The 144,179-nt window shown below is 33.8% G+C and overlaps 2 protein-coding genes across 2 annotated transcripts; one reads left to right on the top strand and one right to left on the bottom strand.

The window, feature by feature from the left end:
• Positions 1-25,373: 25,373 nt before the first annotated feature.
• Positions 25,374-116,639, bottom strand: LOC149777147 (trafficking protein particle complex subunit 11-like). The gene is made up of 25 exons (XM_089941377.1): positions 116,526-116,639; positions 106,206-106,414; positions 103,184-103,353; positions 95,632-95,817; positions 92,508-92,607; positions 90,706-90,779; positions 84,850-84,946; positions 80,540-80,673; positions 77,990-78,131; positions 77,294-77,384; positions 76,799-76,878; positions 74,873-74,951; positions 73,897-73,951; positions 66,374-66,519; positions 65,517-65,578; positions 58,723-58,849; positions 56,588-56,660; positions 55,570-55,627; positions 49,226-49,384; positions 45,812-45,996; positions 40,663-40,788; positions 34,717-34,760; positions 33,801-33,892; positions 31,954-32,013; positions 25,374-25,523 (listed from the first exon to the last, which is right to left on the bottom strand). Exons 2-25 carry the CDS (start codon positions 106,407-106,409, stop codon positions 25,374-25,376), a joined length of 2,694 nt encoding a protein of 897 aa, XP_089797503.1. The 5' UTR covers positions 106,410-106,414; positions 116,526-116,639.
• A 164-nt stretch (positions 116,640-116,803) lies between these two features.
• LOC149777146 (RWD domain-containing protein 4-like) lies at positions 116,804-142,948 on the top strand. Its single transcript, XM_089941838.1, has 7 exons — positions 116,804-116,893; positions 122,188-122,265; positions 124,375-124,455; positions 127,933-128,042; positions 129,492-129,537; positions 129,908-130,018; positions 140,174-142,948. The coding sequence occupies exons 2-7, from the start codon at positions 122,242-122,244 to the stop codon at positions 140,366-140,368; spliced, it is 567 nt and encodes a 188-aa protein (XP_089797964.1). The 5' UTR covers positions 116,804-116,893; positions 122,188-122,241; the 3' UTR covers positions 140,369-142,948.
• The last annotated feature ends 1,231 nt before the right edge of the window (positions 142,949-144,179 follow it).

Here is a 144,179-nt window from a genome sequence, read left to right as displayed (position 1 = left end):
ATGAAATGAAATGATACTGTTAATACAAACAGTACATACATGAAATGAAATGATAATGTTAATACAAACAGTACATACCTGAAATGAAATGATACTGTTAATTCAAACAGTACATACATGAAATGAAATGATAATGTTAGTACAAACAGTACATACATGAAATGAAATGATACTGTTAATACAAACAGTACATACATGAAATGAAATGATACTGTTAATTCAAACAGTACATACATGAAATGAAATGATAATGTTAATACAAACAGTACATACATGAAATGAAATGATACTGTTAATACAAACAGTACATACATGAAATGAAATGATAATGTTAGTACAAACAGTACATACATGAAATGAAATGATACTGTTAATGCAAACAGTACATACATGAAATGAAATGATACTGTTAATACAAACAGTACATACATGAAATGAAATGATAATGTTAATACAAATAGTACATACATGAAATGAAATGATACTGTTAATTCAAACAGTACATACATGAAATGAAATGATAATGTTAGTACAAACAGTACATACATGAAATGAAATGATACTGTTAATACAAACAGTACATACATGAAATGAAATGATAATGTTAGTACAAACAGTACATACATGAAATGAAATGATACTGTTAATACAAACAGTACATACATGAAATGAAATGATACTGTTAATGCAAACAGTACATACATGAAATGAAATGATACTGTTAATGCAAACAGTACATACATGAAATGAAATGATAATGTTAGTACAAACAGTACATACATGAAATGAAATGATACTGTTAATACAAACAGTACATACATGAAATGAAATGATACTGTCAATACAAACAGTACATACATGAAATGAAATGATACTGTTAATTCAAACAGTACATACATGAAATGAAATGATAATGTTAGTACAAACAGTACATACATGAAATGAAATGATACTGTTAATGCAAACAGTACATACATGAAATGAAATGATACTGTTAATACAAACAGTACATACATGAAATCAAATCATACTGTTAATACAAACAGTACATACATGAAATGAAATGATAATGTTAGTACAAACAGTACATACATGAAATGAAATGATACTGTTAATGCAAACAGTACATACATGAAATGAAATGATGCTGTTAATACAAACAGTACATACATGAAATGAAATGATAATGTTAATACAAACAGTACATACATGAAATGAAATGATACTGTTAATGCAAACAGTACATACATGAAATGAAATGATAATGTTAGTACAAACAGTACATACATGAAATGAAATGATACTGTTAATGCAAACAGTACATACATGAAATGAAATGATACTGTTAATGCAAACAGTACATACATGAAATGAAATGATAATGTTAATTCACACAGTACATACATGAAATGAAATGATACTGTTAGTACAAACAGTACATACATGAAATGAAATGATACTGTTAATGCAAACAGTAATACATGAAATGAAATGATACTGTTAATACAAACAGTACATACATGAAATGAAATGATACTGTCAATACAAACAGTACATACATGAAATGAAATGATAATGTTAGTACAAACAGTACATACATGAAATGAAATGATACTGTTAATGCAAACAGTACATACATGAAATGAAATGATACTGTTAATACAAGCAGTACATACATGAAATGAAATGATAATGTTAATACAAACAGTACATACATGAAATGAAATGATACTGTTAATGCAAACAGTACATACATGAAATGAAATGATAATGTTAGTACAAACAGTACATACATGAAATGAAATGATACTGTTAATACAAACAGTACATACATGAAATGAAATGATACTGTTAATGAAAACAGTACATACATGAAATGAAATGATACTGTTAATGCAAACAGTACATACATGAAATGAAATGATAATGTTAGTACAAACAGTACATACATGAAATGAAATGATACTGTTAATACAAACAGTACATACATGAAATGAAATGATACTGTTAATACAAACAGTACATACATGAAATGAAATGATACTGTTAATACAAACAGTACATACATGAAATGAAATGATAATGTTAGTACAAACAGTACATACATGAAATGAAATGATACTGTTAATGCAAACAGTACATACATGAAATGAAATGATACTGTTAATACAAACAGTACATACATGAAATGAAATGATACTGTTAATACAAACAGTACATACATGAAATGAAATGATAATGTTAGTACAAACAGTACATACATGAAATGAAATGATACTGTTAATGCAAACAGTACATACATGAAATGAAATGATACTGTTAATACAAACAGTACATACATGAAATGAAATGATAATGTTAATACAAACAGTACATACATGAAATGAAATGATACTGTTAATTCAAACAGTACATACATGAAATGAAATGATAATCTTCGTACAAACAGTACATACATCAAATGAAATGATACTGTTAATGCAAACAGTACATACATGAAATGAAATGATACTGTTATTCCAAACAGTACATACATGAAATGAAATGATACTGTTAATTCAAACAGTACATACATGAAATGAAATGATAATGTTAGTACAAACAGTACATACATGAAATGAAATGATACTGTTAATACAAACAGTACATACATGAAATGAAATGATAATGTTAGTACAAACAGTACATACATGAAATGAAATGATACTGTTAATACAAACAGTACATACATGAAATGAAATGATACTGTTAATGCAAACAGTACATACATGAAATGAAATGATACTGTTAATACAAACAGGACATACATGAAATGAAATGATAATGTTAGTACAAACAGTACATACATGAAATAAAATGATACTGTTAATGCAAACAGTACATACATGAAATGAAATGATACTGTTAATACAAACAGTACATACATGAAATGAAATGATAATGTTAATACAAACAGTACATACATGAAATGAAATGATACTGTTAATGCAAACAGTACATACATGAAATGAAATGATAATGTTAGTACAAACAGTACATACATGAAATGAAATGATACTGTTAATGCAAACAGTACATACATGAAATGAAATGATACTGTTAATGCAAACAGTACATACATGAAATGAAATGATAATGTTAATTCACACAGTACATACATGAAATGAAATGATACTGTTAGTACAAACAGTACATACATGAAATGAAATGATACTGTTAATGCAAACAGTAATACATGAAATGAAATGATACTGTTAATACAAACAGTACATACATGAAATGAAATGATAATGTTAATACAAACAGTACATACATGAAATGAAATGATAATGTTAGTACAAACAGTACATACATCAAATGAAATGATACTGTTAATGCAAACAGTACATACATGAAATGAAATGATACTGTTAATACAAACAGTACATACATGAAATGAAATGATAATGTTAATACAAACAGTACATACATGAAATGAAATGATACTGTTAATGCAAACAGTACATACATGAAATGAAATGATAATGTTAGTACAAACCGTACATACATGAAATGAAATGATACTGTTAATACAAACAGTACATACATGAAATGAAATGATACTGTTAATACAAACAGTACATACATGAAATGAAATGATACTGTTAATGCAAACAGTACATACATGAAATGAAATGATAATGTTAGTACAAACAGTACATACATGAAATGAAATGATACTGTTAATACAAACAGTACATACATGAAATGAAATGATACTGTTAATACAAACAGTACATACATGAAATGAAATGATACTGTTAATACAAACAGTACATACATGAAATGAAATGATAATGTTAGTACAAACAGTACATACATGAAATGAAATGATACTGTTAATGCAAACAGTACATACATGAAATGAAATGATACTGTTAATACAAACAGTACATACATGAAATGAAATGATACTGTTAGTACAAACAGTACATACATGAAATGAAATGATACTGTTAATGCAAACAGTAATACATGAAATGAAATGATACTGTTAATACAAACAGTACATACATGAAATGAAATGATAATGTTAATGCAAACAGTACATACATGAAATGAAATGATAATGTTAGTACAAACAGTACATACATGAAATGAAATGATAATGTTAGTACAAACAGTACATACATGAAATGAATTGATAATGTTAATGCAAACAGTACATACATGAAATCAAATGATACTGTTAATGCAAACAGTACATACATGAAATGAAATGATACTGTTAATACAAACAGTACATACATGAAATGAAATGATAATGTTAGTACAAACAGTACATACATGAAATGAAATGATACTGTTAATGCAAACAGTACATACATGAAATGAAATGATAATGTTAATTCACACAGTACATACATGAAATGAAATGATACTGTTAGTACAAACAGTACATACATGAAATGAAATGATACTGTTAATGCAAACAGTAATACATGAAATGAAATGATACTGTTAATACAAACAGTACATACATGAAATGAAATGATACTGTTAATACAAACAGTACATACATGAAATGAAATGATAATGTTAGTACAAACAGTACATACATGAAATGAAATGATACTGTTAATGCAAACAGTACATACATGAAATGAAATGATACTGTTAATACAAACAGTACATACATGAAATGAAATGATAATGTTAATACAAACAGTACATACCTGAAATGAAATGATACTGTTAATTCAAACAGTACATACATGAAATGAAATGATAATGTTAGTACAAACAGTACATACATGAAATGAAATGATACTGTTAATACAAACAGTACATACATGAAATGAAATGATACTGTTAATTCAAACAGTACATACATGAAATGAAATGATAATGTTAATACAAACAGTACATACATGAAATGAAATGATACTGTTAATACAAACAGTACATACATGAAATGAAATGATAATGTTAGTACAAACAGTACATACATGAAATGAAATGATACTGTTAATGCAAACAGTACATACATGAAATGAAATGATACTGTTAATACAAACAGTACATACATGAAATGAAATGATAATGTTAATACAAACAGTACATACATGAAATGAAATGATACTGTTAATTCAAACAGTACATACATGAAATGTAATGATAATGTTAGTACAAACAGTACATACATGAAATGAAATGATACTGTTAATACAAACAGTACATACATGAAATGAAATGATAATGTTAGTACAAACAGTACATACATGAAATGAAATGATACTGTTAATACAAACAGTACATACATGAAATGAAATGATACTGTTAATGCAAACAGTACATACATGAAATGAAATGATACTGTTAATGCAAACAGTACATACATGAAATGAAATGATAATGTTAGTACAAACAGTACATACATGAAATGAAATGATACTGTTAATACAAACAGTACATACATGAAATGAAATGATACTGTCAATACAAACAGTACATACATGAAATGAAATGATACTGTTAATTCAAACAGTACATACATGAAATGAAATGATAATGTTAGTACAAACAGTACATACATGAAATGAAATGATACTGTTAATGCAAACAGTACATACATGAAATGAAATGATACTGTTAATACAAACAGTACATACATGAAATCAAATCATACTGTTAATACAAACAGTACATACATGAAATGAAATGATAATGTTAGTACAAACAGTACATACATGAAATGAAATGATACTGTTAATGCAAACAGTACATACATGAAATGAAATGATGCTGTTAATACAAACAGTACATACATGAAATGAAATGATAATGTTAATACAAACAGTACATACATGAAATGAAATGATACTGTTAATGCAAACAGTACATACATGAAATGAAATGATAATGTTAGTACAAACAGTACATACATGAAATGAAATGATACTGTTAATGCAAACAGTACATACATGAAATGAAATGATACTGTTAATGCAAACAGTACATACATGAAATGAAATGATAATGTTAATTCACACAGTACATACATGAAATGAAATGATACTGTTAGTACAAACAGTACATACATGAAATGAAATGATACTGTTAATGCAAACAGTAATACATGAAATGAAATGATACTGTTAATACAAACAGTACATACATGAAATGAAATGATACTGTCAATACAAACAGTACATACATGAAATGAAATGATAATGTTAGTACAAACAGTACATACATGAAATGAAATGATACTGTTAATGCAAACAGTACATACATGAAATGAAATGATACTGTTAATACAAGCAGTACATACATGAAATGAAATGATAATGTTAATACAAACAGTACATACATGAAATGAAATGATACTGTTAATGCAAACAGTACATACATGAAATGAAATGATAATGTTAGTACAAACAGTACATACATGAAATGAAATGATACTGTTAATACAAACAGTACATACATGAAATGAAATGATACTGTTAATGAAAACAGTACATACATGAAATGAAATGATACTGTTAATGCAAACAGTACATACATGAAATGAAATGATAATGTTAGTACAAACAGTACATACATGAAATGAAATGATACTGTTAATACAAACAGTACATACATGAAATGAAATGATACTGTTAATACAAACAGTACATACATGAAATGAAATGATACTGTTAATACAAACAGTACATACATGAAATGAAATGATAATGTTAGTACAAACAGTACATACATGAAATGAAATGATACTGTTAATGCAAACAGTACATACATGAAATGAAATGATACTGTTAATACAAACAGTACATACATGAAATGAAATGATACTGTTAATGCAAACAGTACATACATGAAATGAAATGATAATGTTAGTACAAACAGTACATACATGAAATGAAATGATACTGTTAATGCAAACAGTACATACATGAAATGAAATGATAATGTTAGTACAAACAGTACATACATGAAATGAAATAATACTGTTAATACAAACAGTACATACATGAAATGAAATGATACTGTTAATGCAAACAGTACATACTTGAAATGAAATGATAATGTTAGTACAAACAGTACATACATGAAATGAAATGATACTGTTAATGCAAACAGTACATACATGAAATGAAATGATACTGTTAATGCAAACAGTACATACATGAAATGAAATGATAATGTTAATGCAAACAGTACATACATGAAATGAAATGATAATGTTAGTACAAACAGTACATACATGAAATGAAATGATACTGTTAATACAAACAGTACATACATGAAATGAAATGATACTGTTAATGCAAACAGTACATACATGAAATGAAATGATAATGTTAGTACAAACAGTACATACATGAAATGAAATGATACTGTTAATACAAACAGTACATACATGAAATGAAATGATAATGTTAGCACAAACAGTACATACATGAAATGAAATGATACTGTTAGTACAAACAGTACATACATGAAATGAAATGATAATGTTAGTACAAACAGTACATACATGAAATGAAATGATACTGTTAATACAAACAGTACATACATGAAATGAAATGATACTGTTAATGCAAACAGTACATACATGAAATGAAATGATAATGTTAGTACAAACAGTACATACATGAAATGAAATGATACTGTTAATGCAAACAGTACATACATGAAATGAAATGATACTGTTAATGCAAACAGTGCATACATGAAATGAAATGATAATGTTAATGCAAACAGTACATACATGAAATGAAATGATAATGTTAGTACAAACAGTACATACATGAAATGAAATGATAATGTTAATACAAACAGTACATACATGAAATGAAATGATAATGTTAATACAAACAGTACATACATGAAATGAAATGATAATGTTAATGCAAACAGTACATACATGAAATGAAATGATAATGTTAATGCAAACAGTACATACATGAAATGAAATGATAATGTTAGTACAAACAGTACATACATAAATGAAATGATAATGTTAGTACAAACAGTACATACATGAAATGAAATGATAATGTTAATACAAACAGTACATACATGAAATGAAATGATACTGTTAATGCAAACAGTACATACATGAAATGAAATGATACTGTTAATACAAACAGTACATACATGAAATGAAATGATAATGTTAGTACAAACAGTACATACATGAAATGAAATGATACTGTTAATGCAAACAGTACATACATGAAATGAAATGATAATGTTAATTCACACAGTACATACATGAAATGAAATGATTCTGTTAGTACAAACAGTACATACATGAAATGAAATGATACTGTTAATGCAAACAGTAATACATGAAATGAAATGATACTGTTAATACAAACAGTACATACATGAAATGAAATGATACTGTTAATACAAACAGTACATACATGAAATGAAATGATAATGTTAGTACAAACAGTACATACATGAAATGAAATGATACTGTTAATGCAAACAGTACATACATGAAATGAAATGATACTGTTAATACAAACAGTACATACATGAAATGAAATGATAATGTTAATACAAACAGTACATACATGAAATGAAATGATACTGTTAATTCAAACAGTACATACATGAAATGAAATGATAATGTTAGTACAAACAGTACATACATGAAATGAAATGATACTGTTAATACAAACAGTACATACATGAAATGAAATGATAATGTTAATACAAACAGTACATACATGAAATGAAATGATACTGTTAATACAAACAGTACATACATGAAATGAAATGATAATGTTAGTACAAACAGTACATACATGAAATGAAATGATACTGTTAATGCAAACAGTACATACATGAAATGAAATGATACTGTTAATACAAACAGTACATACATGAAATGAAATGATAATGTTAATACAAACAGTACATACATGAAATGAAATGATACTGTTAATTCAAACAGTACATACATGAAATGAAATGATAATGTTAGTACAAACAGTACATACATGAAATGAAATGATACTGTTAATGCAAACAGTACATACATGAAATGAAATCATACTGTTAATGCAAACAGTACATACATGAAATGAAATGATACTGTTAATTCAAACAGTACATACATGAAATGAAATGATAATGTTAGTACAAACAGTACATACATGAAATGAAATGATACTGTTAATACAAACAGTACATACATGAAATGAAATGATAATGTTAGTACAAACAGTACATACATGAAATGAAATGATACTGTTAATACAAACAGTACATACATGAAATGAAATGATACTGTTAATGCAAACAGTACATACATGAAATGAAATGATACTGTTAATGCAAACAGTACATACATGAAATGAAATGATAATGTTAGTACAAACAGTACATACATGAAATGAAATGATACTGTTAATACAAACAGTACATACATGAAATGAAATGATACTGTTAATGCAAACAGTACATACATGAAATGAAATGATACTGTTAATTCAAACAGTACATACATGAAATGAAATGATAATGTTAGTACAAACAGTACATACATGAAATGAAATGATACTGTTAATGCAAACAGTACATACATGAAATGAAATGATACTGTTAATACAAACAGTACATACATGAAATGAAATGATACTGTTAATACAAACAGTACATACATGAAATGAAATGATAATGTTAGTACAAACAGTACATACATGAAATGAAATGATACTGTTAATGCAAACAGTATATACATGAAATGAAATGATACTGTTAATACAAACAGTACATACATGAAATGAAATGATAATGTTAATACAAACAGTACATACATGAAATGAAATGATACTGTTAATGCAAACAGTACATACATGAAATGAAATGATAATGTTAGTACAAACAGTACATACATGAAATGAAATGATACTGTTAATACAAACAGTACATACATGAAATGAAATGATACTGTTAATACAAACAGTACATACATGAAATGAAATGATACTGTTAATGCAAACAGTACATACATGAAATGAAATGATAATGTTAGTACAAACAGTACATACATGAAATGAAATGATACTGTTAATACAAACAGTACATACATGAAATGAAATGATAATGTTAGTACAAACAGTACATACATGAAATGAAATGATACTGTTAATGCAAACAGTACATACATGAAATGAAATGATACTGTTAATACAAACAGTACATACATGAAATGAAATGATACTGTTAATGCAAACAGTACATACATGAAATGAAATGATAATGTTAGTACAAACAGTACATACATGAAATGAAATGATACTGTCAATACAAACAGTACATACATGAAATGAAATGATAATGTTAGTACAAACAGTACATACATGAAATGAAATGATAATGTTAGTACAAACAGTACATACATGAAATGAAATGATACTGTTAGTACAAACAGTACATACATGAAATGAAATGATAATGTTAGTACAAACAGTACATACATGAAATGAAATGATACTGTTAATACAAACAGTACATACATGAAATGAAATGATACTGTTAATGCAAACAGTACATACATGAAATGAAATGATACTGTTAATACAAACTGTACATACATGAAATGAAATGATACTGTTAATACAAACAGTACATACATGAAATGAAATGATACTGTTAATACAAACAGTACATACATGAAATGAAATGATAATGTTAGTACAAACAGTACATACATGAAATGAAATGATACTGTTAATACAAACAGTACATACATGAAATGAAATGATACTGTTAATACAAACAGTACATACATGAAATGAAATGATACTGTTAATAAAAACAGTACATACATGAAATGAAATGATACTGTTAATTCACACAGTACATACATGAAATGAAATGATAATGTTAATACAAACAGTACATACATGAAATGAAATGATACTGTTAATGCAAACAGTACATACATGAAATGAAATGATAATGTTAGTAAAAACAGTACATACATGAAATGAAATGATACTGTTAATACAAACAGTACATACATGAAATGAAATGATAATGTTAGTACAAACAGTACATACATGAAATGAAATGATAATGTTAGTACAAACAGTACATACATGAAATGAAATGATACTGTTAATACAAACAGTACATACATGAAATGAAATGATACTGTTAATAAAAACAGTACATACATGAAATGAAATGATACTGTTAATTCACACAGTACATACATGAAATGAAATGATAATGTTAATACAAACAGTACATACATGAAATGAAATGATACTGTTAATGCAAACAGTACATACATGAAATGAAATGATAATGTTAGTACAAACAGTACATACATGAAATGAAATGATACTGTTAATACAAACAGTACATACATGAAATGAAATGATAATGTTAATTCACACAGTACATACATGAAATGAAATGATACTGTTAGTACAAACAGTACATACATGAAATGAAATGATACTGTTAATGCAAACAGTAATACATGAAATGAAATGATACTGTTAATACAAACAGTACATACATGAAATGAAATGATACTGTTAATACAAACAGTACATACATGAAATGAAATGATAATGTTAGTACAAACAGTACATACATGAAATGAAATGATACTGTTAATGCAAACAGTACATACATGAAATGAAATGATACTGTTAATACAAACAGTACATACATGAAATGAAATGATAATGTTAATACAAACAGTACATACCTGAAATGAAATGATACTGTTAATTCAAACAGTACATACATGAAATGAAATGATAATGTTAGTACAAACAGTACATACATGAAATGAAATGATACTGTTAATACAAACAGTACATACATGAAATGAAATGATACTGTTAATTCAAACAGTACATACATGAAATGAAATGATAATGTTAATACAAACAGTACATACATGAAATGAAATGATACTGTTAATACAAACAGTACATACATGAAATGAAATGATAATGTTAGTACAAACAGTACATACATGAAATGAAATGATACTGTTAATGCAAACAGTACATACATGAAATGAAATGATACTGTTAATACAAACAGTACATACATGAAATGAAATGATAATGTTAATACAAACAGTACATACATGAAATGAAATGATACTGTTAATTCAAACAGTACATACATGAAATGAAATGATAATGTTAGTACAAACAGTACATACATGAAATGAAATGATACTGTTAATACAAACAGTACATACATGAAATGAAATGATAATGTTAGTACAAACAGTACATACATGAAATGAAATGATACTGTTAATACAAACAGTACATACATGAAATGAAATGATACTGTTAATGCAAACAGTACATACATGAAATGAAATGATACTGTTAATGCAAACAGTACATACATGAAATGAAATGATAATGTTAGTACAAACAGTACATACATGAAATGAAATGATACTGTTAATACAAACAGTACATACATGAAATGAAATGATACTGTCAATACAAACAGTACATACATGAAATGAAATGATACTGTTAATTCAAACAGTACATACATGAAATGAAATGATAATGTTAGTACAAACAGTACATACATGAAATGAAATGATACTGTTAATGCAAACAGTACATACATGAAATGAAATGATACTGTTAATACAAACAGTACATACATGAAATCAAATCATACTGTTAATACAAACAGTACATACATGAAATGAAATGATAATGTTAGTACAAACAGTACATACATGAAATGAAATGATACTGTTAATGCAAACAGTACATACATGAAATGAAATGATGCTGTTAATACAAACAGTACATACATGAAATGAAATGATAATGTTAATACAAACAGTACATACATGAAATGAAATGATACTGTTAATGCAAACAGTACATACATGAAATGAAATGATAATGTTAGTACAAACAGTACATACATGAAATGAAATGATACTGTTAATGCAAACAGTACATACATGAAATGAAATGATACTGTTAATGCAAACAGTACATACATGAAATGAAATGATAATGTTAATTCACACAGTACATACATGAAATGAAATGATACTGTTAGTACAAACAGTACATACATGAAATGAAATGATACTGTTAATGCAAAAAGTAATACATGAAATGAAATGATACTGTTAATACAAACAGTACATACATGAAATGAAATGATACTGTCAATACAAACAGTACATACATGAAATGAAATGATAATGTTAGTACAAACAGTACATACATGAAATGAAATGATACTGTTAATGCAAACAGTACATACATGAAATGAAATGATACTGTTAATACAAGCAGTACATACATGAAATGAAATGATAATGTTAATACAAACAGTACATACATGAAATGAAATGATACTGTTAATGCAAACAGTACATACATGAAATGAAATGATAATGTTAGTACAAACAGTACATACATGAAATGAAATGATACTGTTAATACAAACAGTACATACATGAAATGAAATGATACTGTTAATGAAAACAGTACATACATGAAATGAAATGATACTGTTAATGCAAACAGTACATACATGAAATGAAATGATAATGTTAGTACAAACAGTACATACATGAAATGAAATGATACTGTTAATACAAACAGTACATACATGAAATGAAATGATACTGTTAATACAAACAGTACATACATGAAATGAAATGATACTGTTAATACAAACAGTACATACATGAAATGAAATGATAATGTTAGTACAAACAGTACATACATGAAATGAAATGATACTGTTAATGCAAACAGTACATACATGAAATGAAATGATACTGTTAATACAAACAGTACATACATGAAATGAAATGATACTGTTAATGCAAACAGTACATACATGAAATGAAATGATAATGTTAGTACAAACAGTACATACATGAAATGAAATGATACTGTTAATGCAAACAGTACATACATGAAATGAAATGATAATGTTAGTACAAACAGTACATACATGAAATGAAATAATACTGTTAATACAAACAGTACATACATGAAATGAAATGATACTGTTAATGCAAACAGTACATACTTGAAATGAAATGATAATGTTAGTACAAACAGTACATACATGAAATGAAATGATACTGTTAATGCAAACAGTACATACATGAAATGAAATGATACTGTTAATGCAAACAGTACATACATGAAATGAAATGATAATGTTAATGCAAACAGTACATACATGAAATGAAATGATAATGTTAGTACAAACAGTACATACATGAAATGAAATGATACTGTTAATACAAACAGTACATACATGAAATGAAATGATACTGTTAATGCAAACAGTACATACATGAAATGAAATGATAATGTTAGTACAAACAGTACATACATGAAATGAAATGATACTGTTAATACAAACAGTACATACATGAAATGAAATGATAATGTTAGCACAAACAGTACATACATGAAATGAAATGATACTGTTAGTACAAACAGTACATACATGAAATGAAATGATAATGTTAGTACAAACAGTACATACATGAAATGAAATGATACTGTTAATACAAACAGTACATACATGAAATGAAATGATACTGTTAATGCAAACAGTACATACATGAAATGAAATGATAATGTTAGTACAAACAGTACATACATGAAATGAAATGATACTGTTAATGCAAACAGTACATACATGAAATGAAATGATACTGTTAATGCAAACAGTGCATACATGAAATGAAATGATAATGTTAATGCAAACAGTACATACATGAAATGAAATGATAATGTTAGTACAAACAGTACATACATGAAATGAAATGATAATGTTAATACAAACAGTACATACATGAAATGAAATGATAATGTTAATACAAACAGTACATACATGAAATGAAATGATAATGTTAATGCAAACAGTACATACATGAAATGAAATGATAATGTTAATGCAAACAGTACATACATGAAATGAAATGATAATGTTAGTACAAACAGTACATACATAAATGAAATGATAATGTTAGTACAAACAGTACATACATGAAATGAAATGATAATGTTAATACAAACAGTACATACATGAAATGAAATGATACTGTTAATGCAAACAGTACATACATGAAATGAAATGATACTGTTAATACAAACAGTACATACATGAAATGAAATGATAATGTTAGTACAAACAGTACATACATGAAATGAAATGATACTGTTAATGCAAACAGTACATACATGAAATGAAATGATAATGTTAATTCACACAGTACATACATGAAATGAAATGATTCTGTTAGTACAAACAGTACATACATGAAATGAAATGATACTGTTAATGCAAACAGTAATACATGAAATGAAATGATACTGTTAATACAAACAGTACATACATGAAATGAAATGATACTGTTAATACAAACAGTACATACATGAAATGAAATGATAATGTTAGTACAAACAGTACATACATGAAATGAAATGATACTGTTAATGCAAACAGTACATACATGAAATGAAATGATACTGTTAATACAAACAGTACATACATGAAATGAAATGATAATGTTAATACAAACAGTACATACATGAAATGAAATGATACTGTTAATTCAAACAGTACATACATGAAATGAAATGATAATGTTAGTACAAACAGTACATACATGAAATGAAATGATACTGTTAATACAAACAGTACATACATGAAATGAAATGATAATGTTAATACAAACAGTACATACATGAAATGAAATGATACTGTTAATACAAACAGTACATACATGAAATGAAATGATAATGTTAGTACAAACAGTACATACATGAAATGAAATGATACTGTTAATGCAAACAGTACATACATGAAATGAAATGATACTGTTAATACAAACAGTACATACATGAAATGAAATGATAATGTTAATACAAACAGTACATACATGAAATGAAATGATACTGTTAATTCAAACAGTACATACATGAAATGAAATGATAATGTTAGTACAAACAGTACATACATGAAATGAAATGATACTGTTAATGCAAACAGTACATACATGAAATGAAATCATACTGTTAATGCAAACAGTACATACATGAAATGAAATGATACTGTTAATTCAAACAGTACATACATGAAATGAAATGATAATGTTAGTACAAACAGTACATACATGAAATGAAATGATACTGTTAATACAAACAGTACATACATGAAATGAAATGATAATGTTAGTACAAACAGTACATACATGAAATGAAATGATACTGTTAATACAAACAGTACATACATGAAATGAAATGATACTGTTAATGCAAACAGTACATACATGAAATGAAATGATACTGTTAATGCAAACAGTACATACATGAAATGAAATGATAATGTTAGTACAAACAGTACATACATGAAATGAAATGATACTGTTAATACAAACAGTACATACATGAAATGAAATGATACTGTTAATGCAAACAGTACATACATGAAATGAAATGATACTGTTAATTCAAACAGTACATACATGAAATGAAATGATAATGTTAGTACAAACAGTACATACATGAAATGAAATGATACTGTTAATGCAAACAGTACATACATGAAATGAAATGATACTGTTAATACAAACAGTACATACATGAAATGAAATGATACTGTTAATACAAACAGTACATACATGAAATGAAATGATAATGTTAGTACAAACAGTACATACATGAAATGAAATGATACTGTTAATGCAAACAGTATATACATGAAATGAAATGATACTGTTAATACAAACAGTACATACATGAAATGAAATGATAATGTTAATACAAACAGTACATACATGAAATGAAATGATACTGTTAATGCAAACAGTACATACATGAAATGAAATGATAATGTTAGTACAAACAGTACATACATGAAATGAAATGATACTGTTAATACAAACAGTACATACATGAAATGAAATGATACTGTTAATACAAACAGTACATACATGAAATGAAATGATACTGTTAATGCAAACAGTACATACATGAAATGAAATGATAATGTTAGTACAAACAGTACATACATGAAATGAAATGATACTGTTAATACAAACAGTACATACATGAAATGAAATGATAATGTTAGTACAAACAGTACATACATGAAATGAAATGATACTGTTAATGCAAACAGTACATACATGAAATGAAATGATACTGTTAATACAAACAGTACATACATGAAATGAAATGATACTGTTAATGCAAACAGTACATACATGAAATGAAATGATAATGTTAGTACAAACAGTACATACATGAAATGAAATGATACTGTCAATACAAACAGTACATACATGAAATGAAATGATAATGTTAGTACAAACAGTACATACATGAAATGAAATGATAATGTTAGTACAAACAGTACATACATGAAATGAAATGATACTGTTAGTACAAACAGTACATACATGAAATGAAATGATAATGTTAGTACAAACAGTACATACATGAAATGAAATGATACTGTTAATACAAACAGTACATACATGAAATGAAATGATACTGTTAATGCAAACAGTACATACATGAAATGAAATGATACTGTTAATACAAACTGTACATACATGAAATGAAATGATACTGTTAATACAAACAGTACATACATGAAATGAAATGATACTGTTAATACAAACAGTACATACATGAAATGAAATGATAATGTTAGTACAAACAGTACATACATGAAATGAAATGATACTGTTAATACAAACAGTACATACATGAAATGAAATGATACTGTTAATACAAACAGTACATACATGAAATGAAATGATACTGTTAATAAAAACAGTACATACATGAAATGAAATGATACTGTTAATTCACACAGTACATACATGAAATGAAATGATAATGTTAATACAAACAGTACATACATGAAATGAAATGATACTGTTAATGCAAACAGTACATACATGAAATGAAATGATAATGTTAGTAAAAACAGTACATACATGAAATGAAATGATACTGTTAATACAAACAGTACATACATGAAATGAAATGATAATGTTAGTACAAACAGTACATACATGAAATGAAATGATAATGTTAGTACAAACAGTACATACATGAAATGAAATGATACTGTTAATACAAACAGTACATACATGAAATGAAATGATACTGTTAATAAAAACAGTACATACATGAAATGAAATGATACTGTTAATTCACACAGTACATACATGAAATGAAATGATAATGTTAATACAAACAGTACATACATGAAATGAAATGATACTGTTAATGCAAACAGTACATACATGAAATGAAATGATAATGTTAGTACAAACAGTACATACATGAAATGAAATGATACTGTTAATACAAACAGTACATACATGAAATGAAATGATACTGTTAATACAAACAGTACATACATGAAATGAAATGATAATGTTAGTACAAACAGTACATACATGAAATGAAATGATACTGTTAATGCAAACAGTACATACATGAAATGAAATGATACTGTTAATACAAACAGTACATACATGAAATGAAATGATAATGTTAATACAAACAGTACATACATGAAATGAAATGATACTGTTAATTCAAACAGTACATACATGAAATGAAATGATAATGTTAGTACAAACAGTACATACATGAAATGAAATGATACTGTTAATACAAACAGTACATACATGAAATGAAATGATACTGTTAATTCAAACAGTACATACATGAAATGAAATGATAATGTTAATACAAACAGTACATACATGAAATGAAATGATACTGTTAATACAAACAGTACATACATGAAATGAAATGATAATGTTAGTACAAACAGTACATACATGAAATGAAATGATACTGTTAATGCAAACAGTACATACATGAAATGAAATGATACTGTTAATACAAACAGTACATACATGAAATGAAATGATAATGTTAATACAAACAGTACATACATGAAATGAAATGATACTGTTAATTCAAACAGTACATACATGAAATGAAATGATAATGTTAGTACAAACAGTACATACATGAAATGAAATGATACTGTTAATGCAAACAGTACATACATGAAATGAAATGATACTGTTAATGCAAACAGTACATACATGAAATGAAATGATACTGTTAATTCAAACAGTACATACATCAAATGAAATGATAATGTTAGTACAAACAGTACATACATGAAATGAAATGATACTGTTAATACAAACAGTACATACATGAAATGAAATGATAATGTTAGTACAAACAGTACATACATGAAATGAAATGATACTGTTAATACAAACAGTACATACATGAAATGAAATGATACTGTTAATGCAAACAGTACATACATGAAATGAAATGATACTGTTAATGCAAACAGTACATACATGAAATGAAATGATAATGTTAGTACAAACAGTACATACATGAAATGAAATGATACTGTTAATGCAAACAGTACATACATGAAATGAAATGATACTGTTAATGCAAACAGTACATACATGAAATGAAATGATAATGTTAATTCACACAGTACATACATGAAATGAAATGATACTGTTAGTACAAACAGTACATACATGAAATGAAATGATACTGTTAATGCAAACAGTAATACATGAAATGAAATGATACTGTTAATACAAACAGTACATACATGAAATGAAATGATACTGTTAATACAAACAGTACATACATGAAATGAAATGATAATGTTAGTACAAACAGTACATACATGAAATGAAATGATACTGTTAATGCAAACAGTACATACATGAAATGAAATGATACTGTTAATACAAGCAGTACATACATGAAATGAAATGATAATGTTAATACAAACAGTACATACATGAAATGAAATGATACTGTTAATGCAAACAGTACATACATGAAATGAAATGATAATGTTAGTACAAACAGTACATACATGAAATGAAATGATACTGTTAATACAAACAGTACATACATGAAATGAAATGATACTGTTAATACAAACAGTACATACATGAAATGAAATGATACTGTTAATGCAAACAGTACATACATGAAATGAAATGATAATGTTAGTACAAACAGTACATACATGAAATGAAATGATACTGTTAATACAAACAGTACATACATGAAATGAAATGATACTGTTAATACAAACAGTACATACATGAAATGAAATGATACTGTTAATACAAACAGTACATACATGAAATGAAATGATAATGTTAGTACAAACAGTACATACATGAAATGAAATGATACTGTTAATGCAAACAGTACATACATGAAATGAAATCATACTGTTAATACAAAAAGTACATACATGAAATGAAATGATACTGTTAATGCAAACAGTACATACATGAAATGAAATGATAATGTTAGTACAAACAGTACATACATGAAATGAAATGATACTGTTAATGCAAACAGTACATACATGAAATGAAATGATAATGTTAGTACAAACAGTACATACATGAAATGAAATGATACTGTTAATACAAACAGTACATACATGAAATGAAATGATACTGTTAATGCAAACAGTACATACATGAAATGAAATGATAATGTTAGTACAAAAAGTACATACATGAAATGAAATGATACTGTTAATGCAAACAGTACATACATGAAATGAAATGATACTGTTAATGCAAACAGTACATACATGAAATGAAATGATAATGTTAATGCAAACAGTACATACATGAAATGAAATGATAATGTTAGTACAAACAGTACATACATGAAATGAAATGATACTGTTAATACAAACAGTACATACATGAAATGAAATGATACTGTTAATGCAAACAGTACATACATGAAATGAAATGATAATGTTAGTACAAACAGTACATACATGAAATGAAATGATACTGTTAATACAAACAGTACATACATGAAATGAAATGATAATGTTAGCACAAACAGTACATACATGAAATGAAATGATACTGTTAGTACAAACAGTACATACATGAAATGAAATGATAATGTTAGTACAAACAGTACATACATGAAATGAAATGATACTGTTAATACAAACAGTACATACATGAAATGAAATGATACTGTTAATGCAAACAGTACATACATGAAATGAAATGATAATGTTAGTACAAACAGTACATACATGAAATGAAATGATACTGTTAATGCAAACAGTACATACATGAAATGAAATGATAATGTTAATGCAAACAGTACATACATGAAATGAAATGATAATGTTAGTACAAACAGTACATACATGAAATGAAATGATAATGTTAATACAAACAGTACATACATGAAATGAAATGATAATGTTAATACAAACAGTACATACATGAAATGAAATGATAATGTTAATGCAAACAGTACATACATGAAATGAAATGATAATGTTAATGCAAACAGTACATACATGAAATGAAATGATAATGTTAGTACAAACAGTACATACATGAAATGAAATGATAATGTTAGTACAAACAGTACATACATGAAATGAAATGATAATGTTAATAGAAACAGTACATACATGAAATGAAATGATACTGTTAATGCAAACAGTACATACATGAAATGAAATGATACTGTTAATACAAACAGTACATACATGAAATGAAATGATAATGTTAGTACAAACAGTGCATACATGAAATGAAATGATACTGTTAATGCAAACAGTACATACATGAAATGAAATGATAATGTTAATTCACACAGTACATACATGAAATGAAATGATACTGTTAGTACAAACAGTACATACATGAAATGAAATGATACTGTTAATGCAAACAGTAATACATGAAATGAAATGATACTGTTAATACAAACAGTACATACATGAAATGAAATGATACTGTTAATACAAACAGTACATACATGAAATGAAATGATAATGTTAGTACAAACAGTACATACATGAAATGAAATGATACTGTTAATGCAAACAGTACATACATGAAATGAAATGATACTGTTAATACAAACAGTACATACATGAAATGAAATGATAATGTTAATACAAACAGTACATACATGAAATGAAATGATACTGTTAATTCAAACAGTACATACATGAAATGAAATGATAATGTTAGTACAAACAGTACATACATGAAATGAAATGATACTGTTAATACAAACAGTACATACATGAAATGAAATGATACTGTTAATTCAAACAGTACATACATGAAATGAAATGATAATGTTAATACAAACAGTACATACATGAAATGAAATGATACTGTTAATACAAACAGTACATACATGAAATGAAATGATAATGTTAGTACAAACAGTACATACATGAAATGAAATGATACTGTTAATGCAAACAGTACATACATGAAATGAAATGATACTGTTAATACAAACAGTACATACATGAAATGAAATGATAATGTTAATACAAACAGTACATACATGAAATGAAATGATACTGTTAATTCAAACAGTACATACATGAAATGAAATGATAATGTTAGTACAAACAGTACATACATGAAATGAAATGATACTGTTAATGCAAACAGTACATACATGAAATGAAATGATACTGTTAATGCAAACAGTACATACATGAAATGAAATGATACTGTTAATTCAAACAGTACATACATGAAATGAAATGATAATGTTAGTACAAACAGTACATACATGAAATGAAATGATACTGTTAATACAAACAGTACATACATGAAATGAAATGATAATGTTAGTACAAACGGTACATACATGAAATGAAATGATACTGTTAATACAAACAGTACATACATGAAATGAAATGATACTGTTAATGCAAACAGTACATACATGAAATGAAATGATACTGTTAATGCAAACAGTACATACATGAAATGAAATGATAATGTTAGTACAAACAGTACATACATGAAATGAAATGATACTGTTAATACAAACAGTACATACATGAAATGAAATGATACTGTTAATGCAAACAGTACATACATGAAATGAAATGATACTGTTAATTCAAACAGTACATACATGAAATGAAATGATAATGTTAGTACAAACAGTACATACATGAAATGAAATGATACTGTTAATGCAAACAGTACATACATGAAATGAAATGATAATGTTAGTACAAACAGTACATACATGAAATGAAATGATACTGTTAATGCAAACAGTACATACATGAAATGAAATGATACTGTTAATACAAACAGTACATACATGAAATGAAATGATACTGTTAATACAAACAGTACATACATGAAATGAAATGATAATGTTAGTACAAACAGTACATACATGAAATGAAATGATACTGTTAATGCAAACAGTACATACATGAAATGAAATGATACTGTTAATACAAACAGTACATACATGAAATGAAATGATAATGTTAATACAAACAGTACATACATGAAATGAAATGATACTGTTAATGCAAACAGTACATACATGAAATGAAATGATAATGTTAGTACAAACAGTACATACATGAAATGAAATGATACTGTTAATGCAAACAGTACATACATGAAATGAAATGATACTGTTAATGCAAACAGTACATACATGAAATGAAATGATAATGTTAATTCACACAGTACATACATGAAATGAAATGATACTGTTAGTACAAACAGTACATACATGAAATGAAATGATACTGTTAATGCAAACAGTAATACATGAAATGAAATGATACTGTTAATACAAACAGTACATACATGAAATGAAATGATAATGTTAATACAAACAGTACATACATGAAATGAAATGATACTGTTAATGCAAACAGTACATAGATGAAATGAAATGATAATGTTAGTACAAACAGTACATAGATGAAATGAAATGATACTGTTAATACAAACAGTATATACATGAAATGAAATGATACTGTTAATACAAACAGTACATACATGAAATGAAATGATACTGTTAATACAAACAGTACATACATGAAATGAAATGATACTGTTAATAAAAACAGTACATACATGAAATGAAATGATAATGTTAATACAAACAGTACATACATGAAATGAAATGATACTGTTAATGCAAACAGTACATACATGAAATGAAATGATAATGTTAGTACAAACAGTACATACATGAAATGAAATGATACTGTTAATACAAACAGTACATACATGAAATGAAATGATAATGTTAGTACAAACAGTACATACATGAAATGAAATGATAATGTTAGTACAAACAGTACATACATGAAATGAAATGATACTGTTAATACAAACAGTACATACATGAAATGAAATGATACTGTTAATAAAAACAGTACATACATGAAATGAAATGATACTGTTAATTCACACAGTACATACATGAAATGAAATGATAATGTTAATACAAACAGTACATACATGAAATGAAATGATACTGTTAATGCAAACAGTACATACATGAAATGAAATGATAATGTTAGTACAAACAGTACATACATGAAATGAAATGATACTGTTAGTACAAACAGTACATACATGAAATGAAATGATACTGTTAATACAAACAGTACATACATGAAATGAAATGATAATGTTAGTACAAACAGTACATACATGAAATGAAATGATACTGTTAATACAAACAGTACATACATGAAATGAAATGATACTGTTAATACAAACAGTACATACATGAAATGAAATGATACTGTTAATAAAAACAGTACATACATGAAATGAAATGATAATGTTAGTACAAACAGTACATACATGAAATGAAATGATACTGTTAGTACAAACAGTACATACATGAAATGAAATGATACTGTTAATACAAACAGTACATACATGAAATGAAATGATACTGGTAATGCAAACAGTACATACATGAAATGAAATGATACTGTTAATACAAACAGTACATACATGAAATGAAATGATACTGTTAATGCAAACAGTACATACATGAAATGAAATGATAATGTTAATACAAACAGTACATACATGAAATGAAATGATACTGTTAATACAAACAGTACATACATGAAATGAAATGATAATGTTAGTACAAACAGTACATACATGAAATGAAATGATACTGTTAATACAAACAGTACATACATGAAATGAAATGATACTGTTAATGCAAACAGTACATACATGAAATGAAATGATACTGTTAATACAAACAGTACATACATGAAATGAAATGATACTGTTAATAAAAACAGTACATACATGAAATGAAATGATAATGTTAGTACAAACAATACATACATGAAATGAAATGATACTGTTAATACAAACAGTACATACATGAAATGAAATGATACTGTTAATGCAAACAGTACATACATCAATGAACATACGCGTGGAAAATGAAATCCATGTATTATCTGCTTCCACCCAAACTTACTTTCATGGACATAATCTTGACTGTGACTTCAAATGGTTCCACACAGTTCGACATAAACATCTCTTTCTTCTGACACATACATGGAATAACCTGATTCTTTTTCCTCACTTCCACCATGTAGTTTATCTAAAGGAACAAGAAAAAGCATTAAACTGTATTTATTCTGTAAGTATGGAACTTACTTTCTATGTAACCCCAAATTATCCTTATACTAGAAGATAAACATTACTAAATACAGTGTTTTCTGCTTAACTATGAGTTCTATTCAATTCTGATTAAATTTTTAAAAACTGTGTGAATTTAGAATATGTGAAATAAATCAAAGCTTGATGGAAGATATAGATTTTATCAATATCATAATGGTTTTATGACTAAGAATCTAACTGCCTAAGGAACAGTGCATTAAAACAACTATTTCTGACTGAATTAATCTCTGTATGTGAATGATGGGATGATGTCATCTTTCACTGTGAATGACTGAGTAATGTCATGTTTCACTGTAATGATGGGATGATGTCATGTTCGATTGTGATCATTTTTCATTGTGGTGATGGGATGTCACGTGTTTCATTGTGATGATTGAGTGATGTCATGTTTCATTGTGAATGATGGGATGATGTCATGCTTCATTGTGATGATGGGATGATGTTAAGTTTCAAAGTGAATGGTGGGATCATGTCATGCTTCACTGTAATTGTGGAAAAATGTCATGTTTCACTGTGATGATGGGATGATGTCATGTTTCCTTTTGAATGATGGAATGATGTCATGTTTCATTGTGAATGATGGGATGATGACATATTTCATTGTGAATGATGGGATGATGTCATGTTTCACTGTGAGTGATAAGATGATGGAATGATATCACATTCATTATGATAATTATATGATATCATGTTTCACTGCAATGATGGGATGATGTCATGTTTCCTTTTGAATGATGGGATGATGTCATGTTTCATTGTGAATGATGGGATGATGTCATGTTTCATTGTGAATGATGGGATGATGTCATGTTTGACTGTGAGTGATAAGATGATGGAATGATATCACATTCATTACGATAATTATATGATATCATGTTTCACTGTGATGATAGGATGATGTCATGTTCCATTGTGAATGATGGGATGATGTCATGTTTCACTGCGAATGATGGGATGATGTCATGTTTCCTGTGATGATGGGATGATGTCATGTTTCCTGTGATGATGGGATGATGTCATGTTTCCTGTGATGATAGGATGATGTCATGTTTCCTGTGATGATGGGATGATGTCATGTTTCCTGTGATGATAGGATGATGTCATGTTTCCTGTGATGATGGGATGATGTCATGTTTGACTGAGAGTGATAAGATGATGGAATGATATCACATTCATTATGATAATTATTTGCTATCATGTTTCACTGTAATGATGGGATGATGTCATGTTTCCTGTGATGATAGGATGATGTCATGTTTCCTGTGATGATGGGATGATGTTTCGTATCACATAAACATGGACAAATTCAACAAATAATACAACCTCTGCATTGGAATCCGTTTAACAAAGTAATCTTTACTGATATACCAGTGCACATAATTTTGGTTTGAAAACTTGCAGAAAATATGTCGAGATAAATTATCAGACAGCAATAAATGTTCTTCTTGTTTCACTTCTACACAGTTTAACCAAAGCACCTTATACTGGTAGCAGTGATCAATCAGGCATTTCACCAGACTATCATATGGCCATAATCTCATGAAGCCAAGTAAAAATATGGTTGAATGAGACGTTAATATCAAGTGGACACTATGACTCAGAAACACAAGCAAATTATGAATTTATTGATTAAGGCATTTAAATTTGGGCATACATTAATGCAATCCTCCTTCACATGGACATAATTAGTCATCATCAAGCTGTTGAGAAGACAAAAAAAACCCCAAAGAACACAAGAAAATAAAACAGATTCAACCAAGATCAGTTTACCAATATTTACTGCTGAAAGGTTTTTCTTAAATTAAAAGGAAAAACAATTTGCTCTATGGAAATAATTTTGGCTAACTTCATCTTATTGAATTCATTCAAAATAAGAAATGACTGAATGAAACAGAAAATTTCAGCCAGCAAACAAATTACAAAAACTGTTAAGTTCCCTAAATCTTTTATGAAGGCATGATTATCAGCTATACCATGTGATGTCAAATGAAGAACACCATTATTAATTCCCATACCCCCTCCGATACATTCATGTTCAAAAGATTTCTTATAAATCTTGAAAAGAAAAAAAGAGTAAGATAGAACTTTCTTGATACAACATTATATACCAGTAACCTATATCCTGTTTAAATAGTAAAGTCATGGTTTGCATAGCTTTACGCCTAATTTCCATGGAAAACTATTACCACTGAGCAGTTCATACTGTTATGAGAAGCAATTACATGGTAAAGGCATTCAGAAGTAAAATAAAGATACCTTTCCTAAGGTTTCCCTAACTAACAGTAGCTATTGTTATTTTGCCTTGCTAGTCTGTTTAATGAAAAGTGCATTAGGCTAATTTGCATAGGTAAAGCACATGAAATGGAACAACCCAATTTGTTGTAAGTAAATCAGAGATGCATATGGAAGAAACAAAAGTTATTACACTTCATTTCCTTGAATGAAAATGCTGAAGCCATTACACTTTGCTGATTTGAATAAGAATGTTAAAGCTATCTTTATTAAAGCTTTTTGGCTAGTTTGTGATCAGCAGCAATATTTCTTTGAAGTTGGATTTTACTCCATACATAAAATGCAAAACATGATTATTTTGGTAGCTGGAAAGGTAAAGTTAGGAACAGTGTGTAAACCTGATTCATTTTTGAAAGCAAAATAAATGCAGCTGTAATTCTGGGTAAGATGTATAACCTGCAAAGCTTACAAAGACTAGAAAAACTGAATTTCAGAACTAACTGATGCCTGAATCTGACTTTGTGAAGTACAGCAGCATGGAGTTGCATTTTCTACTTTGCACATACTGCAAACAACATACTGATATTAGTCATTCTGGAGTATACAACAGCTGTTGCCATAGTAACAACACCCTACATTGGGATAATTGATGTGTTCAATCTCAAAAGTAACTAATATTTCAGCTGTTACTGACAGATCAAGTCACAAATGCGGAAGTGTTTATTTCTACTAAACAATAGCAACCAGTCTCTAATGAATGCCAAATAAAACATTAATGTCACTTGCATAACCTTCAAACATTCAATGGACTACTGAGAGCAGCAAAATCTGCATCTACAAGTTATAAGGATTTTAAAGACAGTAATTTTGTATTTTAGTATGACTGTGATTTTGTTAGTGTGTGTACATGTGTGTGCATGTCTGTGTGTTGTGATTATACATGCAAATACTCCAATCTACCATCTACTTTTTGTTTGAAAGTGTAATAAATGCTTCAAGGAAAATATATTTTATTTTCTTGTATTCAATTTTAATTTCCAGTCATTTGTTATAAGCTTATAACAGCATATAACTCATTCTAAACTGTACAACCAGGGCTCCAGAGTAAAAATTGTCTGGACTAATCAAAATGTTACAACATACTCATCCCTGGGCTCAGTACATGCATCTTCACATCTTGAAATCAAATCTGAATGCATTTTTGACTCTTACCAACTACTTAAGTTCAACATTGCTTGACATCTGGCATGACTCATCTGCCTACCTGTTGCCAGTCTTGAACATGTTGCAAAGAAAACTACATTTTTGTTTTTTACCTTAGGTATCTGATGGAAGCTTGATACTACAATGAGTAAACATTATGAAAATATTGTGCTGTAGTTTTACACTTAGCCCTTGATGTCTTAATGGTGTTTGCAATTACACTGACAAGTAAACAAAGTCTGACCTGATGAAAAATCATATAATTTAGACAATCTGTCTCTCTTAACTTCTCCCATATTTAACTCACAAAGACATGTGATAGCTCACTAAAAGGAAAGGTATGACACATAGAATACTGAAGGTTTCAATATACATGTGAATAGCACTAAGAAATGCAGGGCTATATGTGCAACTGCAATTTTCTTGGGTTATAAACCTTGAGTCTTAATATATGTTTATCTAATGTGCCACATATAAAAATGTAACATTTTCATGACTTTGACCAATTTTAGTATCAAGCATATGTCAAGTACCTGTGGTTCACCAGAAAAAGCATAATCAGTTTAGAGAAGTATGGTGAGTTGAGTATAATGAAGATAGGGACGAGTAACTCTTTTGCAACTCAATCATCTCATGGACGAATGTTTGGGAATTTTTTTCATGAGCACTGACATTACTTATTTAGGTGCTACACACCGACTCGCCAAGGGACCACAAAACAAACATTTGGAATCTCAATGACTCCCCTTATGAGCACCAAAAAAAATGTTTGGAGTCTCAAAACTTCCCGTGGGACAAAAAATAAATGTTTTGAGCCTCAAAAACTTCTTGGAAACCACAAATGTTTTGAGTCTCAAAAACTTCCCAACACTGTCTGAAAGGTTGGCAGATATGTGAATAATGTGGGTGATACAAAATACCAAAAACCAACTGGCACAGAAATACTGATAACTTAAAATATTAGTTTATTCCAATGTCATGTTTTGACTAAACCCACCATCTCTACTCATGTACAGGTCAGACCCAACTGATAACAATATAGACCCTAATTTCCTCACGATAATGTGCTGACAGATCAGGGGTTATGTTGTCTGAGCCACTGGTTGGTAAGGTTGCAATGTTTATGGGTGCAAATAACTTAGCTGAGTTTACTGTCTGTAACTGTTTACAAAATCAGTAACTGTGTAAATAAATTATGCATGTGGCATTCAAGAACTACCCATTCCAATTAACAGATTTATAATTTACCCATATAATCTTACATCACTGATCTGGCATTTGTTCTACTTGTGATTCTCTTTTGCACACCCATCCTGGAACTACTTTTACAACTTGAAAGAGTCAATAACAGTCCACTAATAAAATATTGGGAATGATTTATTGCTATATATTTTAAATTATTAAAACAATGTAACATTTTTCATTTTAAGAAATGCAGTCATACTGTGTGAAAATGGCTGCATTTGCCACTGGGGATAATGGGAGAATAGAGTAAAGTAGCGAAGAACAGTTTATGGGCTTTTCACAATATCTTCTGCCAAGAACGTAAGAGTTAGATGGGGTAGACAACAATATGAAAGTTTAAAAAATCCAGACAAAGTAAGAAAGACTCAGGAAGTCATGTCAATATTCAAGGCATTGTTAGAAATGACACCAAGTTCAGAGAAACTTTACCCCATGTTTAACTCCCAAGAGACAGTTCACAATGTATATCATCTAAAATAACCAAAAATTTGGCCAAAATCCATTTCAGCTTTAGAGTTTCAAAAATGTAGTTGGCAAAATTATATTTTTTTAAGAAGCAAGTTTATGTGGAGGGACTTTCAATTTGTCTATAACACTGAGGAATTGAATTTGTATAGTAAACCTAGGGATACAACTGACAAACATTTGCAACATAAAGGTAGATGTATCGCACAAAGCAGCAGCTGTTTTGATTGTGACACAAATTTAAAAGAATTATATCTTGTTACAATGTTGCTTAGACTTTTTCATCACCGAGACATCTTTGTATTGTTTAGAATTTTCTAGTTAAAATATATGCAAATAAATTTTAAAAATCTAGTTTGCATGTTAGAAACTGACCAAATCTTCAATTTCTTAAACTGATATGCTTAAATTATTACTTTAAGTTCACTTAATCAATAACTGCTTGTATTAAGTGAAAACATACAAATAAAAAATTTCAAAGTACTGTAAACTCATGAGCTATCTGTACAAAACTAAATGTATTTAATTACTGCTTGTGAAATTTGATTGGAAGTATAGTGTCTATTCAGTAAGCAGAGTGTAAGAAAAAAGATCATTTATGTGTCCAAAACCCGGGTTCCATTTTAAGAATTCCACTTGCCTGTGACTGTGGTTTAAATCCATTCCTATGTCCCATACCTTTTTTTAAAGGAAGATTCTGAAGGTGGTTTGCCTAAATTGTCAGCTATACTCGTGAAGGACATGTCTTGAAACCTGAATCTCATTACATTATGTGGAAAAAGATGTAGAGTAAATGAAAGAACTACAACCTGCATGCACACTGTCATCAGTTTATATATCAATAACTGCCAATGTAAGCCTACAATGCAAATCGTTTCAATTAAACTGCATTGTTTAGGTTAAAGTTTACGATGTATACATTTACAAAGTTGGTAAACATTGCAACTTGACCGATTAGTCCTAACAAATAGCACAAATCCAGCTGTGTGTGAGTACATACAGTTATATGCAGAGCTGGTACAACGTCAATTACCTGGGCATGTACAATAAAAACACATGTACTTTCAATGTTTCTTTCAAAAACAATAAATGAAGTGAAATAGTGAGAGAGACAGAGAGCAATGTAAATCTATTAAAGGATGGTGTGCAATATAACATAATGAAAAATAATAACATTTTACAAAGTCATTACAAGGTATACTTACAGATATGAAAATGGTTCTGTTTCCAGTTTGCAGACATTTAATGAATAATGTTTTGGAACTCTGGAAAAGCAAACGTTTCAGTTAGAATATATGTCAGAACCACCTCAGAACTAAAAGTGAAGGATGAGAGGCACAAATTTCCATTGATTTTTGGATTACACTGCATACAAAAAACAGTTGGTAACCTCAGTTAAAATTTGATGGATAATGTGTGCATTTTATTTGTGCCTCCAAAAACCACTGTCCAAGTTTATTTCTGGAATTTCCCTTTAATCAGATCATTTTATGCCTTCCCTTAATAACACAGTCATCACAATGGCAATGCACTTTGCAAAACCACACTGCAGACATCATGGCGATGTGACTGGAAAATTGTAAATGTTACATTAAAAATCCAAATCACAAATACACACACTTTGTAAAATCTTATGAAATTTATGTACATTTATTCTTCAAGAAAAGGGTAACAACAAAATATAAAATAAATTACCAAGCAAGTACATACACTAGGTAAATTAATTTTGTAACCAAAATTGACTTTCTTGATTCATTAAGAAAAACCTGACAAAAAGCATAATTAGACTTTGCTCTGAAACCAGGAATGTGTTTATGGAACACACTGCCCCACTAAAGTGCTTGAAAAACTTACATAAAAGGAAAGCTTGGCACAACAGATGGATGGATGGATGGATGGACAAGGTAATACCACATTCTCGGTGGAGCATAACAACTTTAACATGATTGTATCCATCTATTCAACTCCTGGAATCAGTATACTCATAGCCATCATTCACTGAACAAGATGTTCCAGCATTTTGATGAAATCTTCAAAATCTTGATATCATGTGTGCCAACTTTGTAACAAAATAGGATGTTTTCTACATGCAACGAGTTAAACTAATAGAACCTCCATGAAATGTTACTTTTTGGCAATTGTTATAAGAATAAATAAATTCATCTTTAATTTCTGGTGGACCCAGCGGGGATAGGGGTCTTTTGAAAAACATCATTTTCTAATTCGAGATAAAGACTTTTAAAGGGAACAATAATGAAAGGTGATAATTTAAGTAAAATGAACCAGGCCATTTTTAAATTAAACCCTTGAAGAAAAAATATGGATTAGATATTGCAAAGCATTGGATATAAGTAAGTTACTTTTAACATTTAAATTAAATTCTGTAAGTTAGATTTTCTATTAATTTTGTTACTTTTAAATTCAAATTAAATATTTTAAGTTAAACTTTCCATTATGTATGTTACTTTTAAGTTTAAGTTAAATTTTTAAGTTAGATTTTCTATTATGTATGTTTAAGTTTTCTATTATACCCACAGCATGACTCTAATCCATGAAAACCAGTATAACTCCATGTGCCACTTACTGTAGTCTTGGTTTTACTTATAATTAACATTTACAATATTTTGAAAAATCTGTAATATTTTGAAAAATCTTTCATTTATCGGTGATAGCAGTGTTTACAAAAACACAAGCTCATAACACTCTTTATGTGCATTTACGAGCTCAAAATATTTTGAAAATCTTTCATTTATCGGTGATAGCAGTGTTTAAAAAAACACAAGCTCATAACATTCTTTATGTACATTTATAAGCTCAAAAGATAATAAACTGAAAGTCTTCACTTATTTTGACTTCCAATTCTTTCAATTATTATTTCATATTCTTGTGAAACAAAAGAGAGAGAAAGTGATTGCAATCAAAAAGGATATCATGCTCTGAAGTAACATATGAACTGAAAGTATAATTTAGTAGAAGTTCCTTGTGAGAAAATATTATTATGACTGAATCGATTTGCTCTTCTTTTTAAAATATAAACCAATTATAGTGTTACCTTTTTTCCAGGTGCAAGCTCATCCAATGAAACTTTGGATATGTTGGATACAATGTGTCCACCAAATATAGCTTTATCTAGGCAAAGATGAGCTGTAAAACAATAAATATTTAGATCACTGTTTTGATTTACCTATATGGTAAAAATTTGTTTTATTTTCTGTCTTTAATTTCTGACTTTTAGAACGTATTTATAAAGTTCAGTGACTGCACACAATCCACAGAGTCGAATGGTATGCACAAGTGAAAGGGATAAGATACAACTATAACTCTACAGACCTACACACCAGCCACCTACAGGTGGGGAAAAGGGAGACAACCAAGAAAATAGTGATTGCCAGGCCTAATTTTCTGTGAAAGTTGATGCCTATAAGATTCATAGACACTACAAGAAACTCTACAGATTTACACTTTGTAATCAAGACTGAAAAAAGCAGCAAACAAAATTATTCCACGAACTGGTCATGTAACAGATCATTTGCTAATCAACAGTGGGGATGCAAAGTTTTTACAATTTCTTACAAGAAACAAGAGAGACTTCTCTTTCTGAATAATAAAGGGACAAAGCAATACATTTGCTCTTTGACTGAGCAATTTTAAGGTCACATTCTTTTTAAGCCTATATACTTATTATCCCAACTGATACAGGGATGTCTTCTACCCACAAGAATCATATGAAAGAACCATACTTCTCTGCAAGTAGTTGTTTTACACCACTCATGAAAATGAATCCATAAATTCTCTCAGTTTTGGCATAAGGTCATAATTCAACATCTCTAAAACTTGAGCACAAATAAAATTAGAGTGAGAGTAAGAGTCAGACAGAATGAGACTCAAAGTGTGAGTGTCAAACAGAGGGAGTGCATGTAAAGGTAATATATGTAACACAAAAATTGACTGAAACATAGAGTTCATACTTGTCTGATCTTCTGCCTCTGATTCTGAAGTCTCTATGCTCAATCTGAAAAGAAAAAAGTCAATGAATTGATTAAAGCCTTCGAAAGATGTTAATGCTTATACTTTGTTGATATACATTTAACAATCATCTTAAGTTGAGCGAACTTTTTCCCAGCTATTTAGGAGAAAACAGTATAGTATATAGTATACATGTATAGAGTTTAAAGGCACATCAGCACTCTACTGGTTACTCAAGGCCAGGCAACAGACAGACAGACAAATGAACAGATGGGCAAACATATTAAGGGTATACAATATCAAAACACTTTTTTACAAGTAAGACAAAACCATTATGTATAATGAGGTCAAGAAAACCAAAGGTAAAAAAACTCCTATTAAAAAATTTCTATACAGTAAAACATGTCATGAGCGACCTCTGCTATGAGCGACCACCTGTCATTTCCGACCACAATCGTAATGCACGGATCGATTTTACTATATAAACGCTCTGTTATGAATGACCACCAGCTGAACGCGACCAGCGACCGCGATTTCTTGGCAAAATATGCATTTTGACACTGCTATGAACGACCGTCTCGCCAAAAAAAAACAACAGATTGACACCACTGACCTTAACTTAATCCTTTGTAAACACTAGAGCTCAGGATAAATGTAGTATGCAAACAAAGTGCACATTAAATAACACTATAGTTGAACAACCATATATCGAGATAAACACCTCTAACCATCATTTAATCCTTTGTAACAAAGACTGCACACATGGTAAAGATTGCTCTAATAAAGTATTTAAAAAGAATGTGTCTTTCTACAGTATCAGTTTTGTGAAATTTACAACTCCAGCGTATGGTGTCATTTGTAAACTGCAGTAAACCAGACTAAAGTACATGTCACTAACCACCATTGTAGTGCCAAAGTCATGTGAATAGCCAGTAAGAGTAACATCAAAGAGAGTAATGATGGATATACGCAGTCAATTTAGAGGTTTGTATTTTTCTTTATCTTTATGAAAACTCACAAAACGCTGGTAGTCCTTATGTTCCAGTGAGAAATTTTTTGAAAGGGCTTCAGTGTAGGTTTGAGTACATCGTTTGTCTTTCCAGTTAATCCATAAGTCCTGGAGGGTGAAAGAGCTCATTGTCTTTAATACTAGTAAGTGAGAATCATTTCTGGATTTTTTTTAAATTATTTTTTATTTCTTTTGTTAGTGTTTCACCAAGCCACTATCTGTTTACCTGGGTGCAGATGGTCGCAACCTTTGTTTATCGAGCTATAACGCTCTTGATTTAAACTTTGTCTCAGAATAAATGTATTGTTTCTTGATGAGTTAATTATTTCTTTTGGTTTCATTCATTGGTACATAATATATATTTATTCCACATTTCCCCAAAACCTGATAAAAACCGATAGTCTTTATAACGTCAACACTGATAACAATGGCAGAACCTCTGCTGAAAAAAAGAAAAATTTTAACACTGGATGAAAGGATTAATGTCATTGAAAGAAATGAAAAAGGGGAGACTGCTCGCAAAATAGCAGTCAGCTTAAGCGTCGGTAAAACGCAAGTTCAAAATGTAATCAAAGACAAGGAGTCCATTAGAAACAAATGGCAGAAAGGTGCACAAGCACAGAGGAAATATGCCACGGCACGACGGACAGCTTATGGAGATCTGAACGAGCGAGTATGGGAGTGGTTTTGTGTTGCGAGGAGTAAAAACATACCAGTAAGTGGAAAAGTGATTCAGGAAAAGGCAATAATTGAGATACATGTTCAGACCAAACAGCCGAGTAAAACATGTCAACAAAGAAGTATAATGGATTTCTTAAAAAACAAGTGAATAAGTGTATAGAATAAGATATATACATCATATCTAACTGTTCATTTTTTGTACATATTAATGTGATGTTGAAATATAAATTTTATTCTCGTTGTTTGATAGATGTATATCTTTATTATATAAAGATTATTTGTGAGGAATGCATGCAATATTTAACAACATTTATGAATAAAGGACATGATACATGTACAGTGAGTATGGGTATTATTTATTTTTCAACAATGTTAACTATTGACCCTGAAAACCAGTCCATTTTCACACACCTCTTATGACAGACCACCTGTCTTGAGAGACCGCTTTTGGTTGGCAGAAGGGGCGGTCTCTCATAACAGGTTTTACTGTAGCAACTGACTTGAAATATCAAATTTCAAAGCTATGTTGATCACAAAAAATTCTAAATATGCAGGACGTTGTATTCATGGGCAGATATAAAACTGGTTACTGCTTCTTTTGTTAACCTCCCTATCAAAATCATAATACAACAAAGACTGGGCGTGAATTCCTAGTTACAGAACATTATTATCACATTATTGCTGTTTGATTTAGGTCAGTATACCCTTTCATTATCATTCTATATGTAACATGTATAATAACACTGTATGATGTCACAAATACCATCACAAGATTATTTAGTGTAAATATGTAACAACCAAGGCATCCCTATTTCAAACTCAATCAAATGCAATTTATGAATTTTTTTTACAAAATATGAATTAAATGACAAGGAATGCAAAAGATAGAAATTATTCCAATTTTTGGAAATAAATTTCACTTGATCACCTTGTGTATCAGACGACATAATTTGTATGATGTCTTATAGCTGAACACCAGAAACTTATGATGCTTGTTTGTGAGGGCTCTCACGTGAGAGTGATACTCGTGTGAGAGTGCTACTCATGTGAGAATGCTACTCATGTGAGAGTGCTACTCATGTGAGATTGCTACTCATGTGAGAGTGCTACTCATGTGAGAATGCTACTCATGTGAGTGTGCTACTCATGTGAGTGTGATACACAGCACAAGTTAAAACAGAAACAAAGCACCCCTGGGTATTGGTGCCAATACCTATTTAGGGGTCATGCTACCTGGCGAAGTGGGCGACTAAGTCACCTAAAGAATGTAAACTTTGCCTTCTTCTTTTAGGAAAGCAAAAAACAACTTTGCCCCGTGATTTTTTAGGTACATTGAGTGACCAACTTTCTGAAATGCTCTCTCACCTTAGCCAGGTATGTTATGTTATAGCTCAAGGTTAAATGTATACTTCAAGCCATCAAGCTAGTGTTTATATCAATTGCACTGACAAACTCTTGCCCCATTCACAGACATGTGTTTTGATTGCTGATTGATGATTAACCCTTTCCCTAGTAAGTTAGCAACTATCACTGCATGATTAAGCAAGTTATCATTTGATGATAAAAACATACAAACTTGTGTTTCAAAACTTATAAAATAGTATGTAAAAGCAATTTGTATTTTAAAAAAAGAATCAGTAAAATTAGCATTTAACTGCTATGTGCACATTATTTTCTTGATAAAATCTGTTTGGAACTGTAAGTGAACCTGTCATGGGGAAATAATGGTGGACATTGCTGCGTCAGGGAAGTACAACATCATTAGACTGTCTATTTTTGTTGTTGTTGTTCTTTCTGTTACAGGGTTTAATGACATTTTTCTGCACAGGATAGGCTATACATGGTGGAGGAAGAACCCAGGAAAACCCCAGAAAGAACCACCAACCCACGAGAAGCTGCTGGCAAGCTTTCTCACATACCCACATTGGCCAAATCCAAGACTCAAACCCACACAGACAGAGATGAGATGGCAGTGATCCATAACGGTGAGCACTTTAGACCACTCAGCCAATTGGGACCCTGTCTAATTTTGTAAACCATTGGGCAAATATATTCTGAAAAATATTAAATTCTTAGAAAGCAGAGTCTAAATATTATGTTATTCAAGATTTAGCATAGAAATGCAATTTTTTAGGTCCCACACATTTTTGAGAAAATCAAAGAAAAAACAGCAAAGCAGCTAGTATTTAACTAATGCCTAACATTACTACAAGTACACTGACGAATAATAAAACCTTACATTTGTAATCCTATCAGTGGACTGTTGTATCTATAAAGTCAGTGTTTACATTAAGAAAACTGCTTTTTCTAAAAACAGATGCACTTATATGCTGTCTGAGTCAAATTGGTTGGAAAGAAGGGTTTCATTCATTCATATGATTACTTTAATTCTTTAGTGTGTTATCTATGGACAGATATGGTAATGTTTCATTGGCAGCAAAGAAATCAGGATGAACAGTATTATCTGAAAGACATGCATTTGCTCTAATGTACATGGTACAAGGGTTGTTTCAAACAAGTTTAGAAATCTTTTCAACTGCCATTTTATAGTGAACTTTGATAAAGTTAAAAAAATTCTTGATTGAATGTAGATGATTAAACAATTTTACCAATTACAATTGCAATCTGTTTACTCGGTAAATTCATTACAATGTAAATCTTCTATTGTTCTCATTTGAAGTCATTTGGCCAAAATACACTGCATACGAACATGGTATTTTGTAAACACATACCAAATATATTTATAATGTACATACAATTCCAAACAATTTGTACTTGTACATAAAAAGTATTGCTTAAAACTAATGTGAAATGCGTTACTTAATTCAAATAAGCGAACAAAAACATACACGCACATACACACATATGCACAAATCACACACACACACACACACACACACACACTGTGTTTCTTGCTTTGCTCCCACTTCTCCCTGTTCAGTTCTTACTTCTCCCACTCTGTCTGAAGGAAAAGTCACTTCTCCCTAAAGTTCGAGTCTAGCTTGACTGTCACATATGCTGGAAGACAACTTTAGCTCAACAGCTAATATTTTAGCCTAGGAGGAGTGGATTTTCAAAAATGTGGCAGTATTCCTAAAGTATTATGATCAGTAAACATCTGAAGAAGAAACATCAATATATGATTTGAACCAATGTCAAATGGCTCCCCAAAAAGAAGGCTTTTTAATTACTGGAGTTGTGAATTTTATCCAAGAGATGCCTGCAGATTTCTGCAATCTCTGATGATTGTGGTAAAATTCTAAAGGATGGATGTTCATCATGTTCATCAACGTGCACCAAGACCTTGACCTTGTAAATTGTATTGAACGTTGGTAGAGTGCATTCTGATGGAGGCAAAATTCTGTACATTTCTACTGCTACCTTAAAAATGAATTCCATCCTTTCCATGCTTGGATCAGAATGTTCCAACAAGTCAGTGTTGCCCACATACACACACCCAAACAACAAAAGGGGTGGTTGGATCAGGTAATATATTTGATGGAGAGATTTCCATTTTGTGCTAAACATGAGGTCATATCATCACACAAATAGCAACTTTCTCCTGCATGCAGCCTTTAAAATTCAGACATCAACAGATCAAATAACCATCATCACTCAAAATGACTTGCACAGTCCCAGCTTGCAGATTTATATTGCCTGCTGCCTTGAAAACTCCAAATAACTAAAAACTGGAACAAACGTTAGGAGCCTAAGGCATCTTCAAGTTTCGAAGTTTAATGTACTTCATATAAAATGAGCACTATGCAAAACTCACTCAATATTGCATATCCCTATTCACTTCTTGCCAACATTTGATAACTGTACTCTATACTGCATATCCCTACTTGCCTCTTGTCTAACAAATGAGATAGCTGTACTCTATATTTCATATCCCTATTCACCTCATTTAACATGCAAGATAGCTGTATGCTATAATGCATACTCCTATTGACTTCTTACCTAATATCTGAGATAACTGTACTCAGTATAGCATATCCCTATTCACTTCTTTCCTAACTCTTTTGCATGTCTCTATTCACTTCTTATCTAACATTCGAAGTAACAGTACTCTATATAATATATCCCTATTCACTTCTTGCCAGATATTTGAGATAGCTGTGCTCTATATAGTATATCCCTATTCACTTCTTGCCAAATATTTGAGATAGCTATGCTCAATACAGCATATCCCTAGTCACTTCTTACCAAACATCTGCAATACTATAGTCCATATTGCATATCCATATTCACTTCTCACCTAACATTTGAGATAACTGTATCCTCTTTGTTGGTAATGGTCAGCTGGCAGACATAGAATTCATTCTGTAGACAGGGTTGGTGATGCTCTATCAGTATGTCCAAGAGGGAGGCTCGTGGGATGACTCTATAAAAGTAATTAACATAGATCAAAATATAGTGAAACCTGTAAAAAAGAAGAGTCAAGGAAAGCAATAAAATTGTTATTTATCAACTTAGACAGTACACTCAAAATGCATCAAAGTTCATACAACTGTGACTCCAAGTGTTGCACAAAATGCTAAATGGCTGAAATTTTAGGGACAATAGGATCTCTACTAAAAACTATTTTGCAATACTTGATTCAATAAATGAAAATCCAGCAATGAAAATGTTGAAATAATCTAGCAGTGAAATTAAGTAATAAATGCATGACGAGTTAAAATTAATTAAGAATTCTAGTGAAAATATTAATTACATTCAAAGGATTTGTAATCATGGTCATCAGCAAATAATTTTAAAATTGCACAAAATGCATTTGAATACCATCTTTATATTACAACATTTGGTAGAGTCATCAACTATGATTCTGACTGAAATCATAATGCAAAATTATCGTTTATATTATCTATTCTTACTTGCAACCTACAATCTTCCTCTACAAGGCCAAGACTGCAATATCATTAACAAAACTTAATAATAAAACAAGAGTCTTTTGAAGAAAAGCTTGTTGATAAAGCCATTCATTTGAGTGGCATATGTGTGTGTGATTTGGACTTTCAAAATAGCTTTAACATATTTGCAGTCATATCACTACAAAGTCTGCAGTGTGGCAGTTTATAGTGATGTCTAGCACCGGAGCATCATGCCACAGACATGTGGCATCATGTCCCACCCAGACACATTATCCTGACACCAGGCTGACCAGTCCTAACACTAACCATTTAATGCTGAATGCCATGTGAGGCAGCTGCAAGTACCACTTTTATAAGTCTTTTGTATGACTCACCTGGGATTCGAACCTGCAATCAGAGGCTTATGCTTTAACCACTTAGGCCATTAGAGTGGTCTAATTTGAGTGGAGTAGGGATAAAAATATTTTCAAGATAGTTATCATGGTAGCCATACTGATGGTTAGTCATTTAGGTTCAACTAGAAACTATAAGAACTCTTCTGAAGAAAACCCCACGTCAAAATGACTTTCCATTTAAGAGTAGCAATAACAAGATTTTCAAGATGGCTGCATACTGGATGCATGTCAGCACCATTGTTATTCAGAACCAAATACACATTATTAGAAGTCTTTTAGTGAAAACCGATGGGATATGACCATTCATTCTGTCAGAAGTAGACGTAACAAAATTTTCAAGCTGACCACTGTGGCAATTATGTTAGACATCAGATTGATATCATTTTCATTAATTTTCACTAACCAGACATCATAAAACACCATGTCAATATGACTTTCTGTGTAGTGATAAGAAGACTTCAAGGTGGCTACTGTGGTAGCCTTATTGCATGTCAGATCAGCAGTATTTTCATTTAGGTTCAACATTATGTCAACCCTTAAATCAATATGACTTTCTGTGCTGGAGGAGCTGCTGGAACAACAACCAGACATAAGGTCAGCACTATTTTTATTTAGATTTAGCACCAGCTTGGAATCATGTCTTTTAGTGAAAACCTCATGTTGATATGGCCATCCATGAAGAAAGGAATAGCTATTACAAGATTTGCAAGATGGCCCCCATGCTGGCCATACTGGTCCTCAGAGCAGCACCATTAGGACCAAGTAGACACCATAATAAGTCTTTCTGTGAAAACCTCATGCTCATCCATGTGTGAGAAGCGGTGATAACCAGATTTGCAAGATGGCTGCTGTGTCAGCCATAATAGACATCTGAGCAATACCATTTTCTTTTAGGTGTCTGTGTACTAAGGTGTCTGCCATATCAGGTTTGACCAGAACAGATAAAAGAATGAAAAATGTCCTCAAAAGGTTATAATTAATCAAACACCAGCTCACAAATTTAGATCCCTAGTGTGGCATTTCTCTAGCCACCACCTCTCTCTCTCTCACTTGCTAAACAGAGTTATAATAAATTCTGTTTAGAGACAGACTAAAAGAATCTTCTCCTATGTAAGTAGGAAATAAAACTTTAATGCAAGCAGATAAATATTCACTAGGGACAATCTTGCCCTAATATAAATATTATTCTCTGTGGATCAGATTTTCCTATTCTGTCCAGAGATACACGGTAAAGAATATTTTTCTTGCCTATTACAAGTCTATAAAACACAATATGGAAAAACAACAAAATACATATGGAAAAAAGTCTGTGTACATCTGGCACTTATCTTGAAGCAGTTATGTCATTTACATAGCATCACAAAGATTCAAGGTGCGTTATACAGTGTGATTCCGCTATAGCATGCACCGTTATAACATAACATCTGATAGAACATGATTTTGGCATGGCTCCTGAAATTTCATTTTTGTGTATTTTTCTCAAACTCAAAAATTTTTGTTTTCTGTCTCGAAAGTATGAAAAGTAATGCAAAAAAGTTTATTATCATTTTGGTGAAGATATCGTGTATGAATACTAATTAATACAAGACGATCGTGTCATGGCTTGTGCAATTTCATGTACATGAATTTTTCTCATAGGGAAGAAAGTTTTTTCTTCTTAAAAGTATGAAAAATAACTTGTAAAAAGTTTATTTATTGATCAAGCTGGCTTCGGCAATGTCATAAATTGTGACTTTCACTGTGATTTTGCGACAAAACATTCCAACTGGATAACTTTTTTGCAACATTTTTGGCCGTTTAAACTTGTATATACAACCTTGGGTTTGAATAATGCAATTCAGAAGCAGCATGAAAGGAAGCCACAACCTTAATATAAAATGCACTGGGATTTATTTATTGTTAGATAAAAAAATTCTTTGTTCATACTGACAAACCATCTTAACAGTACATTGTTATATCATAATTCGCTTATTCTAACATCTGGCCTGAGTACTATATGCTTGAGAGCTCTGCATTTTTTTAATTTCTTTTTTAAATTTCTGGTAGTGGAAATCAATCAGATGAAACACTATCTCATAATGGATCTTTTGTACAAAATAGTGTTTGACTATCAGCCGCTCACAAGTAATTAATATATTTATTTAGGCTGACCTTTGCATGTGGATGGTAAATAAAATTCCTCTTCTTTTCCCTCACAGAATTAAATCTTTCTGAACACTCACATTTTCTTTAGTAATCCCTGTCAGAACAGAACACCTGTTGGCCTTTTATTTTATATATAATTTCTTACATATGTGTGGAAGGGAGCATCACTCCATTACCAGAAATTTCATGAAACCCCCACCCATAAAAATGAAAATCTACTTGTTGGTCTATCCAATAGTCATACTACCAGGACTAATGAAAATCGACCAACTTTTGAAGGAAGGCAGGAACAGAAATTGCTACAATCAACCAAATGACGGTTAATTCCTTTCTGTTTTGAAAACGTACACAGAAAAGAAAGTTTTCTGAACTTCAAAGAAAACTGATTACCTTTGAAGCACCAATCATTCTGTATAAATACTAAGCAAATGAAAAAAAAAAATTCAGTCTCAATGTTCTAAAATTATTTGATGTTGCCTCGCAAAAAAAAAACAGACGTGTTTGGTCCTTCAAAGCTGTCCTTTAGAAGTAACGCCAATAACACATGCACCCATCATCAAAGAAAGATGACTACAGACTGTCTTCAATAATAAACAAAAACAAAAAACAATTACATCAAAGAAAGTGAGCATCAAATTTGTAAAAAAGCATTGGAATCTGAAGGATGTTGCATTTTCCAAAGTTACTGGAACATGTTTATTGTGCTGTGAAAGTTTCATTTTTGCAGGAAATAAATTATGATTTCAGTCACTACCAATGGCGGGATAACATGCAATTAAATTTCCAGTCTTTTGAAACTATAGATATCTGGAAGTCAAATGAACTGAAGATGCAGTATCTTGCACATATGTTTCTTAAACTTTTTAATTTGTTTACATTTTCCTTTCCTTATCAATAGCCTCATCCCCTGGGTAGCCTTGGCAAGATGACAGGCCAAATTAAGTACATGTACATGTAGCACGTAAACAACTATAGCCACATGCTTTTTGCGACAGTTGTAGTGACTTGTTTAGTGACAATCGGACTTAGACTACTGTTCTTTTATGTGTGTTGTTTTTTCTAACGGGATGTGAGTCATACACAAATTTTATAACATGCGATGAATACTCGAATTCATAGATTTCTTATATACATGTACAGTACTCAACTGACTATAGATTGTACAATACAAATGTAAGTTGTCAATATACAAATGTTTTCAGACTAGTTAATCTTCATTTAATCAAAAGCATGTAGTTTTGTACCCCGGTTTATTACACACACATCACACACCCTGGCCATATTTTAGGTAAATGCATCATTTTCTTCAGCTAACAGACTTAGTTGGTTATAACACGGTTCTGTCTATAACATGGTCAGGTTCATTTGACACCAACCACCGTTTTAAAGTGGGGTCACACTGTAATATGAAAATTGAATGATGAAATCACATACAACACATATTCTTATCTACCCCTAAGTCATGACAGAATGATATAGTTTAGGGTCCAGTGGGCAAGAAAAAGTATGTAATACCTAATAAGTAGATACTGATTATACTCGCTTATAAGTCCAACTGCAAACTGCACAGACCCAGTTCTGTCATTGCATAATGTGCCAGCAGATCTGGATCTATGCAGTTTGTCAGTAGGAAACAGAAGAACAAACAGCATAGACCAGGATCTGCAGGCACATTACGCTATGGCATATCAGGATCTTTGTTGTTTGCAGTTTGACTTGACTTATAAGCAAGTATATATGGTAGGTTTACATATGGTAGGTTTTCAAAGAACTTTTCACGTCACTTACATTATGTCATAGATGCACCTAATGTGATGTGCTAATTTACCTGAAATTTTCTTTCTAAAAACTGCTAAAACTAAATATATAAAAAAAATAAGGAATTGATTGAAAAAAATTATCTTCCCTCATCTATATACAGGATAGGGAAAGTAATCACTCAGTAGGAAGTGTACAGGTGTTTACTATATATTGAATGTCAAGTTGACAAGAGTACCTGGCCAACCCTTGAGCCTCAACAGAATCCCAGTTCAGAGTATCCTCTATGGGGCAGACAGGTTGCTTGGGCAGCAGATGTTGGGCAGTTTGAATCTGGGCAACAGCATCTCCACCAGGCCCCATCCAGTGCAGCTGGGCACAACGGGCTGTCCTAGTACCCAATTCTAGAGTCACATCTGTAATCTGTAAGAAATTATCATATAGTGCTCACATACACTGGAATATAAGTGTCATATAATAATCAAAGTATTGAAAACACTGATGGTTTTGGAGTGATGAAGTGATCCTAGTTTATATAAGACCAGATAGTAAACAGACTGCTCCAAAATATGTTTGTATTATTATTTGACATTTTCTTTTCTTTATGTCTTACAAGTAACTTTATATTTATATCTGAGTAACATTATCTGAGTAATTATGTCAATTTCCTTTTAAAGAATTTTCAACTATTCTTTCAAGTACTATCAGTGAAACAATATCCATGAGAGATAAATATTTAATCGTTTACCTAAATCTGCATTGCTCCCTTTCAATACAAACACTAACCTCAATGGCCAATATAAAATTGGTTATGAATTTTAGTAAGAACACAGTCTGTTAGTATTATTATTATCAATAGTTGTTGTTATGGGTTTGATGTTATTTTTCAGCACATGACAGGCTATACATGGCACCCAGTGTAACTTGTGGATGAAGAACCCTGGAAATTATCAGTAAGAACCACCAACCCATGGGAAGCAACTGGCAAGCTTTCTCACGTATCCAAGCAGTTAGAGGCAGCATTATTAGTAATACAAACTATATTTGGTAAAAGTGAATGGATACTATGCCATTGACACTGACGGATTCAAATCCCTACAAGTTAATATTGCATGTAACAGTCATTATTTATGATGGTCTTTAATGATTTAGATTTAGCTATGACCAATTACATTTGAAGCTTAATTATGATTTAGTCAGAAAAAAATTTAAAATCATTGACAGGTCTTGAAAAAGATCACAAAAATACACCTTTTAAACATAACTACTAAAAGTTAATAGTAATCCACAATACTGTAAGTCTGTAGTTCATTTAAACATAGAAAACACAGTGTACCCTCTCTTAAAGGAGCCACCTTATATAGAGATTGGCTGTTTCAGAGAGATGGCTGTTGAAAAATGAAAAATGTATGATGAAAATATAAGGAAATGCATAAGCTGGCTGGATAAGAGATGTGATAAAAGATATGACTGTAGAAGAAATGTGATATCCTGTGACTTTTACCCCTGTGTCGGAAATGGATCTCTTTTTTTAAATGAAGCAATCAATAAAGATTAACAACATGATGTGCATTTCCAAACAAAAGTACTTTTTGCTTGAATCAATATGCTTCCCAGGGCCATTACAAAATTTATATATTAAAAGGTACAAAGTATTTTGCAGATTCTAGATAACAGACATTTTTTGTCTGAAGGATCAATGTACAGATGAAGATGAGATGCAGGAAAAATCTTACGTCTCACGGATGCTTTAATAATTTCAGTGATAAAAAAATAGGAATAAATGGTAGGCATGGTGCAGAAAATAATCAACCATCACTTAATTGATTGATCTACTAAGCAAGTGTTAAACACAATTATCAATACAAAAGTTATGCAATCAATGTTTCAGGAAGGCATTCAAACGACTCTTTTTTAAGTTGGTATTACAGTTAACATAAATTCAACCACAGGAGCTTGCCATGAAGTAGTTACTAAATTACTCATAATAAAAGTTCTAAGCTAGTGATCATTTTTAAGTCAAAGAGATGATAAATAGCATAAGAAAGCATATAAACAAAGTAACCAATGGCTAATATGCTTTCATAATATGAGAGCAGGAAGTACCATTCAATTCTGACCTGGTGCTTTCTGACTATAAACATTCTAGTGTTAAATTCATATTGGCATCTTGCAATAAAATCAAAAACATCATTCAATGCAATTCCTAATATCAAGTGTACAAGACTGATCCATTTCAGGATGGAAACACTCAATTATTTAAAAATGTTTTTTTTTATTCTTTAGAAAAGATGGCAACTGTTCAAACATGTCCATTCTTGTCTTTCTTTCTATCTGATAATGTGACATGGAAATGGCTAATCATCATCCTAGTTAATAGGGAGCAAGAGTATTGTGAACAGTACATTAATTTCACTGACTGTGAGTGACTTTATGCCACTTGATAGTGAAATAGTACCAAGAATACCTTGGACAGCATATTATACACCCACCCCATGTTTAATAGCCCTCAGTGTAGGTAATAGTAATGCATGGTTGACTCGGAGATTATTGACAAGTGGGTTTCAATGGTCCCCACTTTTCATCAAGATGTGAAGCTTTACAATAAATGTAGTATACAGAAGCTATTATTTTCTAATTAGACTTACCATGACTATGACCTTTGAGCTATAGATTCCAGAATCTATTGGTTGCTTTAAAACCATTAGTGCAAGCCATCAATAAATGTTTGGACAAGGAGCTTATTCTAAAATAAGTTATCCTGCAAAACCCACTTTTATTAGCAACAATGGTTTTAACCTTTGAACTCTTGAACAGACTGCTTTGTTATCACATATCCAAACACTGGTCAATGTACATGATTCAGAACTAAAGCTACTTCTGCCACAACCATTTTTCTTCTTTCAGTTGGTGATGTTAACCTATGACCCTTTAACCTCTGGATTAAAAGGCTTATTTCTTGCCTAAAAATGAAAGACATCCATGAACCTGGGTGAAGATACATGATCAAAACTTTAATTTTCATGAAGAAACCATTTCTCTTCTTTCAGTCAGTGACCTTGATCTTTGATCCTTTTGCCCTCAAAATGATAGGCTTCTTCCATACCTTCCTCTGGCAACATTGACTTTTGACCCCAAAAGCAAACGGTTTCCTCTTTCCACCATGTGCAATATATATGCAAAGATTGGCCTTGGCATGTAATGTAGAAATAATATTATATTGTGGTTAAAATTTTAAAAAATCTTACACTCAGTGATCTTGACCTTTGACCTTTTAATGCCAAAATTAAAAGGCTCTAACTTACAACATGTGCAAGATATCCACTTTGTGAAGGTGTCAGACAGACGGATTGACAGTCAGGGTCACTGCATAGTGTGCTCTGCCAGGATGGCAGATGCATACAGTGTGTTTGTATTAATACCAAGCTCATGCGATGTCAAGCAAAAGGACTATGTGATCCAAATACTGCCCATTTTACAAAGATGGTCAGTATAAACAAGCTGATTAGTAATAGAATGGCCATATTGGGACTACATTTTGATGCCAGTCTGCAGAGGAAACCAGGTTAAGAATGAACTGGTTTAGGAAAGTTTCAATTTTATTTCTTTCCTAACAGGATTTTAGACTACCACACAATTACAAAATAGATACCTCAATTTTTCCGTCCACATCTTCCTGGGCAGGAAGAAATGAGAACCTGAAGACCTTGGGTCTGTCAGGGACTAGATACAGATCTCCTCCTCGACTCTCCGTCTCTGAAGCTGCCGATATCCCATGTCCATCAATGATTTCACAGTACTGGTTATAAATCTGCAGTACAAAAAATAATCAAATGATATGGTTTGTCGACATTATCTATAAAAAAAATGTTAAATGTTTGCTAATTCTACTGTATATTACCCTGAGCATAATAAGCAACCCAATGTAAACAGTGTTGGTCCAGAATCTGCTGTTATGGGCATAAATCAGTTGGATAGGACACCAGTAAATAAAGTTGTTGTTGTTGTTGTTGTTGTCAGGTTTAACACCATTTTTCAGCACAAGATAGGCCATACATGGCTGCCAGCATCAATGGTGGAAGAAAAACCCGGAAAGAACCACCGACCCATGAGTAGCTACTGGCAAGCTCTCTCACATACTCACAATGGCTGAGACCGTGACTTGAACCCACAAAGACAGAGGCGAGAAGGCAGTGATTCGTAATGGTGAGCACTTTAGACGACTCGGCCACTCAGGGCCCCAGAAAATACAGTACCTGAGGGGATGCCAAAGTTTAACATAGAATGAGTGCTCCCACCAAATGATTGCTAATATTAATAACAAATTATTTGCATCTTATTACTGCCAAAAGAGAGACCTGCTCCATTTTAAAGATCACATATGGAGGTTTCTGTTTACACTTATTTTGTAATACTTTACACCTAAAAACCTCAAACTTCATTTTACTTATAAAACAGCATTGCCTAGTTTAGGAATTATTGCAAAAAAGAAATCCATTGTTCCTTTATACATTTTTAATCACAAATTGTCATCACAGAGACAAGTTTTCGCTTGAAATTACCAATCCATCATTATACTTCTAAAGTAGAGGATGTTCACTTCATTTTAGAATGACTTCTCACACTGCAATAAAATCAGTCAAAATCAAAGGAAGTAATACAGCTATAATTTTGACAATCTAACTCTTCATTAATTCTAGTCATTAACTGTTATAGTTCTGAGAGGGGTAAACTGCACCAGGGCAAATGATTATTAATTTACACAAATGGTTTCTACAAAAAGTAAATACTTGTTAATTTAGATTTCTCCATATCTGACCTTGAAGAAAAGAAGAGGACTTCTTTAAAAAACAACATCAAGATCATTCATTCTGATGATGTGGAATGAATGCACGAAAAATACAAGATCAACATTATGCTTTTTGATGATATGGGATGAATGCATGAAAAATACAATATCAACATTATGCATTTTGATGATATGGGAAGAATGCATGAAAAATACAATATCTACATTATGTATTTTGATGATATGGGATGAGTGCACAAAAAATACAATATCTACATTATGTGTTTTGATGATATGGGATGAATGCACAAAAAATACAATATCTACATTATCCATTTTGATGATATGGGATGAATGCATGAAAAATACAATATCTACATTATGTATTTTGATGATATGGGATGAATGCACAAAAATACAATATCTACATTATGTGTTTTGATGATATGGGATGAATGCACAAAAATACAATATCTACATTATGTGTTTTGATGATATGGGATGAATGCACAAAAATACAATATCTACATTATGTGTTTTGATGATATGGGATGAATGCACAAAAAATACAATATCTACATTATGTGTTTTGATGATATGGGATGAATGCATGAAAAATACAATATCTACATTATGTGTTTTGATGATATGGGATTAATGCACAAAAAATACAATATCTACATTATGTGTTTTGATGATATGGGATGAATGCACAAAAAATACAATATCTACATTATCCATTTTGATGATATGGGATGAATGCATGAAAAATACAATATCAACATTATGCATTTTGATGATATGGGATGAATGCATGAAAAATACAATATCTACATTATTCATTTTGATGATATGGGATGAATGCATGAAAAATACAATATCAACATTATGCATTTTGATGATATGGGATGAATGCACAAAAAATACAATATCTACATTATTCATTTTGATGATATGGGATGAATGCATGAAAAATACAATATCTACATTATCCATTTTGATGATATGGGATGAATGCACGAAAAATACAATATCTACATTATGCATTTTGATGATATGGGATGAATGCATGAAAAATACAATATCAACATTATGCATTTTGATGATATGGGATGAATGCACAAAAAATACAATATCTACATTATTCATTTTGATGATATGGGATGAATGCATGAAAAATACAATATCTACATTATGCATTTTGATGGTATGGGATGAATGCACAAAATATACAATATCAACATTATGCTTTCTGATGATTTGGGATGTGACAGAAAATCAGATTGACCACATCTGCATAGCCAAGAAGTTCAGAAGATCCCTGCAAGATGTGAGGGTGAAGAGGGGAGCGGATGTGGCATCTGGCCACCACTTAGTTGTCTCAAGGCTGAAACTTAAACTGAAGAAGAACTGGATGGGCACAAAAAAGACAAAAACAAGGTATAACAGCAGCCTGTTGAAAGATGCAAAAACTAAAGAAGAATACATACTGATGCTTAACAACAAGTACCAAGTGCTACAAAAGCTTCTTGAAAATGAGGAAGGCCATGCGATGAACAGATGGCAGAAATTTAAGGAGGCAGTAAAATCAACATGCCAATATGTACTAGGCCCCATGAAGCACCAGCAGAGAGAATGGATTTCAGCCAAAGAATTGCACAAAATCCAGGAGCAGAAACAGAAAAAGCAGCAGTAAATAACAGTATGACAAGATCTAAAAAAGTAAAGGTACAAAAAAGTACATGGATGCCCACAGAGAAGTGAAAAGAAGCAAGATAGACAAGAGAAACTACACTGAAGGACAGACAGCAGAGGCAGAAGAAGCGGCAGGAAGTGGAAACATGAAGAAGCTGTACGACATCCCCAAGAAACTGTCCGGCAAGTACAGCAAAACAGAGAGACCCGTAAAGGACAAGCAGGGCAAGACCAACAGCAAGTACAGAACACCAAATGAATAGATGGGCAGGATATTTTGAAGGACTGTTAAACAGGAATACACCTCTAAATCCCCAGAAATCCACCCAGCCAATGCAAATTTCCACATACGCTGTGACAATCCCACCAGAGATGAGATCAGGAAAGCCATCATCCAGCTGAAGAACAGCAAGGCAGGTGGACCTGATGACATCCCAGCAGAAGTCCTCAGAGCAGATCTAGATGCTTCTGTGGAAATGCTATACCCCCTCTTTGAGAAGATCTGGGAGGAAGAAGAAATACTGACTGACTGGAAGGAGGGATACCTCATCAAGATCCCAAAGAAAGGCACCTTCAGCAACTGCTCCAACTACATAGGAATCACACTCTTGTCAGTATCAGGGAAAGTCTTCAACCAGGTCCTCTTGGAGAGGATGAAGCAGGCTGTCAACCCCCAGTTTTGAGATGAGGTGAGATGATGAAGCGGGCTTCCAGCAGAACAGATCGTGTATGGACCAATAGCTACTCTTCACATCATAGTATACCAATCATTGGAGTGGAATTCTTCGCTTTACATCAACCTTTTCAATTATGAGAAGGCATTCAAAAGCATGGACTGAGAGACACTCTGGAAACTTCTTTGCCACTATGGCATCCCAACCAAGCTGATGAACCTAATCAAGAACACTTATAACGGAATGTCCTGCAGAATCATTCATGCAGGACACCACACAGCATTTGAGTGTGGACTGGCGTGAGGCAAGGCTGCTTGCTGTCACCATTTCTCTTCCTTCTCGCCATCGACTGGATTATGAAGATGTCCACCAATGGGTGGAGAAATGGGGTTAAATGGACACTGTGGAGTCAACTTGAGGACCTAGCACTCTTGTCCCATATTCAGCAGCAAATGCAGGAAAAGACTGACATACTGGCAGCCACATCAGCACAGGTTGGCCTCAACATCCACAAAGACAAGTTCAAGATCCTCAAGATCAATTATGTCAGTAACAACCAAGTCACACTGCAGGGAAGTCCCCTGGAAGAGGTGGAGTCCTTCACGTACCTGGGCAGCATTATCAACCAGCAGGGTGGCACAGATGCAGCTGTCAAGGCAAGGATCGGAAAGGCAAGAGCAGCTTTCACACAGCTCAAGAACATCTGGAGCTCCAAAGAAATTTCTCTGGCTACCAAGATCAGACTGCTAAACTCCAACATGAAGTCAGTCCTATTGCATGGAGCAGAAACCTGGAGAACAAAGTCAACTGTAAAGAGTGTTCAGACCTTCATCAACAGCTGCCTAAGAAGAATTCTCCAGATCCATTGGCCAGACACCATCAGCAACACCAACATGTGGCAGAGAACCTCCCAGCTTCCAGTAGAGGATGAGATCAAGAAGAGAAGGTAGGGTTGGACAGGACACATGCAACGTAAACAGCCAACCAACATTACCAGACAGGCATTGAGGCGGAACCCTCAAAGCAAGTGAAGAAAAGGCCGACCAAGAAACACCTGGTGAAACAACCTTGAGGCAGACATCACTAAGATGGGTCACACCTGGAGTCAGCACGAGGGGATGGCACAGGACAGAAGCCTCTGGCGATCTTTTATGGGTGGCCTATACCCCGGCAGTGATGATGGGCAAAACTGAAAAACTGACTGCATGTAAACTGCAACATTGACATTATGCTTTCCTGTGATATGAGATGAATACATGAAAACTAGAATATCAACATTATGCACTTTGATTATGTGGGATGAAAGCATGAAAACTACAATATCAACATCAGTGCTTTCTGAAGATATGGGATGAAAGCATGAAACTAAAAAGTATAAAGAAGCATAAAAACCACCTATAAAAATGACATCTTAAATCTAGCACATAACACTAAGTAAAAAGTACAGACATCATAACTAAATGGAATGTGATGGGAATAGTACTCATGTAGTTAAATCATCACACAATGTTTCTTGACAAAGGCACAAACAAAAACAGATTTTGTTCATGTATCACTAAAATTAATGAAGCATGAAATATAAATCATAGGACCCAACCAGAGAGAAGGGTAAAACTCCAAAATCCATATAAAATATCTTCTAAACAAAAACAATACTGTTTATGCATCAGTCATTGAGGATATAGTTATGTTTGAATGTAGGCACATTTATAGGTTACTGCATTTGTATGAGCATATATTAATAAAAAAGTTATTCGAGTTGTATGGGAAAATAGTTTTTTGGATGGATATACTGCACGACCTTGGAGTGTAGCATATCCATCTGACAAAATGAGTTCATATTTTCACATACAAATCAGTAACCTTTTTATTATATGGTCATTTTCTTATTCTACCCAAGGCTTAATTAAATAAATCAAAATACACTACAAGAAACAAAGTAACTGAATTTATGATGTATTCCAAACCAAATACACAAGCGCAGATTCATCAATACACAACAACATTATTAATGCACCCATAACTCTGCCCAGATAAATTTGAACTTAGTCGTGCACTAGACATGACGTTCGAAAGAAAATGGCATTTTGTCTACTTAAAATTGAAATTCAGGTTCATATTGTGAATGAATGTGCACTGCAACAGCTTTTCCATTTAACCTGAAATGAATAGATTTTGGTGTTTTTGTTGATTCTGCTAAACTTCATGATAATGACTGGATTTATCTTTGTCAATTCTACATGAAGACATCTGATTTCAGCAGCGAGGGAGTAACGTGTTGACATCTGCAAGTGTGTTTATGTTCTGTCATTGAATGTTTGAAATCATAATGTGGGAAAAATATGAATTCTTTCAATTGTAATTATCAAAAAGACGCTATGGTATATAATGTTCATTTCATTTTGAGTGCAGTAAGGAGGATGCAATTGCACTTGGAATGTAGAATGACCTGTCTGGCATTTATCGCTAGCCTAAATCTGAAACACTGCATCAAGAAAGTTAATGCAGAATGTGGCAAAGCAGCTGGTATGTGGCAGTCCACGAAACATCTGCTTTAGTTCATTCAGAAACAAATGTAATCAACCAAAACATAAAGCGTCTACTACATGAGTGTACTTGATTTGTTTACAAAGTAGTTCCTTATACACTACTGGGCACACCTGTCATGTATGTAAGTACAATATGAGTGCACTTTAGTGCAATATCATAAAATATTGCACGATTCTGACAATGTAAAGGTAACAGAGACAAAAATGAGTAGATAATATTTTTTTAAAATTATATGAGATAAAACTTTCTGACATTTTCATTCAACATATGTGCAAATGAATCCATTACCTGGTTATTCAAAGCTACACTCAGCCTGTAAAACCTCACTGGAAATGGACATTTTACTCTGTAATAACAAAACATAAAAAACTGAAATAAATGTGAATTACTTCATCTAACCAATAAAGTTTAATACATCTAGGTATGGAAAAAGAAACATTTTGAAACATATTGTCAACTTTAAAGTCAGAATTAGTATGATACATGAAGCAGTTTTCTATATTAAAAGCTAATATTATCCCTTACAAACAGTGAACTTTGCCCTGTCATGACTATTTAAAGGTGCATATATTATCTACCAGCAGATAAAAGTTCAATAAACTGCAGACAGGATTGACACAGATCTGCTCTCATAATGTGCCAGTAGAAGATCTTGTTATTTCAACCAAACAGACCCTGATCTGCCCATATCCTAAGTAATGATAAATCTGTATCTACCCATGTTCACAGTTGTATATTCATTACATGCAGATTACACAGCAGTTATTTTAGCATGGTAAATTAAAACTAATAACTACAAGCTTTGACAATACAAGAGCTTAGATACTGAGGAGCAGTATATGAATGTTAAATCCAGTCAATGATTAAGGTAAATGAAGAAATTGTTGCACAACTGGCCATTTTTTTAAAAGTCACTGTGGGTAATTTTCTTATCTCGATCATGGGTATGACTGGCATTAAACGTTTTTGCAAACATTTTCGTAGCTATAGGGGTGAACTAGCAAAAGTGTAACAATGTTCCAACTTTACCCACAATGCCTTATCAAAAATGACCTGCTCAAAGTAATTTGAGCTACATGTTGTCAAGGTTTGTAGTTATAATTTTTAATTTGATGACGTATTTGTTCCAAAAAAAAAGAAGGTATACCTATAAGACCTGGTTGAAATGGACTTTAATATATTACTGTCCTATTATCCCAAAGTGTGCCATTAAGACCGTGGTGTTGAAAATAATACAAGATTAATACTAGATACAGTAAGTAATGTATATGGAGTTTTTGAATGGATATACTTGAATTCATTTTACCTTAAGTAGACTTCTATTTCAACTTCAACATCAGCAGGAACAGTATCTGCTTTAAATTTAGCCTTACATTCAACTGAAGTATAAAACAAATTTAGGCTTACATTCAACTGAAAATATAAAACAAATGTAGCCTTACATTCAACTGAAAATATAAAACAAATTTAGCCTTACATTCAACTGAAAACATAAAACAATCATATAATAAATATGTTCATAATAGATTATCAAACTTTGGTTGTCACTAAGTATATATTCAGCTTAAAAGAAACAAAAAAATGTCACCCCCATTCAGACAAAATATCATATTTGCTTTATTGATAAATCTGCTCACCAAGAGGCCCAGTAAGGTTGATATCACTCACCTGGCTTCCATAAATCAACAAACATTTCACATAGCATATACCTCACCTGGCTTCCATAAATAAACAGTCAAACATTTCACATAGCATACTTATGTAGTAAGAAAAAAAACCATAAGCAAACTATCTCCCACACTTTATATCATGTCAATTTTACCAAGATTACTATAGCTTGATAAAAAAAGGACTCTCAAAGCTACAATAATAATTTAATAACTAATATGCATAGTGTCATAATCAAACTCATCAGAGATCTTGATGATACCAAGTTTTACTGATATTGGATGAGAAATGAAGTCTCTCATTAACAGGTGTATCTCACTCATTGGAGACCATGCCTATTGACAATGGTGATATAAGTTTATTCACCAATCTGCAGCAAAATGCAACTGAAATTCAACCTCCACAGTGGTAGCAGATTCAGTCTCCATATTGGTACCAAGGTCAGTCAGATACAAGATTACCTCATAAACATGCATAGATCTTAATCAAATCCATCCTATACCTCAATCATATAATGAGATTTAAGAAGTCTGATATAAAATACTGATGATAGACATTTTAAAACTATAGATATAAGATACACATTAGCAAGCCAAACCCTAGTCCCACAGAACAGTTCTGTGTTTCAGAGTTGGGGATATTTGCAGACTATTTATAGACATATACCCTACAATTTCAGCAATTCAGAAACATGAACCCAATCCATCCCACCTGGGACTCCCTCCTCACAAGTGCTTCACTTGTAGAAAGAGGTCAAGAATCCATGTCATTCATTCTGGGATCAGCTGCATGACTTTGATTTCTACCAAGAAAGCCTGTCATGCAGAAGATCTGAAATAGATAAGACTTCAAGACTAGAGTTTTGGTGTACCCTGCAACCTCTTATCAAACATCTGAGATGAATCTGAGTTATGCAGCAAACAAGTAGCTGGTGGCCTGATTTAAAATGAGTTTTGAGCACTTCTGAGAAGTCTGGGTGACATTCAAGAACACATTCAAGTTATGTGGCAGGGGAGTGTAGCAGCTGAGACATAAAAGGCCATTTACTAACCAGGCTTACTGGTCAGGACGTTTTAGTCTAATTGGTGGGTGTACCTGACTGTGAAAAGATGCAGTGGGTTCTACTCCTCCTCCCTCTTCAGTTACATCTTATGGTTGGTCTGATTCTCAAGAGCTGGTGGCCCAGTAGAGAATGGGTTTTGACTGCTCAACAAGTTGAATCTGGCCGACATTTAGGGATACAAATGTCAAAGTAACCAGGAAAAATTTAGTGGCCCAAGGTTACAAGTTCACTTACTAACCAGCTGATCTGGACATTTTAGTCTAAGGGTATGTGTACCTGACTGTTGGACATACAATCTGGACATTTTAGTCTAAGGGTATGTGTACCTGACTGTTGGACATACAATCTGGACATTTTAGTCTAAGGGTATGTGTACCTTACTGTTGGACATACAATCTGGACATTTTAGTCTAAGGGTATGTGTACCTGACTGTTGGACATACAATCTGGACATTTTAGTCTAAGGGTATGTGTACCTGACTGTTGGACATACAATCTGGACATTTTAGTCTAAGGGTATGTGTACCTGACTGTTGGACATACAATCTGGACATTTTAGTCTAAGGGTATGTGTACCTGACTGTTGGACATACAATCTGGACATTTTAGTCTAAGGGTATGTGTACCTGACTGTTGGACATACAATCTGGATTAAAATTCCAAACTGTGCCTCTCCCATACAGGTTAAATCTTCTATTTGCACTCCTTACCCAATGGAACAATGGACTGCATCTCAATACTGAAGACACATGGTTCAATGCTGTTTGTACTCCACAAGGCTTTGGCTTTTTCTACACAAGCTGGATCAAGGCCAGGTTCTGGTTCAGGAGCATCATTCTGAAAAGTCGATTTAAATGCCATAAAGATAAGAATGTACAGAAAAACAAATCCATAACCTCTCACAAATTTAACACAAACCGGTTCTGAATTGTGAAGAAACACAAAAACAACCATAAATTTTCACTTCTTGTGTTACAGAATATTGATTGTTGTAAGATATAATTGTGCATCCCTCTATCATTACAGTAGTAGGAAGTAGCTGTTACAAACAGCTCATTTGCTTACAAAACAAACGAGAACTGCCAATAATTATGGATCATCTGGAAAATGATTGTGTGCCGGCTACCACCAGAATGAAGGATGCTCTTATTTGTGATTACTTACTTATAAGTCAAGTCAAACTGTAAAGAATCAAGATCCTGATGTGCCGCCGCATTATGCATCTGCAGATCACAGTCTACTCCTAACAAACTGCACAGTCTCAGATCTGCCGACACATTATGCAATAACAGATATGGGTCTCTGCAGTCTGGAGTTGGACTCTTCTTATAACTGAGTATATACAGCAGTCCAATTTATGGATCTAGGTCATTTAAACACTATAGTCATTATCAATTGGTGCATTGCAAATGGCCCCATTCAATGCAGTTTATTGGGTTATGAAACCAAAGGCTGGACTAAGGCAATAATGCTGATGAAGAAAAACACAAAAGGAATTTGACCCATAAAAGGCACATGCCACATAAAAGGCACATGGGCCATAAAGGTACTTGACCCATAAAAGGCACATGCTGACATCTGTACTTTTCTTTTCTTCTCTTTGATCAATGTTGTCTTTTCAAATTCTCACCAAAGCTGCTCGTTTGTTTCACTGGTGATGCAAGGTTTGCTGAGGCATATTTGGGTGTCAAGGAATATTACAATCTGGAACACACATGAAATCCTCAGACCTTATTGCTGTATTGTCCCCAGTTGAATCTATGGTCCAATGGCAGCTACAAGTCACTTTCTATCATGGCTGAAACTGTGCTGGGGATGATCAAGATTAACTTTTATGCCCAGTCAGGGCTTTAGGTTTTTATTTGGCAGTTTTTAAAGGGAGAAGAAAGGGTAGGAACTGTCTTTTCTTACACTTATGAGTGTGGCTGATATTCCAGCTTCCACCATTTTGAGATAGATTGTCATGAGAATCAAGAGAGCTTATCATTCAATTACTCCAAGGGATCTTTCACTCATGAAGATTAAACCCCATGAGGTTCATGCCATTGCTACCTCATAACCCTATCTAACTCATTCATCAGGGGCCCCAAGTGGCCGAGTGGTCTAAAGCGCTCTCCGTTACGTATCACTGCCATCTCACCTCTGTCTGCACTGGTTCAAGTCTCGGATTCAGCCAATGTGGGTATGTAGGAAAGCTTTCCAGTAGCTTCTCATGGGTCGGTGGTTCTTTCCAGGGTTTTCCCGGGTTCTTCCTCCACCATTAATACTGGCCACCATGTATAGCCTATCGTGTGCTGAAAAATGTGTTAAACCCCACAACAACAACAACAACTCATTCATCTGTGGAGGATTGATGAAAGCCGCATTTTTGCAAACTCACAGCCTTCTCTTCTTTCTACCTTTGTTTCTTGGCACACCAAAGCATTTTATCATATCACAAAAGACAACAGCATTGTGATCACATGAGACAGAACCCACGTTATAAAAATGTTACTAGCAATGTGGCCACAGGGGCAGAACTCACAAGGTGCTACAGTGTCATATTACAAAAAACAACAGCATTGTGGCCACAAGATCAGAACCTTCTAGTTTTATCAGGTCATAGGGGTTTGTAATGATGGGCATGACATCAACTGAGTAGAAAGAATAAGCTCTATACATATTTTAAATCTAAGGATGTTACACTGTCCATGCATATGACTGGGATATGTCAGACAACCAAATGGTGAATGAAAGTGATTCTATTGTCAATCAGAATGGTTCATGGCTAAAGTCATTGTAAAAAGCTGTCTCTGGGTAAGGAAATAAGAGCAAAGAAGGCATCACCTGATTGAAACAGGTAGCAGAAAATGTTTTTGGCAACTTCTTTCACTGGACAATCAGTCACTATGAGCAAGATTCTAATGGTTTCACTTTTGCAGGACATTTTCCCATTACAAAACTGAATGTTTCAACTGTCATGCCATACCCACATGCAATCAACAACTATATGCCTGTGAGAGTGGTTCAAGCAGAAGAAATGCTCAAAACTGTCTCTGAGAAGTTTGGATAACTATGTTTTGGCCAAAGGTACTTCAGATGTTTAAAGTTTCAATAATGTAATGAACATCTTTCAATAATAAATGCACTCACAGTCAGCATATCTGCACTGGAATGAAAATGCAGACAGCATTTTCACATCCATTTGGAACCCAGAAGTCACATCAGTTTGGAATCCAGAAATCATATCAGTTTAGAATCCAGATGTCACATCAGTCTGGAATCCAGAAATCACATTAGTTTGGAATCCAGAAATCACATCAGTTTGGAATCCATAAATCACATCAGTTTGGAATCCAGAAATCACATCAGTTTGGAATCCAGAAGACCCATTAGCACCATGATATTGAAAGGGAATTACAAATCTCTTGGATACAAATTGAAGCAAGATATGGAATATTTATGTTAACAGTATTTTTCATTTGACTCATCAACACAGAAGAAGACAGAAACTATTAGTTCTCACAAGATAAAGACATGGAATTGATCTAATTTAGTAATAAACAAACTTTAACATAAAGAAAACTACTAAATACAAGGAATTCAACCATAATGTGGCAATGTATGTTTGCAACAAACAAATTACATTATACGTGTATTTTAAACCTGATAGTGAATGGATTTTATCTACGTATAAATTATGATTCTTTTAACAATTAAACTCTTGACTGCATCAAGGGTCCATATGTTTCTTTGTTTATGGGATAGGGTTGCAGTCTCTCTGCAGGCACATATTGGCTGGGCCAGCTAACACTGCCAAATCAGACTGATGGCATCTATTTGGATTTCTATTTCAGTAAGTCAATCCCAGCCAATTAACATACAATCTTAACATTCCTGATGACAATGATGCCTTTACCACCGACATCTCTGCCATGAAAGTGTTATGTATTGCCGGTTGCTAATGGTGGTGAGACACAAAGTAATAAAAACTCAAATGCACATACATATACTTGAAGAATATGTTGTAAGGAAGCACCTGCCCAATCTAACACAATATCGACAGCTATTTAATTATGTAACAAAAACATCTCTTAAGGTAGTCCAGTACTGTGAATTCTACACTTACTTTGCAGCTCAAAATGACATAATCATTCAATTATGCATCATCAATATCAAATTTCTAATACTTGTTCAGTTATTATTTTATGGGTAACTAATGACCAGGTTCTTTTTCCCTCACTTTTCTATGTAATTACCCTGCACATTTCATGTAACGACCCATCATATTCCATGTAATTACCCATCATATTCTATGTAATCACACTTTATTCGGGTTAGACGTTTACCTAAGCATAGTAAAAGAAAATGCACATCATCCCACACAGATTTTTTTAGTGATTTTGGATTGCATAAACCCTTTGCTATATAAACAAATCAAATTTTAAAAAAGTTAAATATTCCAACTTTCTAAAAGCAATCATCCTTAATTTCATATATGAATGAAAATGATGGTCACTAGCACTGACAGCATAGTTTGCCCATTTAACAAAATTACTCCAGACTTTTAACTATGGAAGACTGGAAGTATTATCTTTCCCAAAAACTTGACAGCTCCAATATATTCAATTAAAAGATATATTTTAATTTTTAGTGGCAGAAGGTGAGAAGAAGGTTAAGTAATCTGTTTGAAGCAGGAATCATTTTTCTTTCATGCTGAATAGTTATGGGATAAATTTAATATGGGTTTTTATTTAATCTTATTTTTGTTCTTGTAATTGATAAGTGTAATTCCATTTCTTGGACTATGGCAGATCAGTGTATAGATTGGATCAATCGAATTATGCATAAGTTAAACCACACGCCTATGTCTAGTCACATACATGAACTTTTGTATGATGCAACTTATGCAAGGCAGTTTCCTGGTGGCTGGCTGAAACAGAAAAGAATCTACTTTCTTTAGCATGCCACAAGGCCTAGAATAATATTAAGTGCTTTCAAATTTTTTCATGCATCGACAGATATTTCAACTACTTTACTGTGTTTTTGGCATATGATAAGCTATTAAACTGAAATGTGAATTTTTTCAACATGATATGTAAATAGGCACTACTAGTACCATGTCATTTTAGACACTGGACCATTTCATCAGGCTATATGTTATTCTCTATTTTTTTTTTGTGTAGGATCATTCATAAGGTTGTACATTTTTCTCTTTTTATGTGCCTAGGAAAATAGGATAATACCTGCAAGCTGAAGTACAAAGAATGTTTGAAGATTCTGTTCTACTTTTTACTTTGAGATAACTTGCACGATGACAAAAAGTGAACTCAAATAGTCAGACCTGTAATTAAACAGATTAGTACCATCACAAGTTGACTCCCTTACACATCTAATCAATGTCTAGTGACTTTTTACAGCATTCCCTTATACAGATTCTATGCATTTAAGAATTAAGATAAATATGACACTCTGAAATTTCCAAATGCAACAGACATCGAAAGACAGTCTAGTGAATATTCATACCAATACAAAAGTCTTATTAGCATATATAAAATATATTTAATAATTTCATTCTGGTCTGCAATTGACACCATCTTAACCAACTGGAACTGTTGTAAAAACAAACAAAACAAATGCCAACATTGAGCTGAGACAATAATTTAGTTCTGTTTGACCAGTGTTGCCCCAGACTGTTTGTCAGAGCATGGGGCTAATTCCCTGCCTGAGCATTTTAAGCAAAGCAAGGTCTCTTTTGAGGGTACAACTTTATACTGGTGCATTTAAGATATGTGCAATGCCAGTGAAAAGCATGTGTAAATGATGACAGTTTGATGCCCAAACTACACCATCATATGCAATGTATTACACCTCTGGACATTCATGACAGGGGTAACCCCAGGGACACACTCTTGACAGGGCAGAGCAGGACCCAGGGAAGGTACAGTGCAGCATCCTCCTAAAACAGGCTTGTCTTATATTACATGTTTAGGCTTGAATAAACAGTAACACAAGAAAGAGTGAAAACAACAAGCTTCGAAAAATTTAACAAATTATTTCCCTGGAAAAATACTGTAAAAATGAAGAAATAAGAACTTACGGTTTTAAGAATCAAATCCAAAAATAATCTAAGAATAATACATAAATACAATTTTAGAAGTCTTAATGATGAAATGTTCTAATGAATTCAAGTTCAAGTCCCTATGAAGAATCCAAGATGAAAGGTGATGACATATGCTTTATCCAGTACAGTGCTGTTGTCTACAGTTCCTTGCAGAAACACAAAAAATAACACTCGGGTGTTGGAAGTCGAAATAAAATTGTTAAGAAATGTCTTTGTTCAAGAATACTGTATGAGCACATATATATTTCCAGGAAAAAGAGGATTTAATCCTTCTGAATCCAAATAATTCGAATAAACATTAAAATAACTCAAAACTGACACAACAAAGGAACACCTTGACACCAAGTGTTTTAAGCCCAGACTGAGAGATCACTATCTTAAGCATCACTATTAAAACTAAGTAATGTGCAATTGGTATTAAAGTTAAAAAAGCACCCTGTTCATTTCTGGAGTGCTATTTTTGGTACAAATGTATTACAGTTAAAAAAGCACCATTCATTTTTGGGGTGCTATTTTTGATACAAATGTATCAAAGTTAAAAAAGCTCCCTGTTCATTTTTGCAGTGCTTTTTTTGGTACAAATGTATTAAAGTTAAAAAAAAGCACAGGGTTCATTTTTGGGGTGCTATTTTTGGTACGAATGTATTACAGTTAAAAAAGCACCGTTCATTTTTGGGTGCTATTTTTGGTACAAATGTATTACAGTTAAAAAAGCACCCTGTTCATTTCTGGAGTGCTATTTTTGGTATAAATGTATTAAAGTTAAAAAAGCACCGTTCATTTTTTGGGTGCTATTTTTGGTACAAATGTATTAAAGTTAAAAAAGCACCCTGTTCATTTTTGGGGTGCTATTTTTGGTACAAATGTATTAAAGTCAGAAAAAAGCACAGGGTTCATTTTTGGAGTGCTATTTTTGGTACATACGTATTGAAGTTAACAAAGCACTCTATTCATTTTTGGGGTGCTATTTTTGGTACATACATATTGAAGTTAAAAAAGCACCCTGTTCATTTCTGGGGTGCTATTTCTGGTACATATTTTTTCTTGCAAGAACTGATTTTACACAAATCCCAAAGGGGCATGTTCTGGCTGAAACACTGAATCTGGCAACTGAAAGCAGGTGGTCTGTCAAGCAGTAGTGTTTCAAGACAGGCTTTACAGTAAAGATTCTGAGATGACCATAACATCATTAATTACTGTTTTTATTAAATTATGAACAGGTAGCAAAATGTTTGGAAAAGGCAGCAGAGAAATATAAATTTCAAGCATGAAATAAAGGATTTTTAAAAATAAAAACAGCCAGGCCACCACCATTCTCACATTCTCAAGAACAACAAAATATTAAAAAAACAACCATTCCACTGGTAGCTGGATTACAACAACAGCACTCTGAAAACATACCGATATTACACGAAGCAAATTCATCTGAATCCTTGTCTTGTCCTCTGCAGCACATTTTGTATCTGCTAAATGTCAAGGTTACAATCTTCTGACAATAATAAATGGAAAAACTGACTATCAGTACTCCTAATAAAATACATCTGGAAGCTTATAAAGTCGGTTATGAATTAAGGTTAAATGTTTGGCCAGGTTAACAAGAAAATGGGTCAGTATTTAAATGGTTTCTAAGTACTCACAGAACGTATACAGACAATTAAGATGTTACTGATGAACTCATTGTGTGATGAAGATAAGAAATAAATGATAAATTAATCATCAGAAATGAAAGTGGAGCAAGAACAATGTAGAAAAAGATGCAGATTATTTCCCTGTGGTGAGAAAACTTCAATATATTACTCCAACACTAGAAAAGCCGGTTAATCAGTAGAATTTGCAAGCCCTCATAAGAAGTGTACACATCAGCATGAAAGGAAGTAATAAATGATGACTATAAGGTATCAAGTACCAACCCTATATCCAAGAGGAGACTACTCTTGTCTGACTTCCTTTCTGGGTTGGCAAGAAGATCAGAATTTACCACTACTGTTAATAACTAAGCCAAAGATGGTTCCAGCATCTTTTTGAGCTTGGGCGGGCTGAATCTGTGAGCTAGTGGATATATTCCCAACATATTATGATCAGATAATATTTGTAAAGAAGAAACAGACATCCTTTCCAGAATGTACAACCAGTGAAGACATATATTTAAATCTTCATAATTGCTTCCTTTAAGGAAATGTTTCCTTTGTATATAGATGCCCTTAAGGCAATTTCCCTTTTTTATATTTCAGTTGTGGACTAATAGTGGAAAAGGATACAAGGTCCAATGAGTTCCAGACAATTGGAGACATAATCTTGAACTTTGGCTGTCAAGTAAGCACACTTCAGTGATATCACCAGAATCGATGTCAACAGAGGCCACCATCTCTCTCCTCTGTAGTCCCACATCACTTTACACAACAACCTAACAAAATAAAGGGATTTGAAGCTGATTGTCATAACAAGTAGTGTTTGTGAGGGTTAAAACTAGTGTTACTTACATAATACTTACCTGTCACTACTGCGTTGCTTACCTCTTCTAGGATGCAAATCCCTTTCAAAAGCTCATAATTCCATCCTCCCATTAGATGGAAAGTTCTAGAAACCTAAAACTGAAAGAACACAGATCCAGTCTGACTCTCATGTCATCCATGTTGATAGGTCTATATATCAATCATGTTTGTTTATGTAACAGGCATGGTGAACCCACCATACAAGGGTCACATGCAGCCCAGTCCTTTACATTGTGCGACCCATGGTCATGAAGGTAGTCTGTTCGAAACAATGCAATTATTTGCATAATTAGTGATAAGGAACTGTTTTTGATCATGCGGCTCACAACCTTAAGCATTTTATCTGTTTTGGCCCCCAGCCAGGTTGGTTGCCCAAGGTTTATAAATTCCACATCTTAATTCTTATTTGGCTACTCACTGAAGTTACATCTTCCGATTAGTTCCAGTTAGGAATGATATAATTTCTTTATATCAGTTGTTTAACTTGGTTCATATCATTCTGTTAAATCCATTGTTGGACTTAATGTGCAAGAGCATGGTGTCAGATTCATTCATTTTCAATTACATGGTAAAGATCTCATTTGCGAAACAGCTTTCAGTATCTTCCCTATATCCAATCACACCTAACCTTCACTTCCCTAAACCCAATCACACCTAACCTTCACTTCCCTATATCCAATCACACCTAACCTTCACTTCCCTAAATCCAATCACACCTAACCTTCACTTCCCTATATCCAATCACACCTAACCTTCACTTCCCTAAATCCAATCACACCTAACCTTCACTTCCCTATATCCAATCACACCTAACCTTTACTTCCCTAAATCCAATCACACCTAACCTTCACTTCCCTATATCCAATCACACCTAACCTTCACTTCTCTAAATCCAATCACACCTAACCTTCATCCTGTTACACTGTTTCTGTTCTGATGAACCCCTTTCACACTCAATTGTGTCCAAGGAAACGACAAAATGTATTCTTCATTTGTCTATGACGTGGAAGTCAAACTGGGTCTGTGTTCTGTCTGTTCTAGGTTTCAAGGACTTTCCCTCTTTTGGGAGGATGGAATTATGAGCTGGGACTAGGAGGTCTGCATTCCAGATGAGGTAAGCAAGACAACAGTAACAGAAGATGCATTACTGCTACTAAAAGGTACTTTAAGTAATGCCATAAAAGTGGTGTGTGAAAAACATAAAAACTTATAAAGAAAATAAAATTATAAAGTAAGCACATCTTCTGAAAAGGTATATACAGGGCTCGAATTTAACACAAATTTCTTTGTAACCATAAGGACTAGTATATTGAGAAATGTACTAGTCCTGCCAAATCTTTACTAGTCCTGTTCACAAAACAATGTCACACAGCTTTCATGTAGGTTTACCGATTCAATTTTAAACTGGATGTTTGCTTTTTGTTTTTGCGAACTGCATACACCAGTTACACCACATAACATTCCTTTCCTCGTCATAATCCAGCCATTCCCTGTCTATTGTCCATTTGTTCTGAAACTTTCCATTACGCTTTTCCCTATCGTAAGAATTATTCCTCATCATTCTCATTCAACGTTTGCTTTCTTTTCCCGGTGGCTGAACACCTTCTATCAAATGCCACATTTTGCCTGTCTTATAAGGAAGGAATGTGCCTTGTTTTGAAATACGAGATGTTATTGTATAGCTGACACGAATTATTTAAAGCAAGAAAAGGAATGGTACAGTGTCCTTTATATCAGAAAATCAGAGCAAGAAACACGTTTCAAAACACGTGTCTTTGCCCCCTCCCACAATTAAATGGACTCTCCCTAACAAAGACTTAACTTCAGCGGATGTTCTACATGATCAAAGCAGCAGCTATTGTAAACACTGCTATAAAATAGTAGCATCAGAAGATAGTGTTAGTTTTAGTTTGGAAAAAGTGTGATCCCATCAAGCGAAGCCATCTGACACTTGGCGTGTTGTATTTAACAGCTCCAATTACGGTATCATAAGTCGTAAGTTTGGTAACTGTTCCAAATTAATCACACCTCAATGTATTGTTGAAATTAATAATAAGGCAGAAAATTCTCAAATCTTAGATGCCCATGCTCAGAGATTTTAATTCCCAACAAATGTGCAGCAATCTGCTTGCATATATCCATGTGTATTCAATTATTTGTTCATTCTTGTAAGGGAAAAATATAAAAACTATTCTTATCATCATAGAAAAAGTAGCTGTATGGAAAGGATGTGTCAATAACGTAATCGTAATAAACTGATCTAATTCTTATAATTATTTCGATGGAAATGTAAAACATGCAGTTTCCTGTTTGTGACTGTTGGAGCATCTAGATAACGAGCAAAAAAAAAAAAAACAAACCTTAAATAAAAAAATGTGCAAACTAATTTCTTTGAATAGTTTTTGCCGTGTTCTTTTGTGTGGTATACCACTTTGTAGTTTGTTACTGTGGTCGAGTGAATGAAGTGTGACACCACGTCATTGTTTCATTTAATTCATTATCAGATTAATTAGGATGAATTACCAAACTTCCGCTGTTTATGACGGGACCATAATTTGCGCTGTTAAGTGAAATGCACAAAATCGGATGGATTCTTGTTATAGAAACGCACCTTTCCGAGGCAGAAATTGACTGCATCTTCTCATGCTAATATGTTAGGACTGTGTTTACAACGGCCACTACAGAACATCTGCTAATTCAAGCCTTTATTAGGGAATGGCATAAACAAATGCTGACTATTGATAACCGAAACTTACTAGCCCATCGGACTATTAACATTATGAGAGTTACTAGTCCGACGGGAAATCTGCTAGCCTCGGGCTAGCGGACTACTGCTAATTTTGAGCCCTGTATATATAAGGAATATTGTAAAGAAATTGAATTCCATTTTATGCCATTACTGTGAACTTGAAATTAAATTCCTTTCCTTCATGTCTTTGAACTTTTCTTCATCTACACTGCTTTCAAATTCAGAAGTAATGAAATTAATTTTCAATGTATGCAGTTTTACTGGGTAATTAGACTAACCCAGGTCATCAGTAAATAAAAAAAAATCTAACAGATCTAATGATCTTTTCTTTTATCCTACAGTAGTTATTTGTTACTATGGCTTATTTCAGATACTGGCTACATGTGATGTTTTGTAGAATTATACAGTCCCAGTCATGACTGGGTATGACACAGAGAAAAGTATTTCTTATTAGCTTCATTTCAGGTAAAGTACCTCAAGTTTTCTCTTCAATAGTGAATTTAAAATCTAAACAGATGTATGGTAGAAGCTGTAAGGTTATAATATTCTTGCAAAAAAACATCCATTATTCTTGCGAAAGTGCATCCAAATTTTCAAACACTTGACTGTATTGATTCCAGAATAAATTCATCATTAGACAGTGTTACCATATATATTGTACTAATTCTTTGACAGGACTTTTCTGGAAACAAAAACCTTCAAGATTTGTGCTATAACAACATAATATGCAAGATTTCTAGATTAAGAAATGAATTTATTACAGGAAAGAAGCTGTATTTCTTTGACAATCTAACTTCTTTGACAACAGTTACCTGATTTTATTCTTTAAGAAAAACATAACTTTCTCACAAATCAAGCCTTCCCAAATGAAGAAAGATATTAACCACATCTTTGTACTTGTTTTTACAATAAAAGCACTAAAACATTATCTGCCGCCGAGATGAAAGTCAGATGAGAGTGGTTTTCCTTTGGAATGAAGGATTTGCACCCAATGCCATCATTTGTTAGTTAGTACTGTAACAAAATTGTGTTTTCTTCTAATCTGTAGACTGTGGTTCAAAATGTGCCTTGTTCAACCACATCAGATCCCACAAAAGGTTCCATCTGATACAAAGGGCCAAAGGCATCAGTGAGAGAAAACTTTACGGTTTCGGTAACAGGTTTCAAAGTCATGGGCCTTCTTGCCTAAGCAACTGCATCCACCACTTGCTCTGAGAATGGTTTGATGAGCCAAGCATGCAGATTAAGCATCAAAATACTGGGATTCAAAACTTGCATGCACAATAGTTTCATCAGACAAGGAAAAGGCAGGATTGTCCTTGGAATCTCCAGTGCTAGATTCAGCATGTCACTGATCTATTATATCTTGCACTTAAAATCAATTAATCAGAATTTACCTGCCTTCAGTTTCCCTCAGTTTCTGAATGACCTTGGAGACTGGGGTAAAGACATCTGCATTGAGATCAGATCAGACAACGGGTATCAACTGATTAGGCTTTCAGGTCTAAGAGTACAAAGACAAGAGTTGGGAGCTAGGTGTTCTGACTTGTCTAGCTTGACTGGGGTGAGATGATTTTAAATCTATATTTGTTGACAATAACATTACTGGTGAAAATCTGAAGTAAGAAGAGTGAGATCTGAGGGATAATTCCCACTGGCTTTACTTTACAGATAAGTGATGATAAAGGTGTCAGAAGAAATTAGGATGCCCTTTCCAAATTGTGTCTCCCGCCACTGTTGAAAACCATTCACTGTGACTTTTATCTTCTGGCAATTGGTGTGCATGGACTGCTTATGAAGGGACCAATTCCAACTCAGCAGGAAAGAGATCTGTAGATGGGCACCGTAGCCAGTCATGCAGACATCTATGTGATTCAAAACTTCCAGAGGCTGGTACTAAAACAGAATGCCCACCATAAGCTGTAAGATGGAGCTGCATGCGGTCACAAGATTCTGTTATGCTGCCAGGAATTGGATGCAGACAGGAACCTCCTCCAATGGCTTCTAAAATAGGGTGGGGGTCAGGAAAATTACAGGGTGGTAAAAATCTTGCCAATAACACCTAAACATGCAACATTCCTTTTTTCCCCTTCCATGTATCCAGTACTCTGTCAAACCTTCACATACACCATGCTGTAACAGTATTATCATTATTCTGCTGTCATTTTTAAAAGTTGATCTGTTTATGATTGAAGTGTAAATGTTTTTCTTCACAGAAAACTACCTTTTACAATCTGAGGTCTGGACAGCAATTTGCATGCCAGCTTTGCTAGCTTTAAAAGGTTAGGAAATATATTTGTATGGTTGCTGTCTATGACCCTCCTCCACTCAAAAGTATTGTCTCCAGGATACTTTTATTTCAAAATAATGTTTTATGCCAGTGTGAGTTCTGCCAAACAAGCATTCCACTAAATGAATGATTTAATACTTTCTTGATCTCCAGACTATGTTTGTCACTTCCATGGTGCTGTATCAGGACTTTGACCCCAATCAACATCGAAGTTAGACTAGTCATCCTTTGAAAGGAACAACATGTTTCTACCATCAACACCATAGTAAGCTTGGTCATACATTGAAAGGAATGATAGGCTTCTACCATCAACACCAAATATGGCCTGGTCATAATTTCAAAGGAATGAGTGGCTTTTACAATCAACACTAAAGTTAGCTTAATCGTCTTTGGAAAAAACTGACAGGCTTTTACCATCAGCTCATTAGTTTGCTCATCCTTATAAAGGACTGACAAGCATCTACCATCAACACCATAGTTAATTTGATCATCCTTGTAAAGAAATGACATGTTTCTACCATCAACACCATAGTTAATTTGGTCATCCTTGTAAAGAAATGACATGTTTCTACCATCAACACCATAGTTAATTTGATCATCCTTGTAAAGAAATGACATGTTTCTACCATCAACACCATAGTATGCTTGATCATTTTTTGAAAGGAATGACAGGCTTCTACCACAGGCACCATGGATTGTATGGCAGAATGAGCTTGGGCATCCTTGAAAGGTATGGCAGACTTTTAAGTCCAAGCAAATGGGAATTTGTTGCAACTGAAGTGTTGGCAACAGGAAATCCTCCAATTTCACACTTATGTTTTCCAATGAATTGTTTTCTCACCTCTTGTAATTCTGTAACTACAATCTTGATGCAACATTGCCTAGTGTGAAATGTAAAGTTCTACTTCCATTCTTGGTAGTTCACTTCAGTTTTTTTTCTTCTAAAGTACAGAGTTTTGTTGATAGGCTTTTATTTCCCCTGACTCTGCCAAATCAACAGTCAAAATGAAACCTTCAACTGCAGGTTGAACTGCTGCACAAACCTGTACAAACACTTCCAGATGAATGTGTTCTGGATGAATGCGTTTCATTAATCCGAACTCTAAAGTGGCATGACTGGATGCCAGATTTTGTTTTGTATTTTGGTCCTTGTCTGAGTATGTCATACCCAATACCAGTGATGCTGGACATAAATGATTCTTAACTTGTAGTTAATGCCTTTCCTTCACCTGGCAGGGCTAGATTTGTGATGTAGTAGATGTTGTCCTACTGTATTATGACTGGATAATGTATCTAAAGAAATTAAAAACATGTACATCTCAAACTGAGCCAATATAGTGAAATTTTCCCTGTCAGCATTCATTTTCCCTGATATACACTACACATCTGCATTTGGTAAGGACCATTCAAAGCATAAAAATCTTCAAAGATGAATATATCAAATTTAAGTTATGCTATATATTTCACATATTCTGGGTTTTTTTGTTCTACATATTTTCTTCTTTTACTGGTCTGATATATGTATATACAGCTGTAGTACTTTGATCTTGTCAAATTCTAATGACTGTGATTAACTTGTAATGTCATAAGACCTGCTATGGTCTTCACGAAAAAGATGGCTTGCAAAATTACTAATAAACAAAGAAATGGTTAGGAGAGCTATCATCAAGAGTGCGCAATGATATAAAAGAAAATAAGCATCTGCTAACATTCTGTACCTTTATAGAATCCATAATTTTGTATGTGGATAATTAAATGTCCAACTACTTCTGGAAGATTTCCCCAAATCTGCTCTTACTTCAATGCTTTTGTTGGAGTCAAATCTCATTTACACAGTGAACTACATGTATCAGAGTGCATTAAATGAAGCCAAGCATGTTTTTTATTCAGCCTGTGTTGATCTAATAAAAATAACAGATCTCAAGCAACCAAAAAGATAGCTTTATATCAATATTCATTGCGACAAATACTTAGCACTTTAAGTGTCCCCTCTTAGTCTAATCCCTACATCTTACTAAATATAACAGACATTAACAGACATTAATCCATATAACTAGGCATTTTAATGTCTTGTATTTTGAAGGGTTCTGAAAGAGGTTCTTACAGTACTACACAATCAAAGCTGTTATACAGTATCTAAGAATTTTAAAAATGACATCAAACATATAGGACTTACTATTATTCCATGGTACAAAATAAAACTTTTAATTGAAGTTAGAGATATTACAAAGGATTGTAGCTGGTACTCACATCAGTGATCTCTGATAATCTTTACCATGATAATATTCCTCTCCCATTTGGACCACTAGAAGAAAAACAAGCCAGAATTTCACAAAGTTAATAATATTTGCAAATTCGACATAACCAGACCAACTGCAATTGCGTGCCATTGCAAATGCCCATGATTTTTAATGCATATTCCTATCCCCCTCCCCACTCCCTGGTACTCACCCAGCCCCCCCCCCCCCACAGTAACCCAGGGATCATATGCAAATTTGTCATGTATGACTAATCTTCCTCTGTGACTGCATTTATACAGTTTGATCAGCAAGTATTTTAAAATGTCACTGATATTGATATTTTGCAAAACAGACCTTCAACCCTCTCCCATGATCCTCAGAGGTGTTATTCGAGAATGACACCTCTGTGGAAGATTGTTATCCTAAGGTATGTGGATACTCCACATGTGGAAACTCCACAAAGTTTAGGGAAATTCCACAAAGTGGTTTTTAAAGATGTGGTAAAGGGCCTGTGTTGATCTAACAAATATACAAGATCTCGAAAAACCAAGCAAGGAGAGATGGAAGGTATCATAATATCCACCGCCAAAATGTGTGGGGATAATAACTTGAGTAAATCAAATGGCTTTATCAAATTCCTCCTATTATGTACATCTAACCCATCCAACAGTACCAGCCTATATAAATTTATACTGTATTAATGTTTGCATAAAAAGATTTGGCAAATAAGTGGCCAGAACACCAACTTCTGTACCTTGTAAAAACTTTTTTATGTGGAATTCAGACAAAATTTATTATTATTTATATGGAATCCTTAAGCTAAATTCTCATTGCTTTATGCTTAAGTCAAATTCAACCATCTTCAGTGTACAGCATATCTTGATTTTTCCAAGAAAATATTATGCATCCCAAAAGCATTTTGTTCTTGTTTAAACTTTAACATCACTCAAATATCAAAAGAAACCATTATGATTTCTGAAACTTACTCAGGTATCTCTTCATTCGTGGTGACTTGTATTTCTTGAATTGAGCAACAGCACTGCTAAGCTGAGGAATAATGATAGCCTAAGAAGAGAGGAAATAATAAAATGATTATCCAGTGTGTGTGTGTGTGTGTGTGTGTGTGTTATGAAGTCCTCCCACATGAAACCCAGACACCAGACAAATTGTCCCAATACAACAGTTACATATTGGAACAGGTCCTAAGTTTGATTTCTTAACTTTGTTCAGTACAGATGTTAACCTGGGAACAATGGACCAATTATGAGCACAATTCATTTAGCAGGTCTTACAAAGGTATTTTTGTGTGTGTTGTTGTTGTTGATGTAGGTTTTAACGCCATTTTTCAGCACAGGATGGGCTATACATGGCGGCCAGTATAATTGGTAGAAAAAGAACCTCAGAAAGAACCATCAACCCACGAGAAGCTACTGGCAAGCTTTCTCACATACCCACATTGGCTGAATTTGGTTACTCAAACCCACACAGACAGAGGTGAGATGGCAGTGATCCATAATGGTGACTGCTTTAGACTACTCGGCCACTTGGTTTTTGTGTGTGTATATTTGTACTTGTTTCAAATTCATGATTTTAAACTGGATATATAGAATGTCCAGTGATTCCGAACTTAATGAAGATCTGGATAAATATATACTTTTTCCTCCATATTCCCTATTTGCTGAAGATGACAAGGACAAGTACAAAGACATTAATAGCAATAAAAATGATGTTTAAAACACCACTACTCTGCAATTGCTGATACAATTACTATTGCTTTTGTTATTGCTGTTGTTGTGTTGTCAATGATGATGATGATGATGACAATGATGATGATGAACTTTACTACCTGAAGACTGGGGTTAGGCTGTATACAGTTTGATGGGGTTATGATAATCTATCAACAGATCTATATGAAACCTGACAGATAAGGAAAATTTGGACTACAATTCAATTAACGCCTTCTGCTGATGAACTGTACTCCTAATTTTGTCTGGTAGGCATGGTGACCAAATACAACAATACCATAGCCTTCCTTCATCAAACTACCCTAGCAACATCCTACTCTTTTGTGTCAATAAAATGTTGCCTGTATTTCAGCTTTCAGTATTTTTTTCAATATTAAAATTAGTTTACTTCATCGGCTGAAAGAATCTAGTATCTAAATCATCCCATTACTGATTAATTTGTTTTATTTGAGTACACTGATTTCCTTTCCATTTTTAAATTGAAGATCTTTGTTGTGATAATCATTTTAAGATGCATCATTATTCAAGAAATAATCACTGCAACTTGCAATAATGGCTGTCCACATTTTCCCAAACAGGAAGACCTCAAAACAATGTTAATATGATGCTATCCATAGAATATATGCAATTGTTAAACATAATTGTTGCTCATTTAATTCTCAAATAGCATTTATTCCTTCAGTTGTCTACATGTACATGTAAGTATAAAAATAGTCCATAACTATTTTGCCATACTAGCGTCCTACTGTGCACAAGTGAACTCAGTAAATGTTTCCCTTGAAGACAATGTAAACAAGATGGACTGATTAATTAAGATCCAAGTTTTGAATAAAAGCATTCATATATTGATGATGTTTCTTCAACTTACCTTTAACAGCAACAAAAGGCTGAGACAAAAAAGAATTAATTAATTAATTTAAATCTAAACATTTAAACTCTTTGTGAAACTCTAACTAGTTATGAAGAGAAAAAAAAAACAGATTGAAAAAGTTCCCAAGGGAGAAGGCAATAACAGATTTTATACATCACATGACACCAACAGACAAATACACCTGTTTGAGCTTTATACTTTGTGGTTTTTCTGTAAATTTCCATGGCAACTGCATATATGCAAAGGGACATAACTAGGTAAAATATACAGTATAACAAAGTGACAAGTTTACTTACAGAATGGTCAACTCTTAACTCCATGTTTTGCAGCTCTGCAATACCTTCCTTTTCTTTTACAGGATCTGGAGGGTCAATACCTATTACAGGAGAATTAAAGAACCATTTAATAGTTAAAGTATATAGCAAATATATAAGTGTGTTCAATATGCAAGTATTCCAATGGCTTACAATGCTTGATACTTTTAAAATAAACCTATCTGTAAATATGGTGACATAGCACAGTAAGTAGGATAAGTGCTCATGAAGAATGTGGAGTTTTCTCCAAAAACCTGATGATAAGGCCTAGATGTCAAAAGGTTAGGTTTTTAGATTTAACCTTGTGAATAAATAGGGTAGACAGATCATTTGGCACATAATAGGCTAGACAGATCATTTGGCACATAATAGGGTAGACAGATCATTTGGCACATAATAGGCTAGACAGATCATTTGGCACATAATAGGGTAGACAGATCATTTGGCACATCATGTCTTGTTTTTGATGATTCTTACTTTGATGGTTAGGTCTCCAGTATCTTTGACCATAGAAGTCAAGTGCCTTCATTTTCTCTAAATTATCTGGCTCATCAGTCTTGAAACTTGGCTGTCAAGAGAAAAGTATGAAGCAAAAATTGATTTTAACTAAATATGTATACGGTTTCATTATGAAATTAATGCAAAAATGTCCTTTAATTGGAGAAAAAATAATCCCTAAGTGTTATGGTTTAATTATAGTATAGTCAACAGTGATTCAAACTGTGGCTCTTGCTGGATACTGTATCCCAAAAATTAATATGGCAGTCATATACATGTGAAAATTAATATAAAAATATTCAAAGTAGATATGACAAATTGTGACAGAAAAGAAAAGACTGATATACCTAATTATAAAATCTGCTAACTCATATTAATATTCATAAATCTAAAAATTTATTTTCATTCAATTTGATGTATATTTAAATTTATAAAATGTTTTAAAGTTGTTGCATGTATTTCAATTCACTACATTATAATACCCTATTTTTTTTTAAAGATGAGCTTGAAAATCTTTGCCATTCTTTAATGTGTGTTTTCGTCCATAAATAATGAAAACTAACAAATATTTGTACAATTTATTTTGACATCATCTTTAAGACGATAACTTTTAAAGAAATATTCATCAAGAAGACATGTACAATAAAACCCTGTGACAAACTAAAATTTACTGACCTTGCAAAAGCCTCGGCAAAGCTGTTTTCGGGCGATGGCATGGTTGGCAGCCTGCTGGTAATAGAAGCCAGGGTGCTGAGTCTGGATTGCTGTTAGCCCAAGTTTAATAGCCTCATCAAACAGGTCTCCAAACAACTGGAACCTGATTATGAATATAAGTATTCATAGGAGTCATTTGTTAAAATTCTACAAAAATGGCCATTTCATTTGTTTTAAAAGTAAAATATACAGGTTTCTGTTTTGATGTATTTCCCATTAACATTTGAAACCCCATATTCACTGTTCATATTAAATTTGTTCTATCATGCAATTTGTGAATTAATGCAAGTAAAAATGTTACCTGCACTTAAGTTGGAACATGTGTATATTACACGTGTGAGGCAGTGACACTATACTGGAATGCTAACTCATCGTAGGTTTGCACTTTAAAGATGAGGTCATTCTTGTTGCTCATGATGAGATTGTACTGTATGACAATGGAGATTATAAAATGATCAGTAACACTGATTTTTTTGTTGTTGTAGGGTTTAACGCCATTTTTCAGCACACGATAGGCTATACATGGCGGCCAGTATTAATGGTGGAGGAAGAACCCGGGAAAACCCCGGAAAGAACCACCGACCCACGAGAAGCTACTGGCAAGCTTTCTCACATACCCACATTAGCCGAATCCGAGACTCGAACCCATGCAGACATAGGTGAGATGGCAGTGATCCGTAACGGAGAGCGCTTTAGACCACACGGCCACTCGGGGCCCCAGTAACACTAGGAAATTACTGAACTGAGAAGACTAATGATTTACAGATTACATTATGTAGGTATAAACTGTTTTGTTTATTTTCAAAAGAAAACAAATAAGAACTGTATTTTATGAAACACATAATAAACCCCTCAGCATATCAGACAGCATAATCCAGTGACTCTGAAGCCTCAACCTGGGCCATAACCCAATGACAAAGGATGCAAGGGCAGTATATGATATTATATATTCGAAACTGCATGTAAATTGTATGCCAAGAAAACTGTAACTGAAATAGTATACTTTCTGATCCTATCAATGACATAATCCAAGAGCAGGACTGGTACAATGTAATGTGTATGAATGTGATTAAGTTATAGTCCAAGCATGCACCAAAGAGAAAGATAGCAAAGTAATGGATCATATTCAGTGAAATGAGTGAGTAGTTATATGAATGTTAGGAAAAAAGTAAACCAAACTGTGACCTACATATTGATCTGATGGCCTCAAATAGGAATGTCACACACACACACACACATACATATATATACACACACACACACACACACAAATCAAGCAAGGTTCCATAACCCCAAACACTTGGTTCGAAATTTTAGTGAAAATCAAACTTGACCAGGGTTTTCCTGATGTGAAGCCTCATTCTAAAGTTATTTTCAATCCACGAATGTTGTAAAAGATATTAAATAGAAATAAATGGGGCCATAACAGAATAAAATTTTCAAGGAAAACAGAAAATCAAACTTGATCAATGCGTATTTTTCATGCAAAGCCTCATACCAAATTTGATTTAAATTCAACACATCCTTCAAGAGTGGAAACAATAATTGCAAGGCAACGTGCCAAGTCTAGCAAGGATAATAACTTCAAAAACGTTTATTAGGAAATGGTAAAAACTGAATCTGACCAAGGTCTTCTTAATATAAACCCCCAATTTTCTGAAATATATTATGGGCATGCATCAGATTTATTCTCTGCAAAAATTGTTTCACTGTTACAGAAAGGGAACATAAAAAATATATCACAAAACAGGAAAGATTTGCCAATAAGGCTATAATGAAATGGACTTTAGCCATACAGCCTTATACAATCATAATTTTCAAAAAAATGAAATAAAACTGTCATATTCTTATTTACAGCTCTTACACATTATTATGCTGTCCTTGGCAGCCATAGGGTATACTGCCTTATAATTAAGTACATGATATGTGTACTACCACTCAATGAAATGGGATCTATGACCATACCCAACTTACAACAGGAACTGTGTTATAATGAATATGCCCTGACAATTCTCTTGCCCCATTTTGTATTCCAATGAGGACAAAAATGCTATGTAAACTCATGTATATGATGCGCTGGCAGCTCTGGGTCTATGCAGTTAGTTTGGAATATTCAATAGAAAAACAATATACACCCTGATGTTCAAGCACATTATGTGATGGTAGATCAAGGTGTATGTTGCTTGCAATTGGAATCAACTTACACACAAACATATACACTATAATTGTTCTCATATAACGTGTATTCACAAAGACCTTCAAGCATTTCTTATTACCAAATTAAGCAACCATATATTTTCACTTTAAAAATCAATTAGTAAAGGTCCTGTAATAAAATGATTACATAATAAAAAAACAATGGGTGGTCCTGACACGAGTTAATTTACAAGTCAAACCATTGCATTGTAAACTCAATTAAAAGATGACAAAGTAGGCCCAAAAAGAACTTTTCCAACAAAATGTTCTGAAATAACAAAACAAATTTTTCTTGATTTCAGATCTGCCACTTACTGTTTAGACATCCAAGCACTGTGTTCAAAGGCCAGCTCTGCTATTCCCACTTTACTTTTAAAGAAATCAATATGTTTCCGGAACTGAGCAATACCATCAAGTGGTGCATTGTGCAAAAAGGACAGCCGGCATAGCTGAAACAAGAGAATATCTACAATAAAAGATAAAAATATGCTTTTGTTCAAATGGTCATTTTCATCTAAATTTATCAAGTGAGTGAAGTTGTTCTGTCTTCTCCACCTTCATGGTGATTTATTGTTGTTGTTGTTGTTGTTGTGGGGTTTAATGCCATTTTTCAGCACACTATAGGCTATACATGGCAGCCAGTATTAATGGTGGAGGAAGAACCCGGGAAAACCCCAGAAAGAACCACCGACCCGCGAGAAGCTACTGGCAAGCTTTCTCACATACCCACATTGGCTGAATCCGAGACTCGAACCGGCGAAGACAGAGGCAAGATGGCAGTGATCTGTAACGGAGAGCGCTTTAGACCACTCGGCCACTCAGGGCCCCCATGGTGATTTAAAACTTAAGATTAATCAGTTCCAACACTCCCATCCCATTTCTCTAATTAAACCAATAATATTATCACCACAATTGTAAATCTTAATGGTTTTTTACTTTAAAATTAATGTTTATAAGTATGAAAAACTGTAGCAATATGCTCTGAAATCAATTTTTCTGCTAATGATCTTTTTTACTGCCTACTATATAAATATGAAACTCTAGGAAAAGTGTAAAAACTTTAAATTTTTCAAACCAAAACCAAATATTACATCATAATAGAAGTTTTGAAACATAAAACCATGAAGATATTAATGAATTTGTCCAATCTTTCAACTGAAAACATTATGTGACAATTTAATAAGCCTATGTCAAGCATCAGTCACCTAGTTTTAGGAACATTCTTGAGGTTACAGTCTAATGCTGTTACCATGGGTACATACCATTTTTCAGATTCAAGATTTAAACATTTGAATATTTTCATTCAGGTTACAGTCTAATATCATTACCATGGATACATGCCATTTTTCAGATTCAAGATTTAAACATTTGAATATTTTCATTCAGGTTACAGTCTAATGTCATTACCATGGATACATGCCATTTTTCAGATTCAAGATTAAAACGTTTGAATATTTTCATTCAGGTTACTTCTAATGTCATTACCATGGATACATGCCATTTTTCAGATTCAAGATTTAAACGTTTGAATATTTTCATTCAGGTTAAAGTCTAATGTCATTACCATGGATACATGCCATTTTTCAGATTCAAGATTAAAACGTTTTAATATTTTCATTCAGTATGAGGGGCATGATGTGCATTATAATACTAACTGCAAAGCAGAAAATATTGGTTACTAAAGATCTTATTTTATCATTACATAATCCTATTGTTCCATCACTTTACAAAACAAAATTTTACCCCAAAACAAAATTTTACCCCATAATCCTATTGTTCCATCACTTTGCCCAGCTTAAATAGAAGGAAGCAATTACTTTATCCAAAATTTAAAATCTAGCATACCCTCAAATAGAGTTCTAGTTATAAAAGCATAAAATTCACTGATTTTATTCCATACACTTGAGTAGTGATACGATTTGTCAATATCTGCTGATGACCAACATTGCACCTTGCCCTGTATGACTTCATGTCACCATTTGTGCTATCATGGCATGATATTACACGCATTGACAATAATGAGCAACTTCTGTTTTAGAAACTCACAAAACTGATAAAGACCCATAAAATCATAAAAAAACCTCTGAAAAATTTCAAAGTATATGGATTCTGATGACTACAAAATATATAAATTACCCACTTTTTCAAGTTTGACTAGAATGAATAAACTGTTGAACAAGTTTAAATTAAGACTGAGAAAGGTGTGATTTAGTTTTATCCCAATTTTTAGCAGATCACAGTGGGAAAGGCAAAAGAACAAAACAAATGTTTTTGTACTCTATAGAATTCACTTTGTTTCCCTGTCCAAAAGTAACTCTTGTTAATCCAGTATTCCTTGTAACACAAACAGTATGGATAGTCTGGATGATAGTGTCCAAGACTGTTCACTGTAGCCAGGGTTTTTTATTCATTATTCAGCCAATGTGGGCATGTGAGAAAGCCTGCCAGTAGCTTCTCGTGGGTCGGTGGTTCTTTCCGGGGTTTTCCGGGTTCTTCCTCCACCATTAATACTGGCCGCCATGTATAGCCTATCGTGCTGAAAAATGGCGTTAAACCCCACAACAACAACAACATTATTCATTATTACTGTTGAGAAAAAGGTTGTCCACACACTCTTTAATACATATGCATTTATTTCTACTTCAATTTTCAGTGTGGCTTCATCTGAAAATGAAGGTGTGCTAAAACAAGGTCAATATCACCTATATTTCATGGTTCAACTTTCCATCTTTGGAGAACACACATTGCATAAAAAGACATTTGTGAGATACTTTCCATGATTCAGTCTACACTGCTTAAAAACATGCCCAGGCCTTTTTATTACAGTTTTGCATCATTTTTTATGAAGTCACAATACATATGACATTCTATTGTAAAATTAAGTTGAAAATACAGCCAAACCTGTCTACAGCAGCCATACATGGTAAATGGCAAAGGTGGCCTTTGTAGACAGGTAGCCACTGAAGACAGGCTTAGCTCTCAAACTTTGTTCATGACAAATTTATACACTATGAACTGAACAGCTTTAGCATTATTAGTTGTAGTATTTTCATTATTATTTCACATGTATTATTATTAGCAGTAGTAGTATGCTACAAAGATATATGTATTTAGTTAAGTTATTTAGCAACAAAGAAAAATAACTAAACTTAATAAAATAATTACCACACAAGGATACTGTATCGTTACTTGGATTTATTTGTATTTGCCAATGACAAGAGGTTGTTTTCTTCTCTCCTCTAGAGAAACAAGTATGCATATATCAGTTCCGAATCTGCTTTTCATTTGTTGTCTCATAAAACAAATCAGAGGCTCATAAATGAAATTATTAATTGACAGCTTACCTGTCATTGTGAAACATTTGTTAGGGAAGCTGGTATAATTAGGCATGAAAACAAGTGTTTACACTTTAAACAACTGAAACATAAGCAGCCAAACTCACTGAGATCAAAGGACAGTCGGCTTGTGTTTGTGACCTTTGATAATTAAATAATGTAAAGAAACTTCCTGGGGCTATTGTTTGTAACTCATACACCATTAGTACAAGTTTCATCTGAACCTTCCCACCCCATTTTTTATACTATATGGACAATTATGAATTATTTTCATGTATTTAATCTGCTGACAAATGAGATGAAACTACACAATTGATACAATTTGGCCTGATACTCTCCACTTGCATTTCTAGTCACATGACTACACAAAATCTCACTACCTAAATGTCAATGACATCAGAGGTCCAATAATCATGTGATATCAATAATAAACATTGTTGTGCAAAGATAAAAAAATATTAAATTAAAATCACATGCTGTTTGTAAAAGAACAAAATGACACATAACTCTCAAAATATTATCCTAAGAACAATGACCAGAAACCTGTCACTATCACAGCAACTTGGAAAAGGGGCCCCGAGTGGCCGAGTGGTCTAAAGTGCTTTCCATTACGGATCACTGCCATCTCACCTCTGTCTGTGTGGATTCGAGTCTAAGATTTGGCTAATGTGGGTATGTGAGAAAGCTTTCCAGTAGCTTCTCGTGGGTCGGTGGTTCTTCCCGGGGTTTTCTCGGGTTCTTCCTCCACCATTAATACAGGCCGCCATGCATAGCCTATTGTGTGCTGAAAAATGGCGTTAAACCCAACTACAACAACAACTTGGAAAAAGTCAGATTCATCAAGAACATAGAACATGTCAACAATGGTTTTGTTGTATCATGTGACTAACATGCTGACATGTGCTCTCTGCTTCATGCTTTGTCAGAAACGTCAAGTTTCACTGTATTACAGTAAGTACAATTGAAATATGAATGTTTAAACATCATTCATGAAATATACTATGCTTTGCACAAAAGAAGATGAATTTTCATACTAGGGGTGGTCACTGCTATGTTCTAGTGACTGCAGAAGGCAGGGTGAAACCACTGCCTGGCTAAGAAAATGACATTTATATCTGGGGAAAATCAGAATGGTCATTGTGACCAGGTGATTGCTGAACTTGGTTGACCATTAGGATAGGTTTGACTGTATTAGAAAATAAAATTACCAATTCAGTAGACATGAACATGGGATTGACAGATACATTATATACATGGCAAATGAAATGGACTCAAAATACTAAAGCTTACCTTGTAGTTTATAAAACCAGCATTGACTTTTATTTCAAGCAGATTGGTGTCATGCATTCTTAGCTCTAAGAGGTGACCATATGCTTGTTTGTAATGCCTGAAATACAAATGATTACAGAAAGAAAAAAATGATTAATACGATTTCTGTTTACATTATGTGTTATGGTGTTATTTATATCTATATTATGTAAGTTAACTCTCATGATTATAGATTATCTGGGTAATTTGTAAATAAAATATTAAATACTAATTTTATTTATGACTATGGGTTTGTACTTTAAGATATGATCATTTGTTTCAAAATAGTGAGCAGTACTTTTACTGAAGTAAACATGAAGTGAACAGAGTTCAGCTTATGGGTTTTCTTGAAAAACCAGGCTAACCCAATTCCTGACAGGCTGGCTGCTAAAGTACTTGACAATTCTGTCAAGCTTAGATTGATCTAGAATTGATATTCAACCCACATCCTGGTTTTGAAACTGCATCTTAGTTTACTATTTGATAGATATTTACCTGAATATTAGCTATTCCTAGCAAAAACATCAGTCTTAGAGGAGTAATTTAGTTGCGATCATTGGAGACAATTTAATTTATTTTAATTATGCACTGGAATTACAAAGTGCTCCGATTTTAGGATTTAAAAGATGTTTTGGAATTACTGTGAGTTCATTTAAAGACATTTTGTATTTCATCTCTGTGATATATTAAGACTATTGGCACATCAGCACAACATATGGAACTTCATTTGGAATACCACTGTAACTTATTTGGAATACTCAATACTTTTAAATTTGTTCTAGAACTTTAGGACTACTTAGGATTTAATTCAAAATAATCTAAGTTATTTTTAATTTTTCACTTTGTATTTAAAGGAAATAAATTATATTTTGAATTATACAAACTTTTTTGGTTTCACTCTTTTCTGTTAAACAATATCAGGAGGACCAGTGATCACAAGGCCATAACTCTTAGAAACAAGACTAAAATAAGTCTAAATCCATTTGAGGTACATGTAAGTCTATGAGACAATAACTCTTAGAAACGAGACCTATTCCATATGTGATACATGTAAGTCTGTGAGACAAAAACTTAAAAACAAGATTAAATCCATATGAGTTACATGTAAGTCTATGAGTCATTAACCCTTAGAAAGCAGTTTTTACGTGAATTGTGTTTCTAAAAGAATATTTACAGAATCACATTAACATTAGGGATATTAGCCTGCTACCTCATGAATCCAGACCTACTAAAAGAGCAAAATTGTCTTTTTCTGTCTATCTCATATAGACAAAGGGCAATAACTATTGTCCATTACCTCCCCTTGCCACCACCAGGTGTCACTTGTTTTTTAGCTGAATGATATACTAACAAGGATGCGACAAAATTTCACTGGCGAATCCAGCAACGCTGAAAGGCTGTGTTGATTGTATTAACTGGATATGTTAGTCATCTGGGCTGCTTCCACAAGACCTGCCAGATTCAAGGTTTACCTCTGTAAAGCTAAATCTCTGAGATAAAAAGTTGAGAAGGTTGATTGCATGCCAGCCAACAGATTCTACAATAACTCAGATCGAAATGTTATGTTTGAACATGAGGCTTGCGGAAACTGCTCTAATCTCATGAGCAGTAATCTTCATGAGGCAATTCTGATCTATTATAATCCAAGGTATGCTGAGCGTATAACACATTTCAGCCATGAAGCAAGGGCATCAGGGGTGATATCCTGCTTCCATGCTTTCACCAGAAGAAAGAGGCATTTGTGTGTGCCATGAAATTTCTTGTTGCGTTTCAAGCAGTGCATGAGCACGTGAACAGGATCTTGCATGGCCACTGTTCTCAACCTATTTGTGGAATAGAGCGAGCAAATGATGACTCTTGATTACTAACAAACAGTAATCTATTTTAGACTACAAAGCCTAATTGTGTCAAGAGGACTACAGAACCATCTGATCTGAACTGAAAATAGTTTGAGTTAATGGGAAAGGCATGTAGCTTGCTCATCCTGCATGTTGAAACAAAAGCTTTCAGGAAACATGTTTTGCATGACAGTAACTTTAGCAGAGTGTGGGGTAAAGTCTTGAATTTATTTGAATTGAGCCATGCTAAGACCCAGGCAAGATTCTATTTGGTTGATTGAGATCAAAATTGGCTAAAAGATCTCACAGACCTTTATCATGCCTGATGTCACGTCAACCATGATGATGGAATGTGTCCAATATCATGGAGCGGAAGCCTTTGATAGTAAGTAGGGTCAACTGTTTCTCATTGAAAAGCCAGAGAAAAAAATCATCCAGTGGAGGGATTGAGGTCCTCAGAGAGATGATGGTATTGATATCACACAAGTCCCTGAAAATATGACTCATAAGCCTTCAAAGTCAAGAATCTTCTTCCTCTCAAGATTCTCTCCACAACTGGAAGTTTTATTTGTTTGTCTCGCAAGGCTGTCTGGACTATAGCCAAGCATGAAGAAGACAGTATGGACGGGATGGAAACACCCACGTTCATGGCTGCTTGAGAAGATTCGGGTTGGCTGGAATCTTCTTGGGCAGATTCATCACTAGATCGGGTAGATTGGTAACCCAGGACTTGTCCCATCTGAAAGGGGCTATCAGAATCCTCTTGCATTTCTTGTACCAAGACCATGGGAGGGTAGGCAAATGACCACAATCCCTCCCATGATTGACAGAAAATTGAAAGAGCATCCATGGCCCAAGTTTCTGGGTATGGAATTAAAGAGACAAAGGTGGGCAACTTGATTCCACCTTGTCAACAAAAGATTGATCATCGGATGCCCCCCAAAGTGCACTGATCCGAATAAAGAATGATTCATGGAGAACATTCTGTGTGAAGGACTTGATCTTTCCAGGATAGAGAGTCTGCCAGGAATGTGTCTGATTCATACATTGATATGGAGATTGTTGCACCAATGTAGAAACTGACATATCAGAACAAACAGGTCGGGTGATTATGTGCCCCCTTTTTTGTGGACGTAGGTCACCACCACCACTGAGTTGTCAGACATAAAGGACCGTTTTGTTCGAGAGTCAATCCTTCCAGAGGAGAAAGGCATTGATGACAGCCTTCATTTCTAAAAGGCTGATGTGTAGAGGCCACTTCAAATCCAGCAACAGATGGGCACCTCAACCGTATGCACTGGCATAAGTACACAGCTATTTCCAGCAGAATCCCTTTGGTCAGCCATTTGGGTTGCACCAATAAGGCAGAAAATAATCATCTCTCAGGCATTAACATGACTATTTGATTGAGAGGATTTGAAAAGGGGGGCCACTGTGATAGAAAAGTCATTTCTAAGAGGTGCATAAAAAGACAGTCAAATCTGCTTCCAAATTAAATAAGCTGAAGAGTTGCAAGAACTTTCTCATTGAAATCCAAGTCCTGTTTGAAATGGACTTGACAAGTTCAACAATACTGATTATGCAAACTCAAGGAAGCAGTACCAGATTCTGGTTGGTGATAAACTCCATACCCAGATGGACCAAACAGCTGGGATGGATGGAGAAATCGGGCTTTGCCCAGTTCACTAGAAAGCATAGATGATATAAAAGTGAGAGAAGATTGTTTCTGCCTTGGAGTATAATAGAACTCACCATATGTTTCTAGAGGATGGCATCCAGATATGCTGTCGTCAATGTAGATGAAGTCAACTGGAACAAGGCGATGACACAATCTGTAACCTTGGTAAAAAAACATGGGCTGATGTTGAGGCCAAAGGGTACAACTTTGAACTGATAAATTATAACATGGTAAACAAAATGGAGAAATTTCCATGATGCAAGAAGAACAGCCTTGAATAAAACCCCTGTGATTGTGGTTTCTGCACAACCTCCATTGCCTGTTTCTTGATGAGTGACTGTGTCTCCTGTTGTAGAAATGCATCCTTCTTCCGATCTGATTGTAATCTGTGAAGAGAGGAGAGGGGGAAAGGGGAAGGGACTGGATAAATGAAATCCGAAGCCCCTCCATAATGACCTGGATCTCCCAATCATTCTGAGGGAATGGGGTCATCCAATAAGACTGAAATTGAAGGAGTTAGCAACCCACAGGAAGGGTTTCTGCAGGCAGTGGTGAGGGTAGGTCAATGTTTAGAGCTAGGAGGCTTGAAGTGGGATCTAAACTGCACCTTTCGCTGACGAGACCCTTTGTCCCAAGTCCACTTATTGTCCTTCCGCATTGGCAGGGGATGATTGTTTTATAACGACTGTGTGGGTTGAGCATTGAGTTGGAGGGGCATTTCCTGAGCTGCCTGCCTCTACACTTCTTCAATTCTTCCTCTAACAAGCAATGACAACCCAAACAGGGTCATCAATAAAGCCAGGGTATGACAAGACTTGAGCAAAGTGGACTGCAGACATGTGTCCAGTTGCTACCAGGTCAAAATTGGCTGAAGCAGCTGACGCATTGGCATGGCATGGTAAGCTACACAGTTAATAACTCTAGCAATCCTGGCCATTGCCTCCCAAGCAGGGTTATTGCCAGATTTCAGAAAATTGAGACCAAATCTAACATTGAAGATGTACCAACTACGTTCCAAACTAGCTTTGATGTGGCATGGCACACACTTTTGTCCACTTAATAAAACAGTGGACTGAACATGTGAACTGCTGATAGATTTTTGTCAGGGGCTGGAAGATCAGTACTGAAAGTGTCTGAGTGAGATGAAAACATCACTGGTACTTAGCTTTCTGAAAAGAAAGTCTTAGAATTCACCTGGTCACCAATTCTACCCAAAAGCCGATCAGTGATCTCATTAATTTTAGACAACCAAGGAAGGAGCTAAAAGTACGGACTATCTTCCTCCTTCATCAAAATCTATCAACGCTTTAACTTGATAGTAGCAGTAGCAGTAGCAGTAGGAGGTGGAGGGCATACTGAAGTTGCCAACAACTTATAAATTTCTTCGACTGTGGCCCTGAAGCCAAATTAATCCTATTCCATGGATCTGAGTATGGCTGATTTGAAGAAGCTTCATCACACTCACTGTGATGAGTCTTGATCTGGTTCCACTTGCACCTCTGGACAAGTCATACCATGTGGCACTGATGACTCAATTCTGCCCTTTTTGAAAATGTCACTAACTCTCCCATGTTGATAAGCAGTGAACATATGGAAGTCCGGCACTGCCAGAATGGTTGGCTGGTTTGCCTGGAATATGGTCAGCCTTGATGCTGGCAGTATAGAAGACAGTCCGGCTTTCACTTGTACTAGCCACTCCAAAGGCCTGGCTAGGCAAATAGATTTCTCACTGATATCTCCATCATAGTAAAAGTATTATACCGACAGTAAATGGACATCCATGTGATTCTTAGTTGGCCAGACCGATTTATCAAAAAGGTCCCCATGCCAGACAGCTGGATGGCCATGAGGCTGAACTGGATCCAATGGATCCGGTACAAATCCCATGTGTCTGGCCTTACAGGCCCAAAGGTCATGCTCAACCATGCAAGGGGACATATGCCCACTGTGCAACCTAACATTGATGGGACACTCTCCCAATGAGTTGGGAAAAAGGTGTGGAAGCAAGCAAGAGAAATAAAGGTAATATGTGGCCTGATGTCAATAACTGTGTCACCGTTTCCTGAACCAGATGATGCATCTGTCTGAAGGTGGATGGTTGTATCATCTCAACATTATCATCCTCCCCTGCCACTGATACTACTGTGACTGACGACTGCAAGCAACAAACTTTGGGCCCAGTGAAAATTGTACTTATTTTCCATTTGATACATGCATTTCAGCTATCGTATATTATTCTGAGGTTTTAATTTTGCACATGCATTTTGTGCTTAAAATTTGTTTTAGTAAATCTATTAAAAAAAGGTGTCAAGTAAGACTTACTTGAGTGCAGTATGTGTATCCTGTTTTAGCTCATTATAAAAAGCAATCTTGAACTGGTGCCTTACAAACAGCAACTGAAATAAAAATGTATTATGTATTACAAGAAAAAAAATACAAGAGCAACAAAATAATACATCAATGTGGTCATGTAGGTCGCTTTACTGATCTTAAATAAAATACATCAGCTGTTGTTCTACGATTTAATGCTAAAGTAGTTTTACCAGTCTGCTCATTCCTGGTTGTTAAGTAATCTACGCCTTCGTTGTCATCAAAAAATTTCAAGATGAAACTCTATCAATTGCTATGGACTTGTACAATGGTGGCTTGGCACTACATAGGGTCAAGAAAAGCAGATGAAGAATCTAGTCATTACCAGGATAGGGGACTTTACTGTGATGCAAAATTCAATCTACTGTACTCTGGATCACACCTCTTGGTTGGCATCAACTAGTAATGTCAACAGACTTTAACACTGATTTTGTCTTATGTATTCCTTGGGGCTTTTTATAATGGTCTTCAAAGGAATATTTGAGGAGGAGTGAATAAATTAAACAGTCATTATTTAAAAGCACAAATATAAGCTGATTCTAAAATAAGACACCTATATCTTAAATAGTCAGAACCAAATGCCAACATGACCCATGTGACTTGAATAGGTGCCAAAAATATTTCATTAAAGGTATTTCGTTGCTTTAATCAGAAGGCAAAAATGATTGATATCTATACATTCAGAATAAGTTGTTGTTGTTGCTATGGGGTTTAATGCCATTTTTCAGCACACGATAGGCTATACATGGCGGCCAGTATTAATGGTGGAGGAAGAATCCGGGAAAATCCCGGAAAGAACCACCGACCCATGAGAAGCTACTGGCAAGCTTTCTCACATACCCACATTGCCCGAATCTGAGACTCGAACCCACGCAGACAGAGGTGAAATGGCAGTGATCCGTAACGGAAAGCGCTTTAGACCACTCGGCCACTCAGAATTAAATTAGTACAACTGGTATTATTGGTAATTATGTAACCAAGATTGAAAAAATTTGCCATGCAGTGTGTGAACACTAACTGAATATTCTAAAATTGATTTGTATGAAAAGAATAAATACTTTAAAGCAAGTAATCCTACAAAACACTTTAAACTAGATCAATACTAAATGGCAAGAAGTTTTTGAAAGTACTTACTTTACTGGAAGAATTTTTCTGACCTTTGTTCTTCAGTAAAAAATTTTATACTTTGCAATTATAAGAAAGTTATTGGACCCTCTATTATGACTAATTTCCTAATTCAGTTTCCAAAACATAACCAGCAAAGTCTGATTAAGACTGAGAGGTAAATATTATAACTAGCAAGTACATGTATTTTTCTCAGTCATTTTGAAAATGACCCCTCTTCTAATTCTCTACCAGTCATAAAACTACTGACCACATCTGAGTTCATGAATCATTTTGCACAGCAATAAATATACTTTTATTGTTATTCTGTGAGAACAAAATTTAGCAAACTGGTTTTTTTGAGTGTGGTTCACTTCCAGCAAATGAACAGTTGTATAAAAACAGTTGAATCATGCTCTGATACACAACTAAATAAAATTACATGTGAAAGCAATCAGAAGGCTCTAAATTAAACAAAATCAAGAAACCAGAAGCATAATCCCCTTCCCCACCTTTATGGTCTTGTGAGTGGCACAGATGTCAGGACTGCTAATAATACTCACTGTAAATTGTTAGAACTTGCGTCATTACTCTAACACAAAGATTGTTTAATTTAAAAGTATAGCTTGTCTGCGTATGAAAAAGTTTACCTGGTGTGTGGTTTTGTTCAGAAAGTCCCTATGTGCCTTAACTTTCTTGGCTTCCCCATGGTAATAGCTCTGAGACAGCTCATAAAATGCATTCTCCAGCCTGAAGAAGAATACAAAGCAAACGAGTTTAAAGCATCTCATACAACAAATCACATAACATGATACTTGTAAGATATGCTGTATCACTGGGTGACACAGAATCATGTGATATGCAATAATTCATAATACTACACTGTTGTGACATTCATGACTTTAATGTGACTCCATGACCTACTATTATGACAATGCAACTGAAATGGCATTTTCACTTTTTTCAAACAAGATAAATTTCAAAGTTTTGCAACAAAACCATGTAAAAAAAACAAATTATAGACCTTTGCTGCAATTAATATGAAGTTTTAAAAAACAATTTATAGTGAATCCAGTATTATGCTCCATAATTGTTCCAGCACATCAAATATTAACAGCCAAATACTGTATATACTCACTTATAAATTGGGTCCAACCATGCCAACAACACAGACCCTCACCTGCCAGCAGATCAGGGGCTATGTTCCTTGTTCTACTGATTACTCATAACTAACTGAATAGACCCAACAGAATGCTATGGCAGATCTTGGTATATGCAGCTTGCATTTGGACCTAGCTCATAATTGAGTATATCTGGTATCCGCAGAGCAAAATTGACCACTTAAGTGGAAAAAAGGCATTTAATTTTTTTAACAACACAACTATTTTTATCCCAAAGCAACTAAATGTCTATAGCTAATGAAGTGTTGTATAAACACAAATATCCATTATTATTCTGACATGACATACTTTCATGTAAGATTCACTCTTTCTTTTTTCAATTTTTTTAATATCTACATTCCATCACTCTCCAGCAAGAAGCGCTACACCGCTCCCCATTCACTTGTGCATTATTCTGAACTATCATTCCCCATACTGATATCAGATGTTTAGGAACTGTCTCCACTGCCACTGTTAGTGTTTAATTCAGTTTTTCCTATGGTCTCCCAGTACAATGTACATGCATTTGAATCAGACCACCAGTCATTATCACATGTACTGTCTTAAATATTCTGAGTGAAATTGTAAGATATTCTTAAATTCTTTATGATTTGCTCACTTAGTGCTCTTATTAAGGCACAAAATATTAATCTTTATCAATGAGAAGCTTGCTGCATGACCTGAGCAATAAGCTCAAGCATCTTGTTGACTTGCCTAATAGTCAAAGCATAGAGCAACAACATGGATCAGTTGTTATTATTTTTTTTTTTTACAATGCATTGTTGAAGAGAAAATGTGTATGGGTGCAGGATGGAGAAAACACTGGATATGATACTATAATTATCTGACCTTTAATCTGTTCTTCAAAGTGACTGTTAAGAGCATACAATGCATGTATTGATATGTCATTGACACACTTTTATCCCCTAGGTTAATAGTCATCAGTATAAATGTCATATCATAAATCTCTTGGTGAAGGAAATAAAAAATTATAATAATTTCAGGAAACAGTGATGGGAGAACCTACTTTGAAAATAGGTGTCTCTACACTTACAAGCTTAAATTTCTTCACCAAGTTTCTTTTTTCTGATTCCTCATTTATTTCTACCCATATACTTAAAAATCTTTCTTAGGTTTTATCATCCTTTCTAAATAAGAAAGTCTTATTAAGTATACAGTAAATCTTTAAATAAGAAACTTAACCAGCATCAGAGCCAATCTTCAAAAAAATTCAGAGTTGAAAACAAGAAAGGTTACTCCTGCCCAGGTCACAAGCTGAAAACTACAATCTCAGGATCTGATTGGGAAATGCCTAAAAACTACAATCTCAGGATCTGATTGGAAAATGCCTAAAAACTACAATCTCAGGATCTGGTTGGGAAATGCCTAAAAACTACAATCTCAGGATCTGATTGGGAAATGCCTAAAAACTACAATCTCAGGATCTGATTGGAAAATGCCTAAAAACTACAATCTCAGGATCTGGTTGGGAAATGCCTAAAAACTACAATCTCAGGATCTGATTGGAAAATGCCTAAAAACTACAATCTCAGGATCTGATTGGAAAATGCCTAAAAACTACAATCTCAGGATCTGGTTGGGAAAGTTTATTATATTCAGAAAATTGGGTTATTGGGGTGGAGGAGTAAGAGAACACTCTTTGGCATAGACCAAAAAAAATAAGCACAGACAAATTCCTATCGATACATACTGAATAATCTAAAACATCTGACAATCTTAATACACAGGTCTTTACAGGTTGGATAATCATAATTTCATTAATTTAATTACATTCCCTGAATAGATTATTGTATTTTTATGTGAGACATGTAAAACAAAACACTCTACATGAGTTATCAATTTAGAGACCATCTCATAAATAAAAGGTCAATGCCATTTTTGTCAATAAAATGTTTTTCACATTCCAACCATTAATTAGTGCACATCTGAGGAAAGATGTTCTAACACCAGTTCCTAATGGTGCAAAGCTCCATGCTTTCTGTCATGGCTTCTTAATGTTCATTTTACTGACTGGGTCTGCTTCGAAAGAAGATGAAAGACATCAGTAAATTTGTGTGGACATTCAAGCAGCCATAGGACCACTGAATAAATTAATGTATGTACTCACTTATAAGATGAGTTCCACTGCAAACTGCACAGACCCAGATCTGCCAAAACATAATGCGCTGGCAGATTTGGGTCTGTGCAGTTTGTTACTAGCAATCAGTAGAACAAACAAAATTGACCCTGATCTGCAGGCAGATTATATTATGGCAGATCAGGATCATAGCTGTTTGCAGTCTGATTTGACTTATAAGCAAGTATGTATGGTATACTAATGAAAGATAAATGGAGGATATAGATGGGAAGGAAAAATGAGAGATAAAAGCATACTGTATTGAGTTTATTTACTTCTATAGGACACCATAAAGTTTACCTTAGAGATTAGATAGCAGTCCTAAACTGAAAAATAATAGTAACCTGTACAATATGTTCATAATACCAATAATGGCACAACTAGGGTAGAGCTAATATAAAATATGCCTGTGGCCAGACAGCAATCTGTTTCATTCCCACTTCTGCCAATTAAAGAGCTATAATAAGTAACACGTACCTTATTGTGTAGCCAACCAGATGGTCAGTGTGTGGGAGGACATACAGGTGCTTTGCTGAAAGGTCACATAAGCTGCACAGAGAAGCAGCTCTCTCGACTGCAACTACATCCTCACCAGGAGGCAGAGGTGCATTTTTCTGTATCAACACAACAGAAACTTTGGTACCTCTTCCTTGTAGAGTATTCCTGCATGAATAAGAGGATGACACCAATTACATGTTTCTGTTTTATTGTTTTTACAATTTATCACATACCAGCAAACTCATGACATGTCACACAAGAAGCAGCAGTTTTTATTTATCAACCCCCTGGCATACAGTCATGAATTCTCAGAAATGCATCCATGAATATCATGACAAATAAAAAATGGAGAGGGAAGGAGGAAAGAAATCAAAGGAATATTTTCATTTGGTGAAGATTTTCGAGTTAATAAATATCTTTAGCAAGGTATTATCATGAAATTAACATGTTTTACTGACATCCGGATGGAAAACAATAAAATCTATATGGAATGTAATTGTGAATTACAATTAAGAGCACACTTTACAACACTGACCAGGAAATGAATTTTAAAGAAACAACAAGAGTACTATAGATGACCTATACACCTGTCCTACTATAAATGACCTATACACCTGTCATATTATAAATGACATATACACCTGCCCTATATTTAATAACTTCTATGTAGAAAACTTCAATTTTTGTGCAAAAATCATTTCTCTTCTTACTGTCAGAGTTACTTCTGACCTACTGACCCCAAACTGACAGGTTTCTTCCTTATGCTAAGTGCAAGCTATTCACAAAATGTAGGCCAGGTTACTGACATGGAACTGATGTTATTGTGCAGAAATCATTTTGCTTCTTTCAGTCAGTGACCTGCCCTTTGATTTTTAAACCCCCAAATCAACAGCTTTCTTCCTTATTCCTAGTGCAAGCTATCCACAATTCAAAGATAGGCAATTATTACTTTTGTTATTTCACATTTTATTAAAGGCTCCAAGAAAGCTTCTGTCACAAAGAAGTGTTTTCTCTCATAAATTTCCTAAGTATGCTTCATACAGGTCTTTGCTTCATACAAGTTTTTGCTTCATACAGGTCTTTGCTTCATATAAGTTTTTGCTTCATACAGCTTTTTGCTTCATACAGGTCTTTGCTTCATACAAGTCTTTGCTTCATATAAGTTATTGCTTCATATAGCTCTTTGCTTCATACAGGTCTTTGCTTCATACAAGTCTTTGCTTCATACAGGTCTTTGCTTTATACAAGTCTTTGCTTCATACAAGTCTTTGCTTCATACAGCTCTTTGCTTCATACAGGTCTTTGCTTCATACAAGTCTTTGCTTCATATAAGTTTTTGCTTCATACAGCTCTTTGCTTCATATAGCTCTTTGCTTCATACAGGTCTTTGCTTCATACAAGTCTTTGCTTCATACAGGTCTTTGCTTTATACAAGTCTTTGCTTCATACAAGTCTTTGCTTCATACAAGTCTTTGCTTCATACAGCTCTTTGCTTCATACAGGTCTTTGCTTCATACAAGTCTTTGCTTCATATAAGTTTTTGCTTCATACAGCTCTTTGCTTCATACAGGTCTTTGCTTCATACAGGTCTTTGCTTCATACAAGTCTTTGCTACATACAGGTCTTTGCTTCATACAGGTCTTTGCTTCATATAAGTTTTTGCTTCATACAGCTCTTTGCTTCATACAGGTCTTTGCTTCATACAGGTCTTTGCTTCATACAAGTCTTTGCTACATACAGGTCTTTGCTTCATACAGGTCTTTGCTTCATACAAGTCTTTGCTTCATACAGGTCTTCGCTTCATACAGGTCTTTGCTACATACAGGTCTTTGCTTCATACAGGTCTTTGCTTCATATAAGTTTTTGCTTCATACAGGTCTTCGCTTCAAACAGGTCTTTGCTTCATACAAGTCTTTGCTTCATATAAGTTTTTGCTTCATACAGCTCTTTGCTTCATACAGGTCTTTGCTTCATACAGGTCTTTGCTTCATACAGGTCTTCGCTTCATACAAGTCTTTGCTTCATACAGGTCTTCGCTTCATACAGGTCTTTGCTACATACAGGTCTTTGCTTCATACAGGTCTTCGCTTCATACAGGTCTTTGCTACATACAGGTCTTTGCTTCATACAAGTCTTTGCTTCATACAGGTCTTCGCTTCATACAGGTCTTTGCTACATACAGGTCTTTGCTTCATACAAGTCTTTGCTTCATACAGGTCTTCGCTTCATACAGGTCTTTGCTACATACAGGTCTTTGCTTCATACAGGTCTTTGCTACATACAGGTCTTTGCTTCATACAAGTCTTTGCTTCATACAGGTCTTCGCTTCATACAGGTCTTTGCTACATACAAGTCTTTGCTTCATACAGGTCTTCGCTTCATACAGGTCTTTGCTACATACAGGTCTTCACTTCATACAGGTCTTTGCTACATACAGGTCTTTGCTTCATACAGGTCTTCGCTTCATATAAGTCTTTGCTTCATACAGGTCTTCGCTTCATACAGGTCTTTGCTTCATACAAGTCTTTGCTTCATACAGGTCTTCGCTTCATACAGGTCTTTGCTACATACAAGTCTTTGCTTCATACAGGTCTTCGCTTCATACAGGTCTTTGCTACATACAGGTCTTCGCTTCATACAGGTCTTTGCTACATACAGGTCTTTGCTTCATACAGGTCTTTGCTTCATATAAGTTTTTGCTTCATGTAAGTTTTTGCTTCATACAGGTCTTTGCTTCATACAGGTCTTTGCTTCTTCATATTCTACTAACTAAAAGGCTATACCAGACCAACTGAAATCCTTGCATGTGCTTCACCTTTACTGAAAAGCCCAATACACCCTTTATCCAGTATCAACCTCTGTTGTATGCTGTGTGGCTTTGTCATATGTCAGCTTGTCAAGTTATGTGATATAAAAAGCATTGGTCACTAGTTGGGCTACACTAATGAAGTATCATGTAACCTATGGATTCCTGCTAGTGCCAAGGAAAAAGGTACATATTATTTCAAGCTCTTAAGAAAAAAATGGCACAGGTACAAAAAGATCCTTAATCTGCATTAATAAAAGCTATGATAAAACAAAAGCAAACCTTTCCTGCAATATGGTTTAATACAATAACTAAAAATCACAAAATAATTTCTAGATGCAATTAAAATCTGGAAGCAAATGCTTCATGACTTGTCTAGTAATTAAATTAACTACTGTAACATTTTTTAATCTCATCATCATCTCATATAAAAAAATATTTCAACAATCACTGTGGTTCTTATTCAATATGTCTTGTTTTGTCTACAGTCTATGGTCAAGATAAGTGTAGGTTCTTATTCAATATGACTTGTTTTGTCTACAGTCTATGGTCAAGATAAGTGTAGATCTTATTCAATATGACTTGTTTTGTCTACAGTCTATGGTCAAGATAAGTGTAGATCTTATTCAATTTGACTTGTTATGTCATCAGTCTATGGTCAAGATAAGTGTACATCTTATTCAATTTGACTTGTTATGTCCTCAGTCTATGGTCAAGATAAGTGTACATCTTATTCAATTTGACTTGTTATGTCATCAGTCTATGGTCAAGATAAGTGTACATCTTATTCAATTTGACTTGTTATGTCCTCAGTCTATGGTCAAGATAAGTGTAGATCTTATTCAATATGACTTGTTTTGTCTACAGTCTATGGTCAAGATAAGTGTAGATCTTATTCAATATGACTTGTTATGTCTACAGTCTGTGGTCAAGATAAGTGTACATCTTATTCAATTTGACTTGTTATGTCCTCAGTCTATGGTCAAGATAAGTGTAGATCTTATTCAATATGACTTGTTTTGTCTACAGTCTATGGTCAAGATAAGTGTAGATCTTATTCAATATAACTTGTTTTGTCTACAGTCTATGGTCAAGATAAGTGTACATCTTATTCAATTTGACTTGTTATGTCCTCAGTCTATGGTCAAGATAAGTGTATATCTTATTCAATTTGACTTGTTATGTCCTCAGTCTATGGTCAAGATAAGTGTACATCTTATTTGGTAGTACTGGTTTGTATATAGTCTACAGCCTATCGTCAAAATAAGTGAATATTCTTATTTAATAATACTTGTTTGTCTTTAGTCCAAAGTCTATTGTTGAGATAAGTGTATGTTCTTGTTCAATATTACTGGTTTACAAACTGCATAGAATCAGGTCTTCCACTGTATAATGTACCAGCAGATCTGGGTCTATGCAGTTTGTTAGGAGTAATCAGTAAAAAAAAAAAAAAAAAAACCATGATCTTCTGGTACATTATGCACCAGCAGATCAAAGTCTATGTTGTTTTCAGTTGGACTTGACTTACCATATTTACCACATATGTTGGGACACGATAAAATAATTATTTTTTTTCCTGTCCCAGAACTTATGGTGAAACATTTTTTTCACTTTGGTCATATGTCCCAAGACTTAAGAAACGAAATAAATTTGTATTCCATTAGTGCTTGCCCCCCCACCCGCATGTTGCAATAAAATAGATATATAAAACGCTTAATTGATAATAAAAAGAAAGAAACTAACCTTGTGTTGTTATCATTTATTCCTTTTTTCAACATGAGCATTAAAGAATAAAATATTTCCATGAAATCCATATAAGTGGCGTAGGCTTCTATACTGCAGTGTGTATCAATTATGTCCGATACCACACACCATGTTGTTCATTGACATGAACATTGAGAAACGATTGTGTGTGGTTGTGCTCAAAGGTTTGAACATGTTATCTGACTGAAAACTGGAGCCAACAAAATCGCAAACAAGAGGGAAATAGTCAACCAATATCCTGAAGATGCCATACACGCATGACACGGTGTTGGGTGGAAAATAATCAAGACTGAATTATGTCCAGGTCTACAGTATGACTGTATGTCGCAAATAAAATTCGTCATTTGGAAACACATTCACTTGAGTGCAAGTGACAATCTTTTCACCAGCTCTGGTTACAAAATTATCCTTACTATTTACCCGCAGACATCAATGATACCTTGTATTAATTGTAACCACATATGCCAAGCACATATAAGCCCTGGTGGTGAATAAACATGACTGGCAGCAAGCAGTTAACTCCTTTGAACCTACTGACAGGACATCAAAGACAAAAGATTATTTTTATTACAAAGCAAGCTGATCTCAGAAGTCAACTTTGGTTACTTTTTTGGTAAAGGATATCAGTACAAAGGTTATTTTATTGAAAAGCAAGCAGACATCAGAAGCTGACTATGGATTCTGTGAAGTGAGTCGATTTTTTTTTTTGAATATACAAAGACAGCCGAGATATGGAAGTAAACTTGGGTTCATTTTCAACTGTATTCATCGGAATTTTGAAAATAAATTGAAACAATGGAACAAATTTTAAAGTGACACAATATAGTGCTTTGTGAACAGATGTCTATGACCCAGCTATATTTGGAGAAAATAAAATCATGTGATGAATTCGTGAAGGCCAGAAGAGAAGCAAACGATTTCGCAAACCAGAGGGAAATAATCAACCGATATTTTGAAGACAACTGCCATTCATGCATGATATGGTGTTAGGTGCAAAATAGCCAAGATTAATTTATATCCAGGTCTTCTGGATGACAGTATCTCGCAAATAAAAATCATTATTTGAAAACACATTCACTTGGGTGCAAGTGACAATCTTTTCGCCGGTGCAGGTTACAAAAGTATCATTACTATTTACCCGCAGACATCAGTGCACCTTTATACTAATTATTACTACAGATGCCAAGCACAGAGAAGCCTTGGTGGTAAATAAATACAACTTGCAGCCAGCAGTAAACTTCTTCTTTGAACTTACCGACAGGACATCAAAGACAAAGGTTATTTTTATTACAAAGCAAGCTGATGTCAGAAGCTGACTTTGGACTCGGAAGCCAAATTTTTTTTCAAAGGATATCAATATAAAGGTTTTTTTATTGCAAAGCAAGCTGAGTTCAGAAGCCGACTATGGATTCTTTTAAGTGTGCCTATTTTTTATTTTTTAGCTTTGAATATACAAAGACGGCTGAGATATGGAAACTAACTCTGGTTCCTTTTCACCACTATTCACAAAAATTTTGAAACTAAAGTGAAACAATGGAACAGTTTTTAAAGTTACACAATATAGTGCTTCGTGCACGAACATCAATGACCCAGCATCATCCAGAAAGTTTGGAGAAAATAAAATTATGTGATGAATTCGTGAAGGCCAGAAGAGAAACAGATCATTTTGCTGACAATATGATCATTAACATGGATGAAACTCTAGTGTACTTTGATTGCATTCCTGGATGGACTGACGATAAGATGGGCGTCAAAAGAGTCAGAATTAGCAAGACTAGTGCAGATTTGAAAAAATCTGACCTATGTCGTTGCAGTTTCTGCTTCAGGTGGTGTGGTGCCTGTAACAATTTTTCACAGTATGAGAAAGCTAAAATAAAATATTCATGTACCAAAAGAATAGATCATACGTGTGCAGGAGAAGGGTTGTGTTGATGAGATGCTGCTGCAGTGGATTAAAGAGTTTTATCTCAAGTACACAGTTTTATATTTTTTAAAATAAAACTTCAGCTGGAGTACAATTTCCGACATGTAATTTTCAAATGATTTAAAAGGTGTCCCACAACTTACGACTTGAAAAAAATGATTTGTCCCAGAACATACAGTGCACAAATAAATTACTTTTAAAATTAATTTATGGTGTCCCAACAAATATGGTGTCCCAACATATACGGTAAATACGGTATAAGCAAGTATATATCTGTATTTGTTTGCCTATGGTCTACCATCACAAGAGCCGGGGAAAAAGTGAATTTCACACTGGATTTATAATTAATAAAGTTCTATTCAGGTTGATATTGATAACAGGCTTGAGATTTTTCTGCATAAGGAACTGATGACACTGAGCATTCAGAAAGAAATCACAGTGTCTCCATACTCAGTACAAACACTTTTGGAAGTATTAGCGGTTGTACTCTATGAAAAACATACATTTTCAACAACAAGAGCTAGCCATTGTTTTAAAATGATATTACGATCGGCTACTTGTATGTAAGAATCCAATCAAATGAATGATTTTGAAATAAATGTACACAGATTCATAATTTTGTAGACACCTTTAAAATGTCAAAGAAAACGTTCACAAAAGTGTATCCATGATCTTGAAAAATAGATGATTCCTCTGAAAATTTGTTACCTCCTACAATGATGATTATACAATATGAAAGAATACAATCAATCTTCACATATTGCATAAAGGTAAGTATGCTTGATACATAAAGCTTTGATTAAACCTGCATATCTAGATAAAAAATACACATAAAAAACATCAATATACACATGCTACTTGGCACTCTGTTAAAGCCACTCTGATGATACAAAAAAACAATTAACATATTAAGACTGGTCACATAATAAGAGAGGACAGTAAATTAATTGTTTCAACTATCACATTATATTAATTAATAAAATATATTAAAATTTTCCCAATACTGTAGAAGAAAGAATAAGCTCTCTAATATATACCTGACTATCTCAACCCTTGTGGCACATTCCATCTGTTTTTCTTTCCACAAAGGCTCATCCCAATCAAGGTCGAAGAAAATTACCACTACAGCTGGCACCAGGTTCAAGTGCTTACGCATCCAGTTGGTCTTTAGGATCCCCTTGGGGATGTACCACTCATATGACTGCCGCTGAGTAAGTAAAAATGAACAATGAACATGGGTTTTCTGAAGCACTATGTCCCACCAGGGATACTGCAGTATGTAAACTTTCCATGCAGGACTTTAACCAACTTTAAAACATGCAGCAGAAACTAGTCAAACCTGACTTAAACAGTGGGAATTGGGAAAGGTTAATTGTGAAGATTTTATTTTAGTTGGTTCTAAAATCAATTTTAGCACACTATACAAGCTGCATCATGCAAAAGAAATGGGAACCAAGTGCCTTCCCCAAGGACATACAAAGGCAGCAAACCTGGGCTGGTATTGAACCCTCAACCCTTGGATTACATGTCTGACACTCTACCAAGTGAACTATTTGGCTCCCTAACAGGTAACTACTTAATGTAAAGTCAATTTCTTCAAGAATTTACACAAGGGATACAAGTTGCTTTTTTCTGCATCTGTCTTGGCATAAATAATATCACCATAACAAGGATATTTACAGTTCACAACATGCTTTTTATGGAATTCTTCAGAGTCTAATCCAATTAAAAATTTAATGTGTCCTTTGCACATCTATTCAGAGTAAAATCCATCAAAAAACTTAAGGTACCCTTTGCAGGTTTATTCTAGGATGTGTAACTGCAGTATTTGTACTGATTTCTCAAATGTTGTACTGACATATCAACCAAATGTACCAAAACTGCCTGTCATATTTTGAAGCACTATAATTATTTTTTTGTTAAATACTCTTAAAAAAACTCCACTCTTACCTTCATACCTATTTTAAGATCACCTGTCTTTTAAGCAACAAGTTTTGCAAAGTCCTAGACAGATGGAGACAAAAAACAACAAGTATTACTTGTGTAAATTCTTTTAAATTTCCATAATCTCAACTGAAACAAGTATCTACACAGAAAAATGTATAATCATAACTTTACCAATGTATATGGCAACAACATGCCACAATCAACATAATAAGATAACTACAAAAGTAAAAATGCATTAAAAAATACTCCGCTTCTTGTGCATGAAACAATTTTTTTAATCAGTTATTAAGTTAATGACTCTGTAGTAAGTGATTAATAGCATGAAATGACATGTGTCTGAGTCACTAATGGCATTGGAGTGATTAACAGCATGGGAGGACATGTGTCCGACTGATTAATGACCTGGGAGGACATGTGTCTGAGTGATTAATGACATGGAAGGACATGTGTCGGAGTCTAATGGCATCAGAGGACATGTCTTAATGATTAATGGCAGGACATGTGTCTGAGTCACTAACAGGCATTGAAAAACAGGACTTAATATGAGAATGCAGATAGACAGCCAACAAAGTATCTGCTGATTCATCACATGTAATCATATAAATAAATTTAGACTACATCAGCATAATTCGGTTTTTAAAATAACATTTAACATCAGCATGATTTAAAATAACAATACAATATAAGTTTTAATAACCATTTTACTGACATAACATAAAACAAAGGAGTCATTACAACAAGCATGATTTGCAAGACATACAAACACAGCATTTTAACAATCGGTGATTCTGGGACAATTTCAATTTAAAAAAAGTAATACAATTATTGTGAAAAATTGAAAATTAAATGTGGAAGCACCAAATTATGACAAAAAAGCATACTGTGATGCAGCTTACACCTAACTTAAAAAAGGAAGCAGCTAACAGCAGGGCACACTTGATAGTATATAATACAATGACAGATAAACAAAAATCATTAACACAAACATTAGGTGTAGTTATCACGGTGGAGGGAGTTTATTATTTACAGATATTATATTTACAGTCTTTACCATTCCAGAATAAAAATAAAGATCTAAATGAATTAAAATTTGATTGCTCTCTTAAGTGACTTAGTAGCTCATTCCATAGAATGGCAGCTGCATATCAAAAATATTTCTTGCCAGATGTAAAGGTTTTAATTCTTGGGACATGTGAAATATTTGAATATAAAAAATTATATTTATTGTGTTTAAAACATATAAAATCATACAAATATTTGGGAACGCACTTATTCAAAATTGTGAGAGTCTCTTGAGCCATAACTCTGAAGTCTGTACACCTCTTGGGTTGGCATTTTTGCCAGAAGTAAGAGTTTATCATAGCTGCTTGTGTAGTCATCATGTACAAACCTTAGAGCAATCTTTTGAATTTTTTTTCAAACTTAGTAGTGTTCATGTCATTGCAGAAATAGTATGCTAAGGGTCAGAAATTGGAGAAGAAAAATGGATGTAATATTCTCAGTTTGTTGAGCAAATAAAATTTCTTTTATAATCTTGTGTCACAAATTATTATAGGTCATAAAAAATTACTTTTGCAAATAATTAAGGGTGTCCCTAAACTTATAGTGTCCGAAGACTTACCAACATTACCAGGATGGTACAGAACAAAACTTACAGTGTTCAAAGACTTGCCATCATTTACTGGTACAATACAACAGCAAGCTTCTAGTGTCCGAAGACTTACCATCATTACGGTATGGTACAATACAACAGCAAGCTTCTAGTGTCCGAAGACTTACCATCATTATGGTATGGTACAATACAACAGCAAGCTTCTAGTGTCCGAAGACTTACCATCATTATGGTATGGTACAATACAACAGCAAGCTTCTAGTGTCCGAAGACTTACCATCATTACGGTATGGTACAACATAAATTTAAAGTGTCTGTTAATGAGCAATATCTGAAGAAAAAGCTGCATCACAGTAAGTAAGGGCGAACAGGTAGTCGTTACAAATAAAAGTAGCACACCATTATTTTTGTCCAAGGTAAACACTGAATCATTTTATTATTTTTGAAACCAAAAGCAATATCATTCATTCATTTATTCATCGCTTATCCTCTATCCGAACCTTGTTTGTCCGGCACTTAGGAAATTCATGGTCTCCCTGTACCACAATAAACTGTAGAGGCACCCTGTCAGGCCGTCTATTGTTGCAGAAAGCATCCCAAATGGACTTGTGAATAGCATTGTAAGTAATGTCCAGTCCACTCAAAGCAATGAGGCCAGTTGGACGACACAACAGCTCAGCTGGGAGCTCACTTCCCCAGGACATCTTACCTGATCAAATATGAAAAAGATACATGAGAGGCATAACTGTATGATAATGCAAACATTTATAAAAATGCACAAATTCTGGTGAATTACAGAGGTTACTCACTATAGTGAATTCTGATTGTACCACCTCATATACTGTGATATAGGTGTGGGTCACATAAAAATGTGGTTCCTCAATTAATATGTGTATAGATCCCATAAAATGTGTGATTTGGATTTTTAACGAAGCTTTAACAATTTTTCAGTCATATCACTATGATGTCTGCAGTCTGTAAGTTGATAGTGATGTCTAGCACTGGGCATCATGCTACAGACATGTGGAATCATGTCCTACCCAGTCATATAATCCTGATCCTGACACCAGGCCAGCTAGTCCTAACACTAACATCTTAATGCTGAGTGCCAAGTGAGGCAACTGCTAGTACCATTTTAAAAGTCCTTGGTATGACTCTGCCATGTTTTGAATGCACAACTCCCACATCCAAAGCAGATGTACTAACAACTTAGGGAGGGACAGAGAGAGCAGCATTAGTTATGTGTGTATGTACGACATAAGGACAATTTGATAAATCTACAAGTATTATTGAAAATTTTCGATGTTTAAGTATGTCAACGAGTATTATAGGAAATTTTCTTTATTTAAGTACATCGATTAAATGTAAATTAAAATATTGCAAAGTTATCTCATTTTCTCGATGAAACTATTTATCTATCCAACTTAGAAGTTCATGATATAAAATGAATTAAACTGAAATAAGGTAAAGTTGTATATCAATATACTCTACAATGATTGGTTAATCTTACAGCCTGTTGAACTGAATAAGTTTGTTAACGCATAGTATTTACCATTGTGCAAAATGCATCTAACAACACTGAAATCATAAGATGGAAACACTGAAATCATAAGATGGAAACACTGGAATCATAAGATGAAAACAATGCATTGTGTGACAGCAGATCAGGGTCTATGTTGTTGGCAGCTAAGTGCCTATAATACACAGGTCAATACAGTATTCAATTTGTGATGGCAGTTTATTTCATACTAATATTTATAATAATTTTTAAAAAAGTGTCACCTGAAATGACCTGATTTTAAAGTAGTTGAGAGTTATTTACAGACCACATCAATTTCAGTGGGACTTATGCAGCTGGTGGTAAATATTCTAATACTGGCATTTTTCTGCAATGTATAAAAATTAACTATTCACTGAACAATAAAAACAACTTATTTAAACAGGGTCAAATATACAATCTATTCACAAACTAATAATTCACAAAAGCTAAGCTTGGTATGACCACACCCCATTTCTCACGGTCTACAAGAAAAACAGTGATGACAGATCACAATTATGTTGTACTAAAAGGAAAGTTCCAGTTGCATCACATTTGCTATGACAGGTTTTTGGTCTTTTCAGCTACTGGGACAACCCCTGCAATGGGAAATTTTCTCAGTAAACTAGATGCCATTTTTGTAGTGGAATCCATGGAAAATCTTTGTCTATCCTAATTAATTTGCAGAATGGACTTATCCTAATTATGGGGATGATCTCTTGTGGTAATCATATTAAAAAAATAATAAAATTAACTGAATGTACAATGTGTTTACAAACTGGAATTATGCTTTTGATAAAAATACAAAAAATGATACCATAAGCTCATCTTGCATATACCATAAGCGAGGGTTGCCATTCAGATTTTTTTGACAAGACTGTCACTGTACTTGGCTTGTTTCATAGTTTTGACAATACTGGATAAATTCAGAATATGTTTTCTATTTAGGCCTAGTTATCTTGTTTGATTATTATTGGAGAAGGCACATATTTTATCTTTCTTCCTATAATTTTTCCTGTTATACCACAATGACAGCATGAAACGGGTGTATGAACTTTGTTATATCATACCTATCTTCAGTATTCAACTAAGGGAACCTGGTGACAGAGTGGTCTAAGGCACTCACCTGTACAGATCACTCACAACACACCAATGTCTGCATGGATTAGTCTCAACTTATACAACCCCGATATTTGAGAAAGCTTGCCAGTAGATTCCCTTGGGTCAGTGGTTTTTCCCAGGTTTTCCTACACCAAAGCAATATACTGCTCTCCATGTATTACCTATTGTGTATTGGAAAATGGTGTTAAACCTCATAAAACCAAACCAAACCAATCAATGTTCAACTATGATGCATATTTACACAAAAATATTTGCTAACCAAGTATACTATAAAGTGTTATGACAGTGTTGTGCTTGTGGTCTCACTACACACCCCAAGACTCTCTAAGAACATCCCAAGACTCTCCAAGACACCCCAAGACTCTCCAAGACACACCAAGACTTTAGATAATCACACCATAACTCTAATAAATGCTTCATGGAGCAACAAAAAAAAAAAGAAAAGAAAAACACCAAATACACAAACATGGACATCATTAATAATATCAATGTGAGAATTGACTGATGACCCCATTTCAGATAACCTATGGAAAATCACTCTTAAGCATCAAATCTTTTTAATTTTAAATTTTTTTGAACAAATTCCTCATTATATGGCAATTCACTGTACTCACTTCATTTATTGTCTTATTAACTGTTTATATACAAATTTTCATTTCAAACTTGCATATTGCAAATTTTGAAAGAAAAGCTCAGAATACATGACCAATGATTGTTACAAACTCCACAGCAGTAATTTCGCTTGATTTTACTTAGATGACAAGGAAAATTGCTGTGTGGACTACTTGATATACCAGATACAATTTATCTAAACAGTTTGAATATATAGATCTTTTAATGCTTGGTACTTTCACACAGACAACTAAGTGACTTTTTATCAACAGTAACTCAAAAACCATGACGCAGTTTGATTCAAATACATTCAAATTCAAATTTGCAATATAAAATTTGTTTAATGTCACATCTGTTATACGCAATTACGTATAATAAGTGCATAACACATATTCTTTCCATTAATCAAGCATTAATATAAGATAAATACTCATTTGCATGCTCTAATATTCATGTGTTAAAGACCAAAATTACCTTTTTGCTTATATTTTGATTAGTAGGCTTCTAGGTTGCAAAAGGCTTTAAAAGAGTTGTCCGAAACAGTACAAATGAACATCGGATCTTAACTGACCCTGTTCTTCTGCACAAAGACACTTTTTACAGAACTTACAACAGCTTTCTAGAGCGTATTGCAAAGACACTTTTTACAGAACTTACAACAGCTTTCTAGAGCATATTGCAAAGACACTTCTTACAGAACTTACAACAGCTTCTTGAGCATATTGCAAAGACACTTTTTACAGAACTTACAACAGCTTTCTAGAGCATATTGCAAAGACACTTTTTACAGAACTTAAAACAGCTTTCTAGAGCGTATTGCAAAGACACTTCTTACAGAACTTACAACAGCTTCCTAGAGCGTATTGCAAAGACACTTTTTACAGAACTTACAACAGCTTTCTAGAGCGTATTGCAAAGACACTTCTTACAGAACTTACAACAGCTTTCTAGAGCGTATTGCAAAGACACTTCTTACAGAACTTACAACAGCTTTCTAGAGCGTATTGCAAAGACACTTTTTACAGAACTTACAACAGCTTTCTAGAGCGTATTGCAAAGACACTTTTTACAGAACTTAAAACAGCTTTCTAGAGCGTATTGCAAAGACACTTCTTACAGAACTTACAACAGCTTTCTAGAGCGTATTGCAAAGACACTTCTTACAGAACTTACAACAGCTTTCTAGAGCGTATTGCAAAGACACTTCTTACAGAACTTACAACAGCTTTCTAGAGCGTATTGCAAAGACACTTTTTACAGAACTTACAACAGCTTTCTAGAGCGTATTGCAAAGACACTTTTTACAGAACTTACAACAGCTTTCTAGAGCGTATTGCAAAGACACTTCTTACAGAACTTACAACAGCTTTCTAGAGCATATTGCAAAGACACTTCTTACAGAACTTACAACAGCTTTCTAGAGCGTATTGCAAAGGCACTTCTTACAGAACTTACAACAGCTTTCTAGAGCGTATTGCAAAGGCACTTTTTACAGAACTTACAACAGCTTTCTAGAGCGTATTGCAAAGACACTTTTTACAGAACTTACAACAGCTTTCTAGAGCGTATTGCAAAGACACTTTTTACAGAACTTACAACAGCTTTCTAGAGAGTATTGCAAAGACACTTCTTACAGAACTTACAACAGCTTTCTAGAGCGTACTGCAAAGACACTTTTTACAGAACTTACAACAGCTTTCTAGAGCATATTGCAAAGACACTTCTTACAGAACTTACAACAGCTTTCTAGAGCGTATTGCAAAGACACTTCTTACAGAACTTACAACAGCTTTCTAGAGCATATTGCAAAGACACTTTTTACAGAACTTACAACAGCTTTCTAGAGCGTATTGCAAAGACACTTCTTACAGAACTTACAACAGCTTTCTAGAGCGTATTGCAAAGACACTTTTTACAGAACTTATAACAGCTTTCTAGAGCGTATTGCAAAGACACTTCTTACAGAACTTACAACAGCTTTCTAGAGCATATTGCAAAGACACTTCTTACAGAACTTATAACAGCTTTCTAGAGCATATTGCAAAGACACTTTTTACAGAACTTACAACAGCTTTCTAGAGCGTATTGCAAAGACACTTCTTACAGAACTTACAACAGCTTTCTAGAGCATATTGCAAAGACACTTTTTACAGAACTTACAACAGCTTTCTAGAGCGTATTGCAAAGACACTTCTTACAGAACTTATAACAGCTTTCTTGAGCGCATTGCAAAGACACTTCTTACAGAACTTACAACAGCTTTCTAGAGCGTATTGCTCCAGCTATTGATAGACATTCTGTGAAAGTAAGAGTGTCTGAAATGATGGGATTTGGAACTGATGATGAGTAAGGCATAAGCAAGGTCATAGAGCACATTATTCCCTCAACTACACGCTATCTTTGCACTAAACATCTTAAGAATAATGTCAAGCACTCTCTTCGAAAAACAAATTGGGGTGGTCATAATAAAGGTCCAGATATCTGATACTGGTAACACGGTAGATGCAAATAGTACAAGAGATATTGAAGCCAATCAGACCATATGGAAACAATGAACGACACCTGATATTTGCACCATACTTTACAATCAACTTGAAAGTCAGACTACAGAAATATGTTTTCAAACCTACCCACAGAAATAATGAACATAGGGTTTGGACTAATAACAATGCATAGTCCAACAATAACATTCTAAAACTCTGTTGATTAAAAACCAAAAAGACACCCAAGACCTAATACATAAACTTTACAGCATGACACAACTTTATTTCATGGATTATAGTGTTCTTCATGACATTGTAAATCATCAATTAACTCAAAAAAAGAACATATTTACCACATAGATCACAGCACTTGGCAATGAAAATCGACAAAACAAAAGGCAGATTTTCACAAACTTCCTCAAGAACATTAAACATACGCAAAATCAAAATAAAGTGTGACCCTCCTATAACACAATGGCTGAGGTCCACAGAACCCAACCAAGTTATGTACCAAAGAGTGTTATAACCAACCAAGTCAGTTAGATGAAGAAAATGATGTATATATTAAAAAATGGTGGGGGGAAGGGTAGAATAAAAGCAGACACAAAACTATAAGGTTTTGATTAAATGAAGACAAACCTAGTCTGAATTACAGTTGTATATTGCCAACTTACATCTGTGTGGCACAATCTATAATGCACTGTAAAAGTATATAAAAAATCCATGAACTGAAGTATAGATCACCTTATGAAATTCTAAGTCACATCCCATCAGGAAACAAATAGAACATAGATGTAAAAATGGTAGTCTTCTATATCCATTGTCAACAAACATGGCACTAACCAATTTACTATGATAGTCAAAGTTGCCAGTAGTATGTGGCGTTAGTTTCTTACAAGACATATGTATATGTACTTAAACTGGTCTATATTTTGGTCAGCCAGAGACAGTTATCATCTTGCCACAGCCTATCCAGAGGATGAGGTTATTCACAGGGAAAAGAAAACATGTGAATATGCCCCATCTTCAATTAACCTGATAGCCATATATCTACAATTGCAAAAGATTGGATATTTAATTTGCATTTTATGCTGCCATTGGTAGCAATCATAAGCATAAACCTTTTTCCTGCAAACAGGAATCTTTCACAGCACAATAAATATATTCCAGTCACATTGGAAAATCTAACAATCCACCAGATTCCATTGTGTTTATTTAAGTTTGGTATTGACTTCCTTTGATGAAAGTTGCTTTGTTTTTACTGAAGACTGTAGTTGGCTTGCTTTGATGAAGGGTACATGTGTCATTGAAGTCACCACTAAAGGCCAACTTTGGAGGACCAAACGAAATCCCATTTGTTTTGCAGTGACAACATCAAATATTTGTAAAACATTGATTGAGACTGAAAATTTCTTTCAACTGCTTAGTATTTATATAGAATGATTGGTGCTTCAAAGGTGATCGTTTTCTTTGAAATTTCGGCAAGACTATTTTTTTCTGTGTACTTCTTTAAAAAAAAAATTTATTCATAGTTTGGTTGATTGTAGGCATTCCAGTTCCTGTCTTCTGAGCTTGGTCGGTTGCAACTGGTCTGGTACAATGACTATTTGAGTGTATAATCACACCATACAGTACTCAGGCCAGATGTCAGCATAGCAGAATATGATATAATAATGCACTGGTAAGATGGTTTGTCAATATGAACAAAGGATTTGTTTATGCAACAATAGATAGATTCCTGAACATTTTATATCCAAGTTCGTGGCTTTAGTGGTTTCTTTGAATTTCTTCACTCCAATCCAAAGCTTATATATAGAAGTACAAACAGTGAACAATGTCACTAAAAATATCTAAAACAACATGATATATTTTATCGCCAATAAGTAAAAACAAATCTTAATTTGCGACATTGTTGAAGCCCAGCATGATCCCTAATAAACTTCTTACATGTTATTTTGTGTACTTTTAACAAGGATTTTTGAATAGTTTTACAAATCGTCAAGGAATGGCTAAATTTGTAATTTATGTAATTTATGTGTAATGTCGATGCACAAGTGATTAAATATGCAAGGAATATTCAAATTTGGTGATGTCATCAAAATGCACCCATTAACACATTAACCCCTGGAGGTTTTTGTTGTTTTCGTCTGAAATTCAAGTAGGAAACACATTTTGAAAGCTATTTCTGAATGCATCCGAAAACATAGAATCCCAGGTGATCTTTCAATAATATAATGCCTAGTTGTGTTAGAAACATTGTTTTTCATAGGCTACTTGGCTCACGCATGAGCAGAAGGGTAAAAGTTGTAGTTCTCTTTTTTTGTGTATTTTTGCTACCACTCTTTATTCCAAATGCCCATCTTATCCTATTTTTTGCAAAGGTTCATCTGTCTGTTTACAGTTCATACCAGTTTGCCTTATATTTGAGACCAAAAAGTCAAAAATCCGGACACAAAATCGGATTCCGACCATGGGCCAATTTTGGATAGAAAAAAGTCGGGTCCAAAAAATGAGGTTTTTTACTCTGTATTTTGTGGTGCAACTAGAAATTCCATATTATTTGGTATCACTGTAGAGCTACATCTGTCTACCTTTCTATAATACTACCCATGACACTACAAAGCTCGGCAGTTGGCTACTACCTCCTGCCACGTTAACTCATCGCTAGGGGTTAATGTGTTAAGAAGAATAAAGTATTTTTCAAGATAAATAAAGTGTTTTTTCATGTACAAGAAAAATACATGTATGTAAAATTTAAGGAGCCAAGCCATGATTGTCTCATATTAGAATTCATATGTGATCTTTTCTCAGAATGACAATAAACCTTTTACACATTATTTTTTGAAATTATAAGAGAAAAAATATTTTTTTGTGTATGAGAAAAATACATGTATATGAGATTTCGGAAGACATGCTATGATCGTGTGACAGTGGGGCCACACTGTACATAAAATTACATAATGGATAATAGTCCATAATCAATAAGGCTAATGGAACTGAATGAAAACAGAGTCAGCGAAGAAGGCCTGTCAATGAAGTCAGATAAATGCTTGAAATTGGCCTGCAGACATCCAGCCAGTATGAGACTTAGAGTCCACAAAAGATCAAAATGATTGTCAGAAATCAGCCAGAAACTTCTCCCTGAACAAATATTCAGACATGCTTATGTTAACCAACTAAGGCATGTTGTATTTTTGTAAAATCCCTTATTTTATAATAAATGGACAAATATATACAATGACATATCCTGTAATTGCATAGTAATTAACTCAAATAAACAAATGAATAGTTCAATCGTTTATGAAATATACTAATAATTTTATATCAACATTTACCTGACCATTTGATTTCACTTATTTAATTTCTTATTTAATGTATTAAATTTATTTGGTTGCCACTTTTTCTTAAAATGCTGAAAAATATTTTGGTCACATTACTTTAACTAGACACGCTTCATCAAAACAAGTTATTTCCCTTGGCAACTCTTGACATCAATACTTTTCCTATCACACTACAAAATCACAGTTTTTGTTTGTTTGTTTGTTTGTTATACTATAGTCTGACAATACAAACATGTTTGTTTGTACCCCCCTACCAATTTAAATAATGGAAACCTTTAATGTGATAAAAAGTGCAAGGAACTTAGTCAATTCATTCAATGATTTATAGTTTCTAACCTGACTGTGAGTAGAGTGGCCCTAACACCATCATCATATACGCGTTTCATGATTAACGGAACTTTTCACTGTAATAGACAGACATGTGCGGATCCATTTCCAGTCTCTGGACAAGTCCATTTTCAGCAAAGGAGTGTATCACGACAACAGATGTACATACGTAAGTCGTCTGCTTCCGATATTTACAATGTCAAATCAAGCAAAGGAAAATAATGACAACTATAAATTTGCTTTTCTTGTGGATTTAACATTTCTATGTTCATATATGCAAAGGGATATAATTCCAAACTCTCAACATAATGTAATTTACACAATTATTCAGCAGGGGCCCCGAGTGGCTGAGTGGTCTAAAGCGCTTGCCATTACGGATCACTGCCATCTCACCTCTGTCTGCGTTAGTTCGAGTCTCAGCCTCGGCTAACATTGGTACGTGAGAAAGCCTACCAGTAGCTTCTCGTGGGTCGGTGGTTCTTCCCGGGGTTTTCCAGGGTTCTTCCTCCACCAATTATACTGGCCGCCATGTATAGCCTATCTTGTGCTGAAAAATGGCATTAAACCCTACAACAACAACAACAATTATTCAGCAGTTGCTGAACAGGATGAACTACGTCATTATGTTGTCTGATGGATATAAACTAGCCTATAGTGTACACAATATGGCGCCACGTTAGTATGGAAAGTCTGTTAAGCACGAAATGGTGCAGGGGATGCCAGCATTAGTGTCATTCTGGTCACAGTCAGGTTAGAAATTATAAATCAATGATTCAATTGACTTAGTTCTCTGCACTTTTTATCACATTAAACATTCTCTTTTTTAAATCGGTGTTGGGTACAAACAAACGAGGATGCAGAGTCAATCTATAATTGCAATTAAAAGTAGGCATTCTCTAAAGTCTGAGGGTGTTCTTGGAAAGCCTTCTGCTGTTTAGCGAGCCCCGTTGTTCCTGTTACCTAAGCATTTCACAAACCTGCTGAAGACATGCAAAGAAAGACTATTCCTGCAATGCAAGAAGGCGGCCAAGCAAAATAAATATGCACCGATGGACGTCTTACATTGCAGGACATGTACAGAAACCATCTTTCCTTCCATAACAAAAACACGTTCGATCTCATGCAATTATGAAATTTTCCGTTCTTAAACTGTGATTTTGGATAATGTTAGTGGACTTCATTTTGGGTATGTTTTCCAAGTATAAACGCGGTAACCGTACGTTCCAACATACATTAATAGCACCATCAGTTTCATACACAGACCAGTATGCAACTCTACGAAAATAGATGACACCATTATCAATGGTGTTTTACCCGAAAGCATTATCAGGATCAAATAAACCAAACAAGTTTCTCGTTTTTATCTTCTCTGATTGCATTGAATATTCGAGTTATTACCAGAAAATTGTGGAAAAAGCTCACAACTTCGTCAAATTTAGGAAAATGGGGCGAACTTCAGCATCAGAAAACGGGTGTATTACGGCTGGAGCATTGTCAGCTAACAAAAGAAAACACTATATTATTTAAATAAAACGAAATTAATTGATTCTTTTGCAACATGCACTGAGAACATAACCACTAATATAAACTGATTTTTAGTATATTATTCACTTTCTTACTTGTATTGATGATGTGCCAGGAAAATCTCAACAAATTACATTATTACATTTCGTTTCAAGAGACAAAATCAATGTGCTGTTGAAAGATAGTGCTATGTGGTGCGGCTGTCATACAATAACAGCTTTTTCAGCAAAACAGCTCTTCGTGTCAGTACAAGTATATTAGACCTTCAGCTCTGTGCTATATTAATTTTAGGAGACAATGTGTTTAGTAGTATATGAACAAAAGTGATGTAATTGTTAAAATGCGCATTAATATAAGTAGTGATATGTTTTCGAGGCCTCATGGTAATTGTGACCCATAGGATATTAATTAAGTTTTATTTAGAGTTTAAATTGCTTTTAGCTCTTTTACAGACTGTGAGCAACAGTGTAACAATTTATTTCAACAATCAAACCATCAAGTTGTTCTTGGCCTTATTTGTTACATGACTGGAGAACAACTTGTTCATGTGAACTTATCCAAAGTCATGTGAACTTGATCCAATTCCAACATCACTGCTGCTTGAGTGCTTAGATCCAATATTGCCTTCACTAACTGATGTTATTAATAACTCTTTTTCATCCGTGAAATTCCCATCATTTTTCAAAACTGCCATTGTAAAGCCTCTGCTGAAGAAAGCAACACTAGACCATAACGATTTAAAGAACTACCGCCCAGTTTCTAATCTCCCATTCATATAAAAAATTTTAGAAAAGGTTGTTCTGTCCCAGCTTGTATCTCATCTGAATTCAAACAGTCTTTTTAGCAATGTACAATCTGCATATCACCCTTGCCACGGTACTGAAACTATTCTTCTAAACGTAGTTAATGACATTCTCTCTGCATTGGATAGCGGAAAGATTACAGTTCTCACCCTCCTTGATTTGTCTGCAGCATTTGACACAATAGACCATAATATATTACTTCACTGTCTCCAGCATGTATTTGGCATTCATGATACAGCCTTACTGTGGTTCAAGTCCTGCTTGGTCAACAGGACACAAATTGTAATCTGCAAACTGAATACACTCCAGCCCAGTTGATCTGTGTTGTGGTGTTCCACAGGGGTCTGTTCTTGGACCTGTTCTCTTCATTCTGTACACTCAGTCACTCTCAAGTGTCATAGATCGTCATCCAGTGTCTCACCAATTGTACGCTGATGACACCCAAATATACAAATCTAGCCACCCAACTGAAGTTGATGCTACCATCCAAGGTGTAGCGAGGTGCATTTCTGATGTGAAATCATGGATGACATGTAACAAGCTTCAGATGAATGATGATGAAGCTGAGGCCATTCTGATCACAACACAAGGACTTTCTCATTCACATCCTTTACCTCAAACAATAAATATCAGCAGCACCAATATTAAAATTCACACAATCAGTACGAAACCTAGGTGTTACTCTGGACAGTACTCTCACATTGCACCAACATGTCATGAACATATGCAAGGCTGCATATCTTGAGCTGAGACGCATCAGCTCAATTCGCAAATATCTTTCAGTTGATGCCACTAAAACACTTGTGTATTCATTAGTACTTTCAAGACTAGACTATTGTAACTCAATTCTGTCTGGTTCATCTCAATATCTGCTCCAGAAACTTCAAAAAGTTCAAATTACAGCTGCTCGGATCATACTTAGAGTACCACGATCAGAGCACACCTCCCCGCTGCTCTGTACCTTACACTGGCTATCCACTCAATCCAGAATCAAACACAAAATTTGTTCTCTGTGCTACATTTCACTGTCAGACTCTAGTCCAACATGCCTATCCAACCTCACCCATGTGTACACACCAGCAAGATACTTACGCTCCTCTTCTGACAATCGTATACTCATTATTCCCGCTATGAAAACAAAGTCATATGGACATCGTTCTTTTGCATACCAGGGCCCAGCAACGTGAAATGAATTGCCCACTGAACTTAGACACAAAGACACAGTGATACCATTCAAGAGTGCTCTCAAAACTCACTTATTTTGACTGCAAGAACAAACTTAAAGACCCAATAATGTTTCCTACCTTAAATATTTTCAGCATGTTTTTTAATGTTTTCTAATTTCATGGTGTTTGTTTTTGTAACCATATCATTATGTTTTTTATCTTACAGGTGTTGTCTAATGTTGTAAAGCACTTAGAGCTTCTAAAGATTAGGCGCTATACAAAGTCCTCATTATTATTATTATTATTACTATAGTCATACCAGTCTATATTACAATGCTGTCGGGCGTTACTGTGCACCTAAGGTTTGTGTCATCAATATATAAGCGAAACGCATACTGAATTCAACCGATTGACGAAAATAAAATACAGTGCTTACTATTTGAAAAGAGACCATTGTCACCAGAATATTCTGTTCAAAATAATATTAATTTTGGACACACGGGATACCACTCCCATATTTTCATGACCCTCGATATGACGACCTATTCTGTGCACAGCTTTGAAAAGATGTAATATTTATGGCATAACCGATTAGCATTTTTCTACTGATTTCCGATTCCGGATTTTGGGCATGAAATTTTTCCGATTACGGATACGATTCAATTAATCGGAAATGCTAAATTAAAAGGTTTTTCAAATTAACTTTTTAAACCGTGTTACACACGTTTTGCATATCACACCAATGTCACAAGGGGAAGGATATGGCAGGACTATAGCAAAATGCAACGAAGTTCAAAGCCACAGTGCCGACCCATTCTTTGTTCAACAATTAGTTGATCTTGCCGCCAGGCTTTAATTTTCCCGCCTTAATCATTTATGTCGGCAAGCGGCCAGTTCCATCCTGTACTTTATTCAACAATTAGTTGATCTTGCCGCCATGCTTTAATGTCGCGGTCAAATAAAAATAAAACAGGCTTTTGTTTGGTCCTATAAAGTTGGCCTCTTGCGGCGACTTAAATAAAAGCAATGAAATCTGATCGATTCTTGCATTTTCCAAAGTGATCGGTGATTGAAACAAGTTTATTGTGCTGTGAAAGTTTCCTTATTAACTTTATTTATATTTACGATTGTAAGAATCATTTTCTTTTAATACCTCATTAGCATGTGTCAATGTATTCAATATTATGCCTTCATTATTGAGGATGTTGACATAAACGGGTAGGACTGTATTATATATTTTAATAAATTTAAATCTTTCGGTCTAACTCAAGTATTATCGTTTCACCCCGTTGTGTTGACCATATTGGACTTTTCTGACTTCTTATTTAACTTTATTAACGCACTATCGAATGACACGCAGTGTTAGACACGGTGCTATAGAAATTCAACTTTATTATTTTTATTATCCGAATCGGTCGTTCCTGCCTTGTCCGACTCCGATTAATCGGAAGTTCATACTATCCGGTGGAATCCGATTTCCGGATCAAAAGTCGGTTATGACTTGTAATATTTATCCATCGGGCTATATAAACGAAATACATTTCTTTGGACTGTTTCTGTCAGCAGTTCAGTCGGGTAATTAGGTCAGCTTTATAGCTAGTTTGTACAAAATTCAATGTAACAGGGACAATAAATGGCAAGAGATATTAAGCAAGCTAAACTGATCTTATAAAAATTTTTTTTAAAATTCAACATTTTGTAAAAAATAAGCTATTACCGGTATGTGGAAGAGGGACAACAATGAATAGGATGTAATGTGTTTAAAAGTCTTGTTTTGGGGGAAAAAATACTAAAGAATTTAGAAACAGACTACGCTGGGGAATTTCTTGAGAATCTTGTTCTAGCAGCAAGTTGACACGTTGGAAAGCAGATGATTTTGTACATGTAGGACAACTTATTGCAAACTTGGATTAAGATGCAGAATTTTTTTTAATGTATATATGTATATCTTTTGAATAATATATTTATTTGTTTGATTCTAAAAGATACATAGAAAATAGGATTTTGTCGGTTACAGGTTTAAAAAGGTCATGGAGTCTTTATGTTGAAATTATATTTTCATAATGCAATTAGGGTAGAAATGCAGGATATTTGTGTACACTTTATGAATATCACTTCCTTAATAAAAAGATGATCGTTCGTCTGTGATACAAACTGAATATTTGATCAAAAAGAACACATGATCCAATGTTGACAGAAATGACATATCATTGCACAGAATTACCCAATGCACAGAATTGGCTGACATGGTGGTATACATGTTTTTTTTCTTTCTAGTTATGAAATTATGCTTCTTTGCAAAACTGAATAACCGTCCCCCATTTATAATTTATGCTTTAATAATCGATGCAGTAAACACAATTTAAGTGATGTGAGTCTACTCGCCAGTTAAAATGCAAATGTGTAATGGTGAGCTAATACACACTTAAGATACTCCTCTCCCCACTAATTTATGATTTCTGTTTAAAAATGAAATACAGAGAGATCAGTTTACATGAATAGAATATTCTCTACATTTACATGTGGTGTTAAATACACTAGTTAAAATAATACCAGGCCAATCTATCCTTAAGATACCTTTTGATTTTAAATGTACAAGATGGACAAGACAATGCAAAACATACAAAATAACATATATATGATAAATGTTAATACATTTAAAGTATATAACTATTAGATGCTCAATCCAAAGTAAAGAAACTCTTCCAAACAACATGTAAGTGACATAAGCCAACATTTAAGGCAACCAGATGCTGCAAGCATATATGCAAGACTAGAAACTAACCTCTAAACATTCAGACAATTAAGGTAGCAGCAGCAGCAGCCTATTGTGTTTACATATAGAGCATTTACACCATAAACTCCCATAAGTGTTCAAGAGGGATTTAAAGTTGTTAAACTCCGTGTTCGTATGTTATTGGGGAGAGAATTCCATAGTTTTGATTCTGCATACCTGATAGATTGTAGCCCATACCTCAATGCTTGTATTTCTGAGATCTCCACAGTATTTACCAAAAAGATCAAGAAGATTGTTTGGCCTGAATGCTACTTTTGGTGCGGACATGTTGAAATAAAGACTACGGCTGCCTGTATAGGATCAGGTTTTGCAATAAGCTCTGTTTCTCTGACACTTTAGTGTGTACAGTCATAAAGTTTGATGGGTATTTTCAATTTGGAGAGCAATGTCCAGCATGTACAAAAGTAGATTATGGTGACCTACTGTTCACACTACACAGCATGGACAAAAGTAGATTATGGTGACCTTCTTTCACACTACAGTTATTATGTTAACATTTGCATTTTTGCATTTAGCTCAGTTTCTCAAACGTTGTTGCATGTACAGTCATGTAACTTTATTGGTTTTTAAATATTGAATGGTTCTACTCATCACCTGCAAAAGTAGGTCACTGTGACCAATGTTTGATACAACATTGATTATATGAAATCTTTGCATCTTGCTAATGAAACATAGACTTGTTATTAACAAATAGACGTTGTTGAACATGCAGTAATCAGATTAATACATTTCACTTATTCATTATATCAAGAATATTTTCCTATTTATAGGTTGAACACCCATATTTCTTATGATGTGAAAGGAGCTTTTTATAGCCATCCATAATGAGCAGTCAAGAGACACAGCAGGTACAGTTATGTCGCTAATGTTATATTATTCAGTTTTACATACTCAATAAGTCAGAGGCAAAGGGCAGAAATGTTAGTAATTCAAGGCTAATTTACGTGCATAATTTATCCTGAATTTTACTTACATGTATATCTCTCCACCCCCACCATGGTGCATGAAGAAATGAAACATTGCATGAGCTGTACACCACTCAAGTGGTCTAAGTGGCTAGAGCATCTGCCTCAGATAAGGGAGGTCACATGTTAAGACCACAGCAGAGTCATATCAGAGATTAATAAAGATGGTACTAGCAGCTGCCTTACTTGGAACTCAGCATTAAGAGGTTAGTGTTAGGACCAGTAGGCCTGGTGTCATGATAATATGACTTGGTGGCACATGATGTTGTTGTGGGGTTTAATGCCATTTTTCAGCACGATAGGGCTATACATGGCGGCCAGTATTAATGGTGGAGGAAGAACCCGGAAAACCCCGGAAAGAACCACCGACCCACGAGAAGCTACTGGCAAGCTTCCTCACATGCCCACATTGGCTGAATCTTAGACTCGAACCGCCGCAGACAGAGGTGAGATGGCAGTGATCCGTAACGAAGAGCACTTTAGACCACTCGGCCACTCGGGGCCCCGGTGGCACATGATGCTGCATGTCTGTGGCATGATCCCCCAGTGCTAGACATCACTATAAACTGCTACACTGAAGACATCATAGCAATATGACTATAATTGTTAAAGCTACATTAAAAATCCAAAAACATATACACACATGCATGAGCTGTACTGTATCACCATGAAGTCATGTGGAACCAATATGTCTCTATAAATATGCATTGTCTCTAGCCAGACTGAGTTGCACCAAGGCTAAAAAAACAGATCTTGCAACACATGCGATGAAGTAGGTTATCTCAGTCAGCAAAATATAATGTAATAATCCAAGAATAATTCACGAATAAAATTTTAGCAGTCCTAATAATAAAATGTTCTAATGAATTCATTTTGAGTCCCAACAAAGAATCCAAGATGGAAGGCAATAACGTATACTGTATCCTTTATGGTGTTGGAATGTCTACAGTTCTATGTTGTTCACAAACAATAATCCAGTGTTGGAAATCCAAATAAAATTTTTAAGAAATGTCTTTGTTCAGTAATTCCGTATGAGCACTCAGAATATTTCCAGAGAAACAAATTAATCTTTTAGAAACCAAATAATCTGAAGAAAACTTAACATATAACTCGAAAACTGGCTACAACAGAACAAAACGACTTGGCATCAAGTATTTAAAGTCCAGACTGGTATTATTTTTCTGAAACAATGGTTTTTAACCTGAATACTGCGCATAAAAAAAACAGATGCCCGGATGAGGGTCACAGGATCATGTTTACATCACGTACTCAAAACATGGCCATGACGAAAACCAATCATTTTATTCTAAGAATAAGACAAAAAAAAGGTTGTTTACTTCACTAAAAACTATTTACAAGCCTAGGGTCACATATTCAACACAGTCTCAATCTCAGCCTTATTATTCCCCCAATAAAAAATAAAAATTTAGGAAACTTGTTCACGTGACTGTTTCTAATTTTGAATTAAGGGCAAGAACTAGGTCAGCTTTATTTGTTTACAATTAAATCGGTCACAGTCAAATTATTTTCCGGAAAAAAATTCCAAATCACGTAAACAAGATTATATTATAATAGCATGTACAATAAAAATTAATTTTTAAAGCTGACAAACAAACAATAAAATTAAAATAAATATGAATTAAATCAGATATACATAACAGTAGCCCATACACTCATGTGTGTTGGTAATGGACCTGAGAGCAAAAATAGTCCCCCACCCCATCCCCTTTGACTGCTGTCTTTGACCCATGATTTTCCATTTGAGATTTCATTGGCTACACATTCCTACATGTGTGTTGAACTGATACAGCGTAATAGGCTCCTCTTCACCCCATCTCACTAACCACACCTGTATGACAGCATAAGTTATATTGTTTTTTCCCAAAATCGGCAGTTAAGCTTCCCTGATTTGCACGTTCAGCATTCAAGGTGATGTACAGTATCAATCAACATGAATATTTCTAATGGAATATACACTTACTTTATTTTCAGGAGGAACTGGAAGTGTTGAGGTCAATCTATGAAGGGGATGGTAATTTCAAGGAAATTTCCCCCACAACATTTCATTACAAGGTATAAAACGTGTTGTTAAAAGTGGATGAGATACTTAATCAGCCACCACTACTTACATCCATTTATGACTGAAAGTTTTAAATCTATTCATATGATGTCATTGGTTGTCACAAATTTTATTAATGCCTTCATTGATTTTAATGTTGACATTGTTTGGTCTCTATGGAAACCATATAGCCCTTAAAAGAACCCATTGGCCTTTGATAAGTGACCACTTTTGCAAGTCACAGAGATCAACCCTGGTGCTGTACAGGTGCAAATGAAGTGTCACCACCAGTACCTAGCCTCCCTCTGCAACTTCTATGTTTAGTTAATTGGTAAAAGGTAGATTGATACTAGGTCATGCTTTTCATATCAGTAAACATTTTATTGATTGGTAAATGTTATATTCTTTAAGTCCAGTTGGAAATGGCAAAATTGATGCAAGTACAAGTCCTATTAATGCAAGTAAAAGCTCTGTTGATTCAAGTACAAGTCCTATTGATACAAGTACAAGTCGTATTGATTCAATTACAAGTCCTTTTGATTAATGTACAAGTCCTATTGATTCAAGTACAAGTTCTATTGATTCAAGTAAAAGTTCTATTGATACAAGTACAAGTCTTATTGATTATAGTACAAGTCTTATTGATTAAAGTACAAGTCCTATTGATACAAGTACAAGTCTTATTGATTATAGTACAAGCCCAATTGTTGCAAATACAAGTCCTATTGATGCAAATACAAGTCCTATTGATGCAAATACAAGTTATATTGGTGCAAATACAAGTCCTGTTGATGCAAGTACAAGTCCTGTTGATCAGAATATTATGTACCAAGGTCATTCATGAAGGTGAAATCAAGGAGATCCAAACATTGTAAGTTAGTTTAACAGACATCCAGGCTAGCCTACACAGCATAATATAAACACTGTCAACATATGTCATTTTACAGAGAATCTGCATGCTTCACTATGATTGGTTCCTAATTATCATGAATATTTCAACAGTCTCATTATCAACCAGCTGCTGCTTAAATTACCATTACATTTCTGGCAGGGCCATCCATTTTTACAAAACTGACATTATTTTTTACATTATATTGCTGCATCACTTATCTTATTCTTTTGAGCTGGCTACTTTAAAAGACAATGAGAAGGCAGATATTTTTATATTGAGTTGTTAAGGCCTTCCATTGAGATGTGTGAGCCCTATAATAATAATAACCTTTGCTGTCTGCCCATCTGTCTGTCTGTTCACATTTCTTGTAAGCATAGCTCAGCAATGCTTACACATAACTTGATTCCATTTTGTGGGTGAATTACCTATTACATGTAGGTGTGCCTTTTAAAGATTTTGTCTTTCCAAGTCCAATTTTGTTATTTCCCATTTTCCATGGATATTATATCACTGCTGCAGGAGATCCTTTCAGTCAGCATAGCTAAGGAACCATCCAACATATTTTGAAGCAGTTTGGAATGTACATTCAGTGCTCAAAGAAATTGTTTTTTAGACACAGGTCCCGGTCTGGTAAATTAAATTAACTCAAAAGCCTTGACTGAACATCCACAAGCCCAGACCCCAATTTCCACACCCAAAAGTTCCCCTTTTTTAATATTGTCACACATCGTTGCAATAGCTACAATTCGATTATAAATTCAAAAGTGTTCAGAGGGATTTGATATATGCATGCTACATGTAACGGACATATACTGAAAGTGGTGGGTTGGGGGAGTGAATTAATAAAAATTGTGTTTACTGAAAACATGGTCATGTCAGGGTGTTTGGGAGTACAAACTTGTAATTTTATCATGACACACTATTCTGATTAAAATCATATCTCAATTTCATGTAGGACAGTGGTGATATGGTTTGGATTGTGCTGTGTTATGGCAGGTATGTCAACATCTTGAAAATACATTTACACATTGTATCAGCGCAATCAAAGTTTCCTCAGGCAAATCAATTTTTTTTCAACAAGCCTGATGGGCACCTCACTTAGAATATAGAATGGACCCAATCTAAAATAAGAGTTGCCTTGAGCATCGGGTTTTTGGAATTTAGGGCACTGACATTATTTATTAAACATAGATATGCCTTTGTTAAATTTTGTCTTGTCGACCCCTTTTGGGTTAGGGTTATGGCTCTTGATAATTGATTTTATATCTTCATATGGGATGTTGCTTGTAATCAACATAGCTCTGCAATCCTTACACATGATTAGATGCTATTTTGTAACTGAATTGTATTTTAAATATTGGTGTCCATTTTAAAGGTTTCAGTTCCACGTTTGATGGCATTAAAGGTCATGGAGTTTGTGAGAGAATGCTGTTTATAAAACAGGTTTTAAGGATTTTACATTTTACTTCTATCAGTTATTTTACATACATTGTTTAGAATATTAATATCTTTACATTTTATATTTTATCTTGGTGGGTTGGGGGTTTCATGTTTTTTTTAAAGGGTTTTTCTTAGAAACATTTTGTACAGTTCATCTTTACATTTTTGGAACCTTTTCTAGTTACTGAGGTGCCATAAAACACTACTTCATACATACATACTGCAGGTTTATGTGTACATTGTCTCTTATTCTAGGTGTGCCTTTTATGTGTTTTGTCTTGTCAATTCTATTTTAAGTATAGTTATTTCCCTTGGCAGTGAACTTAATATCTTCACATTAGATGTTGCTTGTAACCAGCATTGCTGAAGAACCATTCCACATTTTTTGATGCTGATTGATATGAACATGGTCGCACAGAGTAGACCTACACATACTATTATGGATGTAGTCTCATTTTTTTGAGTTAATAACACTGAGTGCTTGTCATCATAACTGGTCTTTCCACAAGATATTTTTAGCAAAAGTTCTTGGATTTCAGCCTGATCTGGCTTGTGGCTTGATGACACCTTGAGCGAGTTCAGTTTCGTGCATTCCAAGACATCATTTACCAGAGTTATGGGACCTTATATCCCAGCATGACTTGACTGAGCTTTGCTGCATTTGATCCAAGTTTGGCATTCAGCCTTATATTGACCAGATGTTGAACGAGTTTAATTTAAAGGATATCAGTTTATTATTTTGAAGTGATATGTGCCTTTATTGCAACAAACAGCTCCTTTTGATAGGTATATGACAATAAACAACTTCTATTGATAGGGATATGGCAACAAACAGGTCCTTTTGATAAGGATTTGGCAACAAACATCCTTTTATTAGGGATATGGCAACAAACAATTCCTTTTGATAAGGATATGGCAACAAACATATTCCTAATAGGGATATGGCAACAAATGGCTTGTTTTGATAGGGATATGGCAACAAACACATCCTTCTAATAGGGATATGGCAACAAATGGCTTGTTTTGATAGGGATGTGGCAACAAACACATCTTTCTAATAGGGATATGGCAACAAATGGCTCCTTTTGATAAGGATATGGAAATGATCAGGCCCTTTTGATAAGGATTTGGCAACAAACAGGTTAATTTGAAATTTCAGTATGGTGAAGATGGGAATTACAAGTCTTTCATTCTGGAACTTAGCTGGCCAGACTCCTATCCAGAGGAACCCCCATGTGTCAATCTGCAGATGTTCTATAACAAGCACATGTAAGTGGGATTCTTTTGTCCAAATGTATTAATTATTATCCCCAAGCTCTTGCATCAAGCATGGAGACATTGTTTGTATCTCTCTTAGTCTGTCATTTACCTCATCTCTTAAATCACCAGGTGAAAATTCATAAAACCTGGTAGTTATATTGCCCACATGGAAACCACTTGAAAGAAGGGTATTTTAATGGATCTCACCCATACAGTCACCAGGAGGGGACTTCAGAAGTCAAATTTCAATTACATTGACATTTCTAAACATTCTGTTGATAATACATATATGCAGTAACAGCAGAAAAAAACACAGTATAATTGTCATGGTTGTGGTAGTGTGGGGTTAGTAATGGGTAGATATAATACAATTGGGGGTATTTGAAGTGTTGAGCCCATTAAAGATGCCACTATCTATTTGAGCAAATACATGAATATATGATACAGGAAATATCTTGACCACAGGAACTTAAAACAGTACATAAATTTGATTTTCATGACAATGCCATTTAAACTGTAACATTTGAATGTAAAAATTGATACAGTAAAGTCTGGAAAAAATCATTGTACTGCTGGTTCAATTTTATACTAAAGTTTCAAGTGTTTTCAGTCACAGGTAACATAATGCTCTGTGTCACTCCTAGGAAACCTATTCCAGAGATGTTGAGCTTTCAAGAGATTAATTTGTACCTTATCAAAGTTTTGCAGTATGGTTTTCAACTGATAAATGTCCAAGTTATCATGGTTTTACAGCATAGTTTTCAGCTGATGTATATATGGTTTATCATGGTTTTACAGCATAGGTTTTCAACTGATTTATGGTTCATCATGGTTTTACAGCATAGTTTTCAAATGATGTATGGTTTATCATGGTTTTACAGCATAGTTTTCAACTGATGTATGGTTTATCATGGTTTTACAGCATAGTTTTCAACTCATATGGTTTATCATGGTTTTACAGTATAGTTTTCAACTCTTTTATATATGGTTTATCATGGTCTTATAGTATAGTTTTCAACTGATTTATATATGGTTTATCATTACAGCATAGTTTTCAGCTGATTTGTATTGATTTATCATGGTTTTAGGGCAGTTTTCAACTGATTTATGTGCTTTGTTTTGGTTTTATAACAGTTTTCAACTGATTTATATATGGTTTATCATGGTTTTACAGCATAGTTTTCACCTGATTTATATACGGTTTATCATGGTTTTACAGGATAGTTTTCAGCTGATTAATATATGGTTTATCATGGTTTTATAGCATAGTTTTCAGCTGATTTGCAAATGAATTATCATGGTTTTACAGCATCGTTTTCAGCTGATTAATGTATGGTTTATCGTGGTTTCACAGAACAGTTAAGTGATTAATGTACAAGTTATCATGATTTTCAGCATTTACATGTAAAATACTGATATGTCTTGATAATATAGTAAGTTAAATTCATATTATTTCAGATTGGAGAAAGTAAAACAGAAGATTGTTAATGATATTCTAAATCAAGTGAGTTCAGTTGATTTACTCCTTATTTTGAAAATTGCATGTAAACATAATAATCGTATCAGTAAAAATGTATGGAAAAATGATGGTGTTTATTAACAGCAGCTGATTACCAATCATAATTATCTGAAAAAGATTTAATGTTGTGAATAAAAACTGACTTTTGTACTAAATTTAAGATAAATAAAAAGGAAGATAATGTTTATTTTTAAATGGAAACAAACTTGATCCAGCTGAACATTTGTTTATGTATTACTGAAAGAAAAATGCAACCAAATTTAGAAGTTCAGATCCGAGTGTTATTGAATTAGATAGCTTTTCAAGTAATTGCAGATTTGATTTTTTTTATTGTTCTTTTTTGTCATTATTCTAGGTCCAGGACCTTCTTGGAAGTGCAATGACTTACACCTTATTTGAATGGGTACGTGAGAACATTGATGACCTTTTAGCTGATCAGCCTGATGCACCCCCAGTTCATGAACAGGTAATTGAAAACACATCTATTGATTTTAGTACCATATATAAATGTTATTATACAGTTTAACTAAATCCTGCTTTTATCTTGATATATACTTCCCTGTGCCCTCATTGTTAGAGTTATATATATCCCTGAAGTTTTTACATAGCCAATATAAACAGGCAGAGAATTTATCAAACAATGTAAAAGTAAATAAAATTATCATCTTTATTTTCTACCAGCTTGTTAGGTAATTTCTTTAACTTTTCACCTCCAATGTAAACTGTATTTAATAAAAGATGGCTACTGCCTGTAGAGATATTACAGGCTTTCCATGCCCTGTAAAACTCATTTCAGAATGTTCATACAAAAATAAAATCTTTACAACTGCTGTCTGATCCCTTCCCACTGTTATTACAAAAGCCAGAAAATTTATTTTTTGAGATTTTAAAGATGATTTTGCATATATATATATATTGAATAGAAAATGCTATAAAATGATAAGATCATGAGTATGATATTTGCTATAAACTCCATTTCATTCATTTATGACTCAGTACTTGTTGGAGTGCAAAACTTGTGCTTTGAATCCAAACATTTTCTTTTTATATTCCTTATCTACATGCAGATTAAATTCAATTTTCTGGATTTTAGAAAGGATATTGGCTTTTTTTCATATGCCAAAGTTTAGTTTACTAAATATTCATTTATTTTGAAGAACTTTAGTTCTGATGTGTGCCTGAGTCCTATTTTCATCATAGGAAAATATTAAATCTCTGTATTTTATGTATATTTAACATGTTATTTTTGTATAAACATATATTTCCAAACTTGTAAAAATATCTTTTAGTGTCAAAAACATATAATCTGAGTGTCTTATTATTCAGGGTTTTGAATGAACAACAGAATCCACAAAAATTGTTACCTCACCAAAATATGAATTGTATTCCTTGTAGCATACTATGTATTCTGCAAGATGTTTTCTTACACTTGCTTGTAAGTCGAGTCCAATTGCAAACTGCACAGACCCAGATCTGTTGTTGCATAATGCAGCAGCAGATCTGGGTCTGTGCAGTTTGTTAGGAAGTATCTGTAGAAGAAAGAACATAGACCCTGATCTTCAGGATAATGTATATCATGGTCTGTGTTGTTTGGAGTTGGACTTGACTTTTTAACAGATATGTTATCCATATCTCCTTCTCACAGGCAGAACAAGACTAGTATGACCCTTCTGCTGTATTGATTGTAATTCAACTCATGCTACTGTTGCATTGCTTTCCTTTTTTGGGACTCTTAGTTCTCTGTTCAAGCTAATTTTTCCTTCCCCCAATTAGTATTAGAGGGCCAAAATTAAAAAAACAAACATGATCCCAGTCTGGCTCCTTAGTCATACCCAACACATGGAATGCCTTCCTCTTTTCTTTGGACTTGTGCATAGTGCATGAGTGCTGTGTCACATATCAAATTCTTCTGTGTTTTCACCTTTAAATGTCTTTTAGCCCAATCACATACCTTTTTGTGTTGATTAAGTGTATGTCAACTCAGTCCTTGCTTTTTTTGAGCACTTTGCATGTTCATTTTGGACGGTTTTGGCAGCTTGCTTAAAAAGCAGTGCTTCAGTAAATTGTATTCCCCTAATAGTCCTGGTGTTGGGTTAAGTGTTGTCCACTTTTGGGGTTCCTGATTTGTGTGTGTGGGTGGGTGCTTTTTATCCCATTAATGGCTTATTTGCCACATGATCTGGACATGTGCAGTCATTGGAAGGCCCTGTGGGGTATGCACCACCCCACCTGCATATCGACCAATGGTTGTGCACACCTGGATGGAGGTCCATTTAACTGTATTTGGACTGACTAAGTGTGGGATGTCATGGAAAGTTGACTCACTTAACAAAGGGAAGAAAAGGGACCTTCTTCCTCATCTTCACTGGATGACATCATCTCCTGAAGAATCTAGATTTTTTCCCATGTTGGGAAAGGCAAATGCCCTTGTGGGACAGGAACATATCCTGACCTCCATGTTTTGGAGATCATCTAAAAAGCCATGGATTGGTGATGTTTATTACCATGCCATCAGTACTGGTGAGGGATTGATCCTTGGAAAATACCTGAAAGTGATTCATGCCTCCTGGTTAGGGATGAGCAGCACCCTTACAAGGCCAGTGTCTTTTTGACAGAGATAAGCTAATCACAGCATCCAGAGAGAGATCAGAGCTGCAGTCTTGATCACATAAGTCTGTTGTGGGTTCATCCATCTGATCTTTTTGCCTGACCAGTCACTGAGCATTGGGCACTGGCCATCCACCAGTCACATGGCTTTAAGCATCAGTCATTGGGTTTAATCATCTGTCTAGGGTTGATTATCCCCACTGTTCCTATGTCACCAATTAATTCTGATGGAAATAGTTGGGTTGTGTTTCTCCAGCTAGGGAAGGAGGTCAGATCAATATCCCTCCTTTCTCCAGGTTGTCCCAGATGTCCTTTCTTTCATTTTGAGATAATGGCAACCCCATTTGGATGTTTCCCACTCTGGTGAGAGATACTGTAAAGGATATTCCTGTCATGCTTTGGGAGCTGGTTCAGGATGTTAGTGGACTCAAATGAGTTCTCAGACAGAGGAACCAGTGTCAGTGGTTCCTACCCCACCATTGGGGTCTTCTGTTTCATCCTACCTGTTGGGTCAGGTGTTGGAGGAGGATTATGAAGTTTGGACATTCGATAAGGTGGTGAACAGAGTTTATTGCCTCCTCCACCCAGACTTCTCTCCTTACTCCCACATAATGATCAATGTTTGGTGGACTCCTTCAGTAACTTGAAGGAGGAATAATGGTCTCCAATGGTGCTTCAGCATTTACTGTAAGCTATAGTGAAGACATGGTATCATGCTAAGATTCTTAACCTCCAAAGTCAGTTTGAGATGTATATGATCTTACTTTTGAAGGCCTGTACCACTTCAGGTGCAGATGCTCTTAGTACCACATGATCTGTTGGACCAGCAACACAGGTCCTTGGCAGTGGTTCTGGACCCATATAAGAAGTGCACCTACCCTGACCACCCTATGGGATCTTTTCCCAGGTTCTTCAGGCAAGCACAGCCTCAACAGTCTCCCATTCATCCTTAGTTTAAAGCTCCCTCCCACCCATGCATCACAAGGCTAGGTGGTCAATTTCTCACTTTCTCCAAGAAGGGAGGGGATCAGTCCTAAAATGTTGTAGCCTTCTCCAGCAGCATCTTCCTCTTTCCAGAATCCCAGTTGTTCATCTAGCCCTTTTTACAGGAGTTTGGTCTGGCATCACAGATGATGTGTGGATCTGTTCCAGTTTAAAGATGGCTACTGGCTTCATTTCTGGGAACATCTGCCCCTTTTACACCCCCCCCCCATTTTTTTCACTATTCCAAACTGGCTCAATTAAGGGAACAGAAACACACCCTTCTGAAGAAGGCTGCATTCAAGAGATTGGCAAATGACCAGACTCTGAATTTCTATTTCTTTATTTTACTGATGTCTAAACAAGTTGCAAAGTTTTGGCTTATAATCAATCTCTACCTAAAACAGATTTCTTCAGGAAGAACACTTCAAGAAGCAAAGTTTTGGCTTATAATCAATCTCTACCTAAAACAGATTTCTTCAGGAAGAACACTTCAAGAAGCAAAGTTTTGGCTTATAATCAATCTCTACCTAAAACAGATTTCTTCAGGAAGAACACTTCAAGAAGCAAAGTTTTGGCTCATAATCAATATCTACCTAAAACAGATTTCTTCAGGAAGAACACTTCAAGATGGAGACTACCACCTTGACCAGGAATGTCTTAAGGCCCCATGACTGTCTTGATTGACCTTCACAATGCATACCTTAACATCCCCATCTTCCCTCTCCAAAGAAAATACCTCTGATTTTTACCATCCTCTAGTATTTTGACAACTGGTTGATGCACATGGACCTGTCCCTCAGTTGGTCAGTGGTGACTTGTCTCTGTGTTATCTCAACCTAGAAAATTTGGATATAGTCCCTTCTCATGACTTTCTATGTATGTAGATCAGTATCCTCACCAGCCTATGGAGGGTATTATTTATATCTGTATGACATATGTTCGTTTTCATGATTATAGATTGAAAAGGGTCATTATGTAAATAATGTATAAGATACTATATTGGTTTTTTACTTTAAGATGAGGGACCCTGAGTGGCCGAGTGGTCTAAAGCGCTCACCGTTATGGATCACTGCCATCTCATCTCTGTCTGCATGAGTTTGAGTCTCAGGCTTGGCTAACGTGGGTATGTGAGAAAGCCTGCCAGTAGCTTCTCGTGGGTCGGTGGTTCTTCACAGGGTTTTCCAGGGTTCTTCCTCCACGAATTATACTGGCCGCCATGTCTATCCTATCTTGTGCTGAAAAATGGCATTAAACCATACAACAACAACTTTAAGATGAGGTCATTTTAGTAAACATATTACATAGGTTCAGGTTAGTGTGTTTGTACTTTAGGATGAGGTCATTTCATTCAGGTGAAGATGTTAATGTGGCCTTTTGACCTTGAAAGTTGTAGAAGATGACAAAATTGATTGGCTTCCACCTTGGAAAACTGGGTGACCTAATTCCTAATTGACTAGCTGCTAAAGTACTTGACCTTGTTGACAAAGTTAAAGTGATTTTTAAATAATTATTTGAACCTCGTTCTGGTTCTGAAACTGCATCTTAATTTTTCATATAGGGGATGATTTACTGAAAATTAGTTTTCCCATCATAAACATCAATCTTAGGGGGAACAAACAGTTGTCTTCCATTCAGTTGAGTGGATTTCGTTTATTTATTTTAATTATTCATTGGGAATACAAGTGCTCAGATTTTAGGATTTAGTAGCTGTTTTGGAATTACTGTGAATTCATTTAAAAACATTTTTGATTATATCATTGTGATGCATGAAGACTACTGGCACATCAGAACAATGGATTGAACTTCATTTGAAACACAACTGGAACTCATTTGGAATACTCAATACTTTTTTACTTGGGAAAGAACTTTTAGGATTATTTAGGATTTCATTCCCCATACTGCACACTATGTTTAATTTTTCAGTTTCTATTTTTTATTATTTGTTCAGTTTTATAAAACTTGTTGGTTTTCACTCTTTTCTAAAGTTCTAATGGGTTTGTATTCCTCTGAAGCAGATCAACCAGATTCTGACATTTCTAATGGGTCCTCTGTCCATGACTTCATCTGCTCACATACAGCTACAGATTTAGTTTGCTGGCAAACTTTACTTGTGCACACAAACATGCTATCAGCTTAGATCTCTCTGGGACCTGGGATGCGGGAGGTCGTTGGTTCGATCCCCGGCCAAGTCATACCAAAGACTTACAAAAATGGTACTAACAGCTGCCTCGCTTGGCGCTCAGCATTAACAGGTTAGTGTTAGGACTGGTTGGCCCGGTGTCAGGATAATGTGACTGGGTGGGACATCATGCTACATGTCTGCAGCATGATGCCCCAGTGCTAGACATCACTATAAACTGCCACATTGCAGACAAAATTGTTTAAGCTACGTTACAAATCAAAATCACATCACATCACTCTCTGGGATCTGACTTTCACCACCACCTGTGCTGGTATTTGGATCAGTACATGTTTCTGATCAGAGTTCACACCCATAAACACTACTCCTTTCTCTACACATAAATGCTGACCTGGAGTCAGAAGGGGTGATTCTTTAAGAACTTTGGATGCCCTTCATATAAACAACTTGGAATACAGGCAGTGTTTCTAGCCTTATAAGGGTGTGTCAACCTCAAAATGCATTGTTGTGATATGGTCACCTCAGACAACATATCAGTAGTAGCATACCTCATGCATGAGGGAGGTACAGATGCTCCTCTTTGTGTGGAAATCCAGGACCTCCTCTAATGGACAGCCTTGAAGGAGATCACTGTCCAAGACTGCCACTTTCCAGGCAGAAGGAATATACTGGCAGTCTGTCCAGAGGGGGCTGTGTGGTCCTCACAGAATGGTCTCTGCACCAGTTGGTTGCCGAGTCCCTTTGCAACAGTGTAGACCCTTGCTCATTACAAAACTGAACCAAAAGCACCCTTTTTATTTGTCTCCAGTACCAGTTCAGAGGACCTGGACATTGGATGATTTCTGTCTAAAGTAGGATTGTCTGTCTTTCAACATAATTCCACAGATGCCCCATCAAGCCAGGATCTCCACTTCTCATCTCATCCTGGTATCCCCTCTGTGTACTCAATGGTCGAGGCTCAGTGACATATCTGACCTATTGATAAACAAGACCATGAGAGCACCAGTGAGGTGGAACCTGTTGTGCAGCACAGGGTGTCTCACACCAGCATGCAGATTCTCCGTCTTCATGTTTGGTTCATCGCAAATGATCAGTTTGCAAGAACCAGTGATGCCCATCGTCCCGAATTTGGTGTGAATATCCCGAGTTGCCGAGCCAGTTCATGGATCAATCCGAGAAAAATTTTGGTTGAAGTTGAAGCCATATGTGAGTATTTTCAGTCCTTTCAAGCCTTTTCCAGTAATTTGTAACAAATCATCAGCTTCCAGCATACAACTATAGTGTTAAGGCCCTTTCCTGTCTTCATGGCAATTTACAACGCAAAACCAGTTTCAGTATGTAATGTGCCATTATAATCAGAACAGTTTGTCTCATTCCTTCCCAGGCTGTCCCAGTAATTTCTGTCACATGATCAGTTTTGCACCATTATTCAGACCACTTCATTTTGCTTGATTGTGTTTTCTTCATGATGTACTGCGTTGTTTGTATTTTTTTTCAAATTAGATTTCTGCTGTTATGTTTATTTGATTTAATTTATATTTGATTTAATTTAATTGTTTGTAAGTTTTAATTTTTTTTAAAATTTCATTATATGTCAAAGTAATGTAATTTTGTTTACTAGGAATTTGATATTTTCCAGAAAATTAGTTTGACCTGATTATTAGTTGTAAACACTGAACTTTGTATCTTATGCTGACCTAGTTCTTGGCTTTGATTGAGAATCAAGTGAACAACTTCTTTTTTTTAATTCATTTTTAATGTGTGAATGATAATAGTGAAATCACAGCTGTACTGGACTACGTGCCATTAGACTTGTAGATACCTTCTAAGCCATTCTAGAATGTGATCACGTGACCCTCATTTGGGAATCTGTTTTGCATCTCAAGTTACTGTATAACCTTTGTTTATAGAGAAATTAGGCAGTTGGGCTTTTATACTGGAAAGGGTGTGTCTGTGACCAGTTGGAGTTATTTTTTTTTTATTCAAATTATTTGGATTCTAAAAGATTAATTCTTTTTCCTGGAAATATTTGAGCACTCATACAGAATTCTTGGACAAAGTCATTTATTTAAATTTTATTCGGAAATTCAAACACCGGAATATTATTGTCTGTGGAATTACAAATGACTGTAGACACTATAGCACCATAAAGGCTACAGTATTATGCCAGCGCCTTCCGTTTTGGATTTTTCGTCGGGACTCAAACTTGAATTCATTAGAACATTTCATTATTAAGACATCTAAAATTTAATTCTTTGATTATTGTTGGATTATTTTTGGATTTGATTCTTAAAACCGTAAGTTCTTATTTTTTTCATTTTTACAGTGTTTTTCCATGGGAATAAATTATTTGTTAAATGTTTCAAAGCTTGTTGTTTTCACTCTTTCTTTTGTTACTGTTCATTAGAGCCTAAACACAAACACTGCAACATTTGTGTTTACTTGCAACTGTAATCGGCAGTGTTTCTATAAACCTTTCATGTGTGACTTGACTTTAAAATGTCGGACAGTGACTTTAAACCAATTCTGAAAGCTATATGGAATCAAGATTAATTAAATTCATCATTTTAAAGAAGAAACATGCCTTTCATGTTTTAAAGATACAAAACTCCTTCCCAAAAATTTAAAGAGCTGAAAATGGATCCATGCGGTTTGATAAACAGGAATTTGACCATTGCTGTGTGGAAAGGAGTTTGGAAAAGGATCTTACGGAAAAGCTTAAAAGAACCAGTAGCAGCTTGTAGGATAAATAAAAGAATACACAGTGCTGTGTACTGTAAATAGTGTTATATAACTGCACATAGACATATTTTAAAATGGCTTCCACATGGAAATTTTATTTACTTCAGTAAGTGTCATGAATTTAGAATCATGAATGTTTACCCTTTTGTCCCTAATTTCCCTGGCTGGCATTGAGCATTTCTGAAGAACCAGTTCTTAAGCAAGGAGGCAGTCTATTTCCAGGGTTTATAATGCAAAAGGGAGAATCTAATTGTGTGCTGATCCTACCTGACCCCTTTAGAAGCAGCTGCAGACTTTCTTCTCATCCTTAACAAGGAAAGAGAATGTTCCGGTCCACTGTTATGGGTCACCTTTCAAACATTCAAGTTTGCTAGGGGTTCTGCCATTGGGTAAGATACTCATCTTTCTGATATCATCAGATACTGGTATCTCTCTCACTAATGCCTTTGTGGAATCTTCTTTCTTTGGCATTGTCAAAACCTCTTTATGAACCTTTTTGTGAGGCTTTCTTTGTGAACCTTGCACTTAAGTCTGCTTTCCAGCTTTGAAGAGAAGGAGCAAAATTCATGTCTTGTTGATCCCTCTGGTGGCATAAATGGTTAGAGAGTCTGCCTGAGATGCAGGAGGTTGCAGGTTCGATGCCTGACCATGTCATATCAAAGACTTTTAAAACATGGTACTAGCAGCTGCCTCAATTTGCACTCAGCATTAAGAGGTTATTGTTTTAAGACATTTGTGATTTAATACTTGTCCTGGTGTCAGGATAATGTGCCACACTGCAAACATCATAGTGATATGACTCAAATTGTTAAAGCTAGGTTAACAATCCAAAAACTCACGTCTTGTTATAGGAAAAGGGTTGTTTACAGTTCAAAGATAATTATGATTCATTTTATCTTGAATGCCAACAAATGCTTTTGGCTAGAATCAGCTACCAACAGTAGTCCACTTCCTATTGAGATTCCCAGTCTCAGCGAATCTGTACTGGGGATGATCAAGATAAGACCCCTTTCTATGTTAGGGCTTTGAGGTTTTATTTGGCTTCCTCTGAAGGGAAAGGAATGGTCAGAATAATTTACCTCTACAGGCTCCCAATTAAATTTCATCAGCCAGCATCTCCAGGTGGATTGTCCTCACTATCAAGATAGCTTTTCTGTCCCTCACTGTGATGTACCTGTCCTCTGATTTAAAACACATCAAGTTAAGGCTATTGCTATTTCTTGGTCTATTTTTCCTGAGACCTGCCTTACAGTATCTCCATTTACATTCGAACTTCGGATCATCATAACAAAGGCTTTTGGAGCGGATTGTCATATAGTGATGGCACAGCGTGTTGCCCAACCTTCCACTGGCCTACATTAGTGAACACTCCTGTATGGGTAAATACAGTTGTTTTCTACACTGGATTTTTGAGGTCATCTTTTTCATTCCTAACTGGTAAATTCGGTAACGCGGTATTGGCAGCTGATGTATAATATAACTGCTTTTAAAAGTGTGGGTTGGGGTTTGGGAATGAAACTAATTTGAATTGTGTAATACTTACCTACTACTGTAGTAAACATTCCCCTCCCACCCCACTCTGATGTCCTGTACTCTTGGCCAAACTCTAACAAGGGAGATAATCTATATGTTGGTAATAACTATGGAGTCAGACTGGGATCATGTTTCTTTCATTTCTGGTCCTATAATAATATTTGGAGGAGAGAATGTGTAGCTCAGACTGAGAGATAGAAGTATTGGAAAAGAAAAGCAATGCAGTGGTGATGAAAATTTTGATCATTTAACTTTTTGTGTTTGAAGTAATAGTAGTTACATAGCATAATAGATGCACTGGGTTAGCCCATTTTGTCTGGTACAGACTGCGCTTGCTGATGTTTTTGTGCTTGTAAATTATTTTAGATTTCTGGTACATACTGTACACCAGCGGTCTGAAACCACCCTGAGGCCCGCATGAGGGCATTTTCGATGCCCAAAGGGCTGCATCATCTTTGTTATTTCTCATGACACATTGTGATGCCAATTATTGTGTGGGCCGCAGGATACAGCTTAGCAGGCTGCATGCAGCCAGTGAGTTATGTGTTTCAGACCCCTGCTGTACACTGAGATTTCGGGTCGAGTGTGTTTCAAGACAGATTATCTTCATTGCAGGCAGAGGCACGTGATCATGAAACAGTGGTAAATCAGGATGAAGGAAAGAAAAAAGAAAAGAAAGAGCAGTTCTCAAAGTCTCAGAAGCGAAAAATGTTTGATAGAATGACTAATGCTGCCACTGGAGAGAAGCCACGAGGCTGGGACTGGGTTGATATCGTGAAACACCTAAGTCAGTGTGGCAATCAGTCCTGACATAGGGACATAATGGTTAACATTAATAGTTTTACTCCACTGATGTGCCTGTGTACTCAGAAACAGGAAGATGTGTCATTGATTTAGTTTGAGGATTTTAAAATGTATTATTATAACCTAAGATGGAAATCAGTGAAGAAAAATGTATCTACACAAGGTTTTAGGTGTTTAAAATGCACACAGAAGATTAACATTTCTTTCAATAATTTGTTTAGTATTATGATTCTATGGTCTTAAACTAAGTAACAGAATTAAGCAAAAGCAATAAGTTTTATGAAATCAGCAAATAATTGAATTCAGTAGGTTATAAAATGAAATTACAAGAGGAACTTACAGTATTGTGAATTAAATCCCAAATAATTCTAAAAGTTATATCACAGGTCCAAAAGTATTGAGTGTTCCAAATGAATTCCAGTGGTGCTTTCAATAAATTACAACTATGAATGTACTGATGTACCAATAGCTTTGAATTAGCTGATGTGCCAACAGTTTTAATGTATCACAGTTACATAATCCAGAATATCCTTCATTGAATTCACAATAATCCCAAAATAATAGTTTAGTCCAAAATATCAATGAGCACTCAGTAATTCCAGTAATAATTTAAATAAATAATTCCCCTTAATTATATCTGAACACAACTAAATGTGATTCAGGAAAGACTGATATTAAAACAGGAATGAATAATTGTTTACTTCTAATTTCTTTTATACAGACTGTCACCTGACTTAGGACACAACCACAACAAAATGCACTGGACCCATGTTATTTTCAATGGAAATTTCCATTAAATTTGAAAACAAGATTAGGTCTGTTTACTTACAATTTAGTGAACAACCTGACAGAAATCAGATAAACCATAGAATTTGCAAGGAAAACCAAGGTCCTGAGCTCAAATCCAAGTAAACATGTTTACAAATGATTATTATCTTATTATTTGCATAATCTGCAATCATGGATAAAAGTAAGATGTGTAATATGTTGTTTACAGATGACCCTTACAATCAACAATTATGGACAAAAGTTAAACAGTATAGATATATATAACAGTATGTATTTATTAAATGCTGCATATTCCTTAAAAATCTATTTCACCATCTGATATTATGTTATTGATGTTTATCCTTAAATATTATGTTACCAACTTACAGAACCGCTGAATACAGCTGTGTAGTAGATATCTAATTTCTGAAACAAGTGGAACAGCTAGTTTCTACAGTACAAAAAAATGGAGCTTTTTTATATAAAAAAATATTCGTCAACATTCATATCTCTACTTCATACTTTCTAAACTTAGATTAATATTTTTTAATTTGTTATAATTTGAAACAATAAGCATATTGTAACAGTCAGTCAAGATAGAATTTTAAAAGACAAATTCATTTGTACGAATTTATTTGTAATAGAGTATATTGACAACCCCAAGGGGCAAAATTCTTTCTGAAAATGTCTTATCTGTTAGCTGTTTGTTCTTGATCTGATTCTTTCACTTCTCATGTGCTAACACTACTGGTAAATGTAACTTAACCTGCTTAGCTGGTGTGAGATGGATGTTAATGCCACACTATACATGTACAAATTACTGCACAAAAATTCTTTTTGACCAAGAAGCACAGTGTTGTGGTAAACAGGACACTATGGACTGAACCAGAGATTATGGCATTGATCCTTTATTTTCTCAGTATTTATCATTTAATCATCATTATCTTAACTGATAATAGCCTTCCTTAAACATATTTTTATGCCCCCCACCTTATCTATTTATTTAATAACTTTTGATGGACTTCATGGATTGAAATCAGATTTAGTATGAGACTTCACAGTAAGAAGACCCTGATCAAAATTGATTTTGTGAAAGAATTGTATGAATTATGGTCTCTCTTTGTATGAATTATTGTCTCTGTTTGACTTGGAACTGTTTCCATGCACTAACTTGTAAGAATTTTGATTCAAGCTTAGGAAGACCCTGGTTAAGTCCAGTTTTCACAATTTTGTAATAATCTTTTTTGGTATTATGTCCCCTATTTGACTTAGAGCTCTGCCTCTCGGCCTATCCATTTCCTCTCTACTCAGTACCTGTTTAAGGACTTCTTGAACTGAATGGAAATTCGGTATTGTGTTTTACATTAAAATGACTTGGGTGAAGTTAACATTTTTACCGTTTTTCAGAAAAACTTTTCAGAGTTGTGGCTCTTGTTTGGTATAGTCCTTTGCCCTTCCATTTATTTCCACAAAGTAATTTTTGTTGGACTTCATGGATTGGAATCAAATTTAGGTTGAGGCTTTACTTGAAAAAATACCTATATTGAGTTTGGCTTTCACCTTTTTCCAGAAATATTTTTATAATTATTTTCCCTGTTTCACATAGAACTTTGCCCTTTCATTGCATATCATTTGTGTGTGGCATACATGTCATGTGACTTGGTTTGTTTGTTTTGGTGTTTTATAGCACAGTAACATAAATAGGTTATTTAGTGCCAAACCCACTGGAGTAATATGGTCCCTGTCAAATGGACACACTTTAAGTTCTTTTTAGAAATATTTATAATGTAAAATGCATTAAAAAATGTATAACTTAAACTGCTTTGTTTTAGTCAGCTTGAAATTACTGTTATTCCTAATTTAAACCCACTGTAAATTCACTTTTATTTGTAAAGATACAATTTTTTTTGATTGTTGCAAATTTAAAGACCCTACAAACTATGATCTTTTTGTGGAAAATTTAAGATAAACTTCCCCAAATCGCATTTTTAGATACCAGTATAAAAATCTCAATTTTTCTGTAATTTTTATTTTGACATCCATATTCACAAATACACAGATGTGAGATGATCATGTGATAATGAATTTATAGAATTTTACTTTGATTATTGTTGTTTGACTTGATGTGTTTTTACTTGATCAATAGATCTAATCAAAATTGCTGATAGAATCATATTAACTGGATTACATGTAATTTGTGTGCCTCACTCTTCTGCAGGGATATTAAGTTTGTGGCTTTTCTATTTTCCTCTTCTTTCTGTCTTTCCATTCATCTATCATTCCACCTGACTGCTTTTCCATCCACTTTTGTTTCTACTAAAACAACTCAGCCGAGACACATTGGGATTTGAACCAGATCTTGTTAACTTGCATGGACTAGAAAAGGTCACCTGGTCTTACAGTACTTCATTTTGGATCCTAATTTCTGTGCATCAGTCAACATTTACTACAGTTACATCGTCTTCTCAAAACTAAACTTCTGAGCCAGATTTAATCACATGTTGCAGGATTGTTACTGATTCTATGCATCGTCAGTGATTCAGGGCAGGGTGTGTGGATGGGTGGTCTCATTAAAAGCATTACTATTTTCATAATTTGCAAAAGTACAACTCAATTCAAATAGCTCTTCCAAAACTACTTGTCTAGTCCAGAACAAATTTGTCAGGATATTTCCAGTAACTACAGTTTGTATTGTCAGAAGTATTCTGGCAACCATTTTTTTTTCTTCCGTAGCATTCTGGCGATAAATCCATTTTCTGACACCAGCAAATCATGCTTTACATGTGGGCATTGCACTGCAATAGATATAGCATTGATGGCAGTCATTAATTATTGGTAAAATAAACAATTAATTAAAAACAGTTTGGGTTTTAATGGCACTTTTTAAATATTATTATCTGTATCATGCCGAGCAAAACGGAGATAAGTGCCTATCCCAAGGACACACCAAGGCATCTAACTTGGGCTAGCCAGAACAGGCATGGAGTCTGTGACCCTTGAATGATAAAGTCTAACACTCTACAGACTGAGCCACTGTTGCTCAGTTAAT

The sequence above is a fragment of the Sinohyriopsis cumingii genome, chromosome 18, assembly GCF_028554795.1.
Source record: "Sinohyriopsis cumingii isolate HCF-2022 chromosome 18, ASM2855479v2, whole genome shotgun sequence".
In the NCBI taxonomy this organism is placed as follows: domain Eukaryota; kingdom Metazoa; phylum Mollusca; class Bivalvia; order Unionida; family Unionidae; genus Sinohyriopsis; species Sinohyriopsis cumingii.
Note: the sequence above shows the minus strand (reverse complement) of the source record. Positions and strands in the feature narration are given on the sequence as shown.

Excerpts from the sequence above, each read along its gene's own strand:
- LOC149777146 (XM_089941838.1), top strand. The coding sequence starts at position 122,242 with ATGAGCAGTCAAGAGACACAGCAG. Across the intron at positions 124,456-127,932 it reads CCACAACATTTCATTACAAG|TATGGTGAAGATGGGAATTA; the intron begins GTATAAAACGTG and ends TTGAAATTTCAG. Across the intron at positions 130,019-140,173 it reads CACCCCCAGTTCATGAACAG|GCAGAGGCACGTGATCATGA; the intron begins GTAATTGAAAAC and ends TCTTCATTGCAG.
- LOC149777147 (XM_089941377.1), bottom strand. The coding sequence starts at position 106,409 with ATGTCCTGGGGAAGTGAGCTCCCAGCTGAGCTGTTGTGTCGTCCAACT. Across the intron at positions 76,879-77,293 it reads CTGGAGACCTAACCATCAAA|GTATTGACCCTCCAGATCCT; the intron begins GTAAGAATCATC and ends CTCCTGTAATAG. Across the intron at positions 34,761-40,662 it reads ACAGTTATCTCAAATGTTAG|ATTGAGCATAGAGACTTCAG; the intron begins GTGAGAAGTGAA and ends TTTTCTTTTCAG.